At 43.7% G+C, this 144,179-nt stretch overlaps 1 protein-coding gene across 1 annotated transcript; it reads right to left on the bottom strand.

Moving 5' to 3' along the window:
* Nucleotides 1-83,918: 83,918 nt before the first annotated feature.
* Nucleotides 83,919-143,561, bottom strand: LOC132817217 (SH3 domain-binding protein 4-like). Its single transcript, XM_060827513.1, has 5 exons — nucleotides 143,413-143,561; nucleotides 121,620-121,853; nucleotides 112,510-114,878; nucleotides 95,155-95,343; nucleotides 83,919-88,988 (listed from the first exon to the last, which is right to left on the bottom strand). The coding sequence occupies exons 2-5, from the start codon at nucleotides 121,735-121,737 to the stop codon at nucleotides 88,764-88,766; spliced, it is 2,901 nt and encodes a 966-aa protein (XP_060683496.1). The 5' UTR covers nucleotides 121,738-121,853; nucleotides 143,413-143,561; the 3' UTR covers nucleotides 83,919-88,763.
* Nucleotides 143,562-144,179: the final 618 nt, after the last annotated feature.

The raw sequence follows: 144,179 nt of genomic DNA, 5'->3' as shown, positions 1-144,179 counted from the left end.
TAATATAACAGAGCAGAGTCAGCATGATTTTATGACTGACAAAATTATTAGAGTTATCTGACGAAGTAACATGCCAGATAGATGAAGAAGAACCAATAGATATTATATATCTGGATTCGCAAAATGCATTCGTTAAGCAACTGCACATAATGCTATTTGATAAGAGCCCAAAGGGAATAGGGTTTAAAATAGGGAAGTCTTGCTAAAATTATACAAACAATAGACAGACCACACTTGGAATATTGTGATTAATTTTGGTCTGATTATCTAAGGAAAGATATACTGGCGTTGGAGACAGTTCAGAGGAGGTTGAGCCTGTGTATGGAAGAATAATCTTCTGAGGACAGGTTGAGTAGGTTGGAACTGTGTTCTTTGGAGTTTAGAAGAATGAGAGGTGACCTTATTGAAACATTTAAGATTCTTAAGGTGCTTGGCAACATGGATACAGAGAGATTGTTTCATCTTGTGGGAGAGTCTAAGACCAGAAAGCATAGCCTAAGAGTATTAAACACAATGATGAGGAAGAATTCCTTCTTGAAAGGGGAATGAATCTGTGTAATTCTTTATCGCAGAGCGCTGAGTCACAAAGTGTATTCAAGGTGAAAATGTATTCAAGGTGAGATAGCTTGATTTGTAATCAATAAGGAGAATGAAGGGTTAAAGGGATAATGCAGGAAAGTGGAATTGAGGATTATCAGATAAGCCAGATCTTATTGAACGGCAGAATAGACTTAAAGGGTAGAACAGATTACTTACGTTCCTTCACATTTTGGTCTTATGTTCATCTTTCATATAATAACTTACATTGTCAAAGAGATGTCTATGCAGCAAATAACAAAAATATGCCTAGTCAAAATTTCAAAAAGGTTTAAGTATGTAGCAAGCAGTGTGAATAAGGGGGAACCATTAGTACGGTGTATCTGGATATACAGAAAGCATTCAACAAGATATCACATAAAGCTTAAAGATGCACACAGTTATGACATAGTTGGTTAGCTCAGTTGGCTGGCCAGCTGGTTTACAATGCTAAAGCTATACTAGCAGCACACGTTCAATTCCTGACACAGGCTGAAGTTACCATGAAGGTCCTGCCTTCTCAATCTCACCTCTTGTCTGAAGTATGGTGATGCTCCAAATACACTCACCACCAGTCAATTCTTTCTCTCAAAGGAGAGAGCAGTCTTTTGGGACTTTGGCAATTTTGCCCATAATATCATGAGGGGTATAGAAAGGAAGAAACTTTTCCCTTCAATGTCCGGGGGAAAAGATTTAAGGTAATGGGCAGGAAGTTTACAGGAGATGTGAGCAAAGCAGCTTTCACCCACAGAATGATGGGAATCTAGATCTCACTGCCTGTAAGGGTGGTATAGGCAGAAACCCTTATAATATGGATGTAGGTTTGCTCGCTGAGCTGGAAGGTTCATTTTCAGCAACCTTCCAGCTCAGTGAGCAACCTACATCCAGAACCTCAACCTGAGCTACAAATCTTCTCAAAATTCGCTAACCCTTATAATATTTAAGGAGTATTTAGATGTAGACTTGTGGTGCCAACGCTGACAAGGCTCAGAGTCTAGAGCTGGAAATTGAGATTAGAACAGTTAGATGGTTGTTTTTCACGGTGCAAACTTAGAGTCATAGAGTCATAGAGATGTACAGCACAGACACTTTGGTCCAATTAGTCCATGCCGACCAGATATTCTAACCTAATGTAGTCTCATTTGCCAGCACTTGATGGGCTGAAGGGCCTTGTTCAGTGCTGTCTATCTCTATGACTTTACACAAGATAAAATCTCATGGTCTTGGAGGAAATATATTGGCACGGATAGAGTTCTGGTTAGTAGGAAAATAGACCTTTTAGGGTAAATGGGTGATTTTCTGATTGGCAAAATGTAACTATTGAGGTGCCACAGGGATTCGTGCTGAGCTTTCAATTACTTGGAGATATAGTAAGATTATAATGACTTGGATGAAGGGACCAATTGTATTGTAGTCAAATGTACTTTATACCTTCAGTAAAACATCATCTACATTGCTGTAGGTGCTGGTGGAAGGGCAAGTTATGAGAAAGTTAAAAATCACACAACACCAGGTTATAGTCCAACAGGTTTATTTGGAAGCACTAGCTTTCGGAGCGCTGCTCCTTCATCAGGTGGTTGTGGAACAGGATCATAAGACACAGAATTTGCAGCAAAAATTTACACTGTCATGCAACTGAAATGATATATTGAACAAACCTAGATTGCTGTTAAATCTTTCATCTTTTAGAATGTGTTGCAGGTTTCAGTTCATTACTATGTAAATCCCAGAACTTCTTTTAAGTCACATTCTGGAGATAACTTAAGGTGTTATAAAAAAAAAGGCGATATCTCAGCTCAGATAATGCATAAAAATTGTGAGGTTAGAGTCTGTCTGTATCCCAGTCTTGAGTCAGACACAGTCTATTTCTAAAGTCATAACATCAACTACAACACTGTAAAACCCTGTCACGACGACCACTGCAAGACATGTCAGAATATCAACATGGATACCACTATTACACGGGGACACCACCCACCATGTACGAGGCAGCTACTCATGTGGCTCAGCCAAAGCTGTCTATCTCATTTGCTGCAGGCAAGGATGTCCTAAGGCATGGTACGTTGGCGAGACCAAGCAGACGCTATGACAACGGATGAATGGACACTGCGCAACAAATGTTGTGGTGTATTGAGTATTGTGGAAAGTGAGGACTGCAGATGTTGGAGATCAGAGTTGAGAGTGTGGTACTGCAAAAACACGCAGGTCAGGCAGCATCCGAGGAGCAGGACAATCGACGTTTTGGGCAGAAGCCCTCCATCAGGAATCATCGCCATTTCGGGTATAAGCTCTCCATCAGGAGTATTTTGTCAAGGATGTTACCACGTTACCAGGCATAACATGGAACAAGCGTTTCTTATTGGCTCTTTTCTTGATCCAGAAGCTCAGAGGATCGTGTAACTTTGAAACTCTCTGCCTCAGAAGGTAGTGGAGGTTGGGGGGGGGAGGTCATTGAATATCTTTAAGATGGAGGTAGATGTATTCCTGTTGGACATTGCAATCCAAGGTCATCTGGAGTTGATGGGCCATGTCAAAACATAACCACAATCTCATCGAATGTCTGAGCAGGTCCTCACGGCTGTAAGACCACAAGACATAGGAGTGAAAGTAAGGCCATTCGGCCCATCGAGTCCACTCCGCCATTTAATCATGGCTGATGGGCATTTCAACTCCACTTACCCGCATTCTCCCCGTAGCCCTTAATTCCTTGTGACATCAAGAATTTATCAATCTCTGCCTTGAAGACATTTAGCGTCCCGGCCTCCACTGCACTCCGCGGCAATGAATTCCACAGGCCCACCACTCTCTGGCTGAAGAAATGACTCCGCATTTCTGTTCTGAATTGACCCCCTCTAATTTTAAGCCTGTGCCCACGGGTCCTAGTCTCCTCGCCTAACGGAAACAATTTCTTAGCTTACTTCTCCTCCTAATGTGTATGTCTGTACATTAAATGTTGGGGTGGAGACTCCAGGGCAGTCCTGTGGGAGGGCTGCCCTTCAGTTAAGGTGCTAAAGTAAGGTCCTGACTGTCCTGTCAGGTGGATGTAGAAGCCCCTCAAACATTATTTCAAACAAGAGAAGGAGAGTATATTTATCATCCAATGACATCACAAAAATCAGAAGATGTACTGGTCATTATCACATTACAGTTTGTGTAAATTCCTGAGTACAATTTGGTTACAATGGCTGCATTTCAAAATGTACTTCAATTGCTATATTGTTATTCAGGACAGCCTGATGTTGTGAAAGGTGCTATATAAATGCAAGTCTTTTTTTATTGCTATTAGTGAGATCTTGTGCAGTGTTTGTCTGTGAGGGGAATTTTAACTGATCTGAATGTGGTGCATGGAAACAGTGTGATGTGGTGTCGCTTGCAGGTTCGGTCTGGAAGTCAGTCAGATTGATGTGAGTTAGCTCAGCAATTGGGTGAGACTTCACATTAGAGTTTAAATGGTAAAGTGCGATTCAAAGTTTACTCTGTAAGTTGCCCCCGTTGTCTTGGGTGAGATTTCCATCTAATTATTTCAATCGTGGAGGGACATCTGATGGATGACCACAGGACAAGGTAACAAAATAAATAATTAAACTTTAATTCCATTTATTGTTGAAACCTGTCTCAGTGTGGTGTGATATTGAGGAAATGCAATCTGGAACAATCCAGTCCTTCGATATCCTGGTAAATAATTAGTGCGAAAACTTTTAAGTCCATTGATTGTTTAAAGCCTTTTAGACATTCACCTCTCACTCCTCCAACCCCCCACCTCTCACTTCCCTACCCCTCACTGCCTCATTTCCCACTGCTCCTTGCCCCACCTCAATCCCACCCCTTATTGCCCCACACGTCACCACCCCCTCACCACCTTCCAGTCTTTTACCTCCCACTCTTCCCCCCCCACATCCCTCAGCTAATTGGACTGAACTTAACGCCCTCATCCTTATTTAAAATTCCTCCATTTCACATAACCCTTGGCTCCATAACCTGCCTCAGTTGTCCCCTAGAACCATGAGTAATCAATTGATCTTTAGTATTGTCCTGCTGTTCCTAACCCAATCGCTTTCCATTTGGAAGACAGCTGGGAATACAGAATTGAATGTTTCCTCCCCACACATTAGTGCTGTCAGAACTAATGGGATGGACAGGATTGGGGAAGCAACAAAAATAAATCATCTGGAGGAGACATCCTTGAAACGCATGACCTAATGTGTGGACTTAGTAATGATGGACTGAATATAGTGCCTGTCCAGATGGTATTCTGCACCTGTCTGCTGCATTGTCTCTACAATATATCACTAAAATATTTCTCCAACTAAACCTTATCATATTTTTGGTAAGTAGTGAGTTAGTAACCCAGTCAGCCAGTAGATCGCAGAGTAAATGCACATTGGGAAAGGTGGAATGAGAGGAAGCTTTGATCAAACAGAATTCAGTGGTGCATGTCTCACCTCCTGACCCCTACCATGCCTGTCCACCATCTACAAGGTACAGGAGTGTGATGGAATACTCCCCATTTGCCTGGTTGAGTGCAGCTCCAACAATGTGCAAGAAGCTCAACACCATGCATTCAAAGCAGCCCACTTCATTAGCATCCCATCCACAACCATCCAGTAAACATTCACTGATACACAGTGGCTACAGTGTTTATCATCAATAAAATGTGCTGTGGAAACTCACCAAGACTCCTTTGACAGAGCCTTCTGAATCCATGACCCTTATCATCCAGTAAGGCAAGATCAGCAGCTACATGGGAAGCTAATCAACTGCAAATTTTCCTTCTAGCCACCACCATGCTGACTTGGAAATGTATCATCATTCTTTCACTGTCGCTGTGTCAGACTCCCTTCCTAACAGCATTGTGGGTGTACCAACAACACCTTCTCAAGGACAAGTTTTTTTAAAATAAATATTTTTATTAAAGACATTTTAAAATCTTTTACAAAACATCTACATACAAAAAGGTAAGAATAGCACCAAAAACAGAAAAGTAGAGCCAATACAACAAAGTCATAATGCGATACTATTAGTAATGAACAACCTACTATTCTACCAGAACAAACATATCTACTTAAACTACAAATAAATTAAATAAATATTAACTTAAACTAAATTCAAGTAACTTAAATAATATCTTGCTACTTTATTTCACTCATCACACCTCCACTGAGGCTCTGATCCTTGGGAGCACCATCTACAGTTCCCGTATTCTTTTTCTCCCAGTCTTCTCCTCCCGGAGCTCTACAGGCACCCATATTGATTCCCACGGCTATATCATGGCCCTGATTAAAATTGCTGATAAGTCTGTTTCAATATAATTTAAAAAGGACCACCACGCCTTGTAAAACCGCTCCGTTTTGTGGTGCACTATATTTGTGAGGTAGTCTTGGGGGAGATGCTCCATCACCAGTCTACACCACCCCATGAGACCTGGTGGCTTTTCCGATGCCCAATCCACTAGAATGTTCTTCCTCGCACAGTGGGTAAGAATGTTAAACAATCTCTTCCTGTGTTCCCTCAGAGAGGGCAAATTTGGCAACCCCAGAAGAAGAAATATCAGATCCACGTTAACTTCAATCCCCAAGATGTCCTTTAGCTCCTTTACTATAGCACTCCAGTGTTTCTGGATCTTAAAACATGACCAGTAACAGTGTGTAAGAGTGCCTACACTAATGTTACAATGGGGACACCCTGATGGTACTCCTCTCTTGAACTTAGCTAGCCTCTCTGGTGCCATTTGAGCCCTGTGTGAGATCTTCAATTGCATGGCCTGCGCTCTATTACATATTGAAATTTTCCTCACATTTCCCCATATATCTTCCCATACCTCCGATGAAATATCCTCTCCTAGCTCTCGATTCCACATCCTATGAAGTGCTTCCATGTCCCCCAGGGCGTGACTTTCTGTAAACGATATAAAGTACTGAGTGAAAGAGCACCCGTACACTGGAGTACTCTTTTCTCCACATCCAACTTGTAACACTGAGCCAGGAGCGGTGGTCTTCCTCTACATACAGTCCCTTATCTGAAAGTACTGGACAAGGTCCCTATTGGACAATCCATATTTCAGGCCTACCCCTCAAAGTCCCAGACAGGAGATTTCCTTATTCTCCCATGCCTAAAGCCAGAGTCCATTGTCACAGGTTTAAATCCTTGGGCTCCCACCAATGGGGTAAACGACGAAGTCTTAGACCAATTGCCCTTGACTTGCTTCGTTATCCTCCAGGCTTTCACCGTATTTAAACGATTGGATTCTTACACTGCTTGGTCACGGATTTCATCTTATCCATTAATAATAAATGAACCAGAAGGCCTCTCAACTGCAAGGCTTCAATGTTAAACCAAATCGATTCCGGAATCCCCAGTACCCAGTCACCAACGTATGCTAACAGATAGTAAGAGTGCTTATACTAATGTGACATTGATATTTGATATTTCTTCAAGTCCAGAAGATCCACCCCTCCCTCACACTGTGAAAACCGCAATTTAATGTATTTAATTAGAGGATGCTTATGGCACCAAATAAAGGATCCTAGCCTCCATAATACCCATCTAGGTAACAACAACAGGAACATTCTCATGGGGTACAACAGGCAAGGAAGAACATTCACTTTTACCAGGGTTATTCAGCCCAACCAATGGTTGCCCTTCCCACCGCTGCAAATCCCATTTTATCCTCTCCAATAGTTGTACATAGTTAGCTTTATACAGCTGGTGGAAGGAAGGAGTAATAAAAATTCCCAATGACAAAAAAACTTTTTGGCGACCATCTAAACAGGAACTGCATTCCATCCTCCAGGTTAGGCACCTCCACTAATCTCTCTACCGGCATGGCCTCCGATTTGTAAAGTTGATCCTGTCACCCGAGAAAATGCCAAACAAATTAATTGTTTGAATCAGTTGAGGAACAGACTTCTCTGGATTGGCCAAGAACAAGAGGACGTCATCAGCATATAGGGTGATCTTATGCTCCCCCCATTCCCACTCTTGGCGCCACTATATCAGGATCCCTCCTGATAGCCTCAGCTAAAGGCTTAATTGCCAAGGTGAATAACATTGGTGAGAGAAGACACGCCTGTCGAATACCACTGCCAATGTTAAAGTTATCTGACTTAGCACCGTCTGTAATGACTGCCACCTTAGGATCATTAGACAGTATTGACACCCATCTGGCAAAGGATCCCCCCCCCATACCAAAACGTTCTAGGACCCCAAACAGACACAGCCTTTTCTGAGTCCAGGGAGACCACCAAACCTGGGAGCAATCTTTGCTGGCATACCTGCATTATATTCAGTACCCTCCTGATATTGTTGGGGGAGTTACGGCCCTTAACAAAACCTGTCTGGTTTTCTTTTATAATACGGGGCAGGACCTTCTCAATCCCAGAGCCAGAGTCTTAGATAGAATTTTAAAATCTACATTCAACAGCGAAATTGGTCTACATGAAGTACATTCTTCAGGGTCCTCCCCTTTCTTTAAAATGAGGGAGATATTAGCCTCCCTAACAGTAGGCGGCAGACAATCCTGTGTATAAGAATATTTGTACATCCCCAGAAGTGGGTCCACTAACATGTTTATGAATTCCTTATAGAATTCAGTTGGGAATCCATCTGGCCCTGGTGTTTTCCACCCTGGAGATGCCTTATTGCTTCCTGCACTTCCTGTACCGTTAAAGACGCATTCAAAAAGGGAAGGCTGTTCCGTATGTATATTGGGGAGGTCCCGATTTGCAAAAAGCACTGTATTCCCATTGTACTGTGTTCACCCCCTCCAACTGATATAGCTCTGCAAAGTATTCCCTAAACCTAACATTGATCTTTTTCAATTCGCGGGTAATCGTACCAGCCTTCTCCCTTTCAGACGTATTAGATTGGGAAGCTTTCTTTCTTCCTAGCCAAATATCTATCAGGCTTATCTCTGAATTCAAACAGTCTTTTTTTGGCAAAGGAGACCTCTTTTTTTAGTCACTTGTGTGTGCATTGAGCTGAGAGCAGCCCAAAGGGCCGTGACCTGCTGCACCTTGACCAATGAAGGCCTATTATAATATGCTTCCTCAGCTACCTTCAGCTGGGTCTCCAACATCCGTTGCTGCTCCTCTTTCTAGTCACAGAATACGAAATGATCAGACCTCATAAACATGCCTTAGTGGCCTCCCAAAGTATTGCTGGATTACTGGCCATACCTGAGTTGATATCCCAGAAAGCCCTGAACTCTCTTCTGATATATTCAACAAATTTGCTAATCCTTAACAGGAATGGGTCCATGTGCCAGTGATGTGCATCCATTCCACTACCCTTGATTTTAACATCTAAATATGCTGGTGCATGATCCGAAACACCTATATTCCCAATTTTGCAGGCCAATGTTCTGTTAGTTGGCAGAAAAAAACATGTCAATTCGCGTATGGCACTAGCATGGGTTGGGGTAGAACCTGAAATCTCTTCCATTAAGGTGGAGGTACCTCCAGACATCCACTAGTCCCAACTCATCACACATGCCCACCAACTACTTAGACTGCGCAGGTGTACCTGTCAGACCTTCTGGCACCCTGTCAATCTGCGAATCTATTAGGCGATTAAAATTCCCTCCTATAGTCATATGGCAAACCCCAAGATTCATTAATTTAGCCACTGCATCAATTAGAAATTTAAGAGGGTGCGCCGGGGGACATTATACATTCAAGACACCATACTCATCCCCATGTATTAGGGCTTTAAGAATGATAAACCTTTATCTGCACCATTACCTGGAAAGGGAGGTTCCTTCTTACCAGAATAGCCACTCCTCAACTCTTAGAGCTGAAGGAGGTGAAAAATACCCTGTCATAACCACCCCCCCCCCCCCCGCTGCACTTTCAGATGTTCCTTATCAGTTAGATGTTCTTCCTGCAGCAGGGCAATGACCACTGTTTCCTTCCTAAGGCTTGACAGCACCTTCGTTCTTTTAATAGGAGAATGGCTCCTTTTTATATTTCAGGTGCACCACCTGAACAAATCACTAGCCATGGTCATCCAGGGCAGCCCATGGTTTCCCAAGAGGACGAAGCTTATCTGAAGTATGATCAGCTACAAAGACATTAACTCTATAAAGTCTAAGAACTCCTCCTATGAAAACTACTACAACTAAAAAACTAATCACTACATTTAACTGAAGCAAACACCCAAATAACCCCCAATTCACTAGAGATCTTCCCCCTTACCCGTAGGGGGCACCCCTCCCAATCCTTACTACCATCTTAACTCCCTCTAGCTGAGGCCATGTCCTAGCCTCAGGCAATTCACAAATAAGAAAAACTTGTTATTTACATTTTGAGTTAACAACGGTTGCCCATCACCCCTTCCCACTAATCTTAACCACAGTTAGAGCTACCCCCAATACAAAATCAAAAGGACAGCAGTAAAAAAAGGGCCTGAGATAATATGCAATCCACTGATATATAAAATAATTGTAGTTTTACAACAAGGCTGTACGTATAAAGCCAATAACCATAGAAATGAAAGGGGGAGAGAGATGTGAAAAGAGGGGCAATTTAAAAAAACCCATACCATTGTCGGCAATGATGCCCCCTCCCCTTCCACCCCGACTCAAGTCCTTCAATTCAAAGAATTCACAAAGTCCTTCACCTTTTCTGCAGAGTCAAATTTATGTACTGTTCCTGCATGGGCGAAATGCAACATGGCCGGGTACCTCAAGGAAAATTGAATGTTCAGGTCCCTTAATTCTTTCTTGACTTCATCAAATGTCCTTTCTCTTTTTTATTAGGGATCCTGGAAAGTCCTGAAAAAAACATTATCTTTGAACCTTTGTGAATTCCTTCCCAGTCTTCTTGCTGTTTCAACTATGAACTGTTTTTCTCTCTAATACAGGAGCTGCACTAGGATCGCGCAGGGGCATGGGTCCAGCCTGAACCTGCGCATTGCGATCTGGTGGGCCTGCTCCATGTTCACCAGGCCCGATTCCAACTCCAACTCCCGGAACTTCAGGAGCTATCCCTGTCGAAAGCCGATGAGGTCCTCGCACTCCGGAAGACCCAAGCGCCGTAAGATTTTTCTTCTATGTTTGCTCTCTAGGTCATTGACTTGATCCTGAAGGACCCAAACTTGGTCTTCCAGCATTCAGGTCCTTCCTCCCGAGACCTCTGCTACAGTCTCTGATGCCGCAGTCCTCTCCTCCACTGCCTCCAGTCTTCATTCCAGCAGCTGGATTTCCAGCTCATGCTTTTTTAGCATTGCAGACAGTAGCTCAACTGCTGCTTGAATCCACTCCCGGATCTAGCAAACTCCGAGAGTAAGTGCTGCTGTTCTGCTGGATTCAAAGGGGCAGTCCCGGGAGACTGAGCAGCAGGGGAGTGCCCTGTCTGCTGTGCTCCTTTATGCCCCTTTCCTTTACTGCACTTCATCCTGGCCTTAAAGCTGTCCCAGATGAGTTCAGCAGTTCCAAACAGTCAGTAATTTTAAATTAATACTTTGTTCTCCTGGGGGTAGTTGGTGAGGGGGTGGTAAAGGTTCACCTTCCCCGGGGGGTAGGGCATAGAGCCCAGCACAGCAGACCACTCAGTCCGCCACCATCTTGGATCTCTCCTCAAGGATAACTAAAGAGAAATGTTGCGTTTATCTTCAGACTCCAAACCAGCCAGGCTTCTCCCTTTGAGACACTGACATGACATTAAGACATGTGACATTCATTATAAAGGTATTCGCTTAACATACAGCCACATTTTCTCAGTGTTATGGAGTCAGTGTAGTGTCTTCAGTCAATCAACAATGTGTGTGTAATGTACCATAACATCAGTAAGCACAGAACAGGGACTATGCATGATATTGTAGCTGTGTAAATAGTTAGCATTGTTAATAAACTTCAAGATATCTGGCTCACTAAAAGCTGACTCTTGTTTTATATTTTACATGGGCTGACATAGACAAAGCACACCAAGCACTCCCCACATATTTCAAGAACAAATGAGACAAGAACTGCTTTGGGCTTTCGCAGGGCAACATTTTGAATCCTGCCTCCAGTTTCTTCTTGTCAAGGAATAAGGAAGACGTTTAGTGAAACTGGAGGCAAGGCAGTGGAGTCAAAAGGCTGATCCCACATGTCCTCAGAGATCTGTGCTGTGAGAAACCAGGGTTAAAAGAACATTTTTCTTCAGACAAAAAGGAACAGAGACATTAAACTTGAAAATCAAAGTAACTAAAATTATAGTAAAGTGAAATGAACATTTCTTTGGATGGATGAAGCAGCAGGGTTAAATGGGATTCTTTTGCCATAATTATCATCTGATTTTGTGAGATGACTCAGTTTAGGCAATATTCAGTCTCAAAACTAAGTCCAAAATATAACAGTTTAAACTTTCAGTCAGTCTGAAGCAAAGTGGATTTAATGTGGATTGACCTTTTGTGCACATTTAAATCAGAATTGTTCGCTGCAGGAAATACTGGTTCATTCAATGTTGCCATGGTTACAACAGCAGGGATTGCTTGATTGAATAATTTAAATTGGACAGTAGGACCATTTGTTAGTGTGACCTAATGTGATGACAGGGAGCACTATTGTATCAGCACTGTTTTTGTGTCAATCTTTCTTTAAGATTCCTGAGGATCCAATATCCAATGCGAAAGAAACAAGGCAGGTTTATTCAGTTTTAAATAAAGCCTTAATGCAGTGACAATCCACATTTCTGGTCACTACAGTCTGATAACGAACACATTGGTGAGAGACTGGCAACCAACTGGTTGTCTATGGATACTCATGTTTCAACACCGACATTTACTGAATTAAGGGAATATCTTGAAATGGCTGTGCTATGTTGTTAACTGTTTTCGGTGCGTTGCTCAGGGACAGTAGAGCAGCTCCATCATTCAAGTTTATTTTGTTAAGCAGAAGCGGGAAATTAATCAGCAAGGCCTATTGCATAACTCACTTTCCCTGGAAGAAAAGCTTGCATTTTTATTGCATCTTTTACAATCTCAGAACATCCCAGACTGCTTTCCCAGCCTCTGTAGCAGTGTTTGAGGTGTGGGCACTGTTGCAATGTAGCAAATGTGGCAGCCAATTTTCACACAGCATGTTCGCACAAACAGCAATTAATAAAAGACTGGTGATACTTATTGCGATATTGATACAGGGATAAATATATCCATCAAGAAGGAAGGGTGAGTGTCGCAATAGTAATGTCCCTACTACTGGGTCCAGAAGATCTGCTGGGTTCAGGTTCCACTGAGGAGATGATGACTGTGAAAGATGCGCAATAATGTGGTCAAATTTGGTAGTCAACCGATAAATCCTTGTGACACGCTTCTAATGGGCAATAAGACTGGGATGGTCTCCTGGTCAGCAGGAAGCATGTTGTAGCCTGCAGGATACCAGTACCCCCGGGTGAAAAGACTCCACCCAACATTCTTAATTGCCATCAGCGCACCAGCCAACCTTGTTCTGAGGAACTCACACATATGCGCACGCGCACATACAAATGTGCATAAACACATATGCACATGCACATACACACATGCACACACATACACGCACACGCACATACATGCACATGCATACACACACACACACACACACACACACACACACACACACACACACACACACACACACACACACACACACACACACACACACACACACACACACACACACACACACACACACACACACACACACACTTTCCTGCCTATATCAGAATAATGCCACACATTATTTGAAGTTAGCTGAGAAGGTATATGGAGTCTCTGTTAACATCTCATCTGAACAGCAGCACCTTCAGCAGAATCCCCTCTCAGTAGAACTGGAGTTCCAGCCGCAGTGATGTGCTGAAGAATCTCATGCTAGTGAGAGCCTTTATTCTGACTGAAAGCAGCACTTGCAGAATTGTCTGTGAGGTTGGTGTCTTCACTGAACTTTCAGTAAAGCTAGGCAGGGAGGGAGGGGCAGTGGGGGCTTGGGGGAGAGGAAGAGAGAGGTTCAGGTTGGAGATGGTGGTGATATGGTCGCTAAAAGGCTGATGGCTGTGCAGACTCTGATGGGAGCAACTGCACCAAGTGACCCGCGCCCTTGTTCATTTTACTTTGATTGTCTCGGGAATGAAGAATGGTTTTCTGTAAACTGAAGTTTGTGGGTGGTAATTTGCATGCAGGGACCACCTCGGGTAAGCAGTAATAAAAGAAAAATACTGATTTCAACTTCACTGAGAAGCATTTCAATACTTTCAAAGAAGTTGAACACAACAGCAAAAAGAAATGGGTGAGATTGTTGTATCCAACACATTAGGCAGAAGTGGGTACTGCAGATGCTGGAGATTACAGTCAAGATTAGAGTGGTGCTGGAAAAGCACAGCAGGTCAGGCAGCATCTGAGGAGCAGGAAAATCGATGTTTCGGGTAAAAGCCCTTCATCAGGAATTGCGGGCAAAATCCAGCACCACTCTAATCTAGACTATATCCAACACATTTACTATTCTTCAATGTCTTCAATGTACGTTACAAATTACATATTGTACTCAATCAAATGGAATCTTACAGCATAAGCAGGTAGTATGATTCAGCAGGTTGGAATTAGCTCTTTGAAAGGGCTAACTAACTAATCTCACTAGTTTTGCTTTCTCCCTGCATTTTGAGTGTATTTTCAATTCCCTTTCCAAAGTAATTATTGAATTTGCTTCCATGACCCTCTCAGGGACACATTCCAGTTCATAACAACTCATGGGTCTAGCACTTAGAAGCAATGCTTTTCTTTCATGAGCCAGTCACACTTGAAGGGCTTGGAGAAAGGACTTTGGTTCCGCATGCTGTGACCCCCTCCGGGATCGCCCTCAGACTTGCAGCTGTACGTTTTGCAACAGGTTGGACTGGAGTCCCCAGCTTGAAAAGCACAAGTAGCAACACAGTTTAAGAAACAAAAATTGTAAAATGAGAAATGGATCTGGTGGTAATGAAATGTCTATTCTGCACTGGTGAGGGCCCCAGCCTATCCTTTTTGGTTTGTTGGTAATCTTGATTGTCAGCATTTGCAGTTTTTCTTTTGATCTTGTTTGTCAGTGATGTCCAAGCATCTCTGCTGAGAAAGTCTTGATCACACTCTCAGTCCGCACCCGCACTGTGTGCTAACTCTGGGGGTAGAAGAACAGTATAACAAATCTCACTCTCCTACTGTCTATCCATAGGCCTGGAAATATTTCCTTTCCAAGTATTCACCCAATTCTCCTGCGAAGGTGATGATTGAACTTGCTTCCTCCACCCTCTCAGACAGAGCTTTTGATATTTCTCTCTGGCTAGTTTTGAATCAAGCCTGAATCTACTTGAGGAGTAGCTTCATTCCAATTCTCCCAAAGTATGACCTTATATAAAAAGAACTTCCAGTCAGAATTTTCTGCTAACAGCCTGAAATATGATTGCCCTTAACTGACCACACATCATATCAATGCCGTTTCTCACAGAAGTAGTTTTATTCTCCTTACCTTGGTGTGATTCCAGCTAACTTTCAGCGTACTGTTGACTGCAAGTTTTTTTGCTGTCCGACAGAAATGCTTTTATCCTGTCTTGAGTTGCCAATTGAAAGCTATTATTGAAATCACTGCAGTCCCTATGCGGACAGTTTTGACCAATCGGTGCCTGAGGCTTGCCACATCCCTCAGACTGGCTACATCAGTTGCAACTTAATGAAGGTTAAATGATGCAGCAAAATCTTTTAAAGTACCCATCATCTCACTGGAACCTAAGCCGAACCTCACAGTGCCATAAAACTGACAATTTGGATTGTCTCTGATGAATAGAAACAAAAGTCAATTATGCTAACCATGACTTATCTTCCATTATTATTGGCAGGCCTAATATCTGTTGCACAACGATAAACTCTCAGGCCTGGTCAGTCCTTGTACAGTTCACTTCTGTCTAGAAGAAACAGAACCAAGTAGAGGAACAAGCCTACCCAAATACTTAGTGGGACCATGATTGGAAATTTGCATCAGGATTCGGCAAACCTACCTTAGGGCAAGGAGAGAGGGCAGGAAGGATTCACAATGAGAGGTGAGGAGATTTAGTTGTCAGGGGAGGCTATGGAAACTGGGGCTCATCACTCTCACAGAGATGCTCACATTGATGTGCATCCTCGCAAAGGGAAAGTGCTGTGAGTGTTTAGGTCCAAGTGGGCACAGTGGGGTGAGAGTTTAGTTATTATAGGGTACAGTGGGGTGAGAGATTAGTTACTGTAGGGCACAGTGGGGTGAGAGTTTAGTTATTATAGGGCACAGTAGAATGAGAGTTTAGTTATTATTGGGCACAGTGGGGTGAGAGTTTAGTTATTATAGGGCACAGTGAGGTGAGAGATTAGTTACTGTAGGGCACAGTGGGGTGAGAGTTTAGTTATTATAGGGCACAGTGGGGTGAGAGATTAGTTATTATAGGGGACAGTGGGGTGAGAGATTAGTTACTGTAGGGCACAGTAGGGTGAGAGTTTAGTTATTATAGGGCACAGTGGGGTGAGAGTTTAGTTATTATAGGGGACAGTGGGGTGAGAGATTAGTTACTGTAGGGCATAGTAGGATGAGAGTTTAGTTATTATAGGGCACAGTGGGGTGAGAGATTAGTTACTGTAGGGTACAGTGGGGTGAGAGTTTAGTTATTATAGGGTACAGTGGGGTGAGAGTTTAGATATAGTTGGATACAGTGGGGTGAGTGTTTCAGTACTCTAGGGTACAGTGGGGTAAGAGTTTAGATATAGCTGGGTACAGTGGGGTGAGTGTTTCAGTACTCTAGGGTACAGTGGGGTGAGAGTTTAGCTATAGCTGGGTACAGTGGGGTGAGTGTTTATATATAGCTGAGTACAGTGGGGTGAGTGTTCATATATGGCTGAGTACAGTGGGGTGAGTGTTTCGGTACTCTAGGGCACAGTGGGGTGAGAGGTTAGTTACTGCAGAGTACAGTGGGGTGAAAGTTTAGTTATTATAGGGCACAGTGGGGTGAGAGTTTAGATATAGGTGGGTACAGTGGGGTGAGAGTTTAGATATAGCTGGGTACAGTGGGATGATGTTTCAGTACTCTAGGGTACAGTGGGGTGAGTGTTTCAGTACTCTAGGGCACAGTGGGGTGAGAGATTAGTTACTGTAGAGTACAGTGGGTTGAGTGTTTAGTAATTATAGGGCAGAGTGGGGTGAGAGATTAGTTACTGTAGGGTACAGAGGGGTGAGTGTTTTGGTACTCTAGGGTACAGTGGGGTGAGAGTTTAGATATAGCTGAGTACAGTGGGGTGAGTGTTTCAGTACTCTAGGATACAGTGGGGTGAGAGTTTAGATATAGCTGGGTACAGTGGGGTAAGTGTTTTGGTACTCTAAGGTACAGTGGGGTGAGAGTTTAGATATAGCTGGGTACAGTGGGGTGAGTGTTTAGGTACAGCTGGGCACAGTGGGGTGTGTGGTCAGGTACAGCTGGGCACAGTGGGGTGTGTGGTCAGGTACAGCTGGGCACAGTCAGGTGAGTGTTTAGGTACAGCTGCATAAACTGGGATGAGAGTTTAGGTACAGCTATGTACAGTGGAGTGAGGGTTTAGGCACAACTGGATACAGCGGTGTGAGTTTTTTAGGTACAGTTGGATACAGTGGGGTGAGAGTTTAGATACAACTGGGTCCAGTGGGGAAAGAGTTTAGGTACTGTAGAGTACAGTGAGGTGAGTGTTTAGGTATTGTAGGGTACAGTGGGGTCAGCGTTTAGTTACAGCTGGGTATAGTGGGGTGAGTGTTTAGGTACTGTAGGGTACAGTGGGGTCAGCGTTTAGGTACAGCTGGGTACATTGGGGTGAGAGTTTAGGTACTGTAGGGTACAGTGGGGTCAGTGTTTAGGTACAGTTGGATACAATGGGGTGAGAGTTTAGATACAACTGGGTCCAGTGGGGAAAGAGTTTAGGTACAGCTGGGTACATTGAGGTGAGAGTTTAGGTACTGTAGGGTACAGTGGGGTGAATGTTCAGGTACAGCTCGGTCTTAAATGGTGAGTGTTCAGGTTCAGCTGGTGACAGTGGGCCGAGAGTTTAACAACAGCTGGGTACAGTGGGGTGTGCGTTTAGGTACAGGTGGGTACAGTGGGGTCAGTGTTTCGGTACTGTAGGGTACAGTGGGGTCAGCGTTAGGTACAGCTGGGTACAGTGGGGTGAGAGTTTAGATACGTTAGGGATCAGTGAGGTGTGTGTTTAGGTACTGTAGGGCACAGTGGGGTCAGTGTTGCGGTACTGTAGGGTACAGTGGGATCAGCGTTTAGGTGCAGCTGGGTACAGTGGGATGAGTGTTTAGGTACCTTAGGGATCAGTGGGGTCAGTGTTTAGGTACTGTAGGGTACAGTCGGGTGAATGTTTAGATACAGCTCAGTCTAGATTGGTGAGTGTTCAGGTTCAGCTGGTGACAGTGGGCCAAGAGTTTAGCAACAGCTGGGTACAGTGAGGTGTGTGTTTAGTACAGCTGCATACAGTGGGGTTAGTGTTTTGGTACTGTGGGGTACAGTGGGGTGAAAGTTTAGGTACTATAGGGTACAGTGGGGTGAGTGTTCAGGTACAGCTGGATACAGTGGGGTGAGTGTTTCAGTGCAGCTGGATATAGTGGGGTGGTTATTTAGGTACAGATGGTTACAGTGGTGTGAGAGTTGAGGTAAAGGTTAGTACACTGTGGTGAATGTTTAGATACTGTGTGGGATGAGTGTTCAGGTACAGCTGAATACAGAGGGGTGAGTGTTTAGGTACTGTAGAGTACAGTGGAGTGAGGCTTTAGTTAGTGTAGCATAGAGTGGGGTGAGTGTTTCCGTGCAGTAGTGTGCAGTGGGGTGAGAGTTTAGTTACTGTCGAGTGCAGGAAGGTGAGTGTTTGATACTCTTGGGGACAGTGGTTTGAGTGTTTAGGTACTGTAGGGTGCAGTGGGATGAGTATTTCAGTACTCTAGGGGACAGTTGGGTAAGTGTTTAGGAACTGATAGGTACAGTGGGGTCAGTGTTTCAGGACTGTAGTGTACAGTGGGGTGAGTGTTTACGTACTGTAGGGTGCAGTGGGGTGAGGGTTTAGAAACTATAGGTACAGTGGGGTCAGTGTTTCAGTACTGTAGGGTACAGTGGGGTGAGTGTTTACGTTCTGTAGGGGACAGTGGGCTGAGTGTTTAGATACTGTAGGGTACAGTGGGGTGAATGGTTAGTACTGTAGGGTACAGTGGGGTGAGTGTTTAGGTACTGTAGGTTACAGTGGGGTGAATGGTTAGTACTGTAGGGTACAGTGGGGTGAGTGTTCAGGTACAGCTCGGTCTAGAATGCATTAGAGTTTCAATGGAGCTTCAATGGAGTTTCAATGGAGCTGGGTACAGTGGGCTGAGAGTTTTCATCCGGCCGGGTATAGTGGGGTGTGTATTTAGGTACAGTTGGGTACAATGGGGTCAGTGTTTAGGTACTGTAGGGTGCACTAGGGTAAGAGTTTAGCTACAGCTGGGTACAGGGGGATAAGTATTTAGGTACAGCTGGGTACATTGGGATTAGTGTTTAGGTATTGTAGGGTGCAGTGGGGTGAATGTTAAGTTACTGTAGGGTGCAGTGGTGAGTGTTTCGGTACTCTAGGAGATAGTGGTATGAGTTTTTAGGTACTGTAAAGGTCAGTGCCATTGAGAGTTTAGACACAGCTGCGTACAGTGGCGTGAGTGTTTAGGTACTGTAGGGCACAGTGAGGTGAGAGTGTAGGTACTGTATGGTACAGTAAGATGAGAGTTTAGGTACTGTAGGGTGCAGTGGGGTCTGTGTTTAAGTACTGTATGATATAGTAGGATGAGAGTTTAGGTACTGTAGGGTGAGGGGTCAGTGCTTAAGTACTGTATGGTACAGTAGGATGAGAGTTTAGGTACTGTAGGGTGCAGTGGGGTCAGTGTTTAAGTACTGTAGGATATAGTGGGGTGAGTGTTTTGATATTGTAGGATATAGTGGGGTGAGAGTATGGGTACAGCAGGGCATAATGGGGTGAGTGTGTGGGTACAGATGGGTACAGTGGGGTGAGAATTTAGGGACAGCTTTGTACAATGGGGTGCGAGTTTAAGTGCAGATGGGTACAATAGGGTTAGTGTTTAGGTACTGTCGGGTACAATGGTATGTGTATTTAGGTACAGCTGGGTACAATGGGGTGAGTGTTTAGTTAACTGGGTACTGTAGGGAGAGTGTTTAGGTACAGATGAGCACAGTGGGAAGAGTGGTTAGGTACAGATGGGCACAGTGGGTAGAGTGTTTAGGTACAGATGGGCACAGTGGGAAGAGTGTTTAGGTACAAATGGACACTGTGGGGAGAGTGTTTAGGTACAGATGGACACGGTGGGGAGAGTGTTTAGGTACAGATGGACACAGTGGGGAGAGTGTTTAGGTACAGATGGACACAGTGGGGAGAGTGTTTAGGTACAAATGGACACTGTGGGGAGAGTGTTTAGGTACAGATGGACACGGTGGGGAGAGTGTTTAGGTACAGATGGACACAGTGGGGAGAGTGTTTAGGTACAGATGGGCACAGTGGGGTGAGAGTTTAGAACAGCAGGGGACAATAGCGTGAGTGTCTTAGTACAGGTGGGTACAGTGGGGTGATTATATAGGTACTGTAGGGTACAGTGTGGTGAGTGTTTAGGTACTATAGGACACAATGGTGTGAGTGTTTAGGTACTGTAGGGGACAGTATGGTGAGTGTTTTGGTACGGTAGGGTATAGTGGGGTGAGTGTTTAAGTACTGTAGGTGACAGTGGGGTGACTGTTTAGGAACGGTAGGGTAGAGTGGGGTGAATGTTTAGATACTGTAGGGTATAGTGGGTGAATGGTTATTATTGTAGGTTACAGTGTGGTGAGAGTTCAGGTACAGTAGGGGACAGTGGGTTCAGTGTTTAGGTACAGCTCAGTCTAGAATGGTGAGAGTTTAGGTGGAGCTGGGTACAGTGGGGTGAGAGTTTAGGTACAGTTGGGTGTGTGTTTAGGTACTGTAGGATGCAGTGGGGTGAGTGTTTTGGTATTATCGGGGACAATGGGGCGAGTGTTTAGATACTGTAGAGGACAGTGGGGTGAGTGTTCAGGTACAGCTCAGTCTAGAATAGTGAGGGTTTAGGTACAGCTGGGTACAATGGGATCAGTGTTTAGATACAGTAGGGTACTGTGGGATGAGTGTTTTGGATGTGTTGGGACAGTATGTTGAGTATTTAGTCACTGTAGGAGACAGTGGGGTGAGCGATTAGGTTCGGCTGGGTACAGTGGGGTACGTGTTTAGGTACAATAAGTTACAGTAGTGTGAATGTTTAGTTACTGTAGGCTACAGTGGGGTGAGAGTTTAGCTACAGCTGGGTACAGAGGGTAAGTATTTAGGTACAGCTGGGGACATTTGGGTGAGTGTTTAGGTATTGTAGGTTACTGTAGATGAGCGTTTAGGTAATGTGGGGCACAGTGGGTGAGTATTTCAGTACTGTCGGGTACAATGGTGTGAGTGTTTAGGTACTATAGGGTACAGTGGGGTGAGTGTTTTGTCACTGTAGGGAACAGTGCATTGAGTGTTTAGGTACTGCTGTGTACAGTAGTGTGATGGTTTAGGTACTGTAGGATACAATGTGGTTAGTGTTTAGTTACTGTAGGGTACAGTTGGGTGAGTGTTTATGTACAGCTGTGTACAGTGACGTAAGTGATTACATACTGTAGGGTACAATGGGGTGAGAGTTGAGGTACAGCTGCATACAGAGGAGTGAGAGTTTAGGTACTGAAGGTACAGTGGGGTGAGTGTTTAGGTACTGTTGTGTACAGTGGGGTGAGTATTTAGGTATTGTAGGGTACAATGCAGTGAGTGTTTAGGTACTATAGGATACAGTGGGGTAAGTGTTTAGTCACTGTAGGGGACAGTGTGTTGAGAGTTTAGGTACTACAGTGGCATGAGGTTTTAGGTACTGTAGGGTACAGTGTGGTTAGTGTTGAGTTACTGTAGGGTACAGTTGGGTGAGTGTTTATGTACAGCTGTGTACAGTGACATGAGTGATTACATACTGTAGGGTACAATGAGGTGAGAGTTGAGGTACAGCTGCATACAGAGGAGTGAGAGTTTAGGTACTGTAGAGTACAGTGGGGTGAGTGTTTAGGTACTGTAGGGTACAGTGGAGTGATTGATGAGGTACTGAAGGGTACAGTGGGGTGTGTGTCTCAGTACTGTAGGGTACAGTGGGGTGATTGTTTGGGTACTGTAGGGTAGAGTGGGGTGAGTGTTTAGGTACTGTAATGTACAGTGGGTTGACAGTTTAGAAACTGTACGCTACAGTGGGGTGTGTGTTTAGATACTATAGGGTACAGTGCGGTGAATGTTCAGGTACAGCTGGGTATAGTGGTGTGAGGGTTTAGGTACAGCTGGGAAGGGTGGGGTGAATGTTTCGGTGCAGCCATACAGTTTGATGTGTATTAGGTACAGCTGGATACAGTGAGGAAAGTACTTAAGTACACTAGGGTATCATGGGGTTAGTGTTTAAGTATTGTAGGTGCAGTGGAGGTAAGTGTTCATGTAATATAGGGTACAGTTAGGCAATATAGAGTACAGTTGGATGAGTGTTTCAGTACTCTCAGGTACATTGGGATGAGTGTTCAGGTACAACTCGGTCCAGAATGGTGAGAGTTGAGGTGGAGCTGGGTGCAGTGGGGTGAGAGTTTAGGTACAGTTGGTTACAGTGGGGTGTGTATTTAGGCTCAGCTTGGGGACAGTGGTTGAGTGTTTAGGTATTGTAGGGTACTGTGTGGTGAATGTTTAGGTAGAGCTGGTACAGTGGGATGAGTGTTTAGGTACTATAGGGTACAGTGAGGTGAGAGTTTAGGTACTGTAGGGTACAGTGTGGTGAATGTTTAGGTAGAGCTGGGTACAATGGGATGAGTGTTTAGGTACTGTAGGGTACACTGGGGTGAGAGTTCAGGTACTGTAGGGTACAGTTGAGTATGTGTGTAGGTCTTTCTGGGTACAGTGGGGTGAATAGAGTCATAGAGTCATAGAGATGTTCAGCATGGAAACAGACCCTATGGTCCAACCTGTCCATACAGACCAGATATCCCAACCCAATCTAGTCCCACATGCCAGCACCCGGCCCATATCCCTCCAAACCCTTCCCATTCATATACCCATCCAAATGCCTTTTAAATGCTGCAATTGTACCAGCCTCCACCACTTCCTCTGGCCGCTCATTCCATACACGTACTACCCTCTGCGTGAAAAAGTTGCCCCTGAGTTCTCTTTTATATCTTTACCCTCTCAGCCTAAACCTATGCCCTCTAGTTCTGGACTCCCCTACGTCAAGAAAAAGATTTTGTCTATTTATCCTATCCATGCCCCTCATAGTTTTGTAAACCTCTATAAGGTCACCCCTCAGCCGCCGATGCTCCAGGGAAAACAGCCCCAGCCTGTTCAGCCTCTCCCTATAGCTCAAATCCTCCAACCTTGGCAACATCCTTGTATATCTTTTCTGAACCCTTGAAGTTTCACAACATGCTTCCGATAGGAAGGAGACCAGAATTGCACACAATATTCCAACAGTGGCCGAACCAATGTCCTGTACAGCCGCAACATGACTTCCCAACTCCTGTATTCAATACTCTGACCAATAAAGGAAAACATACCAAACACCTTCTTCACCATCCTATCTACCTTCAAGGAGCTATGAACCTGCACTCCAACGTCTCTTTGTTCAGAAACACTCCCTAGGACCTTACCATTAAGTGTATAAATCCTGCTAAGCTTTGCTTTCCCAAAATGCAACACCTCACATTTATCTGAATTAAACTCCATCTGCCACTTCTCAGCCCATTGGCCCATTTGGTCCAGATCCTGTTGTAATCTGAGGTAACCCTCTTCGCTGTCCACTACACCCCCAATTTTGGTGTCATCTACAAACTTACTAACTGTACTTCTTAGGCTCGCATCCAAATCATTCATATAAATGACAAAAAGTAGAGGACCCAGCACCGATCCTTGTGGTACTCCATTGGGCACAGGCCTCCAGTCTGAAAACAACCCTCCATCACCACCCTCTGTCTTCTACCTTTGAACTAGTTCTGTATCCCAATGGCTAGTTCTCCCTGTATTCCATGAGATCTAATTTTGCTAATCAGTTTCCCATGGAGAACCTTGTCGAATGCCTTACTGATGTCCATATAGATCACATCTACTGCTCTGCCCTCATCAATCTTCTTTGTTACTTCTTCAAAAAACTAAATCAAGTTTGTGAGACATGATTTCCCATGCACAAAGCCTTGTTGATTGTCCCTAATCAGTCTTTGCCTTTCCAAATACATGTTTAAGTATAGCTGGGTATGGTGGGGTAAGACTGGGTACAATGGGGTCAGTGTTTAGGTACAGTAGGGTACTGTGGGATGAGTATTTTGGATGTGTTGGGACAGTATGTTGATATTTAGTCACTGTAGGGGACAGTGGGGTGAGTGTTTAGGTACAGCTGGGAACAGTGGGGTAAGTGTTTAGGTACAATAAGGTACAGCAGTGTGAGTGTTTAGTTAATGTAGGCTACAGTGGGGTGAGAGTTTAGCTATAGCTGGGTATAGTGGGGTATGTATTTAGGTATAGCTGGGGACATTTGGGTGAGTGTTTAGGTACTGTAGGTTACAGTAGATGAGCATTTAGGTAATGTGGGGCACAGTGGGTGAGTATTTCAGTACTGTCGGGTACATTGGAGTGAATTGTAGGGTACAGTGGGGTAAGTGTTTTGGTGCAGTAGTGTGCAGTGGAGTGAGTGTCTAGGTACTATAGGGTACAGTGGGATAAGTTTAGTCACTGTAGGGGACAGTGTGTTGAGAGTTTAGGTACTGCTGCGTACAGTGGGGTGAGGGTTTAGGTACTATAGGGTACAGTGTGGTTAGTGTTTAGTTACTGTAGGGTACAGTTGGGTGAGTGTTTATGTACAGCTGTGTACAGTGACGTGAGTGACTACATACTGTAGGGTACAATGGAGTGAGAGTTGAGGTACAGATGCGTACAGAGGAGTGAGAGTTTACGTACAATTGGGTACAGTGGGTGAGTATTTAGGTACAGGTGGGTACAATGGTGTGAGTGTTTAAGTACTGTCTGGTACAGTGTGGTGAATGTTTAGGTACTATCAGGTGCAGTGGGGTGAATATTTTGGTACTCTAGGGGACAGTGGTGTGAGTGTTTAGGTACTGTAGGGGTCAGTGCATTGAGAGTTTAGATACAGCCGCATACAGTGGCATGACATTTTAGGTACTGTAGGTTATAGTGGGGTTAGTGTTTAGTTGCTATAGGGTACAGTTGGGTAAGTGTTTAGGTACTGTAGGGTACAGTGTGGTGAGTATTTAGATACTGCAGTGTACACAGATGTACATAAACACTCACCCAACTGTACCCTACAATAACTAAACACTAACCACACTGTTCCCTACAGTACCTAAACTCTCACCCCACTATACCCAACTCTACCTAAACATTCACCGCACTGCACCCTACAGTACCTCAACACTCACCCCATTGTATCCTACTGTACTAAACTCTCGCCACACTGTACCCAACTCTACCTAAACACTCACCCCACTGCACCCTACAGTACCGAAACACTCACCCCACTGTACCCTACATTATCTAAACACTCACACCATTGTACCTGACAGTACTGAAATATTCATCCACTCTGCCCTACATTACCTAAACGCTCATTCACTGTAACCTACAGTACCTAAATATTCACCCAAATGTACCTAATGTACCTAAATACTTACCCCACTGTACCCAGCTGTAGCTAAACTCTCTCCCCACTGTAGCCTACAGTAACTAAACATTCACACTACTGTAACTTATTGTACCTAAACACTTACCCCACTGGACCCAGCTGTACCTAATCGCTCACCCCACTGTACCCTACAGTGACTAAATACTCAACATATTGTCCCAACACTTCCAAAATACTCATCCCACAGTACCCTACTGTACTTAAACACTGACCCCACTGTACCCAGCTGTATCAACTATACCCAGCTATACCTAAACATTCACCCCACTGTACTCAGAAAGATCTACACATAAACCATACTGTAGCCTACAGTACCTAAACACTCACCCCACTGCACCCTACAGTACCTCAACACTCACTCCATTGTATCCTACAGTACTAAACTCTCACTCCACTGTACCCAGCTCTACCTAAACATGCACCACACTGTACCTTACAGTACAGAAACACTCACACCACTGTACTCTATAGTACCTAAACACTCACACCATTGTCCCCGACAGTACTGAAATACTCACCCACTCTGCCCCACATTACCTAAATGCTCATCTACTGTAACCTACAGTACCTAAACACTCATCCAAATATCCCCAGCTATACCTAAATTCTTACCCCACTGTACCCAGCTGTAGCTAATTGCTCACTCCACTGTTGCCCACAATACCTACACACTCACCCCACTGTCCCCTACAGTTCCTCAACACTCACACCATTGTACCCAGCTTTACCGAAACACTCACCCCACTGTACCCTACAGTACCTAAAGACTCAAACCACTGTCCCCAAGCGTACTGAACACTCACCCCACTGCACTCGACAGTAATTAAACTCTCATCCTACTGTACACTGCAGTACCTAAATACTCACCACACTGTACCCTACAGGACCTAAACACTCACCAACTGTACCCTACAGCAACTAAACACTAACCCCACTATAACCTACAGTACCTAAAATTTCATGCCACTGTATGCGGCTGTACCTAAACTCTCAATGCACTGACCCCTACAGTACCTAAACACTCACACCACTGTCCCCTAGAGTACCAAAATATTCACCCCACTGCACCTGATAGTACCTAAATATTCACCACACTGTACCAGACAGTACTTAAACTCACCCCACTGTACCCTACAGGACCTAAACACTCACCAACTGTACCCTACAGCAACTAAACACTAACCCCACTATAACCTACAGTACCTAAAATTTCATGCCACTGTATAGGGACTGGATATCCATCGTGAAGATAAGGCATTGGGGGCCGGGGAAGCGAACATCATGGAGGAGGTGGAGGGTGTGAGTGGTGTCCTGAACATACGTGGGGAGTTCTTGGACTAAGGGGGACACGACAGTGACTAGGTATGAAGAGATGAGTTCGGTGGCGCAGGAGCAGGCTGAGACAATGAGTCGGCTGGGGCAGTCAGGTTTGTGGATTTTGGGCAGGAGGTAGAAACGGGCGGTGCGGGGTTGTGGGACTATGAGGTTGGAGGCGGCGGTTGGGAGACCCCATGATTTTTGCTTCCCTGGCCCCCAACGCCTTATCATCGTGATGGACATCCAGTCCCTATACACTTCCATCCGCCATCACGAAGGCCTCCAAGTCCTCCACTTCTTCCTCTCCTGCCCACCCAACCAGTACCCTTCCACTGACACCCTCCTTCGACTGACTGAACTGGTCCTCACTCTTACCAACTTCTCCTTCCAATCCTCCCACTTCCTCCAAACCAAAGGAGTAGCCATGGGCACCCGCATGGGCCCCAGCACTGCCTGCCTCTTCGTCGGATATGTGGAACAGTCCATCTTCCACAGCTACACTGGCACCACCCCCCACCTTTTCCTCCACTACATCGATGATTGTATTGGCGCTACCTCGTGCTCCCATGAGGAGTTTGAACAGTTCATCCACCTTCCACCCCGACCTCAAATTTACCTGGACCGTCTCTGACTCCTTCGTAAACCTCTCCATTTCTATCTCGGGCGACTGACTCAACACAGACATTTACTACAAATCGACCGACTCCCACAGCTACCTAGATTACATCTCCTCCCACCCTGCCCCCTGTAAAAACTCCATCCTATATTCCCAATTCCTTCACCTCCGCCGCATCTGCTCCCAAGAGGACCAATTCCACTACCGAACAGCCCAGATGGCCTCTTTCTTCAAAGAGTGTAATTTCCCCTCCGACGTGACCGACAATGCTCCCACTACATCTCCTCCACTTACCGCACCTCCGCCCTTGAACCCCGCCCCTCCAATCACCACCAAGACAGAACCCCACTAGTCCTCACCTACCACCCCACCCACCTCCGGATACATCGTATCATTCTCCATCATTTCCTCCACCTCCAAACAGACCCCACCACCAGGGGGTCTGTTTCCTTCCCCACCCCCATCAGCGTTCCTGAGAGACCACTCCCTCCACGGCTCCCTCGTCAGGTCCACACCCCCCACCAACCCAACCTCCACTCCCGGCACCTTCCCCTGCAACCGCAAGAAGTGCAAAACTTGTGCCCACACCTGCCCCCTCACTTCCCTCCAAGGCCCCAAGGGATCCTCCCATATCTGTCACAAATTCACCTGCACCTCCACACACATCATTTACTGCATCCACTGCAACCGATGTGGTCTCCTCTACATCGGGAAGACAGGCCACCTACTTGCAGAATGTTTCAGGGAACATCTCTGGGACACTCGGACCAACCAACCCAATCACCCCGTAGCTCAACACTTCAACTCCACCTCCCAACTCTGCTAAGGACATGCAGGTCCTTGGCCTCCTCCATCGCCAGACCCTGGCCACACGACGCCTGGAGGAAGAGCGCCTCATCTTCCGCCTAGGAACCCTCCAACCACACGGGATGAATGTAGATTTCTCCAGCTTACTCATTTCCCCTCCCCCCACCTTGTCTCAGTCCCAACCCCCAGATTCAGCACAACCCTCTTGACCTGCCATCTTCTTCCCGAGCTCTCCGCCCCCACCCCCTCTCCGGCCTATCAGCCTTACCCTCACCTCCTTCCACCTATCGTATTCCCAACGCCCCTCCCCCAAATTCCCTCCACTCTACCTTTTATCTCAGCCCGCTTGGCACACCAGCCTCATTCCTGAAAAAGGGACTATCCCCAAAACGTCGATTCTCCTGCTCCTCGGATGCTGCCTGGCCTGCTGCGCTTTTCCAGCACCACACTTTGCAACTCTGGTCTCCAGCATCTGCAGTCCTCACTTTATCCTCAGAAAGCAGCCCACAACCAGTGAAGCCATTTGGTGTATTGTCACTATTGCAATGGTAGTCAATATGCACATAAATAAGGTCCCACAAATAAAATAAGGTAAATGTCATTACTTAGGGGAAAAAAACCGATGGATAACACAGAAATTGAGTAGTGAGATACATGCTCGGAATGTGTTAACATCAGACCATAACAAAACCCGTATTCATGTGGGAATCCTCTCCCATGGGGCCCCGGACCAGCCAGGTTCACAATCTCAATTAAATAAAAGTCCTTGTTAGGATGGCCGAAATATCTGTATTTGTGTAATTCAAGAAGGGTTGCCATATTTTATGAGATAATTTGGTCTTTTGGTACACCATATTTGTAAGGAAGTCAAGGGGAATACATTCCATGATTAATCTGTGCCAATTTGAAAGTCCGGGGGGGCCCTCAGCCACCCAGTTCACCAAAATAGTTTTCCTTTCACAGAAAGAGAGAATAGAAAATAATCTCTTCCCATGCATATCCAGGGAGGGTAAGTTTGAAAAGCCCAAAAGGAGAGAAAAAGAGTCCACTTTAATTTCCGTTCCTAAGATTTCTGTCAGAGCACTTGTACTTTAGTCCAGTATCTACGGATCTTATGACAGGTCCGTAGGCAATGTATAAGAGTGCCCACCTCTATTTTACATTTGGGACACATTGGAGATGCTCCTGCCTTAAATTTTGCCAATCGATTCGGTGCTATATGGGCCCTACGAAGTATCTTCAACTGAATGGCCTGAGTTCTGTTGCAGATGGAGATTTTTCTGGCATTTTCCCAAATGTCATTCCACATTTCTATAGAGATTTTCAGTCCCAAATCCTGATCCCATGTTTTAAGCAGATTGTCCATATCTCCCGATACTTCATCATGTAATAAATGATAAATAGTGCTGACTGAAGATACCCACCATTGGCCATAACACTCTACGTTCTCTATCTGATTTATAAAGACTTTCTAATAGCGTAGTCTTCTTCTGTATATAATCTCGAATTTGGAAGTATCGAAAGAGACCACCATTAGGTAATCCAAATTTCTGATGCAGCTGTTCAAATGACATCAGGACCCCTTCTTTAAATAGGTCCCCTAGACATGAGATACCCCTGGATCTCCAGAGTTTAAAAGTGGCATCTGTAAGCCCTGGTTGAAATCCCCATGCTGCCACTATCTGAGTATAGGGGGATGTTTTATCTGAGTTGCTCTCATTTTGCCGCATTATATTTCAAGCTTTAATTGTATTTAATATTACAGGGTTTGTACATTGATCCGTGATGATTTTCCTCTTATCTAAAAACAAGAGGTTAATAAGTGGGCATTTTACTTGAGAAGCCTGGATGTCCAGCCAGATTGATTGCGGGTCAGACAAGACCCAATCGGCTATGTGGCTTAATAGGGATCTTAACTGATATTTCCTAAAATCTGGGAAGTCCAATCCTCCCCTTGCCTGTGGAAGCTGTAGCCTCCTCAGCTTAATGAGGGGCGTCTGTGATTCCAGATAAAGGAACCCAACCAGCCATATAATTTACGTAGAGCCATCCTTGGCAGCATCACCGGAAGCATTCTCATAGGGTATAGGAGACGGGGCAGGACATTCATTTTAATTAGTGCTATTCTACCCAACGAGGAAATTGGAAGGTCTCCCCGTCGCTGGAGGTCCTGCCTTACCCTCTTCAGCACAAAGTTAGCTTTGTATAACTGACCAAATACTGGGCGATAAAAATGTCTAAATAGAAGAAACCCTCCAGGGACCACCGAGAGGGAAAGTGGGATCCGTCCAATAGGTGGGATATACTAGCAAGGCCACCCATTGGCATAGAGTCCAGTTTTGAAAAATTAACTTTATAGCCTGAAAATACACTAAATGTATTAATAACTGGGATTAAACGAGGTACTGACATCAAAGGATTACTGAGAAATAGGAGAAGATCATCTGCATAAAGGATAAATTTTTGTTTATCCGTACCAATCCTCGGGGCCGTTATAGTAGGGTCAACCCATACAGCTTCTGCTAGTGGCTCAATTATTAGCATAAAAAGCAATGGCGAGAGAGGACATCCCTGACGGCAGCCCCTATCCACACTGAAGCTATCCAAGCCTAATCCATTGGTAATCACAACTGCTTTGGGGTCACTATACAGTGTTGAGACCCATTTGGTAAATACCTTTTCAACGCCAAACCTTTCCAATGTGTAAAGCAAATACGACCATTCAACCCTATTGAATGCCTTTTCCGTGTCTAATGAGACTACTACTCCTGGTATTTTTCCCTGATGGCAGGCCTGGAATCACATTCAAAACCCTTCTAACATTATTGGATGATCTACGGCACATAATAAACCCCGTCTGATCCTCCTTCATATGTGGCAATACCCTTTCTAGCCTCAATGCTAACGTTTTAGAGGGGGTTTTAAAATCTACATTTAGCAAGGATATTGGTCTGTACAACACGCAATCTTCTGGGTCCTTTCCTTTTTTGAGAATAAGAGAGATATTCAGCGAAGGTGGGAGACAGCCCTGACTGTATGCGTAGTTGTACATGTCCATAAGTGGGCCAGCTAATACTCCTGTAAACTCTTTGTAGAATTCAACCTGAAATCCATCTGGACCAGGTGCTTTACCGCTCTGAAACTGCCTGATTGCGTCAAGTATTTCTTGGCTTGTTAAGGGAGCATTCAGGACCAATACCTGTTCCGCAGTTAGGCCCGGAAAGGTCAGGTTTTTAAAAAAAGACTGTATCCTCCCAGCTCTGCCTTCGCAACCCTGCGATTTATATAAATCAGAATAAAATTTTCTTAAGATTGCGTTAATCCTTTTATGATCATGAGTCAGAATACCCGTACTTTCCTTGATAGACCTAATAGTTTGAGGGGCCTTTGTTTTCTTTGCGAGAAATGCTAAGTATCTACCAAATTCATATAACCTTTAGTTTGCAAATCATATTTCCCTCTTAGCCGTTTGGGTAAGCGAGGTGTTTAGAGCTGACCTAAGGGCCGTAATCCTTTGTAATTTGATAATAGAAGATCTGTCAGCATATGCTGTTTCAGCTGCTTTTAAGCGAGCTTTGAGCAGACGCTGTTGATCTCCCTTTAATTTTTTCTGAGTCGCTGAGTATGAAGTGATCAAATCTCACGCGTAAGCTTTGATGGTCTCCCACATCATTGATGGGTTGCTAGCCGTACCTGAGTTAATTTCTAAAAAAGTTTTTAAATTCTTGAGAGAAGTACTTTACAAATTTACTATCTTTCATCAGGAAAAGATCCATACGCCAATGCCAGGGGGATGTCCCATTGTTCCTTGCCCTGATATATACAGCAGCGTGATCGGAAATTGCTATAATGCCTATTTTACAGGATGATATGGACTTTTGAAAAATCGAGAAGGCAAAAAACAGATCAATTCTGGTATGACATTTATGTGGATTGGAGTAAAAAGAAAAATCTCTGCCCTGTGGGTGAAGGCATTTTCATACACCTACTAGTCCTAATTCTGTGTTCAAATCCACCAGTTGTCTAGATTTGGGAGATACTCCTGCAGTACTCTTGGGAATCCTATCTATTTCCGGATTCATAATACAATTAAAGTCTCCCCTATAATTTTATGACAAGCACCGAGAGCCATCAATTTTGAGAAGGTTTCCATTACAAATTTAAAAGGATGTGCCGGGGGACAATACAGATTTAAGATCCCATATTCCTCTCCATTTATAAGGCTTTAATCAGAATATATCGTCCAGATTCGTCTTTTATCTGGTTTAGGATTTTGAAAGGGAAATTCTTCCAAATAAGGATAACAACTCCCCTACTTTTTGAACTGAAGGAAGAAGAGAAGGCCTGATCAAAACCACCCTGTCTTAATTTCAACGTTCTTTATCCAATAAGAGTGTCTCCTGTAGGAGAGCTATATCAATCCTTTCCTTCTTGAGGTTTGATAGTATTTTCTTCCTTTTGACTGGCGAATTACTCCCCTTGATATTCCAGGTGCAACCCCATCCAGAACATCCCGAGCATAGAGCATATAAAATTCACAAGATTAAAGGCTCTTTGATACACTCACACCAATATAATAAAAACTATTTCTAAATAAAAAAAATATAAAACTTAGTTAACTGTAGATTTTCCCCCTTGTTCCAGGGGACATCACTCTCTTTCCAAAAGTCCATCATAACCTCTCCCAACCAATGTCCCTCTCTTGACCCAGGCATCCCATGATAGGATGAAAAAAATTCAAATTTAGTACAGAGCTAGAGTTAACAGTGAGCACTCTACCCCTCCCTACCGCGCCCCCCCAACCAAACCAACACCTGGATATATTTGGTAATGTTAATACCATGTATAAACATATATAACTATAAAGTTACACAGTCTCAACAAGTAATAATTAAATATAGTAATGCAAAATAACAGGGGAAAACAACCCTGCTCCTAAAGACAGAGATAAAATAGGATAAGGTAACCACCTCCCCCCCACCTTAACTAAACCCCTCAGCCTATATACATTTTTAAAAAATAGACGGGGATGAAAATCGCTAAGTGGAGAACAAATAAATAAATCTCTCTCCCCACCCCTCGAAGATAATATTAAACAGTAAGGTAATGAAAGAGATTAATATAAAAAAAGGGGGGTGTAAACCAGGGTGGGGGGAGAGCAAATCAACATCAATTAACTCGTACAATTTATCCAAGAGAGTCCAAAAATTCCTTGGCCTTCTCCGGCAATCCGAAGTTGTAGACGGACCCTTCAAGGCTAAAGCATAGCGTTGCTGGGTAGCACAAGGAGTACTGAATATTTAAGTCCCTTAAATATTTCTTGGCTTTGTCAAACGCCTTCCTCTTTCGGACCAGAGCTGGGGAAAGGTCCTGGAATAACATAATCTTGGATCCTTTATTAATCATGGCTTGGGGATCTTTCCTAAGGTTCCTGGAAACTTCTAAGAGCATCTGCCTCCTTGTAGCTCTGCAGCCGGAACAGGACCGGGCGGGGGCGTTGGTTCGAGCCGGGCCCGTGCACTGCACCCCGGTAGGCCCATTCCACCCTTACCTGGTCTGATCCAGCCTCCAGATTTAAAAGCTGTGGAAGCCCCTGCTCGAGAAACACTGTAAGCTGGCCTTCCTCTTCCTGTTCGGGAAGGCCCAGCAAACGAATATTTTTTCGACGACCTCGAGAAGTGATTTTTTTAAGGTCCGGACTCGCTGTTCGAGAGTCCGGACTCGATCCACGGCCGATTCTGCTATAGTCTCGGAGGTGTCTCGGTCGTGCTTTTGTAGCGCGGCCAAGAGTGAATTCCGTCGGCTCTGGGACTCTTCGCTGAAGGCGTCGATCTTTGCATCGAGTTTAGAGATTATTGCTGCGAGGCTCGCCACAGTAGCTAAGTCCCCCAGAGCGGCTGCGGACGCCTCAGCTGCAGCTGAGGAGAGTGGAGGAGGGGTTCCTGTCTGCTGAGAACTGCGGGCTCCCTTCCCTTTAATCATTTTTACAGGAGATTAGATCGTTTAAATTCAGTACTGAGCAACTAATTACATTAAGTAAAAACTATTTTAAGTGACTTAGTGAGTGTGGAGGAGGCGGGTGGTCTACTTTGCCCAAGTCTTGGGAGGAGCACTATAGACTCAGACTTGCTGGGTCGCTGCCATCTTGGATCCCCCGCCAAGGTTTTTTTTAAACGATGGTAACTGAGGGATACAAACTGATCCTGATACCATGGAGAACTCTCACGCTGTTGTAAAGATATAGTTTCAAGATTTGTTGCATCCAGTCGAAATGTGGCATTTAAAAGGTTGGGGGAACTGGCCCCCACCAGAACTTCAGCTTAGACTAGAGGTTTATTTGCATGTGGTGGGACTTGAACCCACAACCTCCTGGCCTCAGTGATTGAACACTGAACCACCATTGATTGTCAGTCAACATGATAACAGCACCTCAGTTTAATAACCATACCTCAGCTTCCTGAAAGGAATGTACATTCTGATCACTTACTCAGCCACACCCAAGACATTGACACAAATCGCAAAAAAAAACATTTTACAGACTCTTTGGGGGGACCCTCTCCATCACATCCTGCCAATGAGAGAAAGACTCTTTTATACATGGCCTATGTTTTCTGTTTGCCAGCCAATCTTTGATACATATTATATGTTGTCCTCTACATTCGGTGCTTCTACTTTGTACAATAACGTTTTATGTGGCACCGTGTCAAATGTTTTCAGGAAATGCACAATACCTTTTCAGGTTTCTCTTCATCCATTGTGTGTTTTGCTCATGTGAACATTTGAACAAGGACTAGGAGTAAGTCATTCAGTCCCTCAAACCTGCTCAGTCATTCAATAAAATCGTGGTTGGTCTGATTATAATCCCAAATCCACATTCCTGCTTACCATTTCTGATCTTTCAACCCTGACTAACAAGAATTTATCTACCTTCACCTTAAAATTATTAAAGGATTATGTTTTTAACACTTTTTCAGGAACCAAATTCAAAGACTGAAAGGAAAAAAGAAAATCACTGAATCCGAAATTCTAAATGGATGACTCCTGATTATTAAACAGTGACTCCAAGTTCTACATTCTCCTCTAGGTGGGACCATCTTCTCCACATCTATCCCGTAAAGATGCTTCAGGAGCTTAGCAGTCTCAATCAATTCACCTCTTACTCTTTAAAACTGCACAAGATAAAAGCTCAGCCAGTCTAACCTGTCCTCATAAGGTAACCCAGTCATGCCAGGTGTTAGTCAGATAAAACCTCTCTGAACTGTTTCCAACACATACATTTATCCTCTTTTAAATAAGTTGGCTAACACTGTAGACAGATGCAGTCTAACCAGCACTCTGTATAGTGAATGTATAATCTCCCGACTTTTTCATTCAATTCCTCTTGCAATAAATGACATGTTTCCATCAATTTTCCTGATTACTTGCTGTGCTTGTATTCTAACCTTCTGTGATTCATGTACTAGGACACCCAGATCCCTCTGCAAGTCAGAGCTCTACAATTTCTCACCACTTGTATAATATGATTCTTCCTGTTGAAGTGGACAGTTTCACATTTTCCCAAGTTATAATTCATTTGCCACAATTTTACTCAGTCACTGAATTTATCTGTATCCTTTTGTAGCCTCCTTATATTATCTTCGCAACTTACTTTCCTAAGTATCTTTGTGCCCTCTGTACATTTTGCAACTGTACCTTCTGTTTCTTCACTCAAGTCACTTACATCAATGATAAAAGTTGAGATTCCAGCACCTTTCCCAGTGTGGCAGGCCCGATGTTACACTGTGCCAGCTTCAAAAAATCCCACCTCTGCCTACTCTCTGCTTCCTGCTAGCCAGCAATCTTCCCCCCATGCTAACCCCTATATCATGGGCATTTATTTTTTTGCAATACTCTTTGATGTTACATTTAATGTACTCTGGAAGTCTAACATTCTCTCATTCCCCTTAACCCACAGAATATTCTCAAAAATTAAAACAGAATGGTCAAACATGATTTCCCTTTCAGAAAAACTATATTGACTTTGCCTGGTTACTGTGACCACAGTCCCCTGTTATAACGTTAATAATAGCTTCTAATATTTTCTCGATCACAGTTATTGAACTAACTGGTCTGTAGTTTCCTGCTTTGTGTCTCACATCCCTTTTGAAATAGGGAATTACATTTGCTATCTTCAAATAACTCCAATAAATTGGTTTAATGTGGTTCCCCTTCGCAAAACCATGGTGGCTCCTCCCAATTACCTGAATATATTTTCAATAACCTTCATTACGATCAATGAAGGAGATTTAAATTTGCTGCCAAATGTTTTAGAGTCAGAGAGTCATAGAGATGTACGGCATGGAGACAGACCCTGTGGTCCAACCTGTCCATGCTGACCAGATATCCCAACCCAATCTAGTCCCAACTGCCAGCACCCGGCCCATATCCCTCCAAACCCTTTCTATTCATACACCCATGCAGATGCCTTTTAAATGTTGCAATTGTACCAGTGTCCATCATTTCCACTGGCAGCCCAAGTTTCACAACATCCTTCCAATAGGAAGGAGACCAGAATTGAACACAATGTTCCAAAAGTCGCCTATCCAATGTCCGCAACATGACATTCCAACTCCTATACTCAATACTTTGACCAATAAAGGAAAGAATACAAACTTGGTTTGACTTGTTTCACAAAGGGAGTAACAACTAATTGTAATTCATATCCACATATATTTAATGATTTTTAAAAAAGACAGTAAACAGCCCAGCCTGAGGTGATTTCTGTAATCACGCGAGACCCTTCAGAAATGGCTGCACATCATTATCATCCAAACACTCAACATCTAGGTATCTCCTCATGAGCATAGAATGTCAACCATTATGTTATAATCTGTTACAGGGATGTTTGCATCCAAGCGTAAAAAAAACCTACATAGGAGAGTTACAAGTTAGTTTTCCCACAAAGACGTTTTCATTTCTTTCCAACGAACCTCTGGTATGTACCAAAGACAGTTGACTATCTACAGTACAAGGCTCTGACACATGTGTAACTGCTTCACTTTGACATGGAGACCTGGTCATGCGACTCTCCCAGATTTAACAGTTTCCTTTCTAACAATGCAGCTTTGAGAGAAATATCGCTGGAACAATTGCTGACAGAATCCAAACCCCTTAGCTTTGGGCTGCAAGGGAAAGACTTCTGGCCTGTGAAAAGTTGCAAGCAGCCTTTGCAAACCTGCCCAAACAGTAAGGCATGTTTCAGGAAAACTTCCCCTGAAGACATGTAAAGAGCATTTTAAACAGAACAGTAGCTTGCAACTCATCTGACCAATCACCCGGCCCCACAAGGAATTCCAGACTGCTTACGCCAGATGTAGACTTTTAGGCCCCATATCCAAGGCAAAGGCATTGATAAATGGGTATCCGTCAGATTTAGGTTGAAAATGTGTTGCTGGTTAAAGCACAGCAGGTCAGGCAGCATCCAAGGAATAGGAAATTCGACGTTTCGGGCATAAGCCCTTCATCAGGAATGAGGAGAGGGTGCCAGGCAGGCTAAGATAAAAAGTAGGGAGGAGGGACTTGGGGGAGGGGCGATGGAGGTGTGATAGGTGGAAGGAGGTCAAGGTGAGGGTGATAGGCCGGAGTGGGGTGGGGGCGGAGAGGTTAGGAAGAAGATTGCAGGTTAGGAGGGCGGTGCTGAGTTGAGGGAACCGACTGAGACAAGGTGTGGGGAGGGGAAATGAGGAAACTGGAGAAATCTGAGTTCATCCCTTGTGGTTGGAGGGTTCCCAGGCAGAAGATGAGGCGCTCTTCCTCCAACTGTCGTGTTGTTATGTTTTGCCGGTGGAGGAGTCCAAGGACCTGCATGTCCTCGGTGGAGTGGGAGGGAGAGTTAAAGTGTTGAGCCACGGGGTGGTTGGGTTGGTTGGTCCGGGCGTCAATGAGGTGTTCTCTGAAGCGTTCCGCAAGTAAGCGGCCCGTCTCCCCAATGTAGAGGAGGCCACATCGGGTGCAGCGGATGCAATAGATGATGTGTGTGGAGGTACAGGTGAACTTGTGGCGGATATGGAAGGATCCCTTGGGGCCTTGGAGGGAAGTGAGGGAGGAGGTGTGGGCACAAGTTTTACATTTCCTGCGGTTGCAGGGGAAGGTGCCGGGGGTGGAGGTTGGGTTGGTGGGGGGTGTGGACCTGACGAGGGAGTCACGAAGGGAGTGGTCTTTGCGGAACGCTGATAGGGGAGGGGAGGGAATTATATCCCTGGTGGTGGGGTCCGTTTGGAGGTGGCGGAAATGACTGCGGATGATACGTTGTATACGGAGGTTGGTGGGGTGGTAGGTGAGAACCAGTGGGGTTCTGTCTTGGTGGCGGTTGGAGGAGCGGGGCTTAAGGGCGGTGGAGCGGGAAGTGGAGGAGATGCGGTGGAGGGCATCTTCGATCACGTTTGGGGGGAATCTGCGGTCCTTGAAGAAGGAGGCCATCTGGGCTGTGCGGTGTTGGAACTGGTCCTCCTGGGAGCAGATGCGGCGGAGACGAAGGAATTGGGAATATGGGATGGAGTTTTTACAGGGGGCAGGGTGGGAGGAGGTGTAGTCCAGATAGCTGTGGGAGTCAGTTGGTTTATAGTAGATGTCTGTGTTGAGTCGGTCGCCTGAGGTAGAAATGGAAAGGTCTAGGAAGGGGAGGGAGGAGTCTGAGACAGTCCACGTGAATTTGAGGTCGGGATGGAAGGTGTTAGTAAAGTTGATGAACTGTTCAACCTCCTCGTGGGAGCACGAGGCAGCGCCGATACAGTCATCGATGTAGCGGAGGAAAAGATGGGGGGTGGTGCCAGTGTAGTTGCGGAAGATGGATTGTTCCACATATCCTACGAAGAGACAGGCATAGCTGGGGCCCATGCGGGTGCCCATGGCAACTCCTTCCCTCAGATTTATTTTGTACTTAAATTGTTATTAATTGAATTATTTCTTGCTCTGTCCTGCATCTGGATCTTCCTGTGTGTTTGTAAGTATACTTGTGTTGCGAGATATTCCCCACATACATGATGGTGGGTCCTAATTCTGATTTAATTTTGAGGCAGTATTGGTCAATGATCCCCCTAACATTTCTCCCCCACAGTGTGGACCTCTCAGGGCCATGTGAGTCAATGTTTTCCACATGCAAAGGGAATGTTGGTGTTGGTTACGAACATTGAAGAGTCAGTGTCCACAGGCAGAGAGGGTGGGGGAAATGTGCTAATACTCCATTGTTAAAGTAAATGGGGGAAAAAAATTACTTACTCATCTTCTTCTGGAAAAGTGGTTGAGAAAAGGGGAAAGAACTCTGTTTTAAAACTTCCAATCTCTCCAGGACATTTGTAACACTAATGTTTTTGATTTAAAACATTTCCCTACAGTTTTCTCTTTCTGATTTTCTGAAGACATTGACTAATGTGAGTCTAAGTTCTCTTTCTCTTTCTTTAGAGTACCTTAGCCATAGAACCTGGACATTGATCCCTATAGGTACAGTCATAGAGTCATAGAGATGTACAGCACGGAAACAGACTCTTTAGTCCAACTCGTCCATGCCGATCAGATATGCCACCCCAATCTAGTCCCACCTTTCAACACCCAGCCCATATCCCTCCAAACCCTTCCTATTCATATACCCATCCAGATGCCTTTTAAGTACTATAGTTGTACAAGTCTCCACCACATCTGCTGGCAGATCATTCCATACACATACCATCCTCTACGTGAAATGGTTACCCCTTAGGTTATTTTTATATCTTTCCCCGCTCACCCTAAACTTATGCTCTTGAGTTCCAGACTCCCCATCCCCAGGGAAAAGATTTTGTCCATTTATCCTATCCACCATGCCCCTCATGATTTTATAAACCTCTATAAGGTCACCCTCAGCCTCCGATGCTCCAGGGAAAACAGCTCTAACCTATTCAACCTCTTTATTGTCAAATCCTCCAACCCTGGCAACATCCTTGTAAATCTTTTCTGAACCACTTCAAGTTTCACAACATCCTTCTGATAGGAAGGAGACCAGAATTGCACACAATATTCCAACAGTGGCCTAACCAATGTCCTGTACAACCGCAACATGACCTCCCAACTCCTGTACTCAATACTCTGACCAATAAAGGAAAGCATACCAAACACCTTCTTCACTATCCTATCTACCTGCAACTCTACTTTTAAGGAGCTATGAACCTGCACTCCAAGGTCTCTTTGTTCAGCAACAATCCTAGGACCTTATCATTAAGTCCTGCTAAGACTTGCTTTTCCAAAATGGGAAGATGTAGAAATGGTGAGAATGTGGCACCAGGTGAACATTTGCCAGCCTTTGCCTAGCCACAATGATCTTTGGTTGCTCTTACGTTCCCCCCGCATCTTCCTTCTTCAACGTTACACACCTCCCTTCTTGTGACAGAGATCCCACCGGGAGACTACCTTCCAAAGCCAAATGTCCTTGAATGACAAAAATTGGGACTGGAATCAGATACTGGAACCAGGGCATAGAGTAGAAGATGTCTGCACGGCCTGCACTGGGCAGCAAGGTGGATCAGTAGTTAGCACTGATACCGCACAGCACTGAGGACACAGGTTCGATTCCATCTGCAGGCGACTGTCTGTGTGGTGATTGTGCACTCTCCCTGTGTCTGCATGGGTTTCCTTCAGGTGCTCTGGTTTCCTCCCACAGTCCAAAGATGTGCAGATTAGGTAGATTGGCCATGCTAAATTGCCCCATAGTGTTCAAGGGTGTGGCAGCTAAGTGGACTAGCCATGAGGAATGCAGAGTTGTGGGGATAGGATTGGGGGTGAGTCTGAGTGGGGTGCTGTTTGGAGGGTCAGTGCAATCTCAGTGGGCTGACTGGCCTGCTTGAACATTGTAGGGATTCTATGCAGTCTGAGACGTGATTAGCCTGAGTGACAGTGGAGTGATCCATCCTCACGGGCAATACAGGCAAATCCGATTCTCTGATCGTTGCACAGAAGCTTTCAAATGAACTGCCCATTTGAAATGTTCCAGAGACAACTGTATATTACATCACAGTCAATCAAAGTCTCTGTGAGGCTTAGCACCAGTGTGAGGATGTCGGCCTGTAACCCCAGAGTGGGGGAGGGGGCTTCCACCTGCACGTTGGAGGTCAGCTGATGTTTTCGGATTTCCTTCAGAATCCAATTCTTGACCCAAGAGAGGAGACATTGTCTGAGGTTTAGGGTGGACCTCAACTCAGTGTGATTCCCGGCGTCACACCCATGTACATTTTCTAAACCGAGGGGAGAGTTGTATTCGGCACCGCCCTCTTCCATTGGTCCAGTTGCAGTGGATCCACTGGATTCGTGGCACACTGAGCAGAAGCCTGACTCTCTGTTGGTGTGGAAACAGAGCTGCAGCTGGGGGACTGGGCACCTTGGTCTGAAGCCATAAATCATTTTCCTGACAGACACCACGATCTCCTGCCAACTGATGCTAACAAGGTGGTGGCAGCTGTCCGGAATGTAAGCCGCGGGCATCTGTCCAAGGGCTGGGTGCGTGCTGACTTTTAATGAGGCTCAGTGTGAATGTGTTCTGTGTTAGCATGTGGCTTAAGCAGCGTGGAGCTTTACTCAAAGCTGGTTCTCGTGATTTTATCCCACTACTTGTCTGTCCTCGCAGGTGAACGCTTCAGATTCCATGGCACTCAGTTGGAGATGATCAAGTGGGGAGTTCCTTCTACTATTCTGGTCAATATTTATCCTGGAACCAACATCACAAAAACAAAGTAGATTATCTCATCCTTACCATACTGCATTGTGTAGGAATCTGTGTGACACATTGCCTACCACTTTCCTATGTTACAGCAGTACCCACACTTCAGAATGTGCTTCGTTGGTCTTAAAGCACTTAATGGAGCCTTAAGATCAAGGAAGGTGCTGTGGAAATGTAAACCATTATTCTCTCATAAGCAAACAATCAGTGACAAGGTCATACCTCTTACAGTATCAAAATTGATTCATGATGACTCAAGTTTGAACCTTCCTGTCCATGTTCCTTCCTACCCATCTGCTCCACCCTCCTCTCTGACCTATTACCAAAGGTGTGGCGCTGGAAAAGCGCAGCCGGTCAGGCAGTATCTGAGGAGCAAGAGAATCAACACTTTGAGCATAAGCCTTTCATCAGGAAAGTGGCTTGTGGCCCAAGGGGGCTGAGAGATGAATGGGAGGTGGGTGGGGCTGGGAGGAAGATAGCTGGGACTACGATAAGTAGATAAAGGTGAGGATGAAGGTGATATGTCGGAGGGGAGGGTGGAGCAGATAGGTGGGAAGTAAGATGGACAGGTAGGTTCAAGAGGGCAGTGCTGAGTTGGAGGATTGGGTCTGGGATAAGGTGGAGGGAAGGAACATGGGGAAACTGGTGACATCTGCATTGATCTCATGTGGTTGGAGGGTCCCAAGGCTGAAGATGAGGCATTCTTCCTCCAGGCATTGGGTGGCTAGGTTTGGCGGTGGAGTAGTCCCAGGACTTGCATGTTCTTGGCAGAGTGGGAGGGGGAGTTGAAGTGGTCAGCTGCAGGACGGTGGGGTTATTTAGTGCGTGTGTCCCTGAGATGTTCCCTGAAACATTCCGCAATTTAGCATGCTGTCTCCCTAGTGTAGAGGAGACCAAATCTGGTGCAACGGACACAGTAGATGGTGTGTGGGTAAGTATAAGTAAATCTCTGTCAGATGTGGAAGGCTCCTTTGAGTCCTTAGTTGGAGGTAAGGAGGAAGGTGTGGACACAGGTGGCAGGGGAAGGTGCTGGGAGTGGAGGGTGGATTGGTGAGGGCCATGGACCTAACAAGGGAGTTGCAAAGGGAATTGTCTCTCTGGAACGCAGATTCGGGTGGGGAGGGAATATATCTCTGGTGTTGGGGTCTGTTTGTAAGTAGTGGAAATGGCAGAGGATATTGCGATATATCTGGAGGTTGTGGGGTTGAAGGTGAGGACTGGGGCGATTTGGAGGGGTGGGATTCAAGGGCGGAGGTGCAGGGAATGGAGGAGATGCACTAGAGGGCATCGTCGACCACATGGAAGGGGAAATTACAGTCTTTGAAGAATGAGGCCATCTGGGATGTTCCAAGGTATAATTGTTCCTCCTGGGATCAGATGCGGTGGAGCCGGAGGAATTGGGGATAAGGGATGGAGTTTTTACAGGAGGCAGAGTGGTAGGAGGTGTAGTCCAGGTAACTGTGGGTGTCAGTGGGTTTGTAGTATATGTCCATGTTGAGTTGGTTGCCAGAAATGGAAATGAAGAGGTCAAGGAAGGGGAGGGAGGTGGCTGAGATGGTCCAGGTGAACTTGAAGTATGTTAGTGAATTTGATGAACTGATCAACCTCCTCATTGGAGCACGAGGAGGTGCCGATACAGTCATCGAAGTAACAGAGGTAAAGGTGCTGGTGTAGCTGTGGAAGATGGACTGTTTGACACACTCTACAAAGAGGCTGGTGCCCATGTGGGTGCCCATGGCTACCGCTTTGGAGGAAGTGGGAGGATTGGAAGAAGAAGTTGTTAAGGGTGAGAGCCAGTTCAGCCAGGTGGAGGAGAGTGTCAGTGGAAGGGTACTGGTTTGGACGGTGTGAGGGGAAGAAACAGAGGGCTTGGAGGCCTTCATCATGGTGCATGGATGTGTACAGGGACTGGATGTCCATGGTGAAGATAAGGTGTTGGGGGCCAGGGAAACAAAAGTCCTGGAGGAGATGAAAGGCATAAACCCTTAATCAGGTATGAGGCTTGTGGCCAAAGGGGGCTGAGAAATAAATGGGAGGGAGGTGGGACTATGAGGAAGGTAGCTGGGAAGCCCTTCATCTACCTATTGCATTCACAGCTACCTTCCCCACTGCCCCACCCCCTCCCAATTATCTCTCAGCCCCCTGGGGCCACAAGCCTCATTCCTGATGAAGGACTTATGCTTGAAATGTCGATTCTCCTGCTCCTCGGATACTGCCTGACCTGCTGTGCTTTTCCAGCACCACACTCTTCAACTCTGATCTCCAGCATCTGCAGTCCCCACTTTCCCCTTCCTACACCGTGGAGAATGAACAACAGGAACTAAAGGCTTTTTCCATTATGAGCAGTGAGGACCCCTGGTCAGCTTTGGGAATCTTTCACATGGAGTCAAGAAGAAATGGTCTTTTCCCATAGCGTTTGTAAATAACATCACTGCACATGCCCAGTCACTTTGCAGCTCATAGTCGGAGCTGATACAGAAGAGGAATGAATTTCCGAAGGCCAGACAGATCTTACAGAGTTATTTGAAAGTGAGGAGCAAAGTGGTGAAGCAGAGACTTGGGGAATTCCAGAGTGTGGGAGTGCAAGCAGGCTCAGGGTTCTGAGGCTGAGTGAATGTGCAGAAGCAGACGACACAAGCAGTACGAGATTGCAAAGAAAGGGAGGGAGAGGATCAAGGTGGTGGAGGGATCTGAAGGTGCAGTAAAATGCAGTGCTGAGGAATGAGGCTCTGACTGAAGACCGTGGAGCTACAGAGCGGAAACTCGGTGTGTGGGATTGATGTGAGTGGTCAAGCAGTGGATAATTTGTCATTTAAATTCAGTTATTAAATCATTGTGACACAAGAAAGTGATTAATAACGGCAGATGTAACTAAAAGATTGTCTTAGCCACCCTCTGTAATGGCCAAACAAGCTGGGCAGTTAGAGATGGGTAATAAATCATGGCCTTTCGTGAAAACTGTCACAACTGGGTCAATGTGATGAAGCGACAGCTGTTATCCAACTAAACACAGGAGACCATCAATCAGAGCACAGAGTGCTGGCAACACTACGAAGAGTTACACAGCTAGCTGAAACATTAGCTTTCCTTCTGCCTTTCCTTGTGTTAACTTTTAAGGGAAGTGAGGGAGAACAGAAATATTTCACCAGTAATTCAGTAGTTATTTTTGATGTGAGGCTGATATGCAGCATTCAGGGGTGTACTGTAGTTGAAGCATCACCTGCATATCTTTGGATTATGTCAGGATCTGGTACAATAATTGATTATTTTATTTTAATTATTTTTGATTCTTGGGAGGCGAATCAGGGAAGGACTTATATACTTAACGGTCATGTATTCCTGGGGAGTGTTGCCAAACAAAAAGACCTTAGAGTGCATTGTTCTTTGAAAATGGAGTTACAGGTAGATAGGATAGTGAAGAAGGTATTTGGTATGCATGCCTTTATTGGTCAGTGTATTGAAGAGTTGGGATGTCATGTTGAAGCTGTACAGAACATTAGCTCGGCCACTTTTGGAATATTGCATTCTGGTCTCTCTACTGTAGGAAAGATATGAAACCTGAAAGAGTTTAGAAAAGATCTACAAGGATGTTGTAGGGTTGGAGGGTTTGAACTACAGGGAGAGGCTGAATAGGCTGGGGCTGTTTTCCCTGGAGTGTCAGAGGCTGAGGGGTGACCTTATAGAGGTTGATAAAAATCATGAGGGGCATGGATAGGATAAATAGACAAGGTCTTTTCCCTGGGGTGGGAGAGTCCAGATCTAGAGAGCATAGGTTAAAGGTGAGAGGGGAAAGACTTAAAAGGGACCTAAGGGGCAACTTTTTCACAGAGAAGGTGATGTAGGTACGGACTGAGCTGCCAGAGGAAGTGGTGGAGACTGGTACAATTACAACATTTAAAAGGCAGCTGGATGGGTTTATGAATAGGAAGGGTTTAGAGGGATATGGGCCAAGTGCTGGCAATAGGGACTAGATCAGTTAGAATATCTGGTCAGCATGGATGAGTTAAACCGAAGGGTCTGTTTCCATGCTGTACATCTCTATGACTTTAATACCCGCATATCTGCTGCCTCGGTGGGTTAATATTGGGGCAGCACTTTTGGCTCCTGTCCTTAGAGATGCTCCCAGTCAAAGGTAATTGACCAGTCAGTACAGCAGGCAACAAAGGGTGTCCGAATTAGGATGGAAGAGCCTGTCTCGCCAGCTGCCAGCCCTGCCAACTCTTTCACATGGCATACTGTCCTTCTGTTGCTCCTGTGTGACTAATGAGGGGCTGGAAGAGCTGGAAGCGTTCAAGCCCGCACCATGCAGATGCTTTGTGAATACAATAGACGCCTGCTCCTTCCTTCCTCCTTCCTCACTATCAGTACGTTCAATGTTTATATTGTCTGCACTGCCTCTTGTCTCAATGGTACAATCTTTTATTTTCAGAGAGAAAGGGAAGGCTTTTATCCATTCTGTCTGGACTGAATGTGTGTGCCACCCCAGGGTTTTAACAGTTCCCGAGCAAGCAAGGCTTTGAATGAGACAAAATCTTGTTTAAAACATAACGTTTATGAGGCTTCCCGTTAATAAACAGGCAGCGAGAAGAGCAATATTAACATAACCTAAAATGTTCAATGATGGAGTACTTTCATGTTGCCTTGTGGCAGCAGAATCCTATTTCATTGATCATTGCTAGAACCTGACGTTAGATCAGCAGGAAGCGCCAAGTGAACCACCCTCATCTCCCAAACAACTGGTTATGTACCACCAAGGAAACAAGATCTTAGAGGGCCTTGACCCATTGCCACCGATATATCTTGTAATAAATATAATCAGAGAAATTCTCATTAAGGACTCTTCATGTTGGAGGGTGGCACCGTGGCTCAGTGGTTAGCACTGCTGCCTCACAGCACCAGGGACCTGGGTTTGTTTCCAGCCTCGGGCAACTGTCTGTGTGGAGTTTGCACATTCTCCCTGTGTCCGCGTGGGTTTCCTCTGGGTGGTCCGGTTTCCTCCCACAATCCAAAGATGTGCAGGTCAGGTGGATTGGCCATGCTAAATTGCTCATAGTGTTCAGGGATGTGTAGGTTAGGTGCATTAGTCAGGGGAAAATGTAAATTAATAAGGTTGGGGAATGGGTCTGGGTGGGATACTCTTCGGAGGGTCAGTGTGCATTTGTTGGGCCGAAGGGCCTGTTTCCACACAGTTGGGATTCTAATTCAATATCAATTATTATCTTTAGAAACAACTCCGTTTTTGTTTCAGCATTATCAGGACATTACAGAGAATGTTGGTATGGATCAGGCCAGACCCCCTCACATTATTTAAGAATCTAGCCTAGACCCTAACTGTTTCTTATTTGAAAGGTAGATGTGAAGTGGATATTCCAGGTGTGATGCAGCTGGTCAAACCACTCGGCTTTAAGAAAAACAGAATTTATTTAAACACTGCAGTTGAAACACGAACAAAAGAAAATGGAATTTAGAATATAATAACTATTAATCGACCCCATACAGCAATTTAATTAATTAACTGTTCCAATCCAGTAACATCCCATAAACACACCCTATGGCAAAAAGGTAAATTCAAACACAGATTCTTACATGCAGGAAGGAGCAACTTCAAGAGAGAGATGTCAGAAGAAAGAGGAATTCTTCACTGATGCTTACAACTCCCTTGCACTCACACATCTTGTGACTGCTACAGCTAAAAATAAACTAGAATAAACCTGAACTGGGAGAACAGGCTACTCACCTTCCATCGTTAAACTAGACTCTTCGGCACCTCTGCCTTTGCAACCTCTCTTCAAAAATCCCAAAGACAAAATAACCTTTTTAAAGTGACAGCATCGTCACTGCTTTATGGATGGTGGGTTACGTTTTGAAGGGCAGCCGCTTTAGCTAGGATGTCTGTTCATAACAAAGAGGAATGGCCAGCGAACTCCTTGCTCAAGGGAGAAATGCTATTGAAGGCATCACAAGGATTTCTCGCATGCAAATGAATGTGTTGCAACTGCCTGAATTGGGAAATCCTGGTTTTAATTTGAAGGCCGTGCCTCTGATTGGGCAGCATTCCCTTTTTGCCACACTGAATATCGGCCTAGATTATACAACAACAGCTTCAGTTCAGGACTTGTACCACATCTGACTCAAACAAACTTGCTACCGACTGAGGCAAGCTGACAACTTGACAAACTTTCCCCTCAGATTATTAATCCAAGAATCCAGCTTTCTAATCCACTAACCCAACAATTATGCTGAAGTTCTGCAGTTCTGAAAAAGAGACATCCTGGACTCATCGAAGCCTGGAAGATAATGTCTGTGCTCATCGGTGATATGGCTTGCAATGCAAGCCTGTGCTTCCCAAGTGGATCAGAGAGATGTGTGAGAGATTGGCATGTATCAGATGCCAATATCTGTGAACTAGGTGAGCTAGTATGCATTTCATTGGTGTTTGGCGAACATGCCCTGAGATGCCGATTAGTGCTCTACAACATGGAGACTGCTCACAGCCGGTGGTGAGCTAAAGTTACCAGGGCCCATTCCGACTTCCATGTCGAGAATTCTCAGCATCTGGTTTGCTGAGCAGGTTTGGTAAGATAGGAAGCTGCAACTTAGTGAAGTGAGATGTGTGCAGCTAATTACATCATTATAAAGGTGGCATGACAGTACAGTGATCCCAATCCTGGGTGACTGTATAGAGTTTTTATTTGCCTTCATTGGTCACACCATTGAGTACAGGAGTTGGAACGTCATGTTTCAGATATTGGCAAAGCCACATTTGGTGCACTGTATACAATTCTGGTCGCCCTGCTTTTGGAAGGATGCTATTCAACTGAAAAGGGCCCAAAAAAACTTTCAAGGATGTCACTGAGACTGGAAGGTTTGAGATATAAAGAGAAGTTGGATAGGGTGTTGCTTTATTCCCTGGAGCATGGGGAGGCTGAGGGGTGACCTTCCGGAGGTTTATAAAATCATGAGGGGCGTAGATAAGGTGAATAGCTAGGGGTAGGGGAGTCCAAAACTAGAGGGCAGAGGTTTTTGAGGTGAGAGGGGAAATATTTAGAAAGGACCCAAAGGGGCAAAGCTTTCACACAGACACTAGTTCAATTGTGGAACGAGCTGCTAGGGGAAGTGGTAGAGACTGATACAATTTTATCATTTAAAAGACAGTTAGACAGGTACATGGATAAGAAAGATTTGGGGGGATATGGGCCAAACACAGACAAGTGGGACTATTCAGTTTCGAAAACCTGATAAGCAAGGACGAGTTGAACCAAAGGGTCTGTTTCTATGCTGTATGACTCTATGACTCGCAGTAATAACACCCTTAAACAGCAACTTACTGCTGCCCAATAACAAACTCATTTTGATGCCCAGCAATTGCATAAAAGACGCAGTAAGTTATTCCTGGGGTTGAGACAGACCCCGGCCAACTTCTCACATGGTTCTGCCTCAAAGCTCATCAGAGTCGGCGTCATTCAGGCCCCTGTCAGACTTCTACCCTTTGTTCCTGCCTTCACCAAACAGAATACAACATGCATTGCTGTAACAGCTGTAAGTCAGGAGGGAGAAGGAAGAAAGGAACTTTGTGTGATTACTATCACTAACAAAGCAGCACTGAGCAAACTAGTGGAGATGTGGACTGACAGGTTGCTTGGCCCTGATGGACATTCCTGACGAAGGGCTCCAGCCCGAAACGTCTATTCTCCTGATCCTCGGATGCTGCCTGACCTGCTGTGTTTTTCCAGCACCACACTCTCAACCCTGATGGACTTTACTCTCCAGTTTGAAAAGATGTGGCTAATCAGGTAGTGGATGCATTGGGGTTGATTTTCCTCAATTCTGGAAAGATTCCATCAGTCTCGAAAGTAACAAATACAACCCGCTACTCAATGAGGGAGAGGAGCAGGCAACAAGAAACTATGGCCTGGCTAGGCCTGTGGTGATATCTGTCTTGTATCAGAATCAATCCTTAAAGAAGTTTTAGCTGGGCACTTAGTAAAATTGGAGGCAATCAAGAGGGTTCAATGGAGCTTTGTCAAGGAGAAGTCATGTTTAACCAATTTATTAGTGTTCTTTGATGGAGTAACATGTGTTATGGATAAGGGGGAGCCCATTGATGAACTGGATTTGGAATTTTCAGAAAATACTTGACAAGCTGCTGCATAAAAGGATATTATGGAGCATATGGTCTGGGGGATACCATATCATGTGGGTGAAAGATTGGCTGGCTGGCAGAAAACAGGGAATATGTGTAAATAATTCTGTTTCTGATGAGCCGACTCTGACGAGTAGGGTCTTGCATGGGTCTGTGTTGAGTCCTCAAGTCATTATACTTTGTAAATGGAGAATGATTGTGATACATGGAGAGTGATCATAACACAGAGCCATTCAGTCCACTGAGTGTGCTCCACCATTCAGTGAGATCATGGCTAAATTGATAATCCTCAATTCCATTTTCTTGCCTTTCCCCCATAACCCCTGATTCCATTACTGATTAAAAATCTGTCTAGTTCAGCCTTGAATATCCACAATGACACAGCCTCAGCAGCCCTCTGTGATAAAGATTTTTACAGAGTCATTATCTTCTCAGAGAAGAAATTTCTCCTCAACCCAATCTTAAATGGAAAACACCACAATCTGAGATTATGCTTTATGGTTTCATACTCTTCCAAAAAAAGAAACAATCTCACTTTATCTACTCTAAAGAACCTTATATATTTCTATAGGATAGCCTCTCATTCTTCTAAACTCCAATGATGATAAGCTCAACTCCCCATAAAAAGTCCCTGCATACCCAGAATCAGCTCAGCAAATCTTCTCTGGACTAAGTTAAAAATCAGGTGCTGTTCTTGGTGGCGGTTGGAGGAGCGGGGCTCAAGGGCGGAGGAGCGGGAAGTGGAGGAGATGCGGTGGAGGGCATCGTCGATCACGTCTGGGGGGATCTGCGGTCCTTGAAGAAGGAGGCCATCTGGGTTGTGCGGTGTTGGAATTGGTCCTCCTGGGAGCAGATGCGGCGGAGACGAAGGAATTGGGAATATGGGATGGCGTTTTTACAGGGGGCGGGAGGTGCATACAACGTATTATCCGCCGCCATTTCCGCCACCTCCAAACGGACCCCACCACCAAGGATATATTTCCCTCCCCTCCCCTATCAGCGTTCCGCAAGGACCACTCCCTTCGTGACTCCCTTGTCAGATCCACACCCCCCACCAACCCAACCTCCACCCCCGGCACCTTCCCCTGCAACCGCAGGAAATGTAAAACTTGCGCCCACACCTCCACACTCACTTCCCTCCAAGGCCCCAAGGGATCCTTCCATATCCGCCACAAGTTCACCTGTACCTCCACACACATCATCTATTGCATCCGCTGCACCCGATGTGGCCTCCTCTATATTGGTGAGACAGGCCGCTTACTTGCGGAACGCTTCAGAGAACACCTCTGGGCCGCCCGAACCAACCAACCCAATCACCCCGTGGCTCAACACTTTAACTCCCCCTCCCACTCCACCGAGGACATGCAGGTCCTTGGACTCCTCCACCGGCAGAACACAACTACACGACGGCTGGAGGAGGAGCGCCTCATCTTCCGCCTGGGAACCCTCCAACCACAAGGTATGAATTCAGATTTCTCCAGCTTCCTCATTTCCCCTCCCCCCACCTTGTCTCAGTCGGTTCCCTCAACTCAGCACCGCCCTCCTAACCTGCAATCCTCTTCCTGACCTCTCCGCCCCCACCCCACTCCGGCCTATCACCCTCACCTTGACCTCCTTCCACCTATCCCACCTCCATCGCCCCTCCCCCTAGTCCCTCCTCCCTACCTTTTATCTCAGCCGGCTTGGCTCTCTCTCTCTTATTCCTGATGAAGGGCTTATGCTCGAAACGTCGAATTCTCTATTCCTGAGATGCTGCCTAACCTGCTGTGCTTTGACCAGCAACACATTTGCAGCTAAGTTAAAAATCACACAACACCAGGTTAAAATCCAAGAGGTTTAATTGAAAGCACACTAGCTTTCGGAGCATTGCTCCTTCATCAGGTGACTACTACCACCTGATGAAGGAGCGACACTCCAAAAGCTAGTGTGCTTTCAATTAAACCTGTTGGACTATAACCTGGTGTTGTGTGATTTTTAACTTTGTCCTCCCCAGTTCAACACCGGCATCTCCAAACCATGACTGATCTGGACTGTCCCCAATGTTGGTGTAACTTTCCTTAAATAAGGGCACCAAAACTATTCACAGTATTGCAGATATTGTCTGACCAGTGCCTTGTGTAGTTTTAGTACGACTTTCCTATTTTTATACACCATTCCTATTGAAACACAGGCCTACATTCTTCCTCATTACCCACTGAACTTGGATGTTAGCTTCATGCACAAGGACTCCCATATCCTCCTGCGCTGCAGCCTTCTGCAATATTTCTTCATTTAAATAATATTCTGCTCCTCTATTCTTCCTGCCAAAGTGCATAACCTCACAGTCTTTCACATTAAATTCCATCAGTCAAAATTTTGCTCACTCATTTAACTTGTCTGCATCCCTTCTTCGACTCTTTGCGTCATCCTTGCTACTTGCCTCTCCATCTATTTTTATGTCATCCACAAACTTGGATGTAGCGCATTACTTTCTTCATCAGAATCTTTAATATATATTATGAATAATTGTGTCCCCACATTGACCCTTGTGACACTACACTAGTTACAGGTTGCCATCCTGAAATTGCCTGTTCATCCTAAGGATCTAAGTGTTCTAGTGCATAAATCACAAAAAGTTAGTTTGCAGTTGCAGCAAGTTATCCAGAAGTCTAGCAGAATTATGTTGAGAGGAATTGAACTAAACGTAAGGATATTATGTTTTGATCAGACAGAACATTGTTAAGATTGCATGTTGAATACAGTGCATCGTTTTGGTTTTTTTAGTGAAGAAAGCTGCAAATGTATTGGAGGCTGCTTAGAAGAGAATTACTAGGTTGTAATTATTGGTCTGGAAACACTGGACTGACTGGGCAAGTATTCACTGGGGTTATGAAGAGTGATTGAAATATATAGGATCCTGAACAATCTTGACAAGGTGCCTATGGAAATGATGTTTAATGACTGTGGGTGAGTCCAGAGCTGGGGAGAGGGGGCACAGTTTTTAAAATTAGGAGTTGCCTTTTTAAGACAGAGATGAGGAGACAGAGATGAGGAGAAAAGTTTTCTCTGTTTGCCTCAGAAGGTGGTGGAGGCAGGGTCATTGAATATTTTTAAATCAGAGGTAAATAGATTTGTAGTTGGGCAGGGGAGTGAAAGGTTGTCAGGAAATGGGTAGGAATTTAGGATTCAAAATGCAAACAGTGCTGCAGGTCAAGTCTTCCCATGTTCCTGATTCAGATGTTCCCATGTTTGTATGCTTACACCCGCCTGTTCCTCTGGTCATCTGCCCGAAAAGTTTCTTATGTAGTTTGGTGCAAAGTTTGCTTTTGAGTGTTCTTACATGATATTTTATTAGATTAAAAGTGCTATTTTAACACAGTTGGATAAACAAGTTTGCTTGATGGGATGAACTTGGAAACTTTGGAGTATCTCCAGTCTCTAATACATAAGTGACTGCCTCTCGGAGAAGTTGCCGTTCCTATGTTATGGTCAGGTTGTTGTGAGTTGTCAGTCAGCACAACAGTCAACAGCCATTCGCATTAATGGGGTTACTGTGAGCAGAACGTTCTGAAGTGCAGCAGAATCAGACAAGGAGCCCACCAAGGCCTATCTGAATACCTCGCTGCAGATTGACAATGTTCTGGGCAGCAACGCAGGTCCGTTGCTTGGCAATAGCAAGTTGCCCATTACGTAAGGTTACTGCTTGTTAACATCCTTCTGAAATGGCAGCCTTCGCCTCATTAATATGTAGCTTTCCATCACACCATGGGCTGCAAGGAAGCTGCACTCTGAGATTTCTCACCATGCAGGTCAGGGTGGGTCCTGGCAATTTCCACTCCTTACTTGCTCCAGCGTCGCTCTGTGTTGGAGATCACAGTTGGGCGGCACGGTGGCACAGTGGTTAGCACTGCTGCCTCACAGCGCCTGAAGACCCGGGTTCAATTCCCGACTCAGGCGACTGACTGTGTGGAGTTTGCACGTTCTCCCCGTGTCTGCGTGGGTTTCCTCCGGGTGCTCCGGTTTCCTCCCACAGTCCAAAAATGTGCGGGTCAGGTGAATTGGCCATGCTAAATTGCCCGTAGTGTTAGGTAAGGGGTAATGTAGGGGTATGGGTGGGTTTCGCTTCGGCGGGTCGGTGTGGACTTGTTGGGCCGAAGGGCCTGTTTCCACACTGTAAGTCTAATCTAATCTAATCTCATGGGCACTGCCCACACACACCCCACATCCATAGTCCCTTGGCATTTGACACATGCCAGCCTCTAAGTACCTGATTTACATGCTTTTGTACCTCTGTGCTGCACCTTGGGGCACAACAGCAATGCAGTGTTAAGCTGCAGCATGGACACTGTATGCTCAGGGACATGCAGGCCAGTTGATTGACCGGAATAGGCCGCACCTCTGGCCTGTTTAGTGCTAGGTCTTTGGTGCTCTCTTAGGACTAGCTAGCTCTGAGCCTGCCTGGATGCTGACAATATACCTAACTTGCCTTGCTTTGCTTTTTTGCACCTTGCCCCTGAGTCAGAGATATGGGGCTCACAGCATTGCTGTCTTACCATGCTGAGAAGATACTCCTTGCCACGGGTGTCACCCTGGATGTGACTGAGGACCACTCTCCTTGGACTTTGAGGTAAGGCCACTTCCTTGAAGCACATGGTGAGGTTGATATGGCCCAGTGCTGTCCACTAAGTCTGACCAACACCAACAGTCATGGCAAGCCACCTCGCTTGGTGTCTGGCTGAAACCGTCACCAGTGCAGCAGGACCATGAACCTTTATGCTCTGGCTGAGTTGGGAGGGGGCAGCAAGGCATTAAAGGGCAAGGCCAGGCAGAGATGCTATGAGTATCCAGGGAGGCACTAAGTAAGTGCACACTAACATAGTAAGTGAACAGGCCCCAAATGCAGCCTGGGGTCTGATCTGGGATACTAGTTTGAATGCACAAAGTATCCTTGCAGCAGCATTCCAATAACAGTGCTGCTGTGACCCAATCTGTACCACGATGACATTGAGAGACTGGCACCCGTCGGGTACAAACACTGTGGATGTTGGGGGGGGGGGGGGGGGGGGGGGGAGGTGGAAGGGAGGTGTGCAGTCACTGTCCATGGAGTGCGCCCTGAGACGATGGTGTCCAAGATGGAGGTCCATCAGACCAAGAAACAAGCTGGAGTTGCCAGGTAAAGCACTACCTCACCACCCCACCCCTCTCCCCACCCAAAACTCTCCCCCACACCCTTTATCTACAGCTCCCTTACCCCCAAACCCATTCCTGAAGAAGGGTTACATCCGAAACGTTGATGTCTCCACCTCCTGCTGCTGCCTGGCTTGCTATGTTCTCCCAGCCTCCTGCCTGTCTACCTTGGATTCCAGCATCTGCAGTTTTATAGTCTCTAGGTAACGCACTCTGACTTCCACCTTGGGAAGTTTCAACAGTGGAATGGAAACCTGCATATTAATGAGGTGAGATTAGATCATAATGAGGATGACCACAAGCGATAATTCCTGTTAAAAGCCCTTGGGCTGACCACTGGTCTTGCCTGGAACTTAGTTGGAAAATGTGACTTATTGCTCTTGATATCAAGAAAGGCCTCAGTTGACATCTCATTTCATTCTCGTTGACCAAAACCTAAATTGCTGAGGGCCCGGAGAAGCTCATCCAATGATTCTGAATTCATCTTAAAGTAACGTGGGATCTTGTTAGCTTGTAATAAACCATTTCTTGCTACATTCCTCTTCTGCAAAAGACCACGATGGTTAATCCTTCACCACTGAATACTCAGAAGACTTGGAATAGAAGGTGGTTTGGTGACAGCACATGAACACAAAGAAAATCCCAGCAGATCCAGTTGCCAGCTGCAGGTAACTCTTTCAACATCCAAGTTGTTGCTATTATTGTTTTTTCTCCGATGGACGATGGTAATTCCAATCATGGAAATAAAACAGGGCTCTATTTTGGATTAGGAATGTCAGGAGAGGACAGAATGAGACAAGGGGTCATCTCAGGTCAGTGGAAGGAGTGACCTACGGCAGTAGGAGTGCATGGAACCTGCAGTTGGAGATATCTCAAATGTCATCCTCAGGAATAGATCTCAAACCCTGTCGCCCCCTCAGGCTGCAGCTAGATGAAGAATGGGGACAGACTGAAAGAGTATGTACACCATCCACTCCCGACAAAGGAAAGCATTGTGTACCTAAACATTGACATCCCACATTCAACCAGGTCAATAGTTCTAGACACTGTACATCTAGGTGATCCTGCTAACATGTATAAGTATGTTTTACAGGAGCTACGAATATGGTACTGGCCTAGGAGCAATGGTCCTTATGGCCTTCTACTGTATTACATCCTGGACAAGCCCTGCATTCTTGTCTTCATTTTATGAATGGGACCAGTGGTGCAATGGGATAATGTGTCCAACTTCCAGTCAAGTTATACTATGTTCGACTCCTACCTGCTCAAGTGCAACTTGTGACTTTTTCATACTTCCCAACTAATCCTTCTCATTGTTCTGAAGCCGGGAAGAGCTTTGAATTCTTAATCTACAGGGATGATAATCATTTCAGTGCCTCAGATCAGTAAATAGGGTGGCATGGTGGTTCAGTGCTTAGCACTGCTGCCTCACATCACTAGGAACCTGGGTTCGATTCCAGCCGTAGGTCACTCTGTATCTGGAGTTCTCTCAATGTCTACATGGATTTCCTCCCACAATCCAAAGATGTGCAAGCTAGGTGGATCGGCTGTGCTAAGTTGCTCATAGTGACGAGAGATGCACAGGCTAGGTGGGTTAGCCATGGGAAATGAAGCGATGTGGCGGTCTGGGTGGGATGGTCTTCAAAGGATCGGTGTGGATTTGATGGGCTGAATGGCCTGCTTTCACACTGTAGGGATTCTATTGTTGCATGTTTGCGTATTGTCCAGAGATTTATGGTATTGTAGTTGACAGCATATTTCTGGAGGGTACAAAGTCTGCTTCCACAATCCTTCCTCTTGAGTTACAGTCTTGCTGGGCTCTTAACACGGGCCTCGAATTGTGTTGAGGGTACCCAGGTATGAGGTAAGTTGCTGTTGTGCATGGGCAGATGCGTTTCTTGTGAGTCAGATGCAGACAGGACAATTTATGCAGTAGGCACATCTCCAAGGTTCCAACACGAGAGGGCCAAGATAAAAGGTGAATGAGGAAAGGGTTGAAGTAACTCCTGTAGATTCCTAACAATATTTCTGTCAATGGGACATCATTGAAAGAGTAAGGGTTCCCAGATTGTGTGGGCTGTTGATAAAATTACAACATTGCACTGAAAAATTGTGTGTAGGAATGTGAGGGATAGCAGTAGGCTGGTTAGCCTTTTGGACCTGTTCTGCCCTTCAATTAGATCATGGCTGCCCTACAACCTCGATTTCACTTCCCTGTCTTTGCTCCATATGCCTTGTTTCACGAAAATCTTTCTATCTCAACTCTGAAAGCTCCAATGGGTCACAGCGCATGTGAATAAACCATTCAGTGTTTTGCTTAACAGAAGCAATATGTCCAATTGACAATACCAGAGAAGACGTTGATGGAGATTTACACAGGGGGGCTTAAGAAAAGGCCACCATCAATTCAACATCAATCATGCCCATTACGGAGTCCAACACAGGGGGGCTTAAGAAAAGGCCACCATCAATTCAACATCAATCATGCCCATTACGGAGTCCATTCAGCCCAACATCTCTGCACTGACGACTAGGGAGGGATCTGCACCTTAGTCCCACTTCCCTGCTCTTGCCCCATAGCCCTTGCAGACGTTGCCTTCCTTTGTACTTATCCAACTTCCTTTTGAAAGTTATGATCAAATCTACTTCCTCTGCCCTTTCAGGCAGCCCATTCCAGACCGCAACAGCTCACAGCATTGAACAGAGCATTCATCAGCCAAGACAATGTGGAGCTGGAGAGGCACTACATGTCAGGCAGGATCAGGGGAGCAGGGAACTCAACAGTTTGGATCAGGACTCATCAGCCCCTGGCTTTTTCTTTTATCATTAATTACTTTAAATCTGTGCCCCTCCTTGCTACTGCAAACAGGTTCCTCACGTCCACTTTAGAAAAAACCCTGACAATGTGGAATGCCTTTATTAAGTTTCCCAGTTAACTGACTTCAGTCTAAGAAGGACAATCCTAGCTTCACAACTCTCGGTTTGCAACTGAGTCCTTCAGCCCCTCGACCATTCCAGTAAATCCCCTCTGCAGCCCCTTTCAAAGCCTTATCTTTCACAAAGTGCTGCTTGTTGCTCCTCCAACTCGGATCTAACTGGTGTCTTATGGAGGTTTAATATAACATTCTTGCTTCTGTATGTAATGGAGGGGGTGGGTGGGTGGGGGGGAGTGGGTGGGGGTTGGTTGGGGGGTGGGGGAGTGGTGGTGGAGTAACAAAGTGAACAGGAAAGAGCCACAAGTTTAAACAGGTAAATATAGGAAGCTGCACACTAACCTGTTGCTAACACAATTAATCCAGTTTCATGGTGGCAAGGTTAGGGGAAGGCTAAGGGGAACCTGCTCTGGAGAGGGCAGGATTAAATCAGACTGTATCCCTCAGCTCACTGAGGGGATGAGGGCAGTGCTGAGGCCAGCATTTATTGTCCATCCCTAATTGTCCAGAGGGTAGTTAAAAGTCACCCACATTGCTGTAGGTCTGGAGTCACATGTAGGCCAGACCAGGTAAGGATGGCACTTTCCTTCCCTAAAGGACATTAGTGAACAAGATGGGTTTTCCCGACAATCATTAATTCATACAGACATACAGCACAGAACAGACCCTCCAGTCCAACCAGTCCACTCCGACCATGTTCCCAAACTAAACCAGCCCTACCTGACTGCACTTACTCCATATCCCTCCAAACCTTTCTTATTCATGTACTTGTCCAAATGTTGTTTAAACCTGGTAGCTGTTCCTCCACCACATTCTCTGCAGTTCATTCCACTCTCTGTGTAAAAAAAAGTTCCTCCTCAGGTCCTTTTTAAATCTTTCTCCTCTCACCTTAAAAATATACCCCTTAGTTTTGAACTTTAGGTTAAAGAACCTTGCTATTCATGGTAGGCGCTGCAAGACGTGTCAGAGTGTGGAACATGGCACTCATGTGACTCAGCCAACGTTGTCTATCTTATACGTTGCAGGCAAGGATGCCCGGAGGCATGGTACATTGAGGAAACCGAGCAAAGGCGATGACAACGGATAAATGGGCACCGCACAACAACCAACAGACAGGAGGGTTCCCTTCCAGTTGGGGAACACTTCAGTGATCCAGGACATTCAGCCTCGGACCTTCGGGTGACCATCCTCCAAGGTGGACTTTGGGACAGGCAGCAGCGAAAAGTGGCCGAGCAGAGGCTGATAGTTAAGTTCGGTACCCATAGGGAGGGCCTCAACCGGGACCTTGGGTTCATATCACACACACAAACACACACAGTCACTCCTATACACATATATACACTCGACACATGTATACACAGACACTCACACAAACCCTTACAGACACACACACTTTCACACTCACACATGCACCATCTCACAGACTTAGACCACTCTACACTCACACATACACACATACTCACAACCCCCCACCCCAGACACACACACACACTTCTACAGACACACACACACTCTCACACTCACACATGCACCCTCTCACAGACTTAGACCACTCTACACTCACACATACACACATACTCACAATCCCTCATCCCAGACACACACACACTCCTACAGACACACACTCCCACACTCACACATGCACCCCCTTAAAAACTTAGACATTCTACACTCACATACACATACATATACACTTCTCTCACACTCACAACCCCTCTCCCCCAACCCCAGACAGACAGACTCACACACACAAACTACATGCACACATATACATATACATTTGTTGGGTGAATTTGTACTTGCAGAGTTACATTTGCTCAAAAACTGCATGAATCCATGTAAGACTCTGTTATCTCACTGTTTAGATTAGAATCAGTCTAAATATTATGGCACAGACACAGAACACAGGAGGCTAACACCTTCAACATTATCTGGCTAACATCAATTGTTACAGTTAACCTGATAATGTAACTTTTTAAAAAAACATTTTGTGATTTACACATGAAAGAAGTGAAACTATCATGGTATTCGAACAGATGAAAGACTCAACAAACAATCAAGCTATTTTTCACTGTATAATTTCATTACATCACACTGTAAACTTTTGCTGTAAATTCTGTCTTACAATTGTGTCCTCCACAACCACCTGATGAAGGAGCAGCGCTCTGAAAGCTAGTGCTTCCAATTAAACCTGTTGGACTATAACCTGGTGTTGTGTGATTTTTAACTTTGTATTGCTAGACATTGTTGAAAATGTGTTGCTGGAAAAGCGCAGCAGGTCAGGCAGCATCCAAGGAGCAGGAGAATCGACGTTTCGGGCATGAGCCCTTCTTCAGGAATGAGGAAAGTGTGCAAAGCAGGCTAAGATAAAAGGTAGGGAGGAGGGACTTGGGGCAGGGGTGATGGAAAGTCCCTCCTCCCTACCTTTTATCTTAGCCTGCTTTGCACACTTTCCTCATTCCTGAAGAAGGGCTCATGCCCGAAACGTCGATTCTCCTGCTCCTTGGATGCTGCCTGACCTGCTGCGCTTTTCCAGCAACACATTTTCAGCTCTGATCTCCAGCATCTGCAGTCCTTACTTTCTCCTAGAAGATTGCTATACATTGTGGCTAGTTCGTTGAACCTTGGTCTTTTCTCATCTCTTAATATCTATGTGCAGACAATGCTGTTTTCAGCTTTAGGGTTTGAGATACAACAGGTGGGCGGCACGGTGGCTCAGTGGTTAGCACTGCTGCCTCACAGCACCAGGGACCCAGGTTTGATTCCCACCTTGGGCGACTGTCTGTGTAGAGTTTGCACCATTCTCCCCATCCTCTCACAGTCCAAAGATGTGCAGGTTAGGTGTATTGGCCATGCAAAATTGCCCAGAGTACTCAGGGATGTGTAAGTTAGATGCATCAGTCAGGAGTAAATATAGGGTAGGGGAATGGGTCTGGGTGGGTTATTCTCCGGAGGGTCGGTGTGGACTTGTTGGGCCAAAGGGCCTGCTTCCCATTCTGTAGGGATTCTAATTCTAGGTGCATTTTGTAACATTTTCCACCAGAGGGTGCTGTTCATTAACATTTGAAAGCTCCAAGCCATTTTCCTCAGGGATTGTGTTCAATTTGTGGGAAATGATTCTGACATGAAATATACAGGAAAGGCTAGAAATGTCACAGTCCTACATGGTTCACATTCTGAGAACAAAGTGGAAGTCAATTATGTTTCTTATAAGCCAAACAGTTTTTCTTATATTGTCCTTTAAAAGTACACACTTATTCCTGAACCCCTCTTCTCGATGAGGCAGGGGCTTTCCTCGGGTTTATGTTTCACTTGCCTTGACAGTTTTGCATCATGTTGCTCGCAACCATTGCTTTCCAGCAAATTGACATGGAGCTGTTGTTGAGTCATAAGGGGGCGTCAAAGATGTGTTTTAGCCACTTGAACTTGTCCCACTAACACTTTCCAGCAGGTGGCACTATTGAGCAGTTGGTACCTGACTGCCCAAGCATTGCCCTGACAAGGCCCACTGTCACCTCACAACGTTAATGTCACAAGAAAATTTATATTTTGTAAGGTGCTTTAGTTTGCACTACACTGGGTGTCTCATTATGAACTGGAAGATAATGAATGTATATAATTGTTTTACATATAGAATCAGACTGGTAGTTTGCAAATTACAAGAACAGAGGCTCAGGAGGAGAAATTTAGCCCTCACACCTGAGTCCACCCTGATTCCCTAACTCTTAACACCATTGCCCAACAGAAATCTGCCAGTCTTAATTTGAATCTTTCAATTGATCCTTGAGACTCCGAGGGGTACAGGAGCTCATCAGTACACCAGGGAGCTTGTACTTAGTTAGAATGAATGCTTCTCAAACATTGGGCCATCAAGTGTCATGGCAAGGAAATGACATAGTGAAACAGTCACTCAATGGGAGAGTCCATCTTGAATCCATCACAGATGTCTGTGCTTCGTTAATCTTCAATCCGTGTTCAGTAGGTTGACCTAGGAGGATGAGACATCCCTCATGAAACCGTGGGGGGGGGGGGGGGGGGGGGGGGGGGAGAGGGGGATGGGGTAAGGTTCTTTGTCCCCAGTAGAGTATGATTTCTGATTTAACAACTTGTATTGAATGTTGGGAGTTAACATAAAGATGTGGAATTTGCATGAGAGTCCCGGCTGTGGGTGAAGGTGACACACTGTGGTGTGTCACAGTGTACCTTTTGGGGTCTGGCTGAAGGATAATGTTAGTGGAAGGGTCTCGGGAGTAGATTTCACTCTTTGCCTCTTCCTGTTGTGAAATAACCTGTACTCCACAAAGTTGACCTGTGCTAGGGCCAAGGCCCGTCCTGCTACAGATGTGGGGCTCCCTATGAAAGCCTCACTCAGGTTTCTGGGTGCTGTCCATTCATAAAGTGTGCGAGAATAAAGTGCTACAATATGATTGTTAGGAGTTCCTTAAAAGAGGAGTTGCGAGGAGACAGAGTGGTGGAAAAGGCATTTGGTATGTTTATTTTTATTGGTCAGTGCATTGACTATAGGAGTTGGGAGGTCATGTTGTGGCTGTACAGGGCATTAGTTAGGCCACTTTTGGAATACAGCATGCAATTATGGTCTCCTTCCTATAGGAAGGATGTTGTGAAACTTGACAGGGTTCAGAAATGAATGTGGCCAAGGTTGGAGGGTTTGAACTACAGGGAAAGGCTGAATAGTCTGGGGCTGTTTTCCCAGGAGTGTTGGAGATTGTGGGGTGACCTTATAGGTGTTTACAAAATCATGAGGGGCATGAATAGGGTTAATAGTCAAGATCTTTTCCCCTGGGGAGGGGAGTCCAAAACTAGAGGGCATACGTTTAAGGTGAGAAGGGAAAGACATAAAAGGGAACTAAGAGGCAACCTTTTTTATGCAGAGGGTGGTGTGTGTACGGAATGAGCTGCCAGAGGAGGATTGCATAATTACAACATTTAAAAGGCATCTCGATGAGGACATGATTAGGAAGGCTTTAGAGGGATATGGGCCAAGTGCTGGCCAATGGTTCTAGATTAATTTAGGATATGTGGTTGGCATAGATGAGACTGAAGGGTCTGTTTCCGTGATGTACATCTCTAACTGTTACAGTAATGTATCTCCAAGTGGGCCTGGACATCTGACTTGGAAGCAAAACTGGAAGCCGATGATAGCACTCTCTGGAAACGGGACACATTTTCACCAAGGGCCAAGATTTCATGACTGTGAATGACACAGTGTAAGATGGGGATGACAACAAGGCGTTAGAAACAGGTGGGAATGAAAACAGAAGGAAACTTGGATCAGAGATCATGGAATTGATGGTGGGAGCTCTGAACCCAAATGCTGCCTGGTCTACTGAGTTTTTCAGCACCACATTTTTCAACCAAATGCTTGGTGTTGGGTACAAGAGGCAAAAACCTCAAATGTAACAGCAGTCACATGAGCTTCTTAATAACTCAAAGATATGAATCGTTTGCTTAGCAGATTTCACAATGAACTATATTTCTGAGGTTTGAAATGCTGCAGGTCTCAGGTAATGGGAATACCCCCCCCCCCCCAACACACACACACACACACACACACACACACACTCAGAAGTGGAGACTAGGTACAGGGGATGGTGTCCTGTCTGATGAACGCATCAACATGGGGTGCAATTAACTAAGGTGGTGATGGAGTAAAAGAAAATGGTGGTGGCGAATTCACAAAACCAAGGACTTAATTATTCACGATGTACAGCGGTGGGTTATTAGCACAGCGATAAATTACACCAAATGATGTCCACGTTCTCGGACAGCTAACCAGGATAGCACTCAGCTCCATGATTCCCTTGTCAAAGAATATCAGCAGACCTCGGGACAAGCAACAATGCAAAGTGGCCGAGCAGAGGCTGACAGCCAAGTTTGGTACCCGTGGGGATGTTCTCAACTGGGACCTTGGATTCATGTCACAGGTGACTCCAGTACACTATAAACACACACATTCACATGCAAACCCTCCCTCATACACTAGCCCTCCCTCATATGCACACGCATACACCCCTCACACTCACACCGACACATGCACCCTCTCACACATACACCCCTCACACTCACACACACATATACACACACACACACACACACTCCATTACATGTACTCACACTCACATGCACACTCAATCTGTCACTCCTACATGTGCACACATATAAGTTTATGGGGTGAATTTGTTTTTGCAGAATTACATATTATTTTGTTGCATGAATCCATGTAAAACTCTGTAAACTGATACAGAGGGTTTGTCAGTCTGACATAGCACTGCGACACAGACAGACCTCACACCTGCTGAGCTAGCTTGAGAATGTAATTTGAAAGAAGCTCTGGGATTGACATATCAATGAATAGAAACCAGTATATCCCATTATAAAAGATGAAAGTATTAATGTAAGATTGTTTACTGTATCACATCTCCATGACACTGGACTCCTTGGGCTATAAACTCTGTGAGCATGATCCTATTCTCCACAACCACCTGATGAAGGAGCGGTGCTCCGAAAATTAGTACTTCCAAATAAACCTGTTGAACTATAACCTGGAGTTGTGTGATTCCTAACTTTGTCTACCCCAGTCCAACACTGACACCTCCACATCATGCTTGGAAGGGCCATCCAAATCAGTGTGTTACCTAACCCCAGTCCTGTGCTCAACACCGGTGAGGTTTTGCTAATGGAGGCATGCTTCCATGTCAACGGGTGATGTGCAGACTTGAAAAAGACACTTGAGTGACTATTCCAACATAGGCTCTCCCTCACTGTCCCAGCGTCACTTACTGAAGGGGAAGGTTCCACACATTGTGCTTTACACTGAGTGAAAGAGTAATAAGGATAAAGTATTCCTTCTGCCTTAGTCAATAATCAAAAGCAAACGATGACACTTTAGTCTCTATTCAACACTTTGAGATTCATTCAAAGTAGAGCATCTTATGTTAATGATATATTCATTCTCACCACAGGAGGTCAGCACCTTGCTAGCACATCCCAGCTTCTGACTCTGCAGATCAGAGAGATTAATAACCCTGCAAGACATTTGTCAGTCTGCTGCTACAGCAAGTAATTGCTGAATATTTAACCTCCTAAGTAATTAAAGTTACATTCTGTGAAAGCATGTAGCAGCCAGAGAGGATTAATGTCCCACTCAATAAGTTAGTGACTGTACTGGTGACTCAGTCTTAGCTCTGTCTCTTGGGTTGGTTGCTCTCATCTGGGGGTTGCCATGATAGATCCTCAGTTAAACGCAGTGCTCATGCTCTGTAAGCCTACTCTGTGATCACAAATCCAATGGTATTTATCAACCTCAAGGTGGCTTCAGGCCTTCTTCTTCCACACTCCAATTCTCAAGCAGATGTCCCAAAACATTGAACAAGTTGTTCTGGATTTTGACCGATGACAATGATGGAATGGTGATATAGTTCCAATCGGGGATGGTGTGTGATTTGGAGAGGAGTTTGTAACTGGTGGTTTTCCCATTACCTGCTGCCCTTATCATTCTAGCTGGTAGAGACCGTGGGTCCACGAGGTGTGGTCAAAGGAACTTTGGTGAATTGATGCAGAATGTGTTGTAAATGGTACACACGGCTGTCACCGTGCATGGATGGCGAAGGGAGTGTATGTTGAAGGCGTTGGATGAGGTGCCAATCAAATGAGTTGCTTTGCCCTGGTTGAGTGTATTGGAGCTGCACTCGTCCAGACAAGTGGGAAGCATTCCATCATATTCCTGACTCATGTCTATAGACATGGGTCCATTTTTCCACCTACATCTGTCACTAAGGTTGTTCTTGAAACTCTACAATCCATCACTCAAGTTGTCTGCATTCCTCCAATACTGATCATTAAATTGTATCTAATCGCACCCCCCCTAGAATTCTATCCCACAAACATACGCTGTAAAAATGCAAGTTGTTGCTGTTGAGAAGATGTGGTCGCCATGCCAAAAAGCTCTATCTGATCTCTTTTTATTGGTACATACGTGATAAGATGTTGTCACGGATTATTCAGGGTCTAGTAAATAAGAGCTGACATTTCTACTGAATGATTTATGTAAAATTATGCAAATCCCACCAAGAAACATTCAGCAGAAAGCCAGAACAAAGCCTCTCTGATTTAATAAAGTACTGAACCAATGCATTAAGATGAATCAATTAGGATTTTTGCTAATTTACGACAAGCTCAGCATGCAATTTGCAGCTAGCATCGATAAATTGCTGTTCTGCTTGGATTGTTCCCTACAGCAGCAGTTAAATAATAAATAAATAGCAGTTAAGTAATAAAACTTATTCAAGTTTTCTTAGATCTGCTGCATTTCTATAAATTCTTTGCAGTCTTTCCCTCGAAGGTACACTGCTGCCCATTCTTGGCATTTGCTTCCAGTACCTACCTCATATTCCCTATCCCTCATTGATCTTTCCAGTGGCTCTTAGGAATTTAAAATTGATCGACATTTAGCTCTTCACTTTGCATGACTCAACATTGCAGCATTTTTGCAATGGTTCCCAGAACCACAAAACAATATTGATGATGGACTGAGGCCCAGACTAATGCTGTTGGGTCATTGGTTCAAATCTCTACCTCAGTTGCTGGTGGAGTTAAAGTTTGGTTAAATCAGGGATATCATATTCGCCGCAGTAGTACAGGCATGGAACAATCATTGTTTGGTATAAAGTTCCACATCTTTCACCAATGTCCCTTTATGGAGGATAATCTTTCACCCTCACCTGTTCAAGCCTCCATGTGACTCCAGGCCCACAGCAATGTGGTTGACCCCTACCTGCATTCTGAAAGCCACTTAGTTCAAAGACAATTAGGAGTGGGCCACAAATATTGGCCCAACCAAAGACATCCAGATCGCATGAAAGAATGACAAAATAGAAACATGGAAAATAGGTGCAGGAGTAGGCCATTCGGCCCTTACAGCCTGCACCACCATTCAATATGATCATGGCTGATCATGCAACCTCAGTGTCCCATTCCCACCCTCTCCCCATAGCCTTTGATGGCGTTAGTCACACAGGCCACACCCAGCTCCTTCTTGAATATATATCTCACAAACTGGCCCCAACAGCTTCCTGTGGGAGAGACTTCCACAGGTTCACACATCTCTGAGTGAAGGAGTTCTTCCTCCTCTCAGTCCTGAATGGCTTACCCCTTATTCTTAGACTGTGACCCCTAGTTCTGTACTTCCCCAACATTGGGAATGTTCATCCTGCATCTAGCCTGCCCAATCCCAGCAGGATTTTATATGTTACCACGAGATCCCCTCTCATTCTTCTAAATTCTGGCGAATACAAGCCCAATTGATCCAGTCTTTCCTCACGTCAGTCCTGCCATCCCTGGAATCAGTCTGGTAAACCTTCGTTGGAATCCCTCAATGGTAAGAGACCAAAACTGCGCACAATATTCAGAGTGTGACTCACCAAGGCCCTGTATAACTGCAGCAAGATGTCTTTACTCTGATACGCAAATCCTCTCATTAGCTTTCCTCACTACCTGCTGCACCTGCATGCCAACCTTCAGCAAATGTTCCACCATGACACTCAGGTCTCATTGCACCTCATCCTTTCTTAAACTGTTGCCATTCAGATAATAATCTGCCTTCCTATTTCTGTTACCGAAGTGGATAACCTTATGTTTATCCACATTATATTGCATTTCTCAAGTATTTGCCCACTCAGCCATCCTGTCCAAGTCAGCCTGCAGCCTCTTAGCATCCTCCTCACAGCAATAAGAAGAAAAATACGTGTAGCTGAACTAACCACAGGGATGGGATGTTCATGCTAGTCTGGATTCTGTCCTTGTACAAAGTCCAAATGTAAAGGTTATATCAGAGGCTGAGGATTATCATTAACCAGAAATGGTTAATGGACAAGCCATAAGAACGGTAACAAGTGCAGGTCAAAGGTTAGGAATCCTACAGCAAGGACTCCCCAAAGCCTGTCCACTGTCTCAATGCTCAAGATAAGAGTATGATGGAAGAATTTCCACTGGCCTGGATGGGGACAGCTTCAACAAATTCAAGAAGCTTGACGTCATCCAAGACAAGACAGTTCACATGATTGGCACCATAATCATAAAAATTCAGTCACTCCATCACTAACACTCAGGAGCAGCAGTGTGCACTATCTACAAGGTGCACTGCAGGAATGCACCATGGGTCCTCACACAGCACCTTACAAACCCATGACCATATAAAAGGACAAAGGCAGTAGGTACAAGGAAACACCAGCATTTACAAGTTCTCCTCCAAGCCACTCACCATCCTGACATGCAAAACAAATCACTGTTCCTTGAGTGGAGCTGAGTCAAAATACTGGAACTCTCCTCCAACAGACATTATGGATTTACCTATACCAAATAGGCTGCAGCAGTTCAACATCACATCTCACCACCACTTTCTCAAGGGTGGCACAGTGGTTAGCACTGCTTCCTTATAGTGCCAGGGACCCCAGTTTGATTCCAGCCTTGGGTGACTTCCTGTGTGGGTTTCCTCTGGATGGCTCCTGATTCCTCTCACAGTCCAAAGACATGCCGGATAGGTGGATTGGCCATGGTAAGTTGTCCCATACAGACAAGGGATCCACAGGCAAGGTGGAATAGCCATGCTTAACGATTGGTAACGGGGATAGGGTGGATTACTGTTTGTAGGATGCAATGGGCCAAATGGCTTCTTTCCACAGTGTAAGAATTCTCTGATTCTAAGCTATTAATGGACAATAATTCTGTCCCGGCCAGCAAAGCCCACATCCTGTGAATGAATTCAAAGAAAAAAAATTTGGATTAAAATTGTATTAATGTGCTTCTGGGCTTGCCATAGTAATGTAATCTCTGCCATGAGACACTCACTGCAGACTGTCATCTTATAACCAGTTCAACAGAGACATAGTACAAGCTAAACTGCCCAGTGTCCGACTGGACTTGAAACATTAACTGCTTCTCATTCCACAGATGCTGCCAGATCTGCTGAGTTTCTCCTGTGCCCTCTGTTGTTTGTTTCAGATTTCCCGCATCTGCAGTATTTTGCTTTTCCGTATTGATACAGATATGTGACAGACTTAAAACGGATGGCAAAATCCGGGTGCCTGACCTCATAGCAGACAGCCAGTTCAATGGGAGCCCACAACAGCTTAAAAATCTTGCCTGATTTTTATTTTGCCTTCCCTAGCCCAATGGTACCCCTTGCTACCTGCGTTCCCTCTCATTTGTGTATTGTTGGCTGGGTCTCCCAGGCCTGTTTATGACAGCAATGTCTGGAAATGTAAGTCAATGCTACCACCAGTTTTCAGAGACCAATTTTCGAGCATGGGAGTGGCTGTGCGTGTGCAACTTAGAAGGAACGTTGCCCACTATTATGGCACACCCTTTAACCCCAGCGATGCAATTCAATACTGTATCTCCCTCATCTGTCAGCTGTAGTGCTGTGGCATCTTTCATTCGGCTTCTCAATCAAGCTTCAACTGTTGGCACAACATTTACTTGAGATTACAAAGACACAAAGTGGCCATGTAATATCCTCCATCCCGCTCCCCCCACACCCCCCCCAATTGAGCCTGTTCCGCCATTTTGTTGAGATTATGGCTAATCTATGACCGAACCCTATGAATCGATCTTTGCCTTATACCTCTCAACGTGATGGGCCAACAGCAATCTAACAAGCTCGGCCTTAAAACTGAGTGGCAGATGGAGTTTAATTTGGATAATAGCGAGGTAATACCTCCCAGTACAACAATCCCTTAAAGCCAGGACTTATACAATTAATAGCAGGGCCCTGGGCATTGTTGTACAACAGGGAGACCTAGAGGCTCAGATATAGGTAACTACTGGCTATCTGAAAGTAGCGTGTTCTTAGGAAACCTTTTGTAAGCCGGAAATGTTGTCAATGGCTTGGAAAGGGTGGACGCTAGGAAATTTTTTCCATTAGGCGAGGAGACTAGGACCCGTGGTCACAGCCTTAAAATTAGAGGGGCGTCAATTCAGAACAGAAATGAGGAGACATTTCTTCAACCAGAGAGTGGCGGGCCTGTGGAATTCATTGCCGCAGAGTGCAGTGGAGGCCGGGACGCTAAACGTCTTCAAGGCAGGGATTGATAGATTCTTGATGTCTCGAGAAATTAAGGGCTACGGGGAGAATGCGGGTAAGTGGAGTTGAAATGCCCATCAGCCATGATTGAATGGCGGAGTGGACTCAATGGGCCGAATGGCCTTACTTCCACTCCTATGTCTTATGGTCTTATGGTCTAGAAGCGAATGTGCGTGATTTATAGGGAAAAAGTATTGCCGTTTATCATATAAGTGAAAATCCTTTTTGGACTTGTGAAAACAGGTACTAAAATACATCTTTCATAAAAATGAACTGGTGTTAAGCAAACATTTAAAACGCTGGGGCTACCTATACATATTGCTTTGGAATTTGTGTCACAGGTAGACAGGGTAGTTAAGGCATTTAGCCTGCTTGCCTTCATTGCTCAGACCTTTGAGTACAGGAGTTGGGTTGTCATGTTGAGGTTGTAGAGGACATTGGTGAGGCTACTTTTGGAGTACTGTGTACAGTTCTGGTCACCCTGTTATAGGAAGGATATTATTAAACTGGAGAGGGCTCAGAAAAGATTTACCAGGAATGTTTCCAGGACTGGAGGGTTTAAGATATGAAAATAGACTGGAAAGATTGGGACCTTTTTCACTGGCATGAGATTGAGGGGTGATCTTATGGAGCTTTATAAAATCATGAGGGGCATGGATAAGGTGAATAACAAGGGTCTTTTCCCGAGGGTGGGGGAGTTCAAAACGAGGGGGCATATTTTTAAGGTGAGAGGAGAAAGATTTAAAAAGGACCTGAGGAGCAACTTTCTTTTTTTAACACAGAGAGTGGAATGAACTGCAGAGAAATGATGAATGCAGGTACAGTTACAATGTTTAAATGACATTTAAATGACATAAGTACATGAATAGGAAAGGTTTGGAGGGATGCGGACCAGGAGTAGGCAGGTGGGACTAGTTTGGTTTGGGAACATGGTCAGCACGGATTGTTTGGACCAAAGGGCCTGTTTCCATGCTGTATGACCCTATGACTCCACATCAAATGCCATTTGTTGAGGGGAATTCTAAACTAATAGCAGCCTTTGCAGACAGGAACGGTTCCTTATTTCGCTTCTGGGCCTAAGTTAGACACCATTCCCTCTGTGACCTGTTCCACCCCAACACCCATCCTACACTCTCCAACCAGCTTCTCCCAATTTACTCTATCGATTCCCTTTTATATCTTGAACTCTTGGATCAAAATGTCACTTCGCCTTAGACATTCCAGGGAATACTACCCTGGGATGTGTAACCTCTACTCACAGCTTCACTTTTGATGTCAAGGTCTCGTTCTGGTAAAGCTACACAGCTGTCCATCCCAGACCATGTATTCTTCTGATGGAGTGAAGCCCAATCTAGCGAACAGGAACTCGAGGTCTGCGCTCATCAGGGCTCAGCAGTTCGTGCACTCTGTAGTGACACCCAACAAAGCCGTGATTGTTCCTGCAATGACCAGAAATATCAGGTGGAGACAGGGATCAGGAAGATGTTTTACAGGAAGGGGACTTTCTGGGACTGGGTTGGAGGGGGGGGGGTTCATAGGGGGAGAGAGGAGGACAAAGAGGCCAGAAGCCAGGGCAGGGAGTGGCTCTCAGGGGCCACCCCATACCCATTACTGCGCAGGAATTATTGCAGATCAAGGAACACTCACTCCTCAGGCCGCGTGCGCTAGTTTACTGTGCAGCCGTGGGGTGACCCTTTTCCCTTGTCCTGCCAGGAGCTGAAAAGATTGCAGCCTCTGAGGGAATATGAACTTGCTTGATCTTTACCGGGTCATTAATTGACCACCCAAGGTCTTCACTTCTTGGCGAGCCCTCACTGCCCAGAACTTAATTCAGGCGAAGACAGGAAGGCGTTGGCTTTATGGGACACCGCCCTCACTCAGCTGCCTTCCAGTCCAGACGATTCCAGTTTGTGAGGTGCACGGTGACATTTTGTTTAGGTTTTGTTATTTCTCTTTCAATGGGGGTTGGCATGGCTTTGATTGGATCACTTACACCACCATCATTATAAGGCAGTCAAGCCTTCACAACATCAGCCAGACGTTCTGCTGAGATCTTCCTTCAGATAGGCCACTGCTCAGGTGCTATATAAAGGAACATTCCTGCGGGTGACATTTTACAAACCTCACCCATCTGTTGAACTATGAATCTATAACACAGCCAAGAATGTTGCTAAGTAAGACATAACCTTTCTCAGCAGCTAAATGAACAGTTCAATATCTTTGCCTCAATCTATTCATTGTGCTACCCCTTGGTACGGTTCTCCTCCCTGTTCTAAAAATGGCTTAACCGGGATTAATATACACCATGAACAGAGAACTTATTTACCTTATGAAGGTCTACATTTACAGGTCATTCTGCTACAAAGTGTGTTTCATCATCACAAATTCGCTGTAATGTGGTTGATGAATAGGGAACGCTGTTTTGAAAGCACAAGGTTTTAAAATGTGTGATGGCTATAATGGGATTGCATCACCAACACTTTAAGTGTTTTTTTTTGCGTGATTCTTGTATAGTGCAGGGTCGCACAGGAATGCGACAATCGCACTATAAAATAAATGAAAATATCGGAAAGTCATTCTCTTCCCTCAATGTAGCTTTTCCTATATCAAACAAATAGGGTTTAAGAAACCTGTCATTAGTCATTTTAATAGACGGCTAAAGGTTTTCACCTGACATGTGATGTCTCTTAATGTGCTTGCTGGCTTAATCTTCTAACTTACCGAATTTGGAGTATCATAAAAATGCCAAGGTATTGTGTGATGATACTATGGCTTTAAGAGGTATATTTTGAATATATTTCTATGAAGAGAGATTGAGACAGAGGTTCCAAGTGGTCTGTTCCCAGCCAATAAACAGCTTGTGAGACCTTGATGTTTCATCTTTTGATGCTGGAACAATAGATGCAGCCTGAAGGGGTGGGGTCAAGCACTCACAGAACCAGGATTTCCATTTAACTTCCCACAGCTGTTGGGATTTGGAATCTGCTATACATCTTCCCCTGCTACATCAAAATGCTCTAGTTCTCTTTTTGTCTCTCTCTCTGTCTATCTCTCAGAGCTTTCTCTTGATGTTCTTTCCTCCTGGACTGGAGAAACTTTGCATGCAAGACAATCTATTTTACTGAATTTGCCTTTTGCCAAAGGTGTGTTAATGGGATGTTATTCTACTGGAACAGTTACTGTTTAGTAGTTTAATAGTTTATGTTTCTGTTAAGGTTCTCCAGTAGAGTTGTTAGTCCACTTCTTTCTTTTGTCTGCATTTTAATTATAATGTAAGGATAAACTGTTTTTTGCTTCAAGCCTGGTAATTTGACCAATTGAAATGCATCCAGAACACAACACTTGCCCTTAAAAATAAGAAAAAAATGGGGTCTAGTCTATCTCCTTAATATATCGAGAGAAGGTTTAGTCAGGTCCATGATAGTTGCTAGTCCTAGAACTGCTGTTAATTGTCAGTCTGACTGGACAGCTGCACATATTAAAACATGAAGTACTTCATGTTCCGCATTTGTCTAATGACAAAACGGAATTTAACACCCAAGAAACCAGTTAGCTTCTTCAGTTTAGTCAGAACTACACTTGGCTGTGGTTATCCATGAGATGTTGGTCCTGACGACTCACCTAGCTTCTGTTAGTGCCTAACGGGGTTTTGTCTCAGTTGAAATGTTGTGGCTAGTAAAAGTAACTAAAGGGTAATAACTAAGCAATAAGTTCCTGACTGAAAGGTATCATTGCAATGGAATTATTGTCTGCTAGTCACAAGGCACCAGAAGAAGAATTCCATAATAAAAAGTTTGAGAAACTATTGTCTTTCATTGTTTCTGACTGTAATGCCAATCAAATGTAAACCTCTCTCCAGGAACAATTCCACATTAGTCATGTTCAGCTGAAAGCAATACAGACAAATACTTCAGCTCAATAGCCATTCTCACTTATGATGAGCTAAGCTTTCCTCTAATACAACAGATTGAGTTCCTAAATACTGTACATGTTGAGTACACGTGTTTGGGGAGGGTGTTTGATGACCAGTGCAAAGGCATGCATTTCCTCAGATATTAATACAGATATTCCTGATACAGACTGCATCTCTGTGCTGCTTCTTTGTGGTGTCATCTGAAAACATAACATTAGGAGCCATGTGTATGCTGACATTGCTCAGTTCCACTCACCACAATCTCTCTCAATCTCACTGCTGCTTCTAAACAGTCATTACTTGTCCAACATGCTGCATTGGGTGTGCAGAAATGCCCTTCTTAATTTGGAAGATCAAAGTCATTGTGTCTTTGGTTCTATTCTCCAGTCACCCTTTCCCTAGCAACTATCTGAGGCCGAATCAAACTTGAGGTGATTTAAACCAGGAGATGAGCTTATGCCCATATATCTACAATATTGCTAAAACTGCCTATTTCCACATGTATATTATTGTACATTTTCACACCTACTTCAGCTCCTCTGCTGCTGAAATCATGCCTTGGTTAGAATTGGCCTTGACTACTCTAACTAGCTCCTAGGTCGCCTCCCATCTTTTATCCTCAGTAATGTATGCTCATTAAAACTCTGCCATCAAGTCTAGATTTTCACCGTGTATTGTCAGTCATCACTCCTGCATTCTCTTTACTGCTGCTTGTTAAACAGCACTTTGTTATACAGTTCTGTGTCTTACAATCTTATACTCTACAACCACCTCATGAAGGAGCAGTGCTCTGAAAGTTAGTGCTTCCAAATAAACCTGTTGGACCATAATCTGGTGTTGTGTCATTTTTTAATCTTGTTATACAATCCTACCTTATTTTGAATCTCTGCAAGGCCTTGCTTTGATTTGATCTCTAATCTCCTCCATCCCCGCAATCTTATACATTTGAACTCTTCTCACACATTCTCTCGAGTGCGTGTCTGCTTTTAATCCTTCCAACATTGGTGGCCATGCTTTCAGTTGTTAGGCCTTAAGTTATGAAAATCATCATCAACACTGCTATCAAGCAGCACTTTCTCAGCAGTTTGGGTTTCATGAGGGTCTCTCAACACCCAACCTTGTTACAGTCTAGCTACAAACATGGAGAAAAGAGCTGAACTCCAGAAGTAAGCTGACAGTGACTGCCCTTGATATCAAGTGGACTGAGTCCAACATCAAGAGGCTCCAGCAAACCTGGAGTCAGTGGAAATCAGGAAGAAAACTCTCCAATCGTTAGATTCATGCCAAGCACAAAAGAAGATGGTTGTGATTGTAGGATAACATTCATTAAGTTCTAGGACATCTCCTCAGGGTGGTGTCTTAGCCTCATCCACCTTCAGTTGTTTCAATGACCTTGCCTCCATCATCAGGTCAGAAGGGGGATGTGCACCAATGATTGCCCAATGCTTAGCACCATTTGTGACTTCTCAAATACTGAAGCATTCTATGCCTATACACATCGCGATCTGGACAATATTCCTGCTTGGGCTGATAAAAGGCAAGTGACCATTCACACCACTCAAATGCCAGGCAATGACCATCTCCAACAAGACAGGATGTATCTTGAATCTCCTGTTGATATTCATAGGCATTACCGTGACTGAAATCACACTGTCAACATCCTAGGGGTTATCGTTGGTCAGAAACTGAACTGGACTTGCCGTACAAATATTGTGGTTACAAAACAGATCAGAGACTAGGATTCCTGTAGCAAGTAACATATCCCCTGACTCTCCAAAACCTGTCAGCCATCTACAAGACACAAGTCTGGAGTATGAAAGAAAACTCTTCACTTGCCTGGATGAGTGCAGCTCCAACAACGTTCAAGAAGCTGGACACCATCCAGGGCAAAGCAGTCTACTTGACTGGCACCACATCAAACACCTTGAACAGTCAATCCCTCCACTGGTGCTCAGTAACAGCAGTGTGCACTGACTACAAAAAGCAGTTTGGCAATTTCAAAGGGCTCTTCCAACATCACCTTCTAAAACCCACACTTCTATCACTTAGAAGGACGAAGGGAGTTAGTGAATAGGAAAACCATGATCTGCAAGCTCTGATCCTGAGTTGGAATTACCTCACCAATCCTATCCTGTTGCTGCATTGAAGCTCTGGAACTCCCTCGCTAATTGCACTGTGAGTGTGTTTACCCCTCGCCCCATGTACTGCAAGAGAGCAGCTCCCCACCACTTTGTCACACACCATTAGGGATGTGCAATAAACGCCAGTCCATCTAGCAGTGCTTACATCCCACAAATTCCCTCCATAAATATCTTAGTCTTTCTAATTATCTCTCTCCTGTTTTGAGGCATTTCTCCCCTAATAAGTAATATTCTCTTACATGACACAGTTTCATGTTATCTTTGATAACATGTCTGTGAAGCAGCTTGGGTAATTTCGCATATCGAAGCTTGTGTTGTTTAGACAGGGAGATAACAGATCCTGAAGTGTTATCATTTGACCAGAAACAACCTATTCACCTACTGCCCTGATACAAATGTTGCACTCCCTATTGAGCTATTCTAGGAGACAAGTACAATTTTAGGAACACAAAACACTGAAGTAAAATATAAAACTTCCAAGGCAAGGTCAAATGTCGCATTTCACTGTTCATTAAACTTTCTTTTTTAGATGGCTATCACTTTGACGCATAATCACTTAATTAAGTTTCATTTCTTAAACTATGCACTTAAGAAATCTAATGATGCAGTCAAGAACATTCATTGGTATGCGAAACACATCTGGCTCTACTCACTCACAGAGGTGTGTCTGACATTTCTTACGCAAAACTGTGTGGGTGTACGTAAGGCACAATCTTTCCACAGCACATACCTGTCTCCACTCACGGAATAGGAGCTAACTGAGGCTTTATGCAAGGCCTTGAGGCCTGTCAAATTCCTTGCAATCATTTGAGAAGATTTACTTTGCAAGAGAAACAAAGCACTCTGACACATCCTGCTTTCGATCATATGCTTCCAGGTGCTATCAATAGGTGGACTGTGACCACCAATGCTGCTATAACAGTGGTTTCTCTATACTCTCCTGAATGTTGGCATAAGCTGAGATGCGGTTTAGCACATCCTGGGAAATGCTCTGACAGACAGCAGCTTCTAATGAGGAAGTCTGCTGGCTGAACCATTGCAAAGGAAGTGACAGGCAGTGTCTGATCCTGCAATCTTCCAGCATGTTTTCCAGCAGGGAAACATTTGTGGTCAGACGTCAAAATTTCGGCTGAGTTCTCGCCTCCCTTGCCCTCCAGCTGTGAAAGAAGAGAGCAATGGTTCGGGTACAGATCAAATATGGAACATTTCCCTCTCTGCGCATCCCAACACCACACTCACCAATGCCACTGACTTTATCTGGAATGCCCCGGCTAAACAGCCAGGAAGGAGAAAGTGAGGATTGCTGATGCTGGAGATCAGAGTTGAGAGTGTGGTGCTGGAAAAGCACAGCAGGTCAGGCAGCAGCCGAGGGGGAGGAGAATCGACATTTCGGGCACTCCTGATAAAGGGTTTATGCCTGAAACATCGAGTCTACTGCTAAACAGTCGGGAAACCAAGGTGCTCAGGAAGATCAAAAAGTTCACAACATCTCACATTTCAAAATAACAATCAGGAAATTAAATGTGTACAGCAAAACAAATCTGAAAAAAGCAAAGTGGTGCATCCACAGGAACAAGAGCGAGATTCAACCTCGATTCCTCATTTCATTGGAAGGATATTGTCAATGGGTCTGTGCAGTGGCTTCATAATCCTGATGGCCCAGGGAAGAGAAGAAACAGCTAACCAGGCCTTCTTTCAGCATTTAGCTCATGATGTTTGGGCATTGCTGACTAGGCCACCACGTATTACTCATTCTTAATTCAGTAGTCACACACCAGCTTATGGTCCAACATTTGAAATGTTTATTTGAAATCATAAGCGTTTGGAGCGCTGTCTCTTCATCAGGTGAAGTCACATCTGTATGATTTCTGTCTTTGCCCACCCCAGTCCAATACCAGCAGCTACACCGTTCCCAATTGCCCTTGAGAAGGTGGTGGAGAGCTGCCACTTTGACCTGCTACAGACCATGGTGGGAGCAGGGGCCTCCTGGTAGGTACACACTTACCATGATGTCAGGGAAGGAGTTTGCAGCATTTTGACCCAAACCTCCACTGGAAACTGCAATGGTGCAAACTCCGGGACGTGGATTTACCCCAGATGCTGCAATTATTAAACCGGCCCTGTGTTAGCAGTCAGTCTTTTTTTTAATGACAGTGCGCTGAACCAGGCAGAAAGGGGTTAACAAGCTACTCCAGTGACTCATACTTCATCTCATTGCATGTTCTCACAGACGTGCTGTCTTTCACATTGGACAATAAACCAAGGCCCCTCCAGGCCACTGAGTGGATCAAAAAGGTGGGTGGAAAAACTTGAAGAACATATGGAACTCTTACATTGTACTGTGAACAGTTATAGTCCTTTTATTTAAGGAAGGATTTCATTAACGTGGAGGCATTTCAGAAAAGGTTCACTAGGATGATTCCCCGATATGGTGGGATTTTGTTATGGCCAAAGGGCAATCAGGTTGGGACTGTACTCACTGGAGTTTAGAACAGCAAGAGGTGATTTCATTGAAACAGATAGGATTCATAATGGACTTGACAGAGTCTCAGACCAGAGGGCATAGTCTCAGAATAAAGGGGTGCCAATTTAAGAATGAGATAAGGAGGAATTTCCTCTCTTAAATGGTTGGAATGCCTTGGCCTGAGAGCTGTGGGTGCAGAGTCCTTGTGTAGATTTAAGGCTGAGATAGATATCAATTGGCGGCGGAATTGGAGGCTACAAGGAAAGGGCAAGAAATTGGACGTGAGAAATGGTTGGATCAGCCATGATGCTAATTGAATGGTGGAGTAGGCTCAAGGGGCTGAGTGACCTACACTTGTTCCTATTTCTTATTGCCAATTCTGCAACTGACCCAGAGCTGACAGCACCACCATAGAGCAGGCCAGGAAACGTTAAGAACAGCCAAGGTATAACAGCTGGGCAGACTGTAGAATTCTCTGCAGCATTGCTGCTATGCAAATGACATTATTTATCGAAAGAACAGAGGAAAAAGCAACTTAATATTAAAAAAATTGATCTAATCAACCATAAGATGCAAAGTGCAGAATGCATACGTCACATATTTACTTGAGGTATGGAAGGAGTAAGTCTTTTGATCTTGTAGGCAAGTTTATGTGCTATCAGCAAGGCTGCTGTGGAGATATACCACTCAAACAAGCTCAGACTTGTTGCTAGGATTTCAGTGAAGGATACTTACTACCAATCTCCCTTTCAAAACTGACAATGCTGTCTCAATTTATGCATCAATGACTTGAGTCCAACTTAAAAATTAATCTTTTTCACCTACTGATTTTTTTTTAAATCAATCAGATTTCTCTGATAGGAAGAATTGAAAATGGTGAGAACCATGCTGAGCAGTTCTAGGGTATTGTGTGTGAATTCCTGAGTAGCCTGGAAACACGGGAAATACATTAAACAGGTTTATTAAGTAACAGGAGGACAAAACATGAATAAACTCTGGCAGCAGTTCCCTTGATTTCCAAAGAGTTTTGTTTTTTACTTTAGCACCGGGAAACCTATTATCCAGCCAGTGTTAGCAAGGAGCATCCTTGTGGTGCAGTGATAACATCCCAGCCTCTGAACCAGGAGGCCTGGATTCAAGTCTCACTTGCTCTAGAGTTGTGTCAAAACATACCTGCACGGGCTGGTTAGAAAATATCAAAAATGGAATGAATATTAGGTCTGACCTGGAAAGTGAGAGCAAATTTCTTTGGAAGTAACTGCCAGTTGAAGATATCGATCTGCATCAAGTGCACCTAAAGGTTTGCATCATCCACACTAAAATATGATTAGTAAAAATCTAGGAAATACCTACTGATCAAAAAGTCTGTTTCAAACATTGTAAAATTAGAGTATCTATAATCTCTTTATATACCAATCATAGTTTAATTTTAAAAAATACCCAGAGTTTTCTACATCTTCATTATTTTTGCACAAGTCAGCAGGTAATTAAATGTGTGCATTTTTAACACCTAGATAAATCTGGCGTGTGTGTGTGTGTGTGTCAGACTTTGTGTACCAACCTAGTAGAGTTGTATTTACTAACTTTTGTTTGACTAAGTCGATAATAAGCATGTTGTGGATTTGAAGCATTGGATAATGCAATTGAGTTGTTGTTAAGCCTGGATAAATACCCTCGGGACAGCTTTTGGCTCGCAGAACTCTCATATTGATGCAGTAAGATGGGTTCCAGTACATGGAAAAACCATCAAGATGACCCTGTGCAAGAGGAGGCAGACAGCAGGGAACAGCAGGCTGGTTAGCCTAATGTCCATCATTGGCAAAGTGCTCGAGAAGGAACAACAGGATGTTTAAAAAAAGTTTAACGCTATCAGAGTCAACAAAGATTTCTGAAAGGGAAATCATGATTGACAAATAAGCTAGAGTTGTTTGAGGATATAGCAAACAGGGTTGTTAAATGGGAGCTGGTAGTGTATTTGGATTACTGGAGAGCTTTCGATAAGATGCCACACAAAAGGTTATTGCACAAGATTAGAGCTCAATATTGGGGATAATGTATTAGCATGGATTGAGGATTAGTTAACACAGAGAAAACTGACAGCTGGGATTAATGGGTCTTATTCAGGTCAGAAAGATGTAACCAGTGGAGTGCTGCAAGAATCAGTACCTGGGCCTCAGCAATTTACTTCTCTATATTAGTGACTTAGAGGAGTGGGCAGAGCATAATGTATCCAACATTGCTGATGATACAATAGTAGGTGGGAGGGCATGTTATGATGAGGATAGAAGGAAGTGGGTAAAAATTTGGCAGATGAAGCTTAATGCAGGAAAATATGAAGTTATTCACATTGGGAGGGAAAATCAAAAAGCACATAGAGTCATAGAGATGTACAGCATAGAAACAGACCCTTCGGTCCAACCCATCCATGCCGATCAGATATCCCAAACCAATCTAGTCCCACCTGCCAGCACCCGGCCCAAAACCCCCCCCAAACCCTCCCTATTCCTATACCCATCCAAATGCCTCTTAAATGTTGCAATTGTATCAGCCTCCACCACTTCCCCCGCAGCTTATCCCATACACGTACCACCCTCTGCGTGAAAAGATTGCCCCTTAGGTCTCTTTTATATCTTTCCCCCCTCACCCTAAACCTATGCCCTCTAGTTCTGGACTCCCCAACCCCAGGGAAAAGACTTTGTCTATTTATCCTATCCATGTCCCTCATAATTTTGTAAACCTCTATAAGGTCACCCCTCAGCCTCCAACACTCCAGGGAAAACAGCCCCAGCCTCTCCCTGTAGCTCAAATTCTCCAACCCTGGCAACATCCTTGTAAATCCTATCTGAGTTCTTTCAAGTTTCACAACATCTTTCCGATAGGAACGAGACCAGAACTGCATGCAATATTCCAACATTTGCTTAACCAATGTCCTGTACAACTGCAACATGACCTCCCAACTCCTGTACTCAATACTCTGACCAATAAAGGAAAGCATACCCAACGCCTTCTTCACTATCCTACCTACCTGCGACTCCACTTTCAAGGAGCTATGAACCTGCACTTCAAGGACCCTTTGTTCAGCAACACTCCCTCGGACCTTACCATTAAGTGTATAAGTCCTGCTAAGATTTGTGTTCCCAAAATGCAGCACCTCGCATTTATCTGAATTAACCTCCATCTGCCACTTCTCAGCCCATTGGCCCATCTAGTCCAGATCCTGTTGTAATCTGAGGTAACCCTCTTCGCTGTCCACTACACCTCCAATTTTGGTGTCATCTGCAAACTTACTAACTGTACCTCTCATGCCCGCATCCAAATCATTTATGTAAATGACAAAAAGTAGAGGACCTAGCACCGATCTTTATGGCACTCCACTGGTCACAGGCCTCCAGTCTGAAAAACAACCCTCCACCTGTCTTCTACCTTTGAGTCAGTTCTGTATCCAAATTAAATGGAGAGAAACTCCAAACTAGCACAAAGGGATCTGGGTGTTCTTATAGATGGAACACAAAACATTAGCTTGCAGGTGTAGCAAGTAATTAAGGTGCATGGGAGTTTGTCCTTCATTGTTTGGTGTTGGAGGGAAATTTGGAAGTCTTGTTACATAGTGCAGGGTGTTGTTGAGTCTGGGTACAGCCTTTATGCCTGAATTTGAGACAGGATATACTGACATTAGAGGCTGTTCAAAATTTATTCACCATGTCAATTCCTGGAATGAAGGGGTTGATTTCTCAAGAACAGCTAAACAGGTTAGACATCTTAATCCATTACAGTTAACAAGGATGAGGGGTGACCTTATTGAAAGATACAAGAATCCAAGGAGGTTTGACAGAATAGAGTCATACAGCACAGAAACAGGCCCTTCCGTCCAACTCATCCACGCCGACCACACATTCCAATCGGACCTTGATCCATTTGCCAGCATTTGGTCCATATCCCTTGAAACCCTTCCTTTTCATATACCCATCCAGATGCCTTTTAAATGGAGCAATTTTACTTCCCTCCACCACTTTATCTGGCAGCACATTCCATACATGTACCAGCCTGTCTGTGAAAAGGTTACCCTCAGGTGCTTTCTAAATCCTTCCCCTCTCATCTTAAACCTATGCCCTCTAGCTTTGGACTCCCAAACCTAGGAAAGACTTTGGCTATTCATCCTTTTCATGTCCCTATAAACTTATCAGAAAGTCTCCCCTCAGCCTCAGATGTTCCAGGGAAAAAAGCCCCATCCTGTTCAGTCTCTCCCTATTGCTCAAACCCTCCAGTGCTGGCAAAATCCTTGCAAATCTTTTCTGCAGCCTCTCAAGTTGAACAACCTTCTTATAAAAGGGCGACCAGAATTGCATGCAGTACACTAAAAGTGGCGTCACCAATGTCCTGTACAGCCGCAACATGACCTCCCAAATTCTCTCTCAATTTTGTGACCAACGAAGACGTTGAGATGACTTCTCAACTAATGGCGTTCTTATGTACAAACCACACAAAAAAAACCATTGTATACATTCAGCAGCATAACAAGGAAGGCAAATGGAATATTGTCCTTTATTTCAAAGGGAATAGAGCATAAAAATGGGAAATCCTAACTAATGCCTTCTACAGTTTTAACAAGACCAGGCCTAAAATACTGTGAACAGTTTTGGTCACCTTATCTAAGGAAAGATATATTGGCTTTGGAGGCAGTCTAGAGAAGATTCACTCTGCTGATACCACCTTTGGAAAAAATTCCTAATGAGGAGAGGTTGAGTGGGGCCTGTACTCATTATTGATTAGCAGAATGAGGGGACACTTTGTTGAAACGTCAAGGATTCTCAAAGAGCTTGACAGGGTAGATGTGGAAACGTTGTTTGCTTTTGTGGGAGAGGCTAGCACCAGAGGGCATAATCTCAGAATAAGTGGTCACCTATTTAAAACAGCAGAGGAATTTCTTCTCTCTGAAGTTCGTGAGTCTGCAGAGGCTGTGTTGTTAGGCAAATTCAAGGCTGAGACAGGCAACCTGTTAAATCAGAAGTCGGGTTGAAAGTGATCAGATCAGTCATGATCTCATTAAATGGCCAAATGACCTGCTTTGGCTCTTACATTTTATGGTCTTAACTTGTAAGGACCCAGGCACAGTAACAATCTTCCTTCAGAGTTGGAGGAAACGAGGGCTAAAATTCCAAGTGCATTTGAACACAATGTCAGTAGCATTCCAAAAGAATGCAACTGCAAACTACTGAACAAGGGAAAGAGCCCATCAAATAACCTGTGTGCTAACAAAGTTCACAAAATTGCAATAAGAAATGCAGAATTACAATTGTTTTTATTGCAAAATGAAGATGTTTAAAACCGAAGTGTCAGTGAAGCTAGAAATTACTTTTCATAAATAGGTAGAGAAATGGAAAGCAACGGCTTTAAAAACAAAATCACAGAAATAAGGCTATTCATATCTCTAAACTGCAGCTACAATATCTGTCAGTGTGACAAGAGTGTGCTGTGTGTGTCAGGAAGCAAGTGAGTGGTAAATAATGCAGCAACTCTCAGTTAAGAGAGGATGTGGTAGAAAGTGCACTGAGGTGAAGGTCCAGGCTAGCTGACTGATGTATTTATTGCTGATCTAAGAACATGGATGGAAAAAGGAAGTGAAGTATCGCTTCGATTGGGACGGAATTAACAGGTATTACAACATGGGGGGTTAAAAATGGAAAGAAATTGAGAGTCCAATGTAGATTAATCATAATTCCAAATTGCGTGCCACCTCAAACTGAAGCACATATCTTTCAACTTCTTTTTGATCTGAGCATCACTGGAAAGGGCAGCATTTACTGTCCATTGCTTGATGAGGCTGTGGTGAGCCACCTTGACGCCAGCAGCTCATGTGGTGCAAATACAACCACAGAACTGTTATGGAAGGGTTTCCATAATTTTGACCCACAAACAATGGAGGACGAGTGTGTTCTCAACACAACTCCAATCCTCCTTTCCAACTGCTGTGTAGTGGTAAAATCACAACTATGCTTGTACAATAATTTTCAAACTACATATTTTAAATTGGGGGAAGTTAAAGATGCATGGTGACATTAAACTGCAAAGAGCCATGCGCACGCCCAAAAACAAAAGCTTTACCAAAGGTTGATCACTTCTGGGGAAAGGGTTTTTTTTTTGGAATGCAAACCCAGAAACTATCTTAGTGTGATTGGATGATAGTCCATTTTGGCCAGAATGGTGAATACATGAATATAATCCTGTGCCCTGTTGAAAAATAGTACGTTATTCGATAGAAAAGACTGTGACAGTATGTATGAAGCAATATAGATCACTGGAAGAATGTATGTTGAGGTTATGACCTTCAAGTTTGAGTTAGTCAAAAGTGGTCCCCTTTTTTAAAAAAAAGACTGTATCCTACACAAAGTACACCAGGCGCTAGGATTCTCTTCACAGATGATATATAACCCTTGAAGTAATTCAATTATTTTCTCTTATCTACAGCATTAAACACACAAAACAGGCCCAATCACAAAATATGACCAGAACTGCAAGCAGGTTACAAAAATGGTAAATTTACATTAATTTACAAAGTGTTGAGTAAATGAAATTCAGGGTTAAAAATGTCAACATTGAACAAGACCTCACACTTACAGAGGCCAATCTGGGAGGGTCACTTCAATTGTGCAAGATTGGGTTGAAGTATGGGCAAAACAAATAAATTCAGCATGAACTATTAAAAGACAGACTTCACATACAATAGGATTTTAATCAGATTGCCTCAGTTAATAGTGCTGTTATTTTCAGAACTACCTATCATTTGAAGGAGGCCTTCACTTACCATGGCAATAAACTCACTTGATGTAGGTCCCTCCCAACTCCAACGTCGCAAAACATTCAGGAAAGGTGGTTGACAGAAATGCACACCTTCAGAACTCATCTAACTAAGCTAGTAGCAGGATATGTCTGCTGATCAGACACCTACACATATAATACTGTCATAAGAACAACTTTGCCAGTGACTTAGGCCAATTTGATGACACGGTTTAGTGGAATCAAACCACGCGATCCAATTTCAGCACCTTCACCAATTATTCAAAGATTCTCCAAATCCTCAGTGAGCATCAAAAAAAACAAGGCTCTGAACAGATAAAAATTTTAAAAGTGGCCTCTCTGAGTAATAGGAAGTATTTAGTGACATTGATAAGGTGAACCTGGAAAATTACTTGGTCAGTCAGACCAATGGACTGAGGGGAAACTACTTTGAATTCAAAACAGTTTTACACACATCTCCGGTGTCAGAACAGTCTTTGCAAATGTTTGTCGTGCTTTGACTTATTGTTCTACCAAGTATTGCTATGTATTCAAACAGCTCAGGGGATTTAAGCAATGGATGCGGCTCAGCATGGGTTATTTCAGAAACACCAGAGATGGATAGGACAAACTGGAATTCCTAATCCAGACCCTTCCTGCACTAAATTATTACTGTAACTCTAGGATAAGACATATATTATTTAAATATCAACAACTATTTATAAATGTACAAATTCCCTTTACAAATCAAACAGAATTTAACCAGTCAAGCACTTGGCATCAGCATTTTTTGATAATTAAGAAAACTGGTTTCCTTGCTGGGGTCCTCAGATGGGTGGAGCAAACCTCCCATTCATCTGAACTCAGTTAGGAATTAAATACTAGGCTAAATTAAATTATATCTCAAAAGGAAAATGTCTGAGCATTTATCACCAGTTTCATATTAATTTCTGGCATCATGTAGATCAGTTCACACCAAAATAAATGTCACATAAGCTGTAAAATATTTAGAACTAATTTAGGAGTCTGACCTCAGAATATTAATAGCTTTTCTAGTGAAGATAACAAAATTCATTATATAGTTTCCAGGCATCAGTTGATAAAATCCACACCCAAAAGCAAGTAAATCCGGACAAACTTATTACAATTTAACTTAGGGAGTTGTCTTTCCTCCAGAGCTCCATGGAGGCAGTACCATGCTATCAGCCATCGAAGGAAACCAGAGGCCAACCACTAACAAGAAAAAAAGGTTTTCCATGTCTAAATTTGGGAGGTAGTTGGGCAGACTTCCAGATTCAGTTTGCATTATCAAAAATCAACAGGGAAAAGGACTTTGGACTCTGCATTCCAAGGTGCTCGCTGTACGGTCCACAACATTACATGTGGGGGAATAATATGGAATCCACGAGCAGCCTACATGACCACCAAGTTAGTGATGCAGAGTGAAACCACCAAAAGAAATTCTGATCACAGCAAACTTTCACATTCCTGTCAACGTTTTTCCAGGTATGGAAAGAGACGGGGGAGGGAGGAAGATTAAGACACGCACTCTTTCTCAGGGCAGAACAACGAAAAGAAAACTGCAATTGAAAAATAAAACAGTTCCAGGCCATTAAGTGCGCTTGACAATTAACGTTTCGAAAATGAGTGATTACTCTGCCCAATAAACCCCAGTTATTCTCAGTGAAAGTTGTGTGCTCTGAAAGCATTAACATTTTTGGCCAAAGAGTGTTAGAATATTTTTTCTAAATTCTGCTGTTTCAACTTCCCCATAGAGGAGAACTAAGTGTTGACTGTATTATTGGCAGCCTCACAGAGGCCAATTAGTCCAGACTATAACTGCGTAGCTTCGACCAGAACGTTTGGCTTCAAGACCCACCTGCTTTAGCGGTATGTCATAACATGTCTGAACGTTTTGATTAAAAATATATAAAAATATAAAACTGGGTTTGCTGGATATGATTAAGTTACATTAATTAGCAAAATCTCAGTTAGTGAAGAGGAAAACTCAAAAACGCACTCATTCGAAAATCTTCACAATTAAGCCCTACAAGGAGCAGCAGGCAGTAACAATTCCATCAACCATTTCAGCCTTCATCTTTTGCCTAATCCATCCCATGCCTCATTTAAAAGCCATTAAGAAATTGTGATGTTCAAATCAGAAACTCCAAATAAAACACACCTTCAGTGTTAGCAAGAGGGTTAACAAAAGGCAAAGCATGTGATGAATTGGGATAATGCATTACATTGAGGCGAGAGAGAGAAGGGGAGACTGGAGATGCAATATGACCTCTGTTTTTAAATGCAGTATGGAGTGCTGAATTATCACAACACTTGCATCTTTGAAATGCACTGAATTCTTTTCCTCCATCCTATCCCTGACCAGCAGCATTTTCAATTGTTTAACAAACATTCAAAGCTATGCTACTTAAAAACTGGAGGAAAACACTGCTGTAGCTAAATGGCATCTGTTGAGTAACCTGAATGGGACTTGTCAGTGGCTTGTCAGAGTTTCAGCACACAGTAGCTGTGACTAGCTCCCCAATGCAAAGTGCAAGCATGTCTCGACATGTCCAATTTCCCTCTGCAGTTTTTCAACCAACAGCCTTACAAGGCAGAATAACTTTGCAAAAAGTTGGGATCAGCAGGCAGTTGACCACAGCACAGGGTTTTGAAAGCAAGAGCAGGGAGATGGAGACATGAGCGTTCAGGGTTAAAGCAGACTAGGGAAAAACTTAAACGTACCTGAGGTAGTTAGGACTATACACACAATGCTCAAAAACTACATTCAGTCAATTCTTTAAAATATGGGCTAAGGAACAATTCTTTGACACTTAAAAATAGTACCAAAAAGTAGTGCTATTTAAAAGGGGGAGAAAAATCATGCAGTGAAAGCATAGCATCTCTGTACAGTGAAGCAGAATCGCAAATGAATCAGAAACAATAACAGAATTTAGTTAGGAATTAGTTTATGAATAACCATTGGTGAATTCATTCACACCCACCCTCCCTAAAATGAATTTGATTGATTTTGTGTGCAAAACAAGCTTTTAGAATTCACTCCCAAGTCACAAGATGAGGTGGCACTTTAAAATGACTTGGGAACAAGGCTGAATTTTGCCCTTGATGGCGATAGTTTGAAAACAGTGATAAAACTGACAACCAAGGCTCTTTACACTACAGAAAACCCTGCAGTACTCCATATTAAAAAGGATCTGTCCATCCTGCTGCCAATCTTGAGAAACTGGGTCCAAATGGCTTGAGCCACTCAAGGCAAAGCTGTTTAAGTCATTTTTCTCTCCGGCTGGACTTAGTCCACATCTTCCCAAGACAAGTTCGAGAATATCCAGGTTAAATAGCAATGTCATCCTGGTCAGGGGGGCTGAAGGCTGCAGCCCTGAGAATGTCCAGAGCATGAACTAAAATGAGGGTCCCTGTCAAGTGTTTCCAGCGCTTGGTGATGGGATGCTTCATTTTATCAAGCCCCAGGTGTAGTTCCTGAATCACATCCCTGTAGCTGTCTCCAATCTGTGCACTCCAGGTCAGCAAGAAGTCATAGGCTGGTTTCCACATAGCCTGGAAGAACACAAATCAATTAGACCTGCTATTTTGTACAACCACCTGTATTTATGAAACACCATTTACATTGCAAATTGTATTGATCCTTCCAGTGGCAGAAGGTATTTACTTTTTGTTAGAGCTGAAAATGTGTAGCTGGTTAAAGCACAGCAGGTTAGGCAGCATCCAAGGAACAGGAAATTCGACGCTTCGGGCCATTCCTGATGAAGGGCTCTGGCCCGAAGCGTCGAATTTCCTGTTCCTTGGATGCTGCCTAACCTGCTATGCTTTAACCAGCAACACATTTTCTGCTCTGATCTCCAGCATCTGCAGACCTCACTTTTTACTTTTTGTTAACCTTGTCATACCCTTCTATTCAAATAATAGCTTAGAAGCTGCATAGTATAATACACACCTAGCCATTTTTTAAAATTGTCAATCAATTAAAGGATATGGGCATCGCTGGCTTGGCAGGAACTAGGAACTATGCGGCAGACAAAGGAGGTATTAATGTGATGTTTTACTTCAAATCGGATCCCATCCTACGGCCAATAACGTTTTTGCTCATAACAAGGTTGGGGGGCTTTCCCCAATACTGACATTTTGCTCACCCAATCAAAATTGAGTCACTTAAACAGACGTGGAAAGGGGCTGAAATTGTTAACAGCAGAATTAATTCTATATATCCAGATTACAATAAAATTCACAATGACCCATGTCTCAGAGTCAGAAACAGGGGGAAAAAAAACAATTAGAATCTTTCAATCATGTAGAACCAAAAACCAAATCAGTTTTCCAAGGCAATTAACTTGTCAATGGCTCCATACTTGGGAAATTCTGGTGGTTATCACAAACCGTCACTGGCTACTCAGCTGCATCATACCCTAGACAACAACAGGAAACTAGGCTCTGGATGTGAGTTATGTAAGGGTAAAAAATTAGGTCTGCAGATGCTGGAGATCACAGCTGAAAATGTGTTGCTGGTTAAAGCACAGCAGGTTAGGCACCATCCAAGGAATAGGAAATTCGACGTTTCGGGCACAAGCCCTTCATCAGGAATCTGATGAAGGGCTTATGCCCGAAACGTCGAATTTCCTATTCCTTGGATGCTGCCTAACCTGCTGTGCTTTAACCAGCAACACATTTTCAGCTGTGAGTTATGTAAACAAGGATAGAGAGGAGGAAAATAAAATCAGACTCCTGTTCATAAGCATTATCACTATGACTACACTGCATGTGCAACCCTTGACAAAAGACAGGATCATCTTAGCTGTAATACCCTTAACAACAACTTACACTTACATGGTATCCTAATGTATGAATGACCCCAGATGCTTCACAGGAGCAATATAAAATGAAGAAAGACACAATCCATATCAGCTTTCCTTAGATCAGATAACCAAAAAAACCTAGTCAAAGTTTTTCAAAAGTGTCTTAAAATGAGAGAGGGGAAAGGGAGGGGGAGACAGAGGATACAAGGTGAGTAATTTACAGAATTTCGGGCTTCAACTATGGCGACCGATGATGATGTGATTATAAGTGTCGATGCATAAGAGGCCAGAATTAGTAGTGTAAAGATATCTCAAGAGGATAATGAGGTGGAGGAGACTATAGAGATAGGAAAAGGTAAGGCAGTGAAGGAATTAGTAAATTTAATAAGTTTAGAATCAAGATATTGCTTGACCAGGAACCAAGGTAAATCAATGAGGTGAGTGGGTGATGAGAAACTAGGTCATGCTGCAAATTAAGACACAGGCAGCATAGTTTTAGATGATCTCAGGTTTATGGAGGGCAGAAAGCAGAAGGCTAGCCAGGAGTGCATTGGAATAAAAGGTAATGAAAGGTACAAATTAAGGTTTCAGTAGCATTTGGGCTGATATAAGATTGATGCAATCAGTGTGACAGAGGGGGAAACAGACAGCAACAGAGATGAAATAGGCAAGGTAGGAAGTTCATTACAGGATCAACACAGTTGGCAAACCTGTTGATACCTACTGCATAAACTGATACATGATGAAAACTAGATGTTGGTGTGTGAGAGAGAGACTCCAACTGCAAGGCCTTGACACAACAGCACTGCTTTGATCAGAAAGCACAAATGATTCCCTTACAGTAGCTAGAATTGCTCTGGAATATCATAGATACAGATTCAAAAACAGTTGATTCAAGAGAGAGGCTAGATATCACAAATTCCCTGTGACTGGTGGGGAGCACGGATCTCAGTCGATGGATTCCAGGACATACCCAAGAACTAATAAGAGAAGTCAACTAGGTCTGAGATTCAAACCTCCAAACCATTGCAGAAGAACAAATCACAACAGCCATCATTTTTAAAAGAGTTTGTTCCACGATTCCATAACTAAAGGGGAGGGTAGAAGGCAGGGTGGGCCGAGATGTGGTACTGAAGAATGGAAATTGAAAGCACTTGCTGTTAGAAAGATTTTTTTGAACAATCTACTCTGTCTTGAACTCCAATCCATCCCTATTAACTCTTGAGAAGACGTATTATTTAAGTATTAGTATTAATATTTTATTTTATTCATTTGGAAGTACAGAACTTGAGCACTGCTGAAGAAAATACATGTTTTGTCAAAGCTTTGTTTGCACTCATCAAGACAATTTTCAGAAAATATCAATGAAAAGGAAAACAACCTTATTCCACTGTGTGAGAAGAAAGCACTGCTTTTTTATGGCAAGCAGGCCATGGGGAAGGTATTGCCATGGAGGATGCATCAGTGACATGAAGGCTAACATAAGATTGTCACATTTGGTTTCAGCCCATATCTGACTATTCGGGAATGTCAAGCAACAGGGGAAGCTAGCTGTCTCACAGTGCAGTAACGAGTGGTGTTCAAAACTTGCATGGTGCTGCTGACAAACCAAAAAGGCATTCTGTCTATCACACAAATGTGGTGTATGAATGCCATGCTGCTATTGCGCACATTATATGTCCCAAAGACTGGCAGATCACGTTGGACAATACATCATTTCGGTTGTTCACGACTACGAAGGCATTAACTGTAGCTCAACCAATCCGTGCTTGCAGAACTGAGTCTTTGCTTCTCGGAACAAGTCAATTCCATCATTTTAACAACCACACTTCCACTTTCTCTGTATCAAATCCTTGAACTGTTGATTTAAAACTGTTCGTTCAACATCAGTAATTCAAGCAGCCTGACAGTTAACTTTTTCCAAGCAGGCCTTGTTCCTCTCCTAACTGTGCTATAGGCAAAGGTGAAATATTACTATTTACCCTGTTAAGTTTTCAGGGTTTCTTGGCAGAACTAGAAAACTCCAGATGAAACAAAATATAGCTCTTTCAAGGCTGGGCTTAAGGTGCAATGATGCAACCAACATAATTAAAAACAGGTAAACTCAATGTTTTTGGAGTCTAGCTTTGTACAAATTGGCTCCTGTGCTAGCTCCCTAAGCAGCATATCATTGTACCAAAACTATTTGTAACCATTCTCCTTTTGAGGATAAGGAATTTCTGTCTTTTGCAAGCAGGTGACCTCTTTGTTAATGCGGTCAGGACAGACAGGGATGTTCACGGACAAGGTTGGGCTAATATTAGGGCTTTTGTTATTCACAAGTCAAGTTGCCCAGGGAATAATGGTGCTGCAAAAATATGTTTTGTTTTAGCAATGCCTGAGGAGTGAGCTTAGACTGAAATGAGGGACCATTGTCAGATTAGCAAAAAATAATTATAGTGTGTCTCACACACCTTACCCAGACAACAGCTTGATGGAGATCAGTAACAGTTGTTGTTTATTACTGCTTAGCCAGACTAAATATATCAGATAGAACAGCAAACTAGGCATGAAAAACAGAGTCATTCACAAACTTCCCGACCACTTTTGGGAGGGAAACATTAACTCTGATTTTTGTCTCTTCACACAGACATCATTGCTTCTTCCCTAGACTCAAGGTGGGAAGAGCTTGTGACCATTCATTCCCACTTCAATGTTGGGCTAAATCCAGGTGTCAGGAAGTGAGGCTTTTGATCGGCTGGGAGAGGAGAGAGTGAAAAAAAGCACGAGCAAGAGAAAAATAGAGAGAAAGTGAGGAAGGGAGAGAAAGTGAGGGAGGGAGAAAAGAGAGGGATGGGGGTGGGCAGAGAAGGAGGGATGAGAGCAGGAGTCAATGAGCACAAACAGGGTGCAATCAATCAGAGTATCTTTCAGGAAACTCAATTCACTTGGAGACAGCGTCTTCTTTAAACTGGAAAGAGGGAACCAATGCACGACATAATCCAGATTAAGGAGGAAGAGGCACAAGTTGAAACAGAAATAGTAGGGATAGGCTTGTTGGACAACTGGAATTGAAGTATTTCAGGTGGGTATGCAAAGCCATGAAGCAGCACTCCTGCTTCTCCAAGTTCCACAGAATTGAAAATCTAAACATGGCTGATACTGAGCGGGAACATACAGGGTACCCTGCACTGACACCTGGAGTCCCCTCAATGTCATCAAACCCTGACCTCCATTTTAATAAGTTACAATTGCAAATAGGCCCAGGAGTACACTGCTACAGCCTTGGTGACAGTGTGTTGTTGTCTACATGTTGTGCCACTTTCTACTGGGTGGAACAGCTGAAAGGCCAGCTTTGTGCTTCGAGAATAGAAATAGCAAATTAGCCCATTTTTAAACCATCATTCTTCTCAACAGAAAAGACCCCGAATTGGGTGTGCAGGCACAACTTCAAAACATGCAGAGGCACTGAACCTGTAAACATTGTGAATTATGAGGAGGATAGTGATAGATTTAAAGAGAACACACAAGAGTGTGGAATGGTCAGACACATAGCAAAGCAAATTTAACTTAGATAAGCGTGAAGTTAGATATTTTGGTGGAAGGAAGTAGATCTGAGCGAAGGGCTGCAATTTTTGGAGACAAGGCAGCAGAGAGTGCAAGCAGATGCAATTGAAGGGGACAGGTCAGGTGGAAAAAGTGACTAAAACCATACAATACAGAATATGAAGCAAAGAACAGTGAAGGCCAGAGATACGAAATGAAAACAAAATACTACATCTGTGGCAGCCTCTGTGGAGAGAACAAAACTGAGGTAATGTTTTGAGACCAGTGACCAGTCTTCAGAACCCCTAGTACAGATCTGAAGAAGGGTTACTGGACTCGAAACATTAACTCTGTTTCTTCTCTATACAGACGCTGCCAGACCTGCTCAATTTCTCCAGTAATTTATGTTCTCGATACAGTACAGGATCCTGAGCTTACACACATAGCTCAAACAAAAAATGACATGATGATGAACCTTGATGAAATAGTGTGCCTCAACCAGAAAACTGTGTGCAAGCCCAGGTTTATACATTAGTGGGAGTGCAGACAGATTTACAAGAATGGTTCAAGAGACGAGGATTTCGGTTATGTAGGCAAGCTGAGGCTGTCTTCCACAAGGAAAAGTTTGAAATAGAGGTGTTCAAAAATGGTGGTATAGGCAGAGTAAATAGGGGAAAACTGTTCTCATTGACAGAATGGTCAACAACTGGGGTCACCAATTTAAAGGTGATTAACAGAAGTGCCAATGTCACGATAAGGAAAACCATTTCTTCATGCAGCAAGTAGTTACGATCCGGAATGCCCTGTCTGAGAGCGTGGTGGAGGCAGATTATATAGTGGATTTTAAAAGAAAAGTTTAAATATTTCAACAGAATGTGCAGGCTGCGTGTAAAGTCACAGGGGTAAGACTGGCTGCACAGCCACTGCATGGAGCTTGCAGAGATACAATGGACTGAATGACCTCATTCTGTGCTTTAACTATTCAATCATCCAGACTTGGAAAGTGGTGACACTGTCTTCAAAACTGCAGAATGTGTAACATCAGGGAGAGCTTGTTGAAATGTGAAGAAAACAATGGTTTCAGGAAACCAGGTTAGCATATTAGAACTACATTACCAGGGGATTTAAATGAAACAAATTGTAAGAGGGTATTCAACTAGTAATTTAATAATTAGACAATATAAAGGCAAAAAGTTTGAGGGGTGAGGTTCCTTTGGGGACTTGAGCAAAAAATGCAGAATGCTGTTTGAAGATAAAATGTCTACCAGAACCAAACATCTAATATGCAGAAACATTCTTTAAAAGAATAGATGTATCAATACAGTAGTACAAACACAGCTTCAGATACTGCATGCTGCACTGAGCTGGTGCTGGCTGAATAATCTCACCTCAGTCTCGACAACTCCATTCTTGTCTCTGTGCGGAGCTTCATAAGCTTCCATCTGCTGCCGAGAGACTTTGGCCAGTTTCTCAGCTAATTCTCTCCATCTCGGGGCCACTTCAACGGCAGTGGTGAGGAGGACAAAATCCTGGATGAGCCTGGCAACCAGACCCTGACAATCGAGTTTCAACAAGGCCTGAGAGGGGTGAGGGGGGGGCGACAAAGAGAGAAATATTCAGAAACTGAGAGATACAAACGTAGGGTGGTCAGGAAAAGACCAACAGATCCAATGAGCCCATCCCATGCTTGATACATGGAGCACCGTGACAGCTATATGAACCAGGGGTAGGTCATTCATACACTCAATCCGACTCCTCCATTCAATACGATTCTGATTGGTCCATATTCCAGCCTACTCAGAGAAGCTTTCATCCTCTTGTTGATCAAGAAACTATGTCTTCCTTAAAAATAATTAAGGCTCAGTGACCAAGTTTTTGGAAATCGCTTTCTCAAATATCTGGGAGAAAAGAATTATTTTCAACTCAGGTGAAACCCTATTCCTCCAAGAGTGATTTCCATTTTTAAATCCGCCTAGTTGAGGAAATGCCTTTTAAACATCCATCCTGTCAAGGATCCACAGAACTTACATGTTCCAATCAAGTGGCATCTCACAGCCTCCTAAACTCCAGCAGATACAAACCTATTCCATCTAACACCCCAGGTATTAATCTAGTTAGTAGACATTCTTAAACATTTCTTCCAGTCACCCTGTAGCTGTTTAGTCTTCAGGGAAAGGCAACAAAAAGAGTACAAAAATCCAGGATGAACAAAGGAATATCACTCTTGAAAATTCCCGAAACTAGTCTGGGAGGTCGCGTAGTCCAATTCTTAACTACAAAGTTACTAACCTGCTTTATCTCTGCCCCAGTCAGGAACTCCAGTTGCCTGCCAAAGGGTTATAGAGTCAGTGCCCAGCACACCAGCTAGTAACACATTCCAGACACACACAGACTGCTGTCTGGGAAACGAACTACCTAATAATTCAATCAATTCCTACTCTCTCACACACAGTCATCTCCTTTGATCATCCTCATCTTGGTGAGGCAGATTATCCAATCCTTCATTATTCCATTGACCTTGATCAGCTCAGTTTTAAGTCTTAGTTTCTCTGTAAATACAGCAAGAACCTTGAGGCCAAGTTGATCAAGTTCCTTAAGCAAGTGTTCATCGTTGTAATTCTCTACTGGCTCTTTACAAGGGCTATATGTCACCAACTTTGTGGGTCGGATCAAAACTGGGCCCTGTACCCAAGCTGCAGTTTGCTGTATAACCCACAGAATGCCAAAATGGTGCCCTTTGTCTTGTGCTCCAAGACCGTTTCCCTTTTAAACTTTCAGTAACATTCCCCACAAATAACATGGCATTCTGTGACCCAACTAATATGTGTGGCATTTAACTAAATCAATTACAATTTAACATTGTGGTGATACATGTACCAAACACAACTAAACCTCTTGGCAGTCGACTGCATACCTACAAACACTTCATCCTTACATGGATTTTGGCATCAAGTTGCTGGCTGCCTGAAGTCACAAACAACCTGTTAACAAACTGTACACATCACTGCCCCGGTCATTAAGTAAGACAATTGTAGGCTTCACACCAATCCCTGGGACGATCACCTCCATGATGATACTCATTCCCTTCTGCGCTGTGGGGCTGCAGCCAATACCCAGTCCAATGTTACAAATTGCAACTGATATCACAAGACTATAATGTAAAATCTACATCAAACATGAAAGTATTTATTGCTAATTTGTGTAAGGATAATACAAGGTACAGTTTTAACACTTTTGCTAAATCCTGCTGCTTTTAGAAACATCTCCCAAACTAGTTCTCTCAAGACACACCAGGTACAGCAGTACTTGCACCTAATGGCAGTGGAGGACCAATGGTAACAATAAGGTTCTAATACAAGGCATTCAATCAACTGAGCATGTACATAGTCTACTGTGGCTATCAATGCAACTGAATTAGAGAGATTGTACAGCGTTAGGATATACTGAAACATCTTCAATATCATAAAGTATATCTTTTGTAAAAGTCTGCTTTGCAGCTACCCAATAGCATTTGTAGAACTACTGGATCATGCAGCTCAAATGGAGGCAATTCAGTCCATCAATTCTATGACCATATCTAGTTAGTCCCACTCCCCAGCTTTCTCTGCATTTAGGATACCCAATGATATAATTGTGATATTCCTGCAGAAGTGGGACAGTACTGCAGGAGCCAAGAAATATGTTGGCAGATAAAAATTGAGTTTCATAGGTGTCTGACGTGGCTCAGTGGGAGCACTCCCAACTTGGCAGCTGGGGGCTGAAGGTTTAAGTCCCACAGTGTACAGTGTACACATAACCACATATTCATAGCTGGCTGCCAGAACAATACACCCCTTCAAACCGGAAGGGGTTCATCATTGAGAGGTCACAAGCCCTAAAGAACCGAATGGTCAATAATGAGGGGGAAATGGGCAGTACTAAGCTCAACATATATCTTCCTCTCTCCTGCCACTTCTACTCAGCTGTTTTAAAGCATATTCTTCATGGAAACTACCTCCAAATAGCAGGGGAAAGAGGAGATAGATCCTGTCTCACTCAGGGCTTGGAAAGGCTATTTCACTAGTTGTAACACAATTCCTTTCTGAAAGGTGTTGAACAGCCGTTGAGTGGCTCAGCAGTTTCTTGATTACAGGGCTCATTCAGTCTCCACAATTCAGCAACCTAGAGACTTGTCTGTAATTGTTTATCCTTTTAGCTATTGCAGTGGAAGCTGAGATGATGAATGATTTTAAAAGATTTTAAATTAGACAGGCGCTTGAAGGAAACACTTGCAGTGCTATGGGGAGAGCAGGGAACTCACAGGATGACATTACAGAGAAGCACATTGGAAGTGATGGGCTGAATAGCCACTGAAAGCGCTGCAATGACTGTATCATTGCTAATAGTGATGTTTACGTACCTGATTCGCTCCACTTTGTGGAGGGAGGGGGTGATGGCTGCGAGAACGGAGGACAGTTGTTAATACCATACAATATAGAACTAGCAAAAATGGGTTTAGGCAGCTCATGTTAGCGTAAGATCAACAATTGGCAAACTGGCTTAGAAAGGTGAGCCAACAACAAAACAAAACACTGTGAATGGAGATTACACTGAAAGAAAGCTGCAATGATGAATCCCCAGGGAAGACTGATATTAAAACGACGCAGCAATTCAATCAGAGTGGATAATACATCCATTCAGTTCACTGCACTGTGAAGGTAACAGTGCCTGTGCCCTTAGCTCTAAAACAGACAGGCCAGTTGTATCCTTCTCAATATCAACTTGCAGTTTTGTTTCATGGTGCCTGAGTCAGAACGGGATGTGGGTAGCAGAGAGAGACAATGAAGTGTCCTCCCCCTCACTTGCCAACCTAAAGTGAAGAAACACAACGGCAGAGACACGTGGAGACAGCTGGGATTCAGGAATGACGACAAGCACACAAGCAAACTAAAACAACTGCAGAACAAACAAAATAACTTATCCAAATAATAGTTTAAAATAAAAACAATGCAAAGTTGCTGCACTGGCTGCACTGTTCAGGACAGACATAATATTCTTTACATTTATGTAACATCTTATTGCACTGGTTACTGTAGGATTCTACAATGAGCCGCCTAATGCATTCTATACCAAAAATTAATATCACCATTTTCACCAGTTTTGTTTCTCACAGCAGCTGGGATGTCATGACCAGGGGAAGCAGAGATGTCCATCGCCAAAGTCGGTATAGCCAATGCAGAGTGAGGTACAGGGCAGCATGATGAGATGCAGGGCAGCTGTGGCACGGTGAGGTGTGGGTAAGCCATGGCATGGCTAGATGCCGGGCAGCTGGGATACAGCCAAGGTGGATGCCCTTTTCCTGGTTTTTGAGCTTACCAAGCAATGAAGCAACGCAGTTGTGTTAGATTTTCATACACTGAGAAATTCAAATCAAATGGTTGCACATGAATGAGAATTGCTTTGGTTTCAGCCCGACACGAGTCTTTGATCCAGGCTGTTACTCTTGTGTAGTATTGACGGAGAACGATGATGCACTATGAGAAGCACAAGCATTTGAAATGAGGCAACAATCCAGGGGCAGGATCATCTAATCAGTCATTCGGGGGTTATTAAAAGATCCAACGATTGTACAGACATCTTTTCTATAACACAGTTGTTGTGTTCTTGTGCAATTCTGCACTGTATAAAATGTGGGCAATAAATATAGCACTTAAAGTGTTGACAATGTAATCGCGTTATAGCCAACACACATTTTAATGCCACCACACCCATATATAGGTTCAGTGGTTAGCACTGCTGCCTCACAGCGCCAGGGACCCGAATTGATTCCTGCCTCGGGCGACTGTGTGTGTGGAGTTTGCACATTCTCCCCCCCCCATCTGCGTGGGTTTCCACCCACAATCCAAAGATGTGCAGGTTAGGTGGATTGGCCATGCTAAATTGTCCCATTGTGTTAGGTGCATTTGTCAAGGGTAAGTGTATGGTAGGGGAATGGGTCTGGGTGGGTTACTCTTTGGAGGGTTGGTGTGGACCTGCTGGGCCGAAGGGCCCGATTCCATACTGAAGGGAATCTAATCTAAACAGCGTCCCCTATTCGTCAATCACTTTATAGTGAATTAGTGTTGACAAAACGCACGTTATAGAGAAGAACCAGTAATTCAATGACCATTCCATAAGACATGACAATACTTCCCGATAGTGATCCTGATCAGGAGAAAGAGTTTGATTTAAAGCATACCCAAACAGATTGCTTTAAACTGATTTGTATGGATAAAACAGAAAGCAATTAAGGAGACCCTGAAAGGGGTGTGGCCATGTTTACACATTTAAGAGACTATTCAGGAGAATCAGTGCACCTGACACCATGCTATGAAATTCAAGTGGTTTCAATGACTCAGCATCATAGTGGAGGGATGCAGAACACATCGTGCGATATTAGTGAATAAACAAAGGTCTGTTTCCATGAAGAAATCAGATTTCTAACCTATGGCTCAGCAAGCATCAGCCACATCATGGTGAGCTATTTGCACCACTTCAGTATTGAGCTTCTAATAGTTAAGTAGCATCAATGGCATACACAAACTTTCAACAAAATTAAAGCCCACCAGCATTGCCTGAACATCAGTGCCACTCCACTACAATCCATGCTGAAACCGTTTTTCAACTAATTTCATTGCTCCACCCATTAAGGTGAAGGAATGAATACTTATTTTCCCATGGCCTGCAATATATTGCAATGGGTGGCCTGGAAATGGCAATACTTCCTCAACATTGTTATAGAAAATGGGAATATATACACTTCGAAGAAAAAGGGACATGTACACAATTATCTGCAGCAATTCCAAACCTTGCAATCCTACTGTATTGTCATGATGAATGTTACTTGATGAGTAAAGCCCCCCGGTGAGTTCTGCTTGAATGACATAATGAATTAAGTTGCACAATTTCGGGCTTGGACCATGGTTTCATCGCGATTATAAGAAATGATTTATTTCGAAATCATGACTTGGTGCTTGGTAACATTTCCCTACATAGTCTTCCACTCAGACATGTTCACAGAAAGTGCACAATCAATACAGTCAACGTATACTCAATGAGGATAGGTTACATTATTTTTCAAAAGATTCAGCACTGAAGAACGTGCACCACCCCCATGCCAATTTTGACATTTAATGACTGACATTTAAAATAATCTAAGGCATTCCAACATTTTACAGACAAGTAAGAGGAAAACTGCAGGCTTCAGTTAGTGCCCCGCCAACATTCCTCTGTAATATGCATCAACTACACCCCCTCTCCCTGACGTGCAAAACAGCAACGTGCTTTCTTCAGTTTGAAAATGCAATTAATTATGACAAGCACATCCTGCTTGGATCAAAGCCAATAATTCCTTGAAAACAGTTCATTTCCTTTGTCGTCATTTCTGCTGTTGACAAAGACGAGAGAGAGAGAAAGAGTTCTGAGTGTTGCTTCTCATAGATCTTGTCACCTTTAGAGGCTGGCATTTGGGGAGCCTGAGCTAAATCCATGGACAAGAGAGAAAGCTGGAGGATCAGATTTGTAAATGCACTGCAACAGTTCAACCAGTTAAAAGAAGCAAATTAGATCTGGCACCATGAGTGTGTTAAACTGACATGACGTTTTGAAACATTACTGAGCCTTCGATCGAAGAAAGACACATTTCCACTGCACTTTTCATAACCTCAGGATATCTTAAAATCCTTTACAATGAATAAAGTACATTCGTAATATAGTCACTGTTGTGTTGTTGAGATGTAGCAGGCAACATATGTGCAGCAAACTCTCTTAAACAGCTCAAATAACTGAATAACTTGCTCAATGCTCTTTCAGGGACATTGTAGGAGCATCTCACACCCCCAGCACTTCAAGTATGCTACCTTTTACATTTACCTAAGTGTCTCATACAAAAGATGACACCTTTGACAGTGCAGTGTTCCCTCAGTATTGCACACAAATGCTAAACCAGAATGGAGCTTTAGTCGGTGCTATTCTTGCTCAAGATGGGAGTCAAGGCTGGCAATTATACAGATACCAATAACATCGGCTTGTTTTCAACAGAGTTGTTCAGCACGTCTGACTCCAATGTTTCTATAGACAAGTCCTCGCTTTCCAATTGTTATTTGCAATCATGCTGAAGTAGCAGGCTAAATGAAGAACAATGCAACTTTTATTATTGTAATGTGTACATTGGAAATGCAGAGAAAATAACTACACTCTCTACATTCCTGACTCATACACAAATTATACCTTAAGTTTAGAGATTTCCAAACTTCCTAGTTTAAGAAACGTGATTAATGGAAACAAGAACCAATAGATAAATTCATTGGATTCAAAAGCGAGAAGAGCTCTCCTCAGTATTTTTTTCTATAATATACATCAAGAAGAACCTTTTCTGAAGAACTTGCATCCTAGAAAAAATACTTATACTAAGATAGCCACCACATCAAGCTCTGGATGTATGTGTAGCATATAGCAAGGTGACAACTGATGAACGAAGAAACTTACACATAATTACGTGCAGTTTCTGTCCATTGAATTGAAGATCGAAATTCACTTCCAATGAGCCACAGCTCCCTTCCTTCCCCTTCAGAAATTGATCTCCAGCTACTCACCCACCCCAGGATGGATGGAAACGGAGCTGTGAAGTAGCAGCTCCAGTATCTCTGAAGGCCTGATAGAACTGCAAGTGAAAACCTGCAAGGATAAGGAGATCATAGTCCAAGATTCATAACGTCCAATCCGTTGTGAGATGAGCTTCCATTTCATATACCTGGCCCCAGTCTTGGATATCTTTTTCAGGTGAAAAAGATAAGGCATCCAAAGCTAACAAAAATGAATCTATGAAGAAACAGAGGCAATCATTATTGAGGTAGGAGACACAAAGGAACAATAGGTATTGGTGTCAACTGGTGAGATGTGACCAATGGTAGCCCCCAGAGACTTGCACTGAGCCTCAGCTTTTCACCATATTTAGAAATGCCTTGTATGAAAGAATAGAGAGTGATGACTTCAGATTTACTGACATCAGCAAGATGGGTGACAAACAAGTATTTTAGCTGACAGCAAAAATTTGCAAAAGTGACACTGATAAATTAAGCAAACAGGCAACATTGGTACTACTGGGTTCAATGTGATCAAGTGTGAGACCATTCGTCTTGGAGTCAAGAAAGAAAGAAAGGCAACAGTATTTTCTAAATGCAGAGAAGCTATGATCAGTGAATGTACAGAGAGACTTAGGAGTCTGTAGACAGATGTCACTGACAACTATTGGATGTGTTAAAAAAAACTAATCCATAAAAATAATTCAAGAGGATTGGATTAAATTATAGCTGCACAGAGTTCTAGTTACTTCCCATTTCTAAGCAACTCTGGAACGGCAGATTTGCTTTGGAGGGGACGGAGCACAAATTCACCAGAATGATACCTGGGCTAACTAAAAGGACAGGTTAGATCATAGGATTAGATCACAGAATCCCTGCAGTGGGGAAACAGGCACTTCGGCCCAGCAAATCCACACCGACCCTCTGAAGAGTACCCCACCCAAACCCAGTCCCCCAATGAACGGGTGTATTTGGGAGCAAGGTTTTTGTGAAGAGCCTTATATTTGGGAGCCTTATATTTCCTTGTGTATAGATGGTTAAGAGTTGATTTAATTGAAGATACTTTTGATGATTAAAGGCCAAGAGGTAGCAAGCAAGAAACTAGTTCCTTTCATGTTAAGAATACAAAACCAAGTTAATACAAGGATAAAACAACTGGACTTGAGAATAAAGTTCAGGGTCAACGTTAGGATGCACTTCTTCACACGAAGGCAGTGGAAACCTAAACTCCCTCTGCTTAAAAAACAATCTTTTGGAGGCTGGAAATCAAATGAACATTTTAAAACTGAGATTGAAATGTGTGTACTAGGCAAGGATGATAAGGCTAAGGAGCTGAAAATGCGTTGCTGGTTAAAGCGCAGCAGGTCAGGCAGCATCCAAGGAACAGGAAATTCGACGTTTCGGGCATAAGCCCTTCATCAGGAAAGGCTAAGGCTAAGGAACCAACTGCGCAAATGGAGGTAAGATGTGGATCGACCATGAGCAGATTGAATATTAGAACATACTTGTGGGTCGGAAAGGCCTTGTCTTATTTTACACTTATGTATTAACAGCCCAATATATGACTATTAGCCAGAGATGGAGAACTGGATGTGATCTATCCCAGGTTGCTGAGAGAGGCGAGAGAGGAAATATCTGGGGCCCTGACTGCTATTTTTGTAGCATCCTTAAACACAGATGAGGTGCAGGAGGACTGGAGGGTTGCTCATGTTGTCCCCCTGTACAAGGGTAGTAGGGATATTCCAGGTAACTACAGAGCAGTGAGCCTGTGTGAGTGGTGGGAAAGTTGCTGGGGAAGGTATTGAGGAATAAAACTTATTTATATTTGGAAACGAATGGGCTTATCAGTGATAGGCAACATGGTTTTGTGCCGGGGCGATCGTGCCTTACCAATTTAATAGAGTTCTTTGAGGAAGTGACCAAGTTGCTAAATAAAGGAAAGGGTGTAGATATCATATGCATGGACTTTAGTGAGGCGTATGATAAGGTTCCTCATGGTAAACTAATGAAGAAAGTGAAGATATATGGTGTGCAGAGTGTTCTAGCTAGGTGGATAAAGAACTGGTTGAGCAACAGAAGACAGAGTAGTAGTTGAAGGGAGTTTCTCGAAACGGAGAAAGGTGACCAGTGGTGTTCCACAGTGATCAGTAGTGGGGCCACTGTTATTTGCGATATACATAAACGATCTGAAAGAGGGCATTGTTGGTCTGATCAGTAAGTTTGCAGATGACACGAAGTTTGGTGGAGTAGCAGAAAGAATAGGGGACTATCAAAGAATACAGAAGAATATAGATAAACTGGAGAGTTGGGTGGAGAAGTGGCCGATGGATTTCAATCTAAGCAAATATGAGGTGATGCATTTTGGGAAGTATATTTCTAAAGCAAACTATACTGTAAACGAAAGAGCCTTGGGAAAAGTTGATGAGCAGAGAGATCTAGGAGTTCAGGTCCATGAACCCGAAGGTGGCTGCACAGGTGGATAGAGTGGTCAAGGCGGCATATGGTATGCTTGCCTTCATTGGATGAGGTATTGAGTATAAGAGCCTGCTGGTCATGTTAAAATTGTACAAGACTTTGGTTCAGCTGCATTTAGAATACTAAGTACAGCTCTGGTCACCAAGTTACCAAAAGGATGTGGATGCTTTGGAGAGGGTGCAGCGAAGGTTTATGAGGATGTTCCCTGGGATGGAAGGTGCTATCTGTGAAGAGAGGTTGAGTAGGTGAGGATTGCTTTCATTACAAAAAAAGAAGATTGAAGCGGGACCTGATTGAGGTCTACAAAATCATGAAGGGTATAGACAGGGTGGATAGAGATAAGGTCTTTCCCAGGGTGAGGGTTTCAATAACAAGAGGTCACGTGTTCAAGGTGAGAGGTGAAATAGTTAAGGGGGATACACATGGAAAGTACTTTACATAGAGGGTGGTAAGTGCCTGCAACGTGTTGCCAGCAGAGGTGGTAGAGGCAGGCACTGTAAATTCACTTAAGGTGCATCTGGACAGATGCATGAGTAGATGGGGAGCAGGGGGATGCAGATGCTTAGGAATAGGGCGATAGGTTTACACAGTGGATTTGTACTGGCTCAGGCTTGGAGGGCCAAAGGGCCTGGTCCTGGGCGGTAAATTTTCTTTGTTCTTTTCTTTATCCTGGCAAAGTGCAGCTATCATGACTACTGTATCTAGCACATTCTGTGTACAGTAGTTACATAATACCAGCACAGCTATAATGATCCTTCCAAAAGGTAGTCAAAGAGTCTCAGATTAAACGGGACAGACCCATGATCCATCAAGTAGACTTATGATTGATCAGATATACTTCAAAAATTGAATATCTGTTTAATAACAGTTTCAGAAAGGTGGTCAGAATAGACTGCATACAAAATAAAAACGCTCCTTTTCGCTGTATTAATTAAACTTTCCTGTTTTTAGATGCTTGTGACTCCACTGTGTATTGCCACAACTGGTAATTTAGAGTGTTTTGTGAGTGACACTGCCTCAGCAATTGAGAAATTTACATCATAGTAGATGTGAACAGATCACTGCATCTTTTAATTGTACATGAATAACAAGTCTGGGGGATACAGAATTGCTTTCTTATGCAATGAGGAATTAGAATTTGGAACATTGTGAGAGTAACCTTCAAAAGGGAATGAAGAGAAGCAAGTCGCTTCCAATCTGGGTTACTGATGTCCTTTTGGGCAGAAGCTCTGCTGTCTTTGCCTGGTCTGGTCTACATGGAACTCCAGATACACAGCAATGTGGTTGAGTCTTAACTGTCCTCTGAAATGACTTAGCAAGACACTCAGTTCAAAGGCATTTAGGGATGGACACTAAATGCTGGCCTTTAGATTAGATTAGATTACTTACAGTGTGGAAACAGGCCCTTCAGCGCAACAAGTCCACACCAACCCGCCGAAACGCAACCCACCCATACCCCTACATTTACCGCTTTGCCTAACACTACAGGCAATTTAGCATGGCCAATTCACCTGACCTGCACATCTTTGGACTGTGGGAGGAAACCGGAGCACCCGGAGGAAACCCACGCAGACACGGGGAGAACGTGCAAACTCCACACAGTCAGTCGCCTGAGTCGGGAATTGAACCCGGGTCTCTGGCGCTGTGAGGCAGCAGTGCTAACCACTGTGCCACCATGACGCCCACTAATGAAGGCCTTGTGAATGATGCCTTAGCATTGAATGATGCCTGAATCTCTAAGAGAAACAGCCCAGAAGTTCTGGTTAGAGGAACAGTAAATGCAGAGGCATGTCTCAGTGAAGCACTCTGGAAGAGAAACTAATACCAGACAGAATGATGGAGAAAAAGTGCAGAAGGGGTTGTCCCCCAAAAGACCAGGATGTGCAGGTGCCAATGTTGGACAGGAGTGGACAATATTGGAAATCACACCACACCAGGTTTTGTCCAACAGGTTTATTTGGAAGTACAAGCTTTTGGAGCGCTGTTCCTTCGACTAGCTACCTGAAGGAGGAGTAGTGCTCGGAAAGCTTGTACCTCCAAATAAACCTGTTGGACTAAACCTGGTGTGGTGTGATTTTTAAACCTTGTCCTTGGAAAGGGATAGTGGAAAATCAACAATGCAAAAACCATCCCTGATATGAATCCACCTGAAACTGGCCAAAAATTATTTTAGACAGGTTGAACCCTTGCTTCTCTGCCACGATACATGGCTCCAAACAGAAGCATTGAAGCAGAAACAACATCAAAATGTATGAGACGTTAACCTACACTGTCCACATGGAGACGAGGTGCCAACAAGCAGCAGTTGGGCCACAAACATGAGACACTGTTGCAATGTCAATGCTATATTATTTGCTATTTTGTGTAGCATCCAGCTATTCACTTTCAAAATTTCTCTGTTACTCAAGTGTAACTCAACCCTCTTGTCTTTTACATTGTTCATGGGACGACAGTATCACTCGATAGATCCAATGCTAAGAGCATTTGAAAAGTTGGTGGTGAGTTGCCTTCTCTGATTGCAGTAGTCCATGTACTGTACTGTAGGTGCATGCTCAATTCTGTTGGGGACGGAGACCTAGGCTGTGAACAAACATGGATCAGTGAAGAAACAGTGAAATATTTCTACATCAGGATAGATGCTGGGAACTTGCAGGCAGTAATGCTCATGCATCTGCTATCTTTGTCCTTCCAGATGGCAAAGGTTGTGGGTTTGGAAGGTGTCGAAGGAGACTTGGTGAGTTGTTACAGTCGGGAACAAACTATCTTGACTTATCAATTGTTTTCATCCCGAGTATTGCTTTGCTGATCTAGCAATATAATTGCTCACTCTGATATTTCCCATTTCAAATCCACCAACTGGTTAGCATATGGTAGCCACATTACAGGAATAATTCTTCAGCCTAATTCTCAGAGGTGATCCATGCACTGTTCTAATTCAGTTCAAGAACAAACCAGATGGGACCCATCTCACAAGGGGAAGGATTTTTACACCACAGCATGCACAGAACCCAAAAGATCAAATAAATGACTAATCGACATATGCATTCAACAGAACAACAGAGCATAAGGATATGGTAGAACTTCAAAAGGATGTGGGCAGAGTGGCAGAATGCAATGACCAGTGACAAGAGTAAATTTAATGTGAAGTCAGTCATTTTAGTAGGAAGAATGTATAGAGACAATGCAAAATAAAGGTACAATTCTTAAGGTAATGCAAAAGGGAAGGGACCTACTTGTAAATGTGCACAATCACTGAAAGTGTACTTAATAAAGTGTACTTTATCAATAGAGGCATCCCTAGCTTTATTAACAGGACTTGGAGCACAAAAGCAACACAGTTTTACAGAAAATGTGCAGAAGTATTTCAGCTTCAACTGGGATGACGGGGTTCATCTCTGACTGTTACTGTTCAGAAAGGACATGATGTTCTTAAAGAGGATGGAGAAAAGATTTTGAGAATAGTTTCTAAAAAAGAATTTTAGATATGTATTTAGATTAAGAGGGTTGGGACTGTTCTCTTCAGAGAAGAAAGGTTTGGGGGAGATTTGATAGAGGCATTCAAAATCATGAGGTATCTGGGCAGAACAGTCAGGAAGGATTGAGAAGCAGACGGCACAGATTTGAGGTAATTGACAAAGCAGCAATGGTGACAGGAGGGAAATTATTTTCACACAGTGAGTGACCAGAGCCTGGCATGCACTTCTGAGAAAGGGGGGTTGGAGGCAGGCTCAATCAAGGCATTCAAGAAATATTTTCTGAAAAGGAAACAATTCCAGGGTTAATGGAGAAAAAATGGGAGAATGGCATTGGGTGATTTGTTCCTGCAAAGGAATAATAACGCAATGTCACTGACACGATGGGTTTCTGTGTGCCTCAGCCATCCCATGACTTCATATTTCCACTGGTGTTCACACTGACAGCGTGCAATGAGGAAAGTAAGAACAAAGTAGATCATCACATCCTTTATGGATCATGTTCAATGTAGTCACCACTCCTTTGGGATAAGTCTCATGGCGGTTCACAACAGAGGTCTAGGTTCTTCATTTGTAGCTACTCACCAACATGGAGCCAAAGTAAGAATCTTGCATCTACAGCAAACAGCTATTGCTCAATGTGGAAGTCTCCACTGTGATGCTCTCTGCCAACTGACTTCTGAACAAAACCACAAATTATTTCACTGGCCCTCTTCTCCGCTCTCCTCCTCCCAACACACACACACACACACACACACACACCCCCTCCCATCCTGACAAACCCCTGGAAGAAAACACAAGCAGAAAATTACATATTCCACTTCCTGAGATGAGGACAGCCCAGTCAGTCAGCCTGTATTTCTGACCTTCCTGGAAATAGTTTCCTCTAAAAGAATTCACACAGGGGTAGTAGACACTCCCAGTAAGTACTGTTCAAAGCCCAGAGATCGAGATCACACAAAACATATAGCGAAAGTTCCTCACAAGGCTACACGAATTCTGTCAGGATCCTCAAGGTCAGATTTAAGATGCTTCCTAATGCAACAGCCCCACTGAACACAGATGTTCTGGGCCTCTGTTGCCATGGTTAGGCTCCAATTTATGAATCCACAGTTAATTCACCAGATTTTCAACAACTCTCCTTTAGTCATGTCTGACAGAATGAAAAAGAGAACAAATAACAAATTCCCCTTCTTCTTTGGCTGGAGTCTTTTTAAAACGATCAGCGTGGAGAGATTTCACATGCAGGGTTATAGTACATGGCAGCAACAGATTGCTCGAATAAGAAAAGACAGCCTATCTCCCAATCTTGTATTCGTCACAAATATAAAGTTCATTTCAGATTCGAGTGCTGGGGATATTTAAAAGGAAAACGGAGAGAGAATCTGTCACAACCTGCAAGAATAGGCGGCATGGTGGCACAGTGGTTAGCACTGCTGCCTCACAACGCCAGAGACTCGGGTTCAATTCTTGCCTCAGGCGACTGACTGTGTGGAGTTTGCACATTCTCCCCGTGTCTGCGTGGGTTTCCTTCGACTGCTCCGGTTTCCTCCCATAGTCCAAAGATGTGCAGGTTAGGTGAATTGGCCATGCTAAATTGCCCGTAGTGTTAAGTGCAGGGGTAAATGTAGGGGAACAGGTCTGGGTGAGTGAGCTTCAGCGGGTCGGTGTGGACTTGTTGGGCCGAAGGGCCTGTTTCCACACTAAGTAATCTAATCTAATCTAATATACTGCGGCTCTCACCATTTTAGATTAGATTCTCTACAATGTGGACAGAGGCCCTTTGGCCCAACAAGACCACACCAACCCTCCAAAGAGTAACTCACCCAGACCCATTTCCCTTTGACTAATGCACTTGACCTATACATTCCTGAACACTATGGGCAATTTATCATGGACAATTCACCTAATTCACCTGACCCGTACATCTTTAGACAGTGAGAGGAAACCGGAGCAGACATGGGGAGAATACGCAAACTCCATACAGTTACTCAAGGCTCGAATCAAACCTGGGACCTTGGTGCTGTGAGGCAGCAGTGCTAACCACTGAGCCATTGTGCCACCCAACATTGTTCTGATTGATCCCCAGATCTCTAAACCTTACTGAATACAAGGAGTCCATTCTGCCCATTCTTCCTGTCTGAAAGAACACCCTTGCTGAATCCCACATCCCTGCTTTATTGCTTATAACTCTGTGAAGCCCCTCATTTCCAGCAATTCTTCCAACTCCCTTCTAAAATGGTTGATGGAATCAGCTTCCAAATGCCTTACTGGGTCAAGCATTTCAAATCCCAATAACTGACAGAAAACATCTCTCATCTCCCCACATTACCTTCACTCAATGATTTTTTTAAAAACCCACTGGCCTATGGCCTCTTGACCCCATTAGCCAGAGGGAATAGTCCTTTTGTCTCTACCAAAAGCTCTCATCATCTTGGAATTAGGTCACCCACTAACCTTCCAGTTCCAAGGAGAACAGACCCTAATTTTTCCATTCCTGTATTCCCAAGTGAAGTCCCTCATCCCTGGTGAGAAATACATCGACAGTGACTGGAGAGAATGAGAAAGCAGTTCGTAAAACACATGGGTTCCCAGCTTTAATGAAAAGTAGCACAAAGTATAAACACAACCAAACTTTGATGAACCTGTGAGGAATTCTGCCTTGGCCTCAACTGGAATATTATGGCTGATCCCGGGAAAGGCTGTGAAAGCATCAGAGAGAGAGACAGAGAGAGCAAAAATTATCCATAAGCATTGTTCCAAAAGTGAGGGACTTAAAGTTGTTGATGAGTGGGGAGGCAGAGAAGATTAACAGAAAATTTGACAGAGGAGTTCCAATTCATGGTAGATAGGGAGAAAGTGTTCTCATTGTGTCAAACATCAGAAAACACTGACAGCAGTGCATGCATATACTGAGCTGTCAGAGGAAGTGGTGGAGGATGGTACAATTACAATATCTAAATGGCATTGGGATGAATATACGAGTAAGCAAGGTTTAGAAAGACGTTGGCCAGATGCTGACAAATGGGACTAAATTTATTTAGGATATCTGGTCAGCATGGACAAGTTGGACTGAATGGTCTGCCTCTGTGCTGTACGATGCTGTGATCCAAAGATGACTGGCAAAAGAAGCAACAGCAACATGAGAAAAATGTTTCACAGGGATTTGGATAACTATCTGGAGACAAACAAAAAAAAATAGCAGGATGTAATCAAGACGGGAGAATTATGACTGGGTGTGTTGTGCATGCTGAGACTAGGCATGGCTATAATGGCCTGAAGGATCTCCTTCCATGCTGCTATCATTCAGTGATTCTATCTCAATAAATCCTCTGTTGCCTTCCAAGATCTTTAAATCTTCCCCTGAAATGGGTGTCCTGAACTGTTCTGAGTATTCCAACTGAGACTCCTTAAGACAAAATAATTTGAAACAAGACTGATTATTTCAAAGAATAGAAAATGTGTTGCTGGAAAAGCGCAGGAGGTCAGGCAGCATCCAAGGAACAGGAGAGTCGACGTTTCGGGCATGAGCCCTTCTTCAGGAATCCAGCAGCATCTACAGTCCTCACTTTCTCCTATTTCAAAGAGTAGTCACTGACAGATTTCCCCTTCATATGATAAAATTGCGTTCTCATATTTGGCTGTCATTTAGAAATCACAAGTAATTCAAATAAAGCTTTTGAATTTCATTGGACTGGCGCACATACATGTTAATAAACAATCACTTTTTATATTCCGGACCATAGTTTGACACCTGCTCCTCATTAGATAATTCAAGACTAAACTCAAACAGAGGTTTTTGGCAAAATATTCACATTTGTTTGTTACCCTGACATCAGAGCAGCTGCTGTGCAACTTTTAGTTTTTGAAAAATTAGCTTCATCCTGTTTTGGAGTACTCCTTGCAGTTGGTCTCATTGACAGCGGAAAAGTTCAAAGGTCTTGACACTGCGTTTATTAAAGGCTGGCATTCCACATAAATACAGAGAAGGTATCCTGCAAGGCACAGTGATTTTGTAAGGATCATATACCATCCTATATTACCCTACACGAGACGGTTCATACCCATGCAACATGATTGTACTGCAATACAGTGAAGAACAGCTAGTTTCTAGTCAATACTACAACGCTAAACTGTAGGTTAGCAAACTTAAGAGAAGGCAGAGACTATACTATAGCTATTAACGGGTACTCACAGCCATTAGCTCTTTCTGAAAGGACTTCTTTTCCTTGTTCTCAGTGTCATTGCAGTCCTCCTTGAGCTTTTCCAGGACAGACGCCACACGCTCTGGCTCGCTGTCTATCTCTGTCCTGCAGAAGTGGACAAGTGGCACGTTTTTGTAACCCAAGGCGTCTGCGAATGCTCTCCAGCTGCTGATGTTTTCCATCAGTGTCATCCTCACAGAGGCATAAATGTAGGTCAGGAACTTGCTGGGACGCAGAATCTGGTCCAAGAGTGTAGAGGTGGTGAGGTCAGGCCCAGCAAAGAAGCTCGGTTTAATTTTGCCAACCACTAGCACGTTCTTGGCATGCACCAGGCCTATCTTGCCTTGGTAGTACCCAGTGTACCATTCCTTTGTTCGCAGCTGCCCTTTAAACTTAATCTTCTCTTCACTCAGCAACGCAATTACATCTCCCTTTTTGTACTCCAAGAGATAATAGTTTTTGTTCTGCCTTACTACAGTTTTCAGCAGTTTGCCATACTTAAGGTTGTTGACGCGGCGGTCCTGAAAGACAGGGTATTTAGTTGTGACAGCCAAGGGCGACAGAACAATCTTCCCGACTTCTTTCTTCTTCAGAAACCTCCTCTGTCCGCTGTTCCGGGTCCCAGACTTCGGAGGTGGCTGCGGCGTCCTCACGCAGAACTGCGTGATCATCACCTCCTGGTCGTTCTTCACCTGGATCCTCAGCGTGAAGTCCGAGAGCTCTTCCGGGAGCCGTGAGTGGATGGGGAAGATGAGGCGGCTGACCTTCCCAAGCCTCACCTGAAATCCACGGATGACCTTAACCTGGTCGGCAGCTTTGATCTCGTAGTTGGAAATATTGGGATGGATGCTGATCCTCAGGTCCTGCGGCTTGGCTAGCACAAACTGGTGCTTGCCCCACAGCTGTAGAGCCACTGGGGGTGCACTTAAAACCTCTCGGCCGACTTCATTAACCAGCAATGACTTGGGTGCACTGTTATGGCCAAACACAGCCACCACCGCCTTGAAGGAAGGGTGGATGTGCTTAGGGCCATAAACACCGACCGTGATGTTTTTGTTAATGCAATCCCACACTGTGTCAGGGTACTGCAGCGTCTTGGCCTGAGACACCACAACAGCATACATGCAAGGCTCTAGATTGTCCAGCTGCACCTGCACTGTGTCGCCATAGTGATAAACCTGAGGCATGGGCGAGAACGGCCCATCTTTGCTGTCGCTGAAAAGGCAGGTTATCACTGCATCTTTTCTGACCGCCGCATCTTCTTTTAACTCAGCAGAAATTTTCATTTCCAAGGTGAGGAACGTCTTCACTTCCATGTTGCTTAACTTAATCTCCACCACGGGGCTAATGGTGGTGCATTTGTCATTGTTCAATTCCACAGGAGGGTCCAACAAGGCTTTCATCGAGATCTGCTGGCTTTCTCCAGGAAGGACGTGTCCTTCTGGTACATGGATAGTGATATTGGTGTCTGGGAGTTGAACTGCCCCACCGCTGCTATCCAGCTTACACGCAATATTAGTCTCCACAGGTTGTGTCTGACCCCAGCCAGGGTTTTGTCCAAGAGAATTTAAATCATGGCAGGAGCGTGCCATTTTCCTGTGGTTAAGCCAAGCTGCTCGAAAGTCCTCCCTGCTCTTGAACTGTTCAGGATCTGGAGACTGCATGCCAGTGAAGAACCCAGAAGAGGAAGCTCCTTCAGACTTGGCTTGCAACACTGAAAGTTCAGACATACTGTACGATCGCTTGCTTCTGAAGAAGGGATTGTTCCTATTGAGAAGCGGATCAAACTCAGCCTTGGAGCTGGTTAACAGGTCTTCCTCAAAAACACCATGACTTGAGTTGTTGGCAGTTAATGGTTTGGAACTGGTAAAAGGTGGGGTATCAGAGTCAAACAAAAGTAAATCCACTTCTGATTTAGCTGTCTGCTGATTGTTGGAGCTAACGCTCTGCCTGTTTCTGTCCAGAAATGGATTGGAGGATGCCAAGCCATTCAAAAATGGATTGTTATGTTGGGGTTTTGAAGTCATTTTGTCAAAGACCTCTCCCCACTCTCCAAATAAGTCGATCTCTTTGGCACCCTCGTCCGAACTGTCCCCAATGTTGTCCACCATTCCACTGTCTCGAAGGGAAGAGCTCCTGGCCACAGGCTGAACGTATGAAGCAGGGATGTAACCCATTTCAGTATTGTTGTGGGCATACCACCATTCAGATCCAGAGGTGTCCAAAACATACAGAACATCCCCCTTGTTAAATTTAAGTGTGGTAAAATTAGTGGGGCAGTAATCCTTGATCGCCACAACTTCACGTGCATCTCCAAAAGATGTAGATGAATCCAACCGCAAGGCACTAGGAGAGGGTCCTGCAAATTTAGAAAAAAGAAACAATAATTCAAGCAGGGCTACTCAAGTACCAAGATTATATCTTTTGACATTAGCATTCTATTTAACCATTTCAAGCAAAAGAAATGCACAAATTCAACAACAGCTCAATAAGAAAAAATATACCCAATATATAAAATTGATAAACGCAGTACTACATATAAATACAATAAATGATATATTACGGTAAATGCCATTCAGCAAATATTTCAAAAGGGTAGAGCAAATGCAAATATACACATACAACCACATGAACAAGAGACTAGAGGAGGCCACTTGGCCCTTTAAGCCTGCTTCATATTTAATAAGCTCATGGTTGATCTGATTTTAACCTCAACTCTACATTTCTACATATCCCCCGGTAACTTTAATCCCCTTGGTAATCAAGAATCAATTTACCTTCCCCTCAAAAACATTTAAAAATTCTGCAACCTTACCTATATCCTTTTGAGGAAGGGAATTCCAAAGACAATATTCCATGAGAAAATGTTTCTTTCCTTCTCTCTGTCTTAAATGGGTGATCCCTTATGATTAAACTATGATCCCTAGTTCTAGATTATTCCACATAAGGTAACATCCTTTCAACATCATCAGGTCAAGTCCCCTCAGGATCTTATATTATTCAATTCAGTCACTTCCAACTCCTCTAAACTCCAGAGGACTCTGGCTAAGCCTGTTTAGCCTTTCAAAGCAATCCAGTCACTCCAGGTATTTGTCTAGTGAACCTCTGAAGTGCTCCCAGTATATTAGGATCCTTCCCTAAACATGGTGACCATTACTGATCTCCAGTTATAGTCTCACAAATGCCTTGTACAACTGAAGCATAACCTCTCCACTCTTGCATTCAATTCCTCTTAACAATAAAACATACAATCTATTAGCTTTCTTGATTACTTGTTGTAGCTGTATCCTAACCTTATGATCCATGCACCAGAACACCCAGATCCCTCTGCATCTCAGAGCTCTGCAACATCTCACCATTAGACAATTTCACACATTATACTCCATTTGCTAAATCTCTGCCTAATCATTTAATCTATATCCCTTTGTAGATTCTTTATGTCTTTTTCACAACTCACTTGCCTACCTACCTTTGTGTTATCAGCAAATTTAGCTACTGTACCTTCATTCAAGTTATTTATTTGAATTGTCAAGAGCTGAAGCTCTAGCACTGGCCCCTGTGGCACATCAGTCATGATATCCTGCCAACCTGAATCCTATTCTCTGCTCCCCATTAGCCAGCTAATGATCTATCCAAACCAACATGTTCTGCACAATATTGTGTGCTTTTAATGTCTTTAACAACCTTTGATGTGGCACTTAATCAAATGCCTTCTGGAAATCTAAATGCATTTCATTCAATTGTTTATCTTTATCCACAGCACAAGTTAATCCTTCAAAGGACTCCAATAAGTAAGCTGTACATGATTTACCTTCAACAAAACTGCAGTGATGCCCTTGAACGTGCCCAAGTGTGCTGTTATAATGTCTTGAATAACATTCTTCCCTTGACAAATGTTAAGTTAACTGACCTGCAGTTTCCTGCTTTCTGCATTCCTTCCTTTTTCAATAAAGGAGCTACATGAGCCTATTTTCCAATCAAAAGGAATTTTACTGAATTTAATGAGTTTTGGAAAACTAAAACCAATACATTAAAATATCTCACCAGGTACTTCTTTTAGGACTACAGGATGAAATCCTTTAGGCTCTGGGAACTTATCAACGAGCAGTTCCAACAATCTTCTCAGCACCACTCCACTGGTAATTGTAGTTTTCTTAAATCACCCTCCAATTTTAAATCCTGTTTTACAGTTATTTCCAGGATGTTCCATGTATCCTGTCTCATGGTGGCCAACAGAAAACATCCGTTCAATTCATCTACCATCTCTTTATCCTTCATTACTAATTCCCTAGGCTCAGCCTAATCTGTAGGATTAACATTTACTTCACTAACTTTAATTTAAATATTTGAAGAAACCTCTCCTGTTTTACTCTTTTTCTCATAGCATTGAACTTTCCCCTCCTTATTAATCTTCCAGTAATTATTTTTTGTCTTTTACATTCTGTGCGATCTTTGACCTACCTTTGCATAATCATACGTCTTTCAAGTTTGATGCTATCTTTGACTGTTAGTTAACCATGGGTGGCAGGTATGTCCCTTAGACCTTTCCGTATTTATTGGAATATCCCCTCAAATTTTTGCCACTGCAGTTCAATTGACCCATCTCTTGACTTAAGTTGACAATTCATTCTCACCAGCTCTGCATTCATGCCCACATAACTGCCCATGTTCAAATTCAACATAGTAATCTTACACTCATACTTCTTTTCCTTAAACTGTGCGTTAAAGTCAACCATATCATGGTCACTGCTACCCAGGAGTCTTTTCACTACAAAATCAGTAATTAATCCTGTCTCACTGGTAAAACCATATGTTGACCACTTGCCTACTGACAATCATTCATTTGCCAAGCAAACAAATACTATGCTGTAGATATCGACAACAACTGGAAGTGAGGAACAATTAGAATAACCAATGTGCACTTTGACTGCTGCAACACAAGTTTGACACTGTGCAGGTTTGACATTCCATAAGTCCACACAGTACTCGAGGAGAAAGTGAGGACTGCAGATGCTGGAGAGTCAGAGTTGAAAAGGGTGGCACCGGAAAAGCACAGCCGGTCAGGCAGCATCCGAGGCACAGGAGAGTCAAAGCTTCAGGCATAAGCCCTTCAACAGAAACACTCCTGATGAAGAGCTTATGCCCAAAACATCAACTCTTCTGCTCCTCAGATGCTGCCCGACCTACTGTGCTTTTCCAGCGCTATCCTTTTTGACCCACACAGTACTCTGTCAGATTGCAACTGAATTTATATGCACAGTCATATTTTGGCTGTAGAGGTCTCTGTTTAAAAAGAAATCATGAGTAGGAATTAAAAGCTCAATATACCCAAGTGCTTTGGAGCTCTGATGCATCATCAGAATGATAGTATCTCTTCTCTCCTGGTATTGTGCTGTAACTAATTTATCATTTCTGTCCAATTGACAATTGTGCAGACCAATGAATGACATCACCTTCTCTAACACTGAAGCCTGCCACACAAGAAATACAAGAATGGGATCTTACTCAATTTAAGCAAGAAAAACATTCAATTTTTACATATGTACAGATGAGGCTCTGTGAATAGAAGATACTGCAGATACTCCCCTACATTATGATGGTTCTTCTTCTGAAATGTCTGCCTCTATTTCAGATTCACATGAGATTGATTGCGAGTCACCAAGCCCATTATGTGGTATCACTCAATTACCACGATGATCAGGATTAACCTTGGTCTCAAGTCTTAGTAACTGTGCCACACAAACCACAGAAAGCTTACTGGCATATGGGAAAGAATCCTGCATCCTCCTTCCCTCACACGTGTAACCAGACGGCTTACTAAACTTGTCAACTTCCCATACTGACTGGAAGGAGCAAGTCTGCTGAGCTTGCAATTGAGGTACCAGGCGATTCTCACTGGCTTAATCTGAAGGCAGGAAAAGTCTAAGGAGAAAGCATTTAGATCAAATAACAGAAACACTCCTTCAAATGTAATGTTGAAAAGTTTGGTAATTGAACACTTAAAAACAGTACACATCAACTGTCAAACCAAATTTCCTCAGGAATCTGCTCAATAGAAAACAGCAAGAATCTTGATTTGTACAACATATATTTTAATGTTTGCAATAAATGTATACTCTTCTGATTACGCTCACTGAAATGTGTAAGATGATTAAAAGGTTGGATAAGATATAGGATGACCAGAATAAGGGATCAGAACTTTAAATTAGAGCCAAGCCTCCAAGCGACAATGTCACACAACAGGGAGTGGACATCTTCAACTCTCTCCCTCAAAAAGCCAATGAATCTGGCAGTCAGTTGTCAAATTCAAAATAGAGCGTGAGTGATTTTTGTTAGGTAACAATACAAAATGGTATTACAAAATCAAAGCAGGGAGACGGAGTTAACACACAGATCAGCTACGATCAAACTCGCAATAGGTTTGGAGTACTGAATGGACTCCTCTTATTACTAGAGCCCCGAACAGATAAATTGCTTGGTGAGCCATTCAAAACCACAGCCACAGTGAGAGGAGTAGACATCTACCCACTATCCATTTCAAAGGCTTTGCAATTCCCGACCAAGTCAGGTATCGGTTCCAAGTTTCATGGTCTGTAAAGTAAAACAGTTTGTGCGACACAAGGCCTCATCTTCATGTGCGGCTTCCAAACAGAAGGGGAGCAGGCTACTAAAACCCACATGGAATTAACAAATCATCCTGGGGTTGAAAACAGCCACATAAAAGAAAAAGGAGCTTTCAGAGTTTTGTTCTTGTTAATGTTGATTTTTTTTTAAAAGATTCACTGCATTGTTGAAGTAAGGACTGCAGATATCATCACCTGACTGGCCCATTCATTCAGCTGGAAGAGTGCATATTGCCTATTAACAATAATAGTTGTCAAAAGTAAAAGGAGGTCAATTTCAGAGTTGGCTTTTGGCTAGCATTGCGGCCATTTGAGCAATGTACTGGCTCAAGCCCAATGAAAATCAACTCTGACCCTCATTCTTCTGCACAAAAGATTCATTCAATTAATGAACCACCAGGACACAAATCAGGGCTCGACTGCCTCTCAAACAGCACTCCTACAGTAAGATATTCTGGAGTGATTACTGCACTGTTTGCACGTCAACAAACCCATGGGGAATTCATTATTTCCATTTACCTAATGGGAGCTTTCCTGATTTCTGCAGATTGATCTTTCTTGGCACGCTGCAGCAAGGCAGAACAGGCTACAACATGCAAGTCTGGGGCACTGTAACATTTGAACCAGCCTAAGTTAATACAGCAGGTAACAAAATCATGATAACCTCACTGGTTAAACATTTACTGGGAGCTGAAAGTCTGTTTTCAATACCTGAAGGCAATTCAATGTGAGTTGTTAAAAAAGAATACTGCTTAGCAGTGAACTAATTCAGATCTTTCTATATTTATCTTGAGAAGTCATATTTGCTGATCAGAAAAAAAACGATTGATGCTTTTTCCTCTTTGATCTCTGATATTTTCTTTCAGCCAGAATTCAATTAGTTTTTAATTCTTTCATGGGATTTGGTAATCCCTAATTAGGCAAAAGTGAGGACTGCAGATGCTGGAAACCAGAGTTTAGATCAGAGTGGTGCTGGAAAAGCACAGCAGGTCAGGCAGCATCCGAGGAGCAGGGAAATCAATGTTTCAGGCAAAAGCCCTTCATCAGGAGTCCTTCCTGATGAAGGGCTTTTGGCCAAAACGTTGATTTTCCTGCTTGTCGGATGCTGCCTGACCTGCTGTGCTTTTCCAGCACCACTCTAATCTAAACTCTTATTCCTAATTAGGCTAACATTTATTGAGCATCCTCAATTGCCCTCAAGAAGACGGTGCTAAGCAGCCATCTTGAACCGCTGCACTGGAGATACATTTTCAACGACAAGAGGGAGGAAGTTCCAAGTCAGCCCAGCTTGTGGCTTGGAGCAGAACTTGCAGACAGATAATACTCCCATGTGTTTGTTGCTCCTGACCTTTCCAATGGTAAGGGTCACACAGGTTTGGAAGGCACTGTCATAGCAGGAACTGCAGGTTCAAACTCAGCGGGAGCATTATATCTAGTTCTGGGTTCTACACTTCAAAAAAAAAGATGTGAAGGCATTGGAGCGAGTGCAGAAAAGATTCACACGCATGGCCTTAGTGAGAAAGAATTTCTGTCACAGAGAATAAACTGAAGTTGACTGTTTTCCTTGGAAAAGGGTGAAAGGAGATGAAGTCATTCAAAAATAGTGAGAGGGCTGAACAGCACAGATAGGGTCAAAGCTCCCTTTTGGTAGAAGGACCAAGAATGAGAGGACAACATGGTTCTTCTGCCAATGACATGAGAGTAAACATTTTCATGTAGAAAGTGGTTAAAACAAGAATATGGTCTGACACTGAATAGTGGAGACAGGTTCAACCATGACACTCAAGTTGGATTGGGATTACTAACAGGAAAGGAAGAACATGCAGGCTTACAGGGAGGAGGGGAGAATAACGAAAAGCGAATTGCTCATGTGGATGGCTAGTATGAGCAAGATGATCAAATAGCCTCCTTCATTACTGTAACAACTCTTTGATTCTGTGCATGGATCAACCTTTCAGAGCTTATCCAAGCACTATTAGAGTGATTTGGGATGAAAAGTACCCACAGGGTATCCCTCGTAGATTACCAATGGAGTAACTTGCCAAAACTACAGCTATTTCACTATGAGCCTCTTCAAAGCAGCATGTTGAAGTTAGAGACCAGTGCCACTGATGGAATGCAAACTTGTTGGGATGGCAGTGGAAAGCTGACAGCATCTGTCGGTGCTTAGCTACTAAAAAAAAAGCAAAAGATGTCATAAAGCATCTTCCACTGCTTGCAAGTTATATTCTGAGTTGCAGAGATCAAGTTGTGAAAAAGCACAAACACTTGAGTTGAACTAGGATGAGGTTTGGCCATCAGAGACTGACATCAATCAAACAAGGGTTAAAACAAACTGATCTGTAATGGAGTTTTTTTTAAAAAAAGTAATAATTTACAAAATCAAATGCTCCCCCAGAAATCTGAGAAATCTACAGACTATCTAATGATGCAATTGTTCAGTGAAGGCTAACAAAATATGAATCACAAATATTTACCTTTGACATCGTTCATACCAAGATCAGAAAATCCATCATTCAAGTCGATTAACGTTCCTTCAGATTTACACCGAGGGAGTCCACTTGTGGTGGTGGAACGAATTCTCTGGGCTGCCATAATTCCTTTGATTATCAGGTTTAATGCTAGACACAAAGGTCGTTCATCTACAGCAGTTTTTATAAGCCGACGACCAGCTCTTTAACGATTGCAGTTTCACTTGTTATGCCGATCATCTAGGAGATAAATCAATTAACTCTGCATCAGTTCAGGAGATACAGACTCTAAAAATGTGCCAAAATTTACCAAATACATTCTTCCAGTCAACTCATGGCTTGCACAGGAATTACTTCCAATTGTAAATTGTTACAACCAAATGAAAATAGACCATAAATATTCAACTTTCATCACTTCTCTTGAATATGCAAGAATTGGGTTTAGTAAGGTCACTACTGACTCAAAAACGGTGTGATCACTTGACAAATCCAGGCGACCTGCATGATATATACAACATTGGCTGAAGGACTGCCATCTTAACCAAGAGGCTCAGTGAGGTATCAAAACCTTCACACGTCTTACTCAAACTTGCATAACTCACATGGCAGAGATGGATAGTTACCTTTAGAATGTCCAATGATAAAGACAATGGAGCTAGACTTGGAATAAAAAATCATTCATACTTCTGCAGCTGCTTTATGCAAAAAGAGGGAAAAAGTGACAGACTGACAACAGCAAGGATACTCAGACCTCTTCTTTCTCTCAATCTGCTTAAAGCTCAGTAACTAGTTGGTGAAAAGCAATTTGGAACAACAGTAATTTACTGAAAAATCCAAGACATCTGCACCTTTGCCATTACACAGGAAACCATAAAGCAACTGAACAGTTGGATTCAGGTTTCGCTTTTGTATGCAAAGGCCCTTTGAAGAAAAATGTAAACCGCAACTGTCTTTACCCTCTTGGCTGGACGACATACCCTCTCCCACCAGCCTCTTTGTAAGCTCATTCCTTGCGTTTGTACGCTTGATGTTGCTTTTCTTGGTAGAGAGAGTTTAGTTATAGGTAATAAAACTGTAAACATGAACACATCGGAATTGGCTCTCCTTTGTTGTTGATCTGGATCATTTCAGCTTCATTGAAGTATGATAGCTACATGTTAAAAAGGAAAACTACTTTTAAAAAAATTGTTGTGACTGAGAGAGACTAAAAATTAATCTCAAAGGGTCAGCGGACTGTGGAATTCTTTTCACTAGACAGCAGGAAAGGCTGAGTTAAATATTGATTGACAAGAGAGTCAAAGGGTATAGCAGGCAATACAGTTGCAGCCCAGAATCAGATCAGCCATGATCTTATTGAATGGTGAAGCTGATTTGAGGGGCCTATTCCTGCATCCGATTGCTCTGTTCATATGTGAACACAAGATCCAGGTGTACGAAATAAGGTTCCAAATGGCTTTTATATCCAACAAGGTTCCCTCTGTTGTCAACAAAGGTAAATTAGAAACATCTGAATTTAGAAAAGTCAATATTTCTATGGCACTTACCACAACCTCTACACATTGTAAAACTCTTTTCACCTGATGAAGCTCTTTATAATGTGTAGTCACTGGCAATATAAGAGGCAGCCAGCTTGCACACACAAATTTCCAACAAACAATTAAAAAAAAGACCAGATCATTTGGTTCCAAGATGAATGGTTAACACTACCCATGACAGCAAGGAGAACTCCTCTGCTCTTCTTCAAAGTGGTGCCACGGGATTGACCTGAGAAGACATGGGGGACCTTCAGTTTAATAACACACCTGAAGGATGGCCCCTCAGACAGTGCAGTACTCTTACTGTACTGAATTGAAGTTCAGTCTTGAATTTTTTTTTTGTCTGGACTGGGACGTATAGCAAGTGCAGCTTCTGACTAGGTGATAAGCATGCTACTCACTGAACCACAACTAGCGAAGAAGAACGAATATTCCATAAGAGAATATTCAAAGAAAAATCTAATCAGGTGAGATTATGAACATAACTTCTCCACACTCTCTCTGTCTAGAAATGAGAGATGACTTCCATACTTCTTCTGACTGATGCCTCACATTTGTCTATATTGAAGCTCTTTTATCTATTACATCTCTGTTCTATGTACGAATGTCATCCTGTATTTTGCTGCAACCTCCCTCAATAGCTACACCCCTAAATTGACACCTGTTAAATTTTGCAAACATGCTCCTGATTCTCGTGGTCGTGGCCCCTGTATTATTTGCCACCATTTTCCAGTCTGAGTAACTAACTCCTTTGTGTGCTTCTCTCTCATGTATCTTAAAAGTCGTCAGCTGTGCTTTAAAATGTAGCAAGACCACAAAAAGCATGACATAAATGCAAATCCCTTCTTTCTATCTATTCATTCTTTTACTTGTCCCTGACCCCACATGCTCTAAGTTTAGTCTACTTGTTGAACGCCCTTTGATATATTACTATTGATGGCTCTTGTTACTTTGTCAAAGATAATGCTAGTCAAGGATTACTTGTCCTTTTGAAATCTAATTTCACAAATCCAATTTTGAAATCCTAGTCTGCAAATCTTTAAGATTGCAATTCATATCAGATTTATTTCTGGATGGTTTCGAAATTTATGATAACTACAATAAGTTTTATTTATGCAGATTAGGCAGAATGCAAACACATTTCAACCTCACTAAGCAGAAGCCACACTGGCAGGAAAAATATGGATATTAATGTTAGTTGGAAAATTAAAATCAGAGAATGAGGAGGAGGGAAAAGAGGGTATTGTGCTGATTGTGTTAGAAGAATGAGAGGAAGCTTATGCTGAATATTAATTTCACAATGGACTGGGGCTCATAAATAGACTAGTTCTGGTCTCTTGTCCAATGTAGGAACATAATCCACCCGTTTTGACATCTGTGCAGGATTTGCCTTTATTATATTTTCAACTTATAGCCATTTTATAGTCCATCTTTAAATAACAATTCCATTAGTTTTCCTAAGTTCCCAAGACTTCTTCATTCTCCCTCCTTAATGCAGTAATTTCTAATGAATACATTAGCAAAGAATAATGTATAAATGATCATGTTTCCAGCATTTTTTCATAACTTTTTGAAAAAAATGTTTCAATGTAATCCACCCAGACATCATGGGTTTCATATTCACTACATTTGTTTGTTTGTTTATCAACTTGCCATCTCAAAGATTTTGCAAATCTTTTGTTATTTATGTGGCTGTAGAATTCTTTACTTGACAACCAAATTTAATAGTTCCACTTCGCCTGCTATACTGTTTTCTGACTTCATTCCAACCCGTTTATTATTGCCTTAGGACGTCTTTTTCCTTTTTGAAGTACTGCATGTGTGCCTTTGTTTAAAAACTTCATTTTAAGTTTCTGCTCGGGACTGAATCAGCAATCCAGGTGAAAATTGTGCCAGTTTTGAGTATTTACTTTCCCTCAAGTTTTGGTATAAACTCAATTGCACAAGTCAAAATGCAAGATCAGCCATAAGCCAGTGAAAAATCAGGCAGCATTTTAGAATTTTTTAAAAAATGGACGCTTAATTATATTGCGGAAATAATTTCTCAAGTGGGAACCCAATGGAGCTGTAAATGGGTTCATCATAAAAAAACATTGAAATCAAAGTATCTCGTCACCAGAGAGCAGGTGGAATTTGATTACAGCCCTGAAAATTGCTCTTTAGAAGGATATAAAAGCATTTGCTAGTCCCGTTGGGATACAACCAGCAATTTCTGAATACAAGTTAAGAAAATGATATATAAAAGCTTTTAAAATAGGTAGCCATTTCTGTCCTCTCACCCAAAGCAACCAATTTAATATTCAGTGCTTGCTTCAAGTGAGCAAACTAATGGAAACCTCAAGTTGTGATGCATTGATCAAGAAGCAGAGCTGGTTTTGGCAATGGACCTGCTTCCAGGGCAATGTTTTCTTTTATATCAGAGCAAATAAACAACTAGAACATGCGTGGAATGTCACGTGTGCTTAAAATTCTACAAACCTTTGTGCTGGTTTCACCAATTTTGGAAGAACTAAGTGGAAACTACAGGCCAACCCATCCAGAAGGTTGGACTCATGGGTTGTATAATTTATTTTTAATAAGAGAAATATATTTCATCTTAACTCGAATGACAACCATTTTAAGAATTTCCACAGCTTGGTCACTTTGCTTGGGAATATTTTTTCCAATTTTGATTCCCCAGCCATTAGCTTCTCCATTTTATTTAGAATGTTGCATGCAATGGCACACAGGCAGTTTATTAAGTTTGCACTGACACCTTTTATACTTCAATTTTCACAAAAAATCTCTCTACACTTCTCGTCTGTGGCAATATTTATTCTTCATTTTCTTCTTGATCTAAGTCCCACATCGAAAGGGAGCGAATATGACCCTTCAAAGATCAACAAGGCAGCCTTTGTGTGGAGCCACAAGAAATGAGGGAGATACTAAATGAGTATTTAGCATTTTGTCTTCTGTGGAGAAGGATATGGAAGATATAGAATGTAGGGAAGTAGATGTTGACATCTTGAAAATGTCCATATTACAGAGGAGGAAGTGCTGGATGTCTTGAAATGCATAAAAGTGGATAAATGCTGGATGTCTTGAAATGCATATAAGTGTTGGAAGACTGGCAGTTAGTTAACATGTGCCACTGTTTAAGAAGGGTGGTAAGGACAAGCCAGGGAACTATAGACCAGTGAGTCTGACGTCGGTGGTGGGCAAGTTGTTGGAGGGAATCCTGAGGGGCAGGATGCACAAGTATTTGGAAAGGCAAGGACTGATTAGGGATGGCCAACATGACTTTGTACATGGGAAATCATGTCTCACCAACTTGATTGAGTTTTATGAAAAAGTAACAAAGGATTGATGAGGGTAGAGTGGTGAACGTGATCAGTATGGATTTAAGTAAGGCATTTGACAAGGTTCCCCATTGGAGACTGGTTAGCAAGGTTAGATTTCATGAAATACAAGGAGAACTAGCCATTTGGATACAGAACTGGCTCAAAGGTAGTTGACAGAGGGTGGTGGTGGAGGGTTGTTTTTCAGACTGGAGGCCTGTGACCAGTGGAATGCCACAAGGCTCGGTGCTGGGCCCTCTACTTTTCAGCATTTTGGTAAATGATTTGGATATGGACATAGGGAGGTATAAGTTAGTAAGCTTGCAGATGGCACCAAAATTGGAGGTGTAGTGGACAGCGAAGAAGGTTACCTCAGATTACAACAGGATTTTGATCAGACCAGTGGGTTGAGGAGTGCCAGATGGAGTTTAATTTAGATAAATTCGAGGTGCTGCATTTTGGGAAAGCAAATCTTAGCAGGTTTATACACTTAATGCTAAAGTTCCTTGTGAGGTGTTGCTGATCAAAAAGACCTTGGAGTGCAGGTTCATAGCTCCTTGAAAGTGGGGTCGCAGGTGGATAGAATAGGGAAGGTGGCATTTGGTATGCTTTCCTTTAATGGTCAGAGTAACGAGTACAGGAGTTAGGTGGTCATGTTGTGGTTGTACAGGACGTTGGTTAGACCACTTTTGGAATACAGCATTCAACTTGGGCCTCCCTGCTATTGGAAAAATGTTGTGAAACTTGAAAGGGTTCAGAAAGGATTTACAAGGATATTGCCAGGGTTGGAGGATTTGAGCTATAGGGAGACACCAAACAGGCTGGGGCTGTTTTCCCTGGAGCATCGGAGGCTGAGGGGTGACCTTATAGAAGTTTATAAAATCATGAGGGGCATGGATAGGATAGTAGATAGACAAGGTCTTTTCCCAGGGTAGGGGAGTCCAAAACTAGAAGGAACAGATTTAAACTGAGACGGGAAAGATTTAAAAGGGACCTAAGTGGCAACTAGAGACTGGTACAATTACAGCATTTAAAAGACATCTGGATGGGTACATGAATAGGAAGGGTTTAAAAGAATATGGGCCAAATGCTGGCAAATGGGATTAGGTTAATTTAGGGTATCTCGTCGGCATGGATGAGTTGGACTGAAAGATCTGTTTCCACGTTATACAGCTCTATGGAGAAAGTGAGGACTGCAGATCAGAGTCGAGAGTGTGGTGCTGGAAAAGCACAGCAGGTCAGGCAGCATCTGAGGAGCAGGAGGACCCTTCCTGATGAATGGTTTATACTCGAAACATCGATTTTCCTGTTCCTCGGATGCTGCCTGATCAGTTGTGCTTTTCCAGCACCATACTCTCGACTCTGTACAGCTCTGATTCCATAATTAAAATCTTAGAATTTGAAGGTTATGAAGAATGCCCATAAGGAGATTTAACCCAGATTTGCCAACTTTCTCTTGGGGACATTGAGTGACCAGGAACCTTTGAAAGTTAGTGAACAACGGAACAAAAGTCAGGGGTAGATGAAAAGAAGGTTGTGAAAATTTAAGGAGGACGATGACGAAAAGAACATCGTAAGTGTGAATGCAATCTTTTGTTAAGCGGTCACGGGAGATGGGCTGGCTAAAAATCTTTGGTGATTTTCTGCAGCACATCTTGGAAATGGTATGCACTGCTGATATTGAGTGTTGGTGGTACAGGGAATGGATGGTTGTAGGCATGATGGCTACATTCTCCTGCATGGTATCAAGCTTCTTGAATGTTTTTGGAGCTGCACTCAACCAGGCAGGTGGGGAGTATTTCAACACACTCCTGACTTCTGCCTTGTAGATAATGGACAGGCTTTGGGGAGTCAGGTTCTGAGTTATTCCTAGCATTTGACCTGCTCTTGTAGCCACTATGTTTATATGGTGAGGCCAGTTGAGTTTCTGGTCAATTGTAACCCCCAGGATGTTGATAATAGGGGATTCAATGATGCTAACACCATTGAATGTCAAGGGGCAGTGGTTAGATTGCCTCTTATTGATGGTCACTGCCTTGCATTTGTGGGGCACAAATGTTGCTTGCCACTTGTCAGGCAAGCCCAGAACTTGCTGCATTTGTCCTCAGTATCTGAGTCGTGGTGAATGGTGCTGCACATTGCACAATCGGCTAACATCGCCACTTCGGAGCTTACAATGAAGCAACTGAAGAAGGTTGGGCCTAGGGCACTAACCTGTAGAACTCCTACAGAGATGTCCTGGAGCCAAAATGACTGACCTCCAACAGCCACAGCAAATGTGCCATGTATGACTACACCTAGTAGAGAGTTTACCTGCTGATCCCCATTGATTCCAGTTTTCCTAGGGCTCCTTAATGCCACAATCGAATGCAGCCTTGATGTCAAGGGTTGCCACTCTCACCTCACCTCTAGAATTCAGCTCTTTTGTCCTTGTTTGAACCAAGGCTGTATTAGACGCTGAGGGTTCCTGGTGGGGACTAGCCACCACTTAGCAGCTTATTGCTCAGCAGGCGCTGCTTGACAACATTGCTGGTGATTGACAATAGACTGATATGGTGGCATTTAGCAATTTTCCATATTGTCAGAAAGATATTAGTGTTGCGACTCTCCCACCCCAGGAAAGAGACCTTGTCTATTTATCCTATCCATGCCCTTCATGATTTTATAACCTCGATAAGGTCAGCATTTAGTACTATTAGTGGAACGTCAGGGTCCATAATCTTTGCAGTATCCAGTACCTCCAACCATTTCTTGGTACCACGTGGAGTGAATTGAATTGGCCGAAGACTGATATTGGACCACTGGAGGAGGGCAAGGTGGATCATCTATACTGCACTTCTGGCTGAAGATTTCCACAAATGCTTCAGCTTTGTCGTTCGCACTGGTGTGCTGGGTTCATCTATCAGTGAGAATGGGGATATTCGTGGAGATTCAACCTCCAAAGCATTGTTTAAGTGTCCACAACCACTCACGATCAGATGTGGCAGGACTGCAGAGCTTAAATCTGATGTGTTGGTTGCGAGATCACTTAGCTGTCTTTCACTTGCTGCTTATGCTGTTTGGCATGAAGTAATCCTGTTTGGTGGCTTCACTAGGTCGACACTTCATCTTCAGGTATGCCTGGTGCTGCTCCTGGCATGTCTTCATGCACTCTCCATTGAGCCAGGGTTGATCCCCTGGCTTGAATGGGAAGATGGCTGAATGGGAGATATGCTGGGACATGAAGTTGCGGATTGCACTGTAATATAATTATGCTGCTGCTGACCCACAGCGCCTCATGAACTCTTATGCCCAGTCTCAAGTTGCTAGACGCGTTTGAAGTCTGTCCAATTTAGCACAGTGGTAGTATCACACAACACAATGGAGGGCATTCTCAATGCAAAGGTGGGACTTTGCCTCCACAAAGATTCTACAGTGGTAATTCTTTCAGATACTGTCATGGAAGGTTATATCTGCAGCCACAGATTGGTAAGGATGAGGTCAACAATGTTTTTCCCCTCACTACCTGCTGCTGACCCAGTCCATTAGCTATGCCATTTCGGACCCGATCAGTTCAATCAGTTCATTTTGCACTCGGTGCTTCCTCCAGGTCTTCTTCAAATGAAGGAGGACTGATTCATCCACCAAGGGAGGACAATATGTAGTAATCAATAGGAGGTATCTTTGCCTTTTTTTAATCTGAAGTCTTAAGACTTCATGAGAACCAGAGTAAATGTTGAGCACCTCCATGGCAACTACCTTCCGATAATATACCACTGTGCCACCAGCTCGGTCCTACCGGTGTGACGGGACTTATACAGAGGGATACTTATGGTGATGATGAAAAGTGTGGACCTAGAAAAGCACAGCAGGTCAGGCAGCATCTGAGGAGCAGGAGTGTTGATGTTTTGAGTTTAAGTGATATCTAGGACATTGTAATGTATGAATCCATGAGTATGACTGTCAGGCTGTTGCTTGACTAGTCTGAGAGACAGCTCTCCCAAATTTGGGAAAGCTTGAGATGGATGGATAGCAGAGAAACAACAGGAAGACAGGCTCAGTGTTAGGTCAGTGGGAGCTTAAGGCAAGCTTGGTTTCCTGGGAAGAGTTCGAAGCGATTTTACTCCCAGGTTGGACTAAGAAGGGAGCAGGATTGGAAAGTAATGAGAGATAAAGGACATGATTAGATTGCTTACAGTGTGGAAACAGGCCCTTTGGCCCAACAAGTCCACACCGGCCCTCTGAAGAGCAATCCAACCAGACACATTTCCCTCTGACTATAGCACCTATCACTATGGGCAATTTAGCATGGCCAATTCATCTAACCTGCACATCTTTGGCCTGTTAGAGGAAACTAGAGCACCCAGAGGAAACCCACGCAGACACGTAGAGAATGTGCAAACTCCACACAGACAGTTGCCCGAAGCTGGAATCAAACCTAGGACCTTGGAGCTGTGAGGCAGCAGTGCTAACCACTGAGCCACCGTGCCAGGGATAGCCTTCTGACTGACAGCACAAGTTAGAGGCCACATGAAATGACATGGATGTGAATACGTTCAGGAGAATTTCTCTGAAAGGACAAGGTAACCGCTGAATCAGAACAGAGGGGGCAACTTAAAACAAGTTGGTGATTGTAATTACTGAGGATGATCAGTAGTTTAGTAAGAAAGGTGAGAATGAACAATGTAGGATAAAATTAAAACTCACCTAATACCAGGTTAGAGTCCAGCAGGTTTATTTTGAAGTACAAACTTTTGAGGCTCTGCTCCTTCGTCACAGGCAGGAACGTAGGACACAGAATTCATAGTAAAAGTTCCAAGTGTCATACAACTGATGCAACACCCACACATAACATAGGATGAGATTGGGATGGTAATGAGTCTGTGTTTCAAGAGGGGACTAGAGCAGTGGGATGAATGCAGAGATTAGAAACATGGGCATGAAACTCATGACACAGGGTGGGAAGAATTCTTAAATGTGGAGAAATCTGAAGGTGAATTATAGTAGGGGTATTGCATACTGTAATGCTGCGGGAGACAGAAATAATATGTAGCACCAATAGTCCAAATATCTACAACCAAATTAAAATGTCGAACCAGGACATGCATGACGAGAAAATAGAAATTCTGTTCACCCTACAACTGGCCATTGTAATTACTTGAATTAGACTAATGAATTACCACAACATAAAATCCCCTTCTAAAGTCAAAATATTCCCTGTTTACACTGATAATTGAAGGGTGTGACAGATCTTTCACCTGACCTTGTATCACCAGTATAAACATACTCAACACTGACAGAAAACCAATCCAGGATAAACCAAACCAAACCTCAAGAATAGACTTCACATCTGAAACAATTCCGAGACAATATATTGTCAACAAACACGGCTGTATGATTCTGCCATAGCCTGATGTACAATGCAAGAAAATAACATTTCAGCAACCTTGCATTCATATGTTCAGAGAGAAAAAAAAGTAATAGTTAAATGAGTTTTACTCAGTCCTTCAATGCAATTTCAATTCCTCAATCAGAGTGTCTCGAATGCATAAACTAATTCGGATAATATAATTCATACACGCAGGCAGAGACATTTACAAACACAACATTGGGTTGAAACACAATTTCTTTGGTCGTTGAATACATTTAATTCCATGCCAAATAGCGCTCACTGAAACTGTACCCATGTCAGACTAGTCTTTCAAGCATCAAAGCACTGTTTATCTTACTATGTGTCTTATGTTTTGCACAACTTTGCACTTTTAAATCTTCTTTGAAAAACATTTCTCTTACATCTTCTAGTACTTTTTTTTCCCGTTTTCAAATAGGGAGAGGCTGAATAGGCTGGGGCTGTTTTCCCTGGAGCGTCAGAGGCTGAAGGTGACCTTTTTGAAGTTTATAAAATCATAAGGGGCGAGGATAGGATAAATAGATACGGTCTTTTCCCTAAGTTTGGTGAGTCCGGAACTAGAAGGCATAGGTTTAGGGTGAGAGGGGAAAGATTTAAAAAGGGACCTAAGGGGCAACCATTTCATGGTGCATGTATGGAATAACCTAACAGAGGAAGCGGTGGAGGCTGGTACAATTACAACATTTAAAATGCATCTGGATGGGTATCTGAATAGGAAGGGTTCAGGGGGATATGGGCCAAATGCTGGCAAATGGGACTAGATGAATCCAGGATATCTGGTCGGCATGGATGAGTTGGACTGAAGGGTCTGTTTCCATGCTGTACATCTCTATGATCCTATGACTCCAGTGGAATACAACTTTTTGAAGTAATCACAGAAATGTACAGAACAGAGAGGGGCCATTTGGCCCCTCATGACTATACCAACAGATAAGTAACATCCAACCTAATCCCAGTTTCCAGTTCTTGGTTGCTAACCCTACAGTTTACAACACTTAAGTGCATATCCACGTGCTTATTAAATATACAGAATATTGTCTGCCTCTAATGGACATTGAGTTCCAGATCCCCACAAATCAATTTCAAATTATACAGGCCACAAATCTAAATTCTCAAGGAATGGTGTCATTTGATATTCAACAACAAAAAAAAACACCTGAAAACTTTGGTGAGGTGAAGTAACCTGAGGCAAGAGGTCAAATTGATCATTCACTAGTCAGCTCGGACATATAATGGGTAACATTACATAACATGGAGAAAGGGAGGACTGCAGATGCTGGAGACCAGTGTTGAAGAATGTGGTGCTGGAAAAACACAGCAGGCCAGGCAGTATCCGAGGAGCAGGAGAATCGACATTTCGGGCATAAGCCCTTCTTCCTGATTCTCCTGCTCCTCGGATGCTGCCTGGCCTGCTGTGTTTTTCCAGCACCACATTTTTCAACATTACATAGCATCTCAGCCTAGTGTAAGTACCTCCCTATTTCTCCCCTTTTTTTTAGCTTTGACAGAGAGTCGGTTATACTCGAAACATCAGCTCTTTTCTCTCCTTACAGATGCTGCCAGACCTGCTGAGATTTTCCAGCATTTTCTCTTTTGGTTTCAGATTCCAGCATCCGTAGTTACTTGCTTTTAACATTACTTCCCGCATAGATTTGATTAGGTTATGGGAGAGCCAACACTGTACTGAAACAAATCTTCCAACTTTCAGCCCATAAATGTGCTGGCTCAGATTGAAATAGTTGTTGGCCAAACAGGACTTGGAGCTTGAAAATAAAACACTGGAGTTTCTTTTGTCACTTTACAAACTCCCCATTTGAGTGGTCATTTCATCATAACAGTACAACTTACTGCAAGACTCCTCCCTGATTTCATGCAATGGTACAATCACGGATAGATCCTTGTAGCAAGTACAAAGTAGAACACAGAACATAGAAAAATACAGCGCAGTACAGGCCCTTCAGCCCTTGATGTTGCGGCGACCAAAGTCTACCTAACCTACACTAGCCCAATAACCTCCATATGCTAATCCAATGCCCGCTTAAATGACCATAAAGAGGGAGAGTTCACCACTGCTACTGGCAGGGCATTCCATGAACTCACAACCTGCTGAGTAAAGAATCTTCCCCTAACATCTGTCCTATACCTACCACCCCTTAATTTAAAGCTGTGTCCCCTAGTAACAGCTGACTCTATTAACAGAAAAAGATTCTCAGTGTCTACCCTATCTAAACCCCTAATCATCTTGTACACCTCTATCAAATCTCCCCTAAACCTTCTTTTCTCCAATGAGAACAGCCCCAAGTGCCTCAGCCTTTCCTCATACGATCTTCAAAGTGATCAAAGAGTAAAGAATCCTTACTATAGTTGTGCACATTACATCTGGCTATGCCTGGTGTAATGGACTTCTTGAAGAAAGGATCCTTGTCAGAGGGAGAGTGAAGCAAAGATTTACAAGACTGGCTCCTGGTAAAACAGGGTTTTTCTATGCAAAACTGACAGGACTCAATTCCCAGGGATTTGGAGGAATGAGAAGAGTTCTTAAAACATATTCTTAAGGGGTAAGACATGGTAGATGGAAATGAGGTCAGTCTCTGAAAAAGCAGCATACAATTTAAGACGGGGATGAGAGGAAATTTCTTCAAAGTTGTAACTATTCAAAACTGTCTACCTGAAAGCAGTAGATGCTCAGTCAACAAGTACACTGTGATGGAGATCAAAGATTTGTGGGTACTAAGGGAACCAAGGGGTATGAGACAGTGCAGAAAGGTGAAGTTAAGGCAGAAGATGATCTTACTGAAAGGGACAGCAGGTTCGAAGGACCAAATGACTGACCAGCCCTTACTGTTTAGGCTCTTATGATTTATATGAAAGACAAGTATTGGCCAGGACACAAAATAGTGGAAAGCATTTAACCAAAGTGATGCCATATCTTTCCTACAATGTGCATAACCCACCAGTAATTTCTAAAAGAAAGACCTTACTTATCCATTTCTGTCCCTTCTGTGCATTCCTTCTCATGGTCAAGAACTCCTTGACAACCCATGCAGTTGTGATGAAGAGGAGAAAGCTATGAGGGATGGATGCAGCATGCAGCTAAGTGCCATTTCAATTGTGTGGTCACATTTTAATATAGTAATACAAAGTACAAGAAGGAAAGGTTTTTAGAAACTGAAATCCAATGTTTAATTCTTGCAACAGTTGTGTTAGGAACTGAAAGACACTGCTGGCTCACATCTATCTCCTTCAGAAAAAGTCACTTGTATTTACTTGCACATTGACAACACACCAGCAGTAAACTCAAACCCATGGTCAGTCAATGGGTTCTTTCAACAGCAAGATACAGGAACAAAATTCATCTGTTTTTACATTATCTGGAGAGGTTTGATTCTTCCTTCGAAGCAGATTACCAGCTGTTCCACATTGCATTTGTCCCTGACATTGAGCAGTCCCATTCTCTTGAAGGGTATTTGCTACAACAATGTATTGCATGCCACCATCCTGCTACAGGAGGTCTGTGGTGCTGACCTTACTGACATGCGCCTGCAATTCAGCACCCACTCCAATAACACGGGCATGTGTGCAATTGCTGACATCAATGACAGGTTCATACTTGTTGCCTCCCTGAGCATGTGACTCGGTGGTCCTGCAGCTGCCCTGCCTGCTGTCCTACTTCCGACCTCTGTCTCCTTTCCTCATGCAAACAACTGAATAGAAACCCTCTCCTCAGCTGTATTCTCAGTAGGGGTGACACGGTGGCTCAGTGGTTAGCACTGCTGCCTCACAGCGCCAGAGACCAGGGTTCAATTCCTGTCTTGGGCAGCTGTCTGTTTGCACATTCTCCCCGTGTCTGCATGAGTTTCCTCCGGATGCTCCGGTTTTCTCCCACAATCCAAAGATATGCAGGACAGGTAAACTGGCCATGCTAAATTGCCCATAGTGATAGGTGCATTAGTCAGAGGTAAAAATAGGGGGGTGGGTTTCTCTTCGGAGGGTCGGTGTGGACTTGTTGGGCCGAAGGGCCTGTTTCTACACTGTAGGTAATCTAATCTAACCTAACCTACTGCACCGCTAGCTGTGGTGTCACAGACTCTTCAACTGCATGAGCAGCACATGCTGTGCCCCAGTAGTCGTGGGGGCAGCAGATAGCAAGCTACTCACTTAATTTGTTCCTCCAAGAGACCAGGTTCACACCTTCATCTGTGGAACTGCATCAGTGTATCCCAGCTTCAGCAGCATCGGTTTCTATATCTGGGCTCAGCAAAGTGTACAACAAGGTAAAAACAATGATTGCAGATGCTGGAAACCAGATTCTGGATCAGTGGCTGGAAGAGCACAGCAGTTCAGGCAGCATTCATGTGTACAACAAACCAAGGTGTCATGATTAAAAAAAACAGTAAAATCACTTCCCCTCCCCTGCTCCAAGGTTTTTGTCTCAGAACTGCTGATTCTTAGGCAGTGGTATGTGTATGGAATGAGCTGCCAGAGGAAGTGGTGGAGGGTGGTACAATTACAACATTTGTATGGCATCTGGATGGGTATATGAATAGGAAGGGTTTGGAGGGATTTGGGCTGGGTGCTGGCAGGTGGGACTAGATGGGGGTGGGGTATCTGGTCGGCATGGACGGGTTGGACTGAAGGGTCTGTTTCCGTGCTGTACATCTATGAGTTGTACTGACTCCAGTGATTAAGCTCTGCTTTCGAAGTTTCACGGCCGAGATGGAACATGTCCTCTGACCGACATCTACACATCCCGGAAGTCAGCACGGAATACATGGCGATTGGATTCCCACCAAGCCCTGTTTTTAAATCGAGCAGGAGCCAATTGAGGCAACCTAGTTAGCTACCTCGAATTTCTGGAAATCAAATAGCATAGTCTGAAATAAAAACAAGCTCATAACAGTACTTTGGCTGCAGTGCCTTCTCCAACAAATCATGAGTTGAGGCATTAATCATTTACCAAGTTGTTTTGAGTTTCACAGCACCCCACAACTTATGCATTTCACATTCCAATCTTTTTCCAGAAAGACTGAAGCGTAGGAAATCAGCAGAAAGAAACAGGATTCAGCTCACAGTATCCTCTGTTAAGAAACCCGTCATTGGCTCTCACAGCTGAGAAATCTTCCTGCTGCTTTCCAAATTAACTTAGCCAAAGGGTATAATACAATAGGAGCAGCTTACAGTTTTCTGACCATAATTGATAGGATTTGGGTAGTTCCAAAGCCAAAAAAGTCAAATGCTTACAACATGTTGAAGCCCTTTGCCTGTAGGCAAATGTTCTCAGCTACAGTCCTCTGCTCCAGCCAAGCAAATTTTCCTGGGTTAATCTACACTACTTAATCACTGACACCGATAGTGGAGTCACACTCCCAATTAGCAAAAAACAAAGGGGAAAAAAAACATGCACTTTTAATGCAGGAGCCACATATTCTATTTGGGGCTGCTAAAATCCTTATGAAAACCAGCAGGCATGCTGCGCACAGGATTGCGTCTCTTCCGACCCTACTTAAATACGCTGAGTTGAACCCCAACCTTAAACGAATAAAGTTTACTGTGCTTTCTAGATCCTCCCAGGTCTAGCTGAGCACTGGTAAGGATAACAGTCAAGTAAAAGATAAAACAACACAGAGTTTCCCACTGCAGTTCACTATCCAGTGAATAGCGAGATTACTGTCAATAGCTGCAGCTTTGTAAGGGCTGGGTTCTCAATACTGTTACATGGCAGCAGTGCTCAGTGGAACAGAAATATATTGACATGGTGCACATTACTAAAAACAGCAACAAACCCCGCTGTCCCTACCACCTTTCATCCAAAAGGCGCTGACTCATGCTGACTATGCAAAGCATCAGGAGGTGCTATTCCACAGAGGACCACAACTGAGACAGAACTTGTCTTCACCAGACATCCACACCTTCCAAGCAGTGTCATGGCAACAACGCTGACTCTCCTCACCCTAGCCTGGGGACTACTATAGAAAACAAAAAAAAATACATTTGCATGACTCCAAGGGAAAGAGCAGGCTGGTAGGACTGATCAAATACCTTTTCTCTTTGAGGTGACAAAGGCACAGCAGGTCAAATGACCTTCCTTTCTGTCTTGTAGAATTTCATATTTAGGTTTGGCTGCACTTCTCCTGCCTCCACACCCCCCTCCCCCCCCTTACTTTAATAGCTAGGTGAGGTTTGGACAGTGAAGTGAGGGATCTTGAAGAGCCAACTCTTCAACAACATCTTTGTGGTGGAAATCAAGAATTAGAGGTATTTTAAAAATTCCGCACTGAACACTCCCTGTTCATGGGGATTGGTTGTTCCTTCAAAACTAGACTGCAACAAAAAAGGGAGAAGTCGTATTTGGGAAAGATGTTGTAACACTGCCGCTGTGCTAGCCTTCAACAAAACTACACAACAATGACCACACATCTAAGTTAGCAGCCATGACAGCCACCATTTTGCACCTCTCTTTAGCATAAGTAATCCATCCTCACATCAGACCCACAGGCAACTGTGTGAGGAAGTTCCAGAAAAATCAGATTCTATCACCCGGTGGCCACCATGTGCACACCCAGTGCAATCTCGACTTGGAAAACACGCATACAAGAAATAATTCACTCTGGACTTCAAAACTAAAGAAACAAGTAGTTCTTAAATACTGCCAATGAACTGTGAGGTCGAGGAGACATGGGGATGGAGCACAGCCGGGAAGGTCCCAGGAACAGAGATGACCACAATGCCATTGACAGGCACTGAAAATTATGAAAAAGAATGAGGGTTAGAATACTGGCTTTTAAAACAAGAAAATTAAATGGTTGGAAGTCATGCTTCAACAATACAAAGCCATGATCAGACCACACTCAGTAAGTAAAGTGTTTATTTCTGGGCATCTCAGGGCAAGGAGAGACGATAGTGTATATTTATCAGAATAATATCTGGACACCAAGGGCTAAATTACAAGGAGAGACTACTGCACGTAAACCAAGATTGTAGACTCTGGAATTTTGAAGGTGATGGGATGACTTTACATTAAGGCAAACTAACGACAGCCAGACAGAAAATATTTTCACAGGCTGGGCAGCTTTAGATATGGGCTTGACAAACTTTATTCGCCCCGCGACATCATTTGATGCTTGAAAATCGTCATGACCACCTCAATGAGGACTGAGACACTGGTATGCAGCTTGGAGGGGTGGGACAAGGGGGGTGCAGATGAGTGTGGGGGCCAAATAGAGGGGGAGCACAGCACTTACAATTTGAACAGAGCTCTACAGCAGCTATTGCTGCCTCAAACTTAACACCCAAAATTTCAGTTTTATGGCACCAGCACTTTGGGAAGCTCTGGTTTTGAACTAAAAGCATAGTTTAAATATTGGAGCTAAATCATTCAGGAACAAATGGAGAAAAACTTCTATATGCTACTGCCAGTAATAAATTTCAAACTCCCTTTCCAAATGACAAATGGTGCTTGACAATATTTTTAAGGGTGTCAATGGCTAGACCCACATGTATTAACTGCCCTGTGGGCAATTAGGGATAGACAAGTCAACCACATTGCGATGGGTCTGGAGTTAAATGTAGGCCAGACCAGATAAGGATGGCAATTTCCTTCCCTAAAGGACATTCATGAACCAGACGGGTATTTTTTTCCCTGACTATTCACAATGGTCATCATTAGATTCTTATTTCCAGATTTTTATTGAATTCAAATTCCATCATCCACCATGACAGGATTTCAACTCAGGATATTAACTTAGTCACTGGATTAACAGTCTAGCCATAATACCAGCAGGCCATTGCCTCCCTGTATTGTTAATTTGAAATCTGAGACAAGCTGATTTTTGTTAACCCAGAATATTGAGATATGTGTGACAAGATGTACACCGAGTTCGGTCACAGATCAGTCAAGATCTTATTAAATGTCAGAAAAACAGGACGCAGAGGCTGAATGGCCTCCTTCTGTTCCTACTTCCAGCTTCTGATAGCACTGTACCACTTTGCTTTCTGGAATTATGCCAATATAAAATCCATCACATGAACACAGATACAGAAAAAAGGGCAAATGCAGATCAAATTTCCCTGCTTGAACACCTATTTGCACACTGAATAAAATTAAATGGTGATGGTGGCAGTGGTGGAGGTGGAGGGGGGAAATCAGTAGGATTTGATTGACACAAGGTAGTATTACAATTCTTTGTGACCTTATTTATAGCCTTTTATCCTTCTGTACTTCTGGCATTATTGTCATGTTCTCTTGGCTACAATCATGTCCAAACAGCTTTGTTGAGAACAAGCAAATTGACATTGATGTACTTGCTGGTTAGGATCCAGTGCAAATGTACGTTGTCCACAGCCTGAAAGCAGCTGCTTCAAAACCCACGGCAAAAACACAAGAGATGCCTCAATGTAGGGACTATAATGGCAGGAAAAGAGTAGAGAAACTGAAGTCAGCCTGTCTCTGCCTCAACTACTAATTACCATTCTTTTTCTGTATAAAAAACTGCCCTCCTCCCCCATTTTTTTTTATTTTATAAACTAAACAGAAGCCAAATCAAAACTGGCTGGAAAATTTACAATCACTTGAGAATAAACGGGTGCCATTAGAAAGACTGGTCTAGGACTAATTCAGAACATGACATTTACAGGATGATACCTCACTGTGCTTTTGAAACCAAACCACGGTGACCCACTGCAGCTCCAATTAACATCTTAACAACAGAAAAGGTGGCAATGCTCAGAGTGGGCAGTTTTACACACACACACACACACCCCATGCTGCAATTCCGATGTCACAATATTGAAATGTGGCACCTTGCTTATATCACTCAAAACAAAATAAGGGGCCATCGTTGACCCAAAATACTCCACTTATTGTTGTTTGACCTGCTCACTATTTTCAACACACTCTGCTTTTATCTCAGACTCTGCATGTTTTGCTTTCATATCACTCAAGACTAATGATGTATGTAATGCTAAAATTACTATTCTATACCCCCTGCTTTCCTTGGACACAGTCCCAATAGGGGCCGATCCCATGTTTAGGTAGCTGCCAGCCACTCAGTAGGATGCAGGTTTCAGAGCCCCAGCCCATAGAGTTCATTAGAAGTTCTGGGAACCGCTACTTTCTCCTTCTGATCGCAAGCACAGAACGCAAGGCAAGAGCAAAGTGACAAACTGTGACATCCAGCAAGTCTAACCTCACTAACATTGCGGCATCAAGCAGCTGATATTTTCTGAGGAGGGGTCACTCAATCCTAAATGTTAACTCTGATTTATGTCCACAGGTGCTGCCGAGCTTTTCCAGCAATTTCCGTTTTTGTTTCTCTGATATTTTCTTTTTTCTCAACACCCCACTCCAACCTACTCCAACGTTTGTGATCACAAAAGGTTCAAGGCAGTTCCCACCTCCAAGAATCAAAACTGATTTAAATTGCATTGCACTGCATGAATGTTGGCCTGTACATTCTGACAGAAACAGGCGAAATTAAGTTTGTAGGTTAGAAAATTAAGACACCAGGTAGCTTTCTCTTTTCAGTATAGTGTACCCTCTTGTCAAACTCCCTGACCATCAGCTACACGCTATGAAGGAACACAGGCAGCACCATGAACAGATCTGTTTCCGTATGGGTGGCCAACACATTCCAACTGCATCTGTTAACCATGAGAGAGATTTATTGCAACAAACTGAAAAGCATGTTTAAATCCAACTCCATTGGACGATAAAAATAAATTCATTTCGAATTTTGGAAAAAAAAGTCACAAAAACTGTAACTCTACACAATTGGAACAAGAACAAGCCAAATGCATAACTGGAAATGCACATTACATTTATAACCCAAATTAACATTGGTTAAAAATTTGCTACACTTAATGAATTATTAGCTTTACTAAAAATAAAATTGAAGGGCACATATTAATTACCATAGTGTGGGGAAGGGTGGCAGGGTTCAAGAACATACTTGAGTACTGGGAATGAAGGACACTGCACCCTATTTTCAACATCTAATAAAGCCTGGAGAACATTGGAATTATAGTTCAGTCAGAGGCCCGTTCACTTGCACAAAGTTTAAACGAGGCCCAGGAACCGGCCACAGCTCAGAGCTATCTGCCTTAGCTTGTACTACTACAATGGAGGCAGCATAAATTCCTAGCCAGCTTTCAACAAAGTGGGAACAGTGGCAAATTCAGACTCACCATCTGAGGGCAACATAATCAGTGGTCAGCTTTTCATAGAATGAATCCCCTCACTTTCCCCCTTCCCACATTGATCCTCACCCCTCTTCCTTCTGAATCCCTCATCAACTCCACTCCCTCTCATCCTCCATGCACCTCTCACACTCTTGGGAAAGGGGATCCTCTCTCACAATGGTTCCTCTCCCCTGTGCATACATCCCTCCACCCCCCCACCCCCACCATTCACCCCCCTCTCCCCGATGCAACTCTCCCCCCACCACCATTCACCCCCCTCTCCCCGATGCAACTCTCCCCCCACCACCATTCACCCCCCTCTCCCCGATGCAACTCTCCCCCCACCACCATTCACCCCCTCTCCCCGATGCAACTCTCCCCCCACCACCATTCACCCCCCTCTCCCCGATGCAACTCTCCCCCCACCACCATTCACCCCCCTCTCCCCGATGCAACTCTCCCCCCACCACCATTCACCCCCCTCTCCCCGATGCAACTCTCCCCCCACCACCATTCACTCCCCTCTCCCCGATGCAACTCTCCCCCCACCACCATTCACCCCCCTCTCCCCGATGCAACTCTCCCCCACCACCATTCACTCCCCTCTCCCCGATGCAACTCTTCCCCCCACCACCATTCACCCCCCTCTCCCCGATGCAACTCTTCCCCCCCCCCCCCCATCATTCAACCCCCTCTCCCGGATACAACTCTCCCCCCCACCATTCACCCCCCCCCCTCCCCGGTGCAATTCACCCCCTCTCCCCGGTGCAATTCACCCCCTCTCCCCGGTGTAACTCTCCCCCCTCCACCAGTCCAAAGATGTGCAGGTCAGGTGAATCGGCCATGCTAAATTGCCTGTAGTGTTAGGTAAGGGGTATATGTAGGGGTATGGGTGGGTTGCGCTTCGGCGGGTCGGTGTGGACTTGTTGGGCCGAAGGGCCTGTTTCCACACTGTAAGTAATCTAAAAAAAAATTCACCCCCCTCTCCTCAGACTACTCTCTCCATTCGACTGACCCCCATCCCACGTCCTCACTTTTCCCCCTGTCTTTAAAGCACCTGTCTGCACCCTCACTCCCCCTCTCACCCTTCCCCACTGCTCCCACTCTCCACTGCCCCAACCCCCCAACAATCCTCCCTTCCCACGCCCCCACCCCAGGTTCAATTCTCCCCCCACTCACACCCCGACTCTCCACTGGGTCTCCTCCTCAGCCCCTTCCCCGCTCTCTTTTCACCTTCCATGCCTCCTACCCACTCGGTGTCCCACCCCCTCTTCATTTCAGCTCCTCTTTCGCTCTCCCTGTTTCCTCAATCTCTCTCTCTCTTCCTTCACCGTTTTCTCACACACACAGAGTACACGGAGGGGAATAACAGAAACTCCCACCTGGAGCTCCCGATCCATTTTTCGGCTTAGAGTTGCCCGCCAGCCTGTTGCAATTCCCCCTCCCCGGAGCTGGATACAATGTAAGACTGGAAACAGCCACAATGTATCCCCGAAGACAGTCAGCGCTCCCTCCCGCCTCATCGACACAATCGGCCAGCACTGTGCGCGGCCCCGAGGCGCGCCGCCGGCGCCACCAACACAATGGAGAGGCGCCGCGCGCGGCCCCGAGGCGCGCCCACCAGCTCCGAGCGTGCGCGGCGTCCCCGCTTCCCCCGGGGCCGTTCTGAAAATGGGTCTTCCAGTTTCCCTGCAGCAGTGAAGGGAGCACAATAGAGCAGGGCTGAGTTACTTTGCAAAGAGAATGCTTTTCAGACACGTCCCAGCTCCCACTGCCTCTGTCTAAAACTTATATACCCCTTCCTCTTTCCAAAGCACTGGTATCTAACGCACCAGCCCTAATAGTAGCAATAGCCTCTGGGAAGTGAAAGCTAGTAGCTGTCCTTTTCTGGACTTATTGCCCAATAGCAGCACCAAACACCAATAACTGCTGATCAGAAACAAAATCAGAAGAAAACAACTCAGCAGGTCTGGTTGCATCCGTACGCTGCCTTCTCTCCACAGTTGCTGCCAGATCTGCTGAGTTTTTACAGAATTTTCCAATATTGTTGCAGCACCATACTGACACTTTCACCCTCCTACCCTGAGAAGGAAGACTGCTTGCAGGTTCTACACAGTTACTGAAGACCCACTTTGCATTCTCTCTCGTA

Source organism: Hemiscyllium ocellatum, chromosome 7, assembly GCF_020745735.1.
Source record: "Hemiscyllium ocellatum isolate sHemOce1 chromosome 7, sHemOce1.pat.X.cur, whole genome shotgun sequence".
Classification (NCBI taxonomy): Eukaryota; Metazoa; Chordata; class Chondrichthyes; order Orectolobiformes; family Hemiscylliidae; genus Hemiscyllium; species Hemiscyllium ocellatum.
The sequence above is the reverse complement of the archived record's forward strand: the minus strand, read 5'-3'. Positions and strand labels throughout refer to the sequence as shown.

Coding starts and splice junctions, on each gene's coding strand:
- LOC132817217 (XM_060827513.1), bottom strand. CDS start 121,737: ATGGCAGCCCAGAGAATTCGTTCCACCACCACAAGTGGACTCCCTCGG. Junction 95,344..112,509: donor TTCAGAAAGAGCTAATGGCT/GTGAGTACCCGT, acceptor CACCCCTCTCAG/GCCTTGTTGAAACTCGATTG. Junction 88,989..95,154: donor ATGGAGTTGTCGAGACTGAG/GTGAGATTATTC, acceptor GTGTTCTTCCAG/GCTATGTGGAAACCAGCCTA.